Source organism: Micropterus salmoides, unplaced genomic scaffold, assembly GCF_014851395.1.
Source record: "Micropterus salmoides isolate LMB-PRFRI ecotype aquatic unplaced genomic scaffold, ASM1485139v1 Ms_hic_scaffold_9, whole genome shotgun sequence".
NCBI lineage: Eukaryota > Metazoa > Chordata > Actinopteri > Centrarchiformes > Centrarchidae > Micropterus > Micropterus salmoides.
Window position 1 is genome coordinate 7462384 of NW_024044681.1, and position 144179 is coordinate 7606562.

The 144179-nt window shown below is 40.8% G+C and overlaps 1 protein-coding gene across 1 annotated transcript; it reads right to left on the reverse strand.

The window, feature by feature from the left end:
* Window positions 1-6362: 6362 nt before the first annotated feature.
* On the reverse strand, window positions 6363-115775 carry LOC119894954 (glutamate receptor 1-like). Its single transcript, XM_038707675.1, has 18 exons — window positions 115477-115775; window positions 108361-108495; window positions 71231-71470; window positions 52613-52797; window positions 49294-49347; window positions 49044-49202; window positions 47426-47593; window positions 47217-47321; window positions 44111-44221; window positions 43763-43969; window positions 41532-41747; window positions 40137-40254; window positions 39865-40006; window positions 30754-30952; window positions 30229-30476; window positions 22552-22666; window positions 14449-14583; window positions 6363-6918 (listed from the first exon to the last, which is right to left on the reverse strand). The coding sequence occupies exons 1-18, from the start codon at window positions 115577-115579 to the stop codon at window positions 6691-6693; spliced, it is 2868 nt and encodes a 955-aa protein (XP_038563603.1). The 5' UTR covers window positions 115580-115775; the 3' UTR covers window positions 6363-6690.
* Between the last annotated feature and the right edge of the window lie 28404 nt (window positions 115776-144179).

Genomic DNA, 144179 nt, shown 5'->3' on the forward strand with positions numbered 1-144179 from the left:
CTGCTCTGTGATAGTCTCAGAGGTCCGTTTAAAGCGCAGAGAGCATCATGAAGAACAAGGAACACACCAGGCAGGTCCGAGATACTGTTGTGGAGAAGTTTAAAGCCGGATTTGGATACAAAAAGATTTCCCAAGCTTTAAACATCCCAAGGAGCACTGTGCAAGCGATAATATTGAAATGGAAGGAGCATCAGACCACTGCAAATCTACAAAGACCCGGCCGTCCCTCTAAACTTTCAGCTCATACAAGGAGAAGACTGATCAGAGATGCAGCCAAGAGGCCCATGATCACTCTGGATGAACTGCAGAGATCTACAGCTGAGGTGGGAGACTCAACAATCAGTCGTATACTGCACAAATCTGGCCTTTATGGAAGAGTGGCAAGAAGAAAGCCATTTCTTAAAGATATCCATAAAAAGTCTCGTTTAAAGTTTGCCACAAGCCACCTGGGAGACACACCAAACATGTGGAAGAAGGTGCTCTGGTCAGATGAAACCAAAATCGAACTTTTTGGCAACAATGCAAAACGTTATGTCTGGCGTAAAGGCAACACAGCTCATCACCCTGAACACACCATCCCCACTGTCAAACATGGTGGTGGCAGCATCATGGTTTGGGCCTGCTTTTCTTCAGCAGGGACAGGGAAGATGGTTAAAATTGATGGGAAGATGGATGGAGCCAAATACAGGACCATTCTGGAAGAAAGCCTGATGGAGTCTGCAAAAGACCTGAGACTGGGACGGAGATTTGTCTTCCAACAAGACAATGATCCAAAACATAAAGCAAAATCTACACTGGAATGGTTCACAAATAAACATCTCCAGGTGTTAGAACGGCCAAGTCAAAGTCCAGACCTGAATCCAATCGAGAATCTGTGGAAAGAACTGAAAACTGCTGTTCACAAACGCTCTCCATCCAACCTCACTGAGCTCGAGCTGTTTTGCAAGGAGGAATGGGCAAAAATTTCAGTCTCTCGATGTGCAAAACTGATAGAGACGTACCCCAAGCGACTTACAGCTGTAATCGCAGCAAAAGGTGGCGCTACAAAGTATTAACTTAAGGGGGCTGAATAATTTTGCACGTCCAATTTTTCAGTTTTTTATTTGTTAAAAAAGTTTGAAATATCCAATAAATTTCGTTCCACTTCATGATTGTGTCCCACTTGTTGTTGGTTCTTCACAAAAATTACATTACAATTACAAAATTACAGTTTTATATCTTTGTTTGAAGCCTGAAATGTGGCAAAAGGTCGAAAAGTTCAAGGGGGCCGAATACTTTCGCAAGGCACTGTACATTTAGGAAAAGCTCTATTTCCCCCGTACACACTGAAACACCAACCCAGTGTTTAACTAGACCTTTTCTAATTTTAATAAACATATTAATCTTATTCTCGTCGACAATAATGCTTTAACCCCGGCATACGACAGCAAAAAACATGACAAAATGACTTCCTTATGACCTTGAAGGACGTTGGTTTCCTGAGGGGGCATCTGTCTGTCATCAAATTTCAGTCAACAAAGTTTCACATTTCTCAAACTCAGGTGTATTGATCATCTTCACGTGTTGTGCTTTCTGCAGGGTGAATATCCTCACTGATGTCTGCTGAAGCGTCGGTAGATTGAGCTTTTCCAGTGTCTCTCGTCACATTATCATTTCAATACCTGAGTGAGATTTCTCTGATCTTCTCAGCTTCTCCAGCAGGCTTGAATTTTCAGTCAGTCGTCTCTATAGTGGATTTTTCAAGCATCGCTCATCAGAAAAGCTCCTGCTGTCTAATTTCATCAAGCAGTGTTTTTGTATTTACAGTCACTGCTTTTCTTTCTGACGTCTTTTATACTGAGAAATAAACTTTTACAGAGGCTCAGTCGCCGCGTCACATCTTTCTGCAGACTTCCATTTCTGCACTCAGAAAGTGTCATTTCTGCCAATTGGTCATACTAGATAACAGCAGATAATTAAAGTGGAGACAGACTCGATATCACACTCCTTCATCTGACAGAGACGTACTGGCCTTCAGAGGGGATTTTTACCATCAACATACTTGAAATAAAGAGTTCTAATGTGTCTCATGTGGAGCTGGAAATGTGTGATAAAATCTGATTTAACCTCCCATCTGGTGTTGCCCTGTGGCTTCGGAGTATCAACAGATTATTTCAGAAGGTTTCATAACACGTCAGAGGAGGAAATGTATGTCAGCGTCTCGCTACAGTTGTAAAAGCAATTTAAAGACAACAAAACACTGCTGTGTGAGTAGGGCTGGGTATAATTTTAGGTTTTATAAAACTCTTTGTGGGGGCGGCGGGGTGGTGCAGTGGTTAGCACTGTCGTGGGTTCAAACCCCCTTTGCCCCGGTCTTTCTGTGTGGAGTTTGCATGTTCTCTCCGGGTGCTCTGGCTTCCTCCCACCGTCCAAAGACATGCAGGCTAGTTTAATTGGTGTCTTCAAAATTGTCCTTAGGTGTGAGTGCGAGTGGTTGTCTGTCTATGTGTGTCCCTGCGATGGACTGGCGACCTGTCCAGAGCGGACCCCGCCTTTCACCCCGATGTAACCTGGGATCGGCCCCAGCCCCCCGGGACCCTGTATGCAGGATAAGCGGTTGACGATGGATGGATGAAAACTCTTTGTGATACCTTACTTTGACAAATATAAACATATTTTTCTACAACAAACTCTTTACAAGTTGTCTTGTATAAACACAAGCAGCCAGACAAGCTCAGAATTTGGAGTTTGAATCAAGATCTGTTCAAAGAATAAGTAAAGGCTGACAACAACAAAAATCAGAAACCAAAAGGTAGAAATTTATATTTGAAATTACCGTATTTCCCCCCCTAGTTTTAGGTATCCGTCGTCTTCTTATCTAACTTTTCAAACATGAGACCGTTTTGTCAACATTAGCATCCATGAACGTCTACAAAACAAAAACAAACTTACAAAAGTCGAGATGAGAAGAGTTTTTATTAAATAGAGTAACTGATCTGAACAAAATTAAAATTATTAAAAACTGAAATCAATTAAAAATAACAATTTAGGCAAACGAGTGTAGCGCAGCACATGTATCATTCATATCTTACAAATGTGAACATACTATTCCTGATATTTGTTCAGTTTCAGAGTATAAAAAGTTCTACTGCGGTGCTCATCGTCATGTGTTCAGTCCAGAAAACACTGAGCCAAACCTCAACCATAACACAACCAGGGCAGCTGTTTGACAAACCCTGAGGCAACATTTCTGAGGATATTTCAAACATTTTTGAGCTTTGCTTTGTCACTCATGGAAACCACTGGGCAGAGCAGATTTCCATTAACAAAAAAACAAACAAAATTAAGGGGTTTTAAAATAGAAGAAAAGAATGAAAAAACAAAAACGTTGGATAAACTGCTGGTGCCTGTTTTATAATGTGCATGCCAACTAAGCTTAATGTAGTTGTTTTTCTGGATTACCCATCAACTGTTATTGTCCGATTTTGTTATGACTTAATCTGAAACAGATACAGGAGTAAATAATCTTCAAACTTCATCAAATAAAGGCCTAGTGACCTCTGAGGTCGAGGTAATTAAAGGCCCCGACTACTATTTGAGAATTTACAGTATGCCATGTCTCGTTGCCAGCAGAACAGAATAACACTTTCTCACTGTAATTTAACGTTGTAAGTGAGCTGATTTCACCAAGTCGACTTCTCTGAAATGGCATTTAACAAAATGAAAATACAGTACACTACAAGTTCACTGCATCGACCACTGGGACACTTTATTTCTAGAGAGCCCTCTTCAATGCACCTATACAGAAAACACACCATCTAATCTTTGATAACAATAAGAAATGCAAGCAAGAACAACGTGGAGCTAGGAATTTGCCATGAGACGCTTAAAACGTCTGTATTTGCAGTTTCTTTATGCCTCAGTTTGCTTGTGTTTTATTTATTTGCAGCCTGTTTCTTTTTCTGAGAAGTGAAGTATGTGTTGTAAAATGGTGGAGATCTTTTCTATAGCTAATAGGCAATCAATTAGTCAATTGACAGAAACTTAATCAGCATCTGTTTTGAATATCTAAGACTCAGTTTTTCAAGCTAAAAGGCTTGCTTTTTATCTGCTCTACATCATTGCCAACTGAGTATTTTTTAGGATTTGGACCTTTCTGTTGATCCAAAACAAGACATTTGAAGACGTCACATTCTGCGTGACATTTTATAAACTTAACAATTTGCAAAAAAAAAAATCTTTTCTTCATCTGTTTTTTTCCATTTGCTTGTTTTGTTCTTCAGCTGCAGCACGTTGAGATCTCTCACTGTCTTTACTAGTCACGTGACGAAAATGTTTCCTTGTTTCTGAACAGACAAGAAACCTAATCTTAGATCACACGGGCATAAATAACATTTCATAGGCTTGACATGCCCATCACAGTTCACACAGCAACCTGATTGTTGTTTTGTCACACACTTTGATGCATTTTCCATGAACTGAAATCAGCAGTTAAGAATTCCACATTTTCTCACATGAACCAGAACCCTTGACAAAATGTGTGTTACAGATCAAACTTAAAACCATAGTTCAACAATATTTGTATTCACTTTCTTGCAGAGAGATACAGTAGGTGTTCAGACTGATACTACTCACATGTCTGTACTGTAATTATGAAGACACACCAAGCAGCTGGTTAGCTTAGCCTAAAGACTAGAAACAGGGAGAAACAGCTGTCGATGTCCAAAGGTAACACACTCTGCGTATCAGTACCTCTAAAGATGATTAACACTAATTAACACGTTATCTCTTGTGTGTTTGCACAAATAAAAACATGTTATGCTAGCTATGCTTGCTGGCTGCTAACTGTAGCTTCACACGGATATGAGAGTAGTATCGGGTTGGTACTCTTTCCCGTCAAAAAAAATACCTGATGTTGTGTCTAGTCCTCGAATATAATACAACCATCGCTTTTTGAAAATGAATTTCCAGAAAAAAACTGTTTTATATTCAGGCCAATATGGTTCATTATAAATACTGTGGAGCAAAAGAACAGCAATTAGAGGTCTTCACGGGTCCACGTGGTTCTGTTGAAGCAAGACCTCATCAAGGACTGGGGTCAGACCGGGTCCAAATTATGGTAGCGTCTAATCAGATTGCTGTGGGACGCGTTAGCTTGGCACAGCAGAGATTAGCCTCTACTATCTCCCAGTACCTGCAAAGTTGACTCTACATGTTGTGTCAACATAGCGGCCAGCCAGCCAACGTTAGCTTTGCCTACCTGCGCTTGGTATCCCTTCAGTCAGGAATGACATCGTTTTGGAGGAGTTGTTAACCCCTTGTGTCCACTGCAGTCACCGAGGCTAAGCTAAACGTAACATGACAGTGGCGAGTTAAACCCTAATGTCTCAATTTAATACAGAAGATTTGGTGTGTGTTTGTGTGTGGAGGCTTTGTAGTTTTTAAAGGCACCTTCGATGGAGGTGAGCTGAATAACTAAAGTAATGTAACTAATTTCTTTTGCGTTTGAGTAATTAGTAAAGTAATGTAGTCACATTTGTAATGAGTAATTGATCACACTCTTGTCCAAAACTGCTCACTGCTGGAGAAAATATATTAAGAAATCAGGTAAAATATTCATGCTGTTGAATGACAATTGGGCTATTTTTGATTCATAGATATTAAATTGTTATCTTCTATTGTCCGGTTGACTACAAAATGTTTTATGGTGCAGGGAGTTATTTTTGGAATCAGTTTCTATCATTGTTTATCCTATAGCAGCTTGTTAATAGATCATCATGTGGCTGCAGGTGTTGATGTTCTTCCTCTAAATGTCTTTAATTCTGTTTGAGTCAGGTCTCTTTTTTTTTATTTATTTATTTTTTAAATTGATTCACGACATCAGGTTTTCCACGGGTTCATTTCACATTGGGTCCAATATTTTAAACTCCTGACGACATCCCATCAGCACGTTCGCCACAACATATAATACAAACAAAAAGCATTTTGTGCAGAAAACTTAGCATGTGCCACATCGGCCTTCACGCTTCCACTGTTTTATTATGTATGCAGCTCACTCATCAGGTGTCCTCATCACCAACACAAGTGATTGTCCATGTTTAAAAAATGTTTAAAATGTTTACATGCTCTCTGATATGAAAAGTGGCGTTTAGCGTGAATGTGACGAAGCTTTCAGTGTTACTGCTGAACTGGAGGAAGAGGAGAGGAGTGGAGGGCGGGATGAAGAAAAGAAGAAGAAGAGCGGGTGCATTAATTAGGAAGTAAAAAACAAACAAACAAACAAAAAAACACAATTCCCTCCTGTTTCCCCCCCGGTTCTATTATTGCAGAAGAGGAGGAGTTTAGTTTAAGACAGCGCTCGTAGAAAAGTAGGAGTTCATAGTTTGTTAAGCCCGGTTGCTCATCTTGCAGGAGCTCGTTGACTGTTGTGTTCAGGTGCTCTCTGTTCATCAGAGTTCTGTTGAACACTCCTGAAAGAACTCCTCCTTCTGCCTGCCTGCCATAATATACTTCCTCTCCTCTCCCTTCTTTCCTTTCTTGCTTTCTGCCTCACCTTTCCTCTTTTCTTCTTCTATGCTTCCTCTCTCTCCTCTTCCTTCCCACCTCCCACTTACTTCTTCCTCTTATCTCTTCCCTTCTTACCTTCCTTACCAACAGACAGACAGACAGACAGACAGAAGCATTCCTTCCAATCAGGAGTCGTGGTTTTGATCACATGCCTGTGGAGGACAGTCCCAGGCCGCCAGCTTTGCTCATGCAGGGTAAACCTTGAGCTCCGGATTTCGGGAAATCGTGCGTCACCACGCGGCCGTTCTCGCCTCCAAGACCTGACGCTCCTCCTCCTCCTCCTCCATAACCACCCGCCGCCACGCCTCCCCCTCCTCCTACGCCCGCCACCCCGCCAAGGCTGGTGCTCATCATGGCGGCATCAATAAGCTCCTGCAAGACCGAGGAGAAGAGGAGCTTGTTTATGATTTAAAGACACATTGATTAACACATAGTGAAGTTTTGTCAATCCTGCAAGTTCTGAGGAGTCAGGTGTAGAGATCCATTAAGGTTTTAAGATTCAGTGGAATAAATCCAGGTTGTTTTCACCGTTGTTTGGCAGGTGAATCTGTTTCAACCTGTCTCAGGCAAAAATAAAACTCTTCTTCCTCCACTCCAAATTTAGCTTCTTTGCACTTTCTCTCTCAGCCTTCACTAGTCTGGCATCAATAAAATCATCGAATCAGGAATCTGCCTTTTCAGAACACCTTGCTTGATGGATTTCCTGTTAAAATTGGAGAAAGACTTTTTTTCAGACTGCAGGTAAATCTGAGCAGACTGTCTACACTGTAATTAACAAGTGATCATATCGGATTTGTGTGTCCAGACATCACCAACCTATCTGTGTGGGTTGTTGCGGTAACGACACAGGTGTTAGTAACTGCATACGCTGGTGAAGCGACTTTCCAACCCGGAAGTGTGGGAAATGGAGAGCCATCATCACGCCCTCCAAACAACCACATGAGAGAGCATGCTAAGATACTCAAAAAGATAATGCTAACATGCTGAAGTTTCGCAGACATCATGATCACCATCGTCAGTTTCACATGCTAAATTTAGCTAATTGCCACTAAACACAAAGTGCAGCTGATTGCCTCAGACACTTTAAAAGAGCACAAATCATTTTTAAGAATCCAAAAGTTGTTTCAAATGAGAGTAAGTCAATGTAATTTGAGAGACATCTGCATATCTTTAAAAAAGAGGTGAATTTGGGGAGCAGTTGTAGTGAGGAACTGAAAATAAGTGGCACCCTTTACAACAAATTTAATGAGGACAGGAGCCTGCACATTGGAGTATACAGAAAACTCCTACAAGGCAAGGCAAGTTTATTTGTATAGCACATTTCAACAACAAGGTAATTCAAAGTGCTTTACATAAAACATAAAAGTAACAGGGAAATATAAAAAAGTTTAAAAGGAACATTGAAAAAATACACATAAAAAAAAAAAAGTTACAGTGCAGTGTACAATCAGGGTTAAAAGAGTTAAATGGAAAATAAAAACAGGCTGAGGGGTTGAGCAAATAATTGAGTTACAATTATTTTGAAAAGAGAATAAACAGAGAAGTACACTTAATCTACTCTCTCTAGCTAGTCTGTCCACAGCAATCTTTGGGTCCACTGAAACTCCAAAAACCCTCGGACACTACAGAGAAACCAGGACATGTCTGTCCGCAGGCCGCTTTGATCCAGTTATACTCTGGACCCACCTGCGCGTTTACAGGTGGACAGAGGTTCCTGCAAATCACTCAGGCACGAGTTTTAAGACCACTTCCTTCACTCTGTTCAATCTCACTCTCATTATCTTTTCACTCAATTACCTACTCATTTCTCACCGTGTAAATATTTAATTAAAAGCAATGGTAAAAAGCTAAACACAAAGAAAAAGAAAACAGGACAGTAAAAGTTACAGTGCAGTGTAAGTTATCAATCTACTAGTGAAAGACAGTGGTAAAAAGAAACATCTTAAATATTTCATTAAAGGCAGTGGTAAAAAGAAAGTCTTCAGTCTTAATTTAAAAGAACTGACAGTTTCAGCAGACCTGCAGTTATCTGGGAGTTTGTTCCAGATATACGGAGCATAATAACTGAACGCTGCTTCTCCTTGTTTAGTTTTGACTCTGGGGACAGAAAGCAGACCTGATCCCAGACGACCTGAGAGGTCTGGATGGTTCATAACGAAGCAGAAGATCAGAAATGTATTTAGTGCTTTATAAACTAACAGCAGGATTTTGAAATCAATTCTTTGACATACAGGAAGCCAATGTAAAGACTTCAGAACTGGAGTGATGTGATCCACCTTTTTGGTCTTAGTGAGGACTCGAGCAGCAGCGTTCTGAATCAGCTGCAGCTGTCTGATGGATTTCTTAGGGAGCTCTGTAAGGACACTGTTACAGTAGTCGAGTCGACTGAAGATAAATGCATGGATAAGTTTTTCCAGGTCCTGCTGAGACATAAGTCCTTTAATTCTTGATATATTCTTCAGGTGATAGTAGGCTGACTTTGTAATTGTCTTAATGTGGCTCCTCAAATTCAGGTCTGAGTCCATGACTACACCAAGATTTCTGGCTTGATTTGTGGTTCTTAACATTACAGACTGAAGTCGAGCACTGACTTTCAATCGTTCCTCCCTGGCTCCAAAAACAATAACTTCAGTTTTATCTTTGAAGAAAATTGAAGAAAATTCTGGCACATCCAGCCGTTGACCTGCTCAAAACAGTTACTCAGCGCTTGTATGGGATCATAGTCCCCTGGTGAAATGGTTATGTAAATCTGTGTGTCATCTGCATAATTGTGGTAAAATATTTTTATGTTTTTCATAATCTGAGCCAGTGGAAGCATGTAAATGTTAAACAAAAGAGGTCCCAGAATGGAGCCTTGGGGAACTCCACGTCATTTTTCTCAGCTCTGATGTGTGATTACCTATAGACACAAAGTAGTCCCTGTCCTTTAAGTTGAAAACGCCAGCAAGTGCCCAAGCCTAAGAAGAGGAACAGAACCACCTGACGGGGACGCTTGTGGATACCCTAAATGGACCTTTGTGAAGATCCAGGAAGTATCAGAGAAACTCAGGAGGATCGTCAACAAACACCACATACCTGTGTAAGAACACGCTAAGACAGATACTGGTTGACTGGTACCCCAAAGACCGCACACCCAAACACAAGAAAAGCAATCTAGTGTATGCGGTCCAATGCAGTGAGTTATGCACAGAACTGTATATTGGGGAGACTAAACAACCACTTCACAAACGCGTGGCTCAACACAGAAGGGCCAACTCCTCAGGTCAAGACTCTGCAGTCTACTTACATCTGAAGGACAGAGGACACTCGTTTGAGGACCACCAGGTGCACATTTTAGACAGAGAAGATGGATGGTTTGAAAGAGGTGTCAAGGAAGCATCTACACCAGGGTGGAGAAGCCATCGCTTAACAGAGGAGGGGGTCTACGCCACCACTTTCCGTAAAACTTTGAATAATAGCCCGTGGTTTTATTTTCTAAAATCACTGAATTGACCCTGCCTATATTTGGGACAGGCCTTTAAATCTTTTTGTGAAAAACTGAAACCACTATGAAACTGCTACTAATATAGTGGCAAATATGCATATGTTCATTTTTTATTCATTCCTTCCTGTCAAAGATACCCGCTGAACTGTTTAATAAACCAATCAATGTCAAGTATAGGGAGACGAAGCCCACATAGGTGATGACGACAGGACGCAGGTCTGTCATGTAAAGTCCTTCAGTGCGGTCGCAGAATTGTAGTGAAACCAAACCAAAACTAACCGAATGTATCAGAACATGAACTTTGCTTCGGACCTCAGTGCAGACTTTCAGGTGTGAAAGCCCCTTTAATGAACAAGTGGACAAAAAAGTCTGATCAGAATGGCATGTTGACACAAAGTGTAAAATGTTTTGAGATATATATATGCAACCGCTGGTATATATATATATATACCAGCGGTTGCACAGAGCAACTAGGAAGGGTCTTGCTCAGGGACACATTGGTGTCTGACCGGGGTTTCAAACCCTGGTGTCTCACACCAAAGGCATGTGTCTTATCCACTGCACCGTCACCACCCACCAAGGTTTCTGTGAGTTAAGCTGTGAGCTACAACTTGAGTAGCCTATATTTGTTTACACTGGCAAATTGACAAATTAGCACCAATAAAAGTAGCTGAATTAGCTTTTTGCATTGGTGCACTGCATTATGTATGCAGTGCACCAATAGATGTACAGACAACTATCTCTGGATTACTTCAATACTGAAGAAATCTTACAAACCTGATTCTTCTCAGGCAAGTTGGAGGAATAAGAAGCATCTTTGTTCCATGATTTCTAAGTGGAGTTATGGACATTTATTCACAATGGACATCAGAGATAATGATCCTCCTCTGGGAGCGTAAGTCACACTGAATCTAAAAATATGTGTATCTTGTCTATTTGTTGAGAAATGATGGATCTGGAAAAAAATCGCATCAATCAGCAGCCAAACTAGTTAGTTAAAAACTAGCAGTTTTTATTCCACCGGCATGCACTTAGCACTTGTCCCTTTCACATAACAAAGTATCTTTGCCTCACAGTTTGTACACTATATTATATTGAACTGAATGTAAAGATGGTTCATCAGAAGGTTTTTGAACAAATAACCAAAGCTGTTTGGAAAGCACAGTCTTCAAGGAGTATACTACATGTGTGTCTTCAGTCCTCACCATTAGTGAGAACGGTAAAAGTTGTTTTTGAGTATCAGAGTAAAGCTTTCTCTCTCTGTGTGTCTCCCCTCAGTGAAACTAATGATGTGGATCCAGAATTAATATCCTGTATCAGGCCTCTGAGGCTCCCACATCCCCTCGCTGTTTGCTGCCTGGCATCAACAGTCGTCAAGCAGATTGGTACAAATAAATCCCAGGTTTATTCGTTTACTGGAGTGGCTCTAACATTCACAACACCTCGGAGGCTGCGCTCCCACATCTGAACAACAAAGTCAAACATTTATCTCCTTCCTGCTTTCAGCAATCAGTTAACAGCTTATAATCTACCTGGGTCAACCTCTAAACACTGTAAACACTATGAGGAACTGTATCTCTCTCTTTAGTCTCTCCCCCATCACTCTCACTTTGATAGAGGATTTTGTTATGATTGTAAGTCAAAACACAACAGTACAGCATCTGTCTCTGCACGAACTTTATCGATGTTGTTGCCTGCGGGCAGGACAGCCACCTGTTAAAACATCAGACAACAGATTTGTGATTTTGTGCCCTAAACAACAAAAAAAAACTTTCCTAGAATAAATAGCAGGGTGCAAGATGTGCCGCAATGAAAATACTCTCTCTGCAATACCTTTTCAATTTGACATGTCATGGTGCTAAGATAGTTTCATACTGCATGTTATGCAGGATGACAAATAAATCATAATAGAAGTGTTTTACAGGAACAAAAGTGATGAGGACAATTTACCCAGGGATGAAATGAAACCAATGAGACCAAGTCAAGAAGGAAAATAAGACTAAGAGTCTACAGCCATGCCAGTGACTGTGGGAAACTGCACTAAACACAGCTGAGACCGGTGGGAATGTAATTCCTTTTGCAGGTATTTGGCCATAAACCACAGTATTGAACAAATTGACCTTTTGTTATGTTGCAGCATAAACAGAACAGCCATAAAACTTGGGGGGGGGGGGGGGGGGGGGGGGGGGGGGGAGGTGGAAGTGGCAGACACCAGAACAGTGACAAAGTTATAAATAATGTATCAGGAGAGAATGTATCATGGTATATTAATCTACTGACTACTAGTCCCAGGTGCAGTTCTCGTCCATACATGAATACATCTGCAGCAGGTAACTGCAGTGTAACCCTGCTCTGCACACCCCTCCATCTGCTCTGACTGATGAAATCCTCCACACATTTTGTATCACAGCAGCCTTCGGCAAGGGTTTTAAGTCTTTGTGCTCAGACGCACATGTGAAGTGAATAACAAAAGTCCAGCAAAGCTGAGAGTAACAGACTGGTGCCTCTGCTGTGGAGAAAACGGCTCTAATGACTTGTTTGTTCCTTTTGAGCAGCCTATCAAACTCTCAGTATTAACCGGCATAGTCTGTAATGAGGCGACCGCAGTTTCATTGCATACAGACGCCGGCGTTAAAGTGTGTCAGATAAGCGTCCAGATAAGAGTCCAGTTGATGCACTTTTAGATGGCACCAATGTTGGTGTTCCTGCCCTGTGGCTGCTGGAAGTCTGCTCTATAAAGAAGATCAAGCAACAGAAACTCAGGTCTAGAGCCTCACTTGAAATAAAGAGGCTAAAGTGGAAGGAGACACCTGATTGACTACAGATAATTTCCTTTCAAATAAAAATAAACAGTTTGTAAAGACTTTCTCTATGTACACAAAAGGTCTATTTCTCACGAATATTGTTCACAAATCTGTCAAAATCTGTGTTAGTGAGCACTTCTCCTTTGCCGAGATAATCAGGATGCTGATCAGACAGCGTGAGTATTGCACAGGTGTGCCTAAAGCTGGCCACAATAAAAGGCCTTAAGCTGGCCACAATAAAAGGCCACTCCAAAATGTGCAGTTTCACTGTATTGGGCGGATCCGGAAACCAGTCAGTATCTGGTGTGACCACCATTTACATCACACAGTGCAACACATCTCCTTCACATAGAGTTGATCAGGTTGTTCATTGTGGCCGATTGTGGAGTGTTGGTCCACTCCTCCTCAACGGCAATGTGAAGTTGCAGTCAGGTCGAGACCACGATGAGGACGACGAGCATGCAGATGAGCTTCCCTGAGACGGTTCCTGACAGTTTGTGCAGAAATTCTTTGGTTATGCAAACCGATTGTTGCAGCAGCTGTCCGGGTGTCTGGTCTCAGATCACCTTGGAGGTGAAGATGCTGGATGTGAAGGTCCTGGGTTGGTGTGGTTACACGTGGTCTGCGGTTGTGAGGCCCGTTGGATGTACCACCAAATTCTCTGAAACGCCTTTGGAGACGGCTTATGGTAGAGAAATGAACATTCAATTCACGGGCAACAGCTCTGGTGGACGTTCCTGCAGTCAGCATGCCAACTGCACGCTCCCTCAGAACGTGCGTTGTGCTGTGTGATGGAACTGCACATTATGGAGGGCCTTTTATTGTGGCCAGCCTATGGCATTTTATTGTGGCCAGCCTAAGGCACACCTGTGCAGTCCTTGTGCTGTCTGATCAGCATCTTGATATGCCACACCTGTGAGGTGGATGGATTATCTGGATTGAGAAGTGCTCACTAACACAGATTTTGACAGAGTTGTGAACAATATTTAAGCAAAATAGGCCTTAATGGGGGGAAAAACAAAAGTGTTGCCTTAATAATTTTGTTCAGTGTAAATATAACAAAACCAAATATGTTTTTGATGTTTAAATACATTTGTGGATTTTTATTATTTTATTTATTTAAAACAAGAAATATTTGTGTGTGCATCACAAATACATTTGTGAACCTTTATTTTTTGTGGATTTGTTTACATTTATATACAACAATAAATATTTTTGTGTGCATTTAAAATGCACCTCCTCTCTGCCTGTAGTTCGTTGTCGAGCAGTGAGTGTCTTTAAAGTGATACGTACATTGATTTATCAATAATAACTAGAACACAGTAGCATAATATACATTATTCTGAAATGGGTCATTTTGCATAATAAGTACATTTACTTTTGGTGCTGTAACTATATTTTAATTCAAATACTTTTGTACTTTCACTTCAATAAAGTCTTGAATGCAGGACTAGCACATCAGTTTACCTCGATATTTCTGGACACAATAGTCGTTGCATTAAATGTATTTGTATTCAGTATAATCCTGTGAACAAAGAACTGTGAAAAATGTGCATTACTAGCTTTCAGTGGCTCAGCTCATCAAACAGTCGAATCTGACCAAACTGGACTCACCTTCATTCTTCGCGACTCAATCCGAGACTTGTAGCAGAACTCGACCAGAGCCACGAGCATGGCCAGCCCCAGCCCGCCAATCAGGATGTAAAACACTCCCGCCACGTTGCTCAGACTGAGCGCGCTTGTCTTGTCCTGTCAGCGCAGAGAGGTGGTGTCAGGGACAACCAATCATGGTGCAAATGCCCATGATATCAGTATAGTTAGAGAAACTAGAACTAGAACCACCCTTGTAGCTAAAAAAGAACAAATATCTTTCTAACTAACAAGACACTGTTAGAGACTGTGATGAAAGGGGCAACATGTGACGATGTCTGACTAAGAACTGAAATAAATATTTATTTACATGAATACTTAAAGGGGCACTCCACTGATTTTACATACGAAGATCAGTTTATCATCACCCTGCCCAGACAATGTTCACTGACTCACAATCGGAGCACTTCTTTGGCTTTGATCTGCATGAACTACTGCGTAAGAAAATATCTTGTTCTTCAGTTAAGTCAAGTCAAGTTAAGTCAAGGTTGAGTAGATAATAAACTTCAGGGAGAAGATTATTACGACTCCCAAGGTGTGTTTCAGCAAGAAACATCCTCTCACCTAGTGTTATTGTAATATGTAATTATTACGTGTTCTGCTAACTGCTTGCTAAAGGTTACGCTGTTGAGAAAACCAATAACACAAACTACATCCAAAAATGTATTTTCTTTTCTGAGTTGGATTCACAAAATCAATCACACGGTTTTGAAATTGGTATCCCTCTGATTCACACCTCTCACCGGCTTCTTCTCCTTAGCTGCAGTGGCCACTGGCTCATGGGTGTTGTAGTATTTAGAGCCATCTGCCATTAAATTTCTCAGAAAAGAAATTGAGAAATAAATTGGAACTGGCAGTCATAAGACATATGATTGTTACAGTATTCGGGAGAGTCCCGTGTTTCTATGTTAAGTAATCCAGTATCAAAAAGTTTAAACTGGATATTCAAATTTAAATTGGAACACAGAATGGGGACAAACAAATGCTATACAGGTGCATTCTGGGAAATGTATTATCCAGAATGTTGGGAACTTGACCCACACTACAGACTAAGAGTTGTATAAATTTTGATTTGCTAAGCTGTGTCTTGTGAGTCTCCCAACTTTATGGAAGCCATACCAAATTGGTGAAGTACCCCTTTAATTTTCATCTCTTACCAAGGGTAAAATGACCTTTTCCATTGCCTCAAATCACAGCCTTTGGCAATCCATATTTATATACATGCAACTTCATGCCAAAAAATGCAAACAGAATAAGGGAAAACTAAGAAAATCGATCTATATAGACTACGTTGTTAATTCATTGACTTTAAAGCCGCCGATATACTTGCTTTTTAACAATGCATAGGCGTAGATTGGCGGCGGCAACGCAAACAGCGTTGTACTTGCCTGCGTACTTTTAATGTGCCTGGAGGATTAAACCTGAATCCACTAGGGGGCAGATCAGGGCCGGATCATCCCTGGCCGACACCGGATTATCTTCCTTGACAACTTCCGAATTTGCACAACGTAAACAAACCAAAAATAGCGACACTCGCAGAGGTTATGATTTTAATGAGACATCAGAACGATCTTGGTACTTGTGGACCGGCTCCAGGAGTTTTATTGTAAACATCCCGCCGTAAATCTCCTTTTTTAAAGTCTGCAGCTGACCTTCTTCTTCTTCTGCGTTTAATGGCGGATGGCAAACCAACTGCGTACCGCCACCACCTGGGCTGGTGTGTGGAACAGGAGATTGCTGCTGACCTGCCGGTCAGATCAACATCCTGCCCCCACGTTCATGTGCTGAACTGCATCTCACGGACGCATAGCGTTAATTTCTGGAGACATGCACAACCTACACTCCAAAGGTACGCAGGATACGCGTGACAGCCATCTGGCATTTTTGAACGCATAGTTAAAAGCAAGTATATGCAGGGCTTTAAAAAATTACTTAATCTACCTAGTTCACATTTCAGCTTTGCTGTTTCACAACTAAACCACAGTAACTGTATATACAATATGAATAAAAAACAGTGATATCTCTGCTGTTCATCACAGTCCAGTATCATTTCTGTCTCCTCAACTCGTTTTCCTTTGAAAACATGACTTTAAAAAAAACAGAATTTGATTGGTTGTTCAGCACTTGTTTCTCATGACATAAGTTGTTGCGTGTTCTTCTGTCACATGCATCCCTTGGTTTTGGTGGGTGTGACTTATCTTTCACATCCAATAGCATGCAGTCTGTTAACAAAAAACAGAAGGAAAAAGCACTCATAATGGCGTTGCCTCTCTTCAACAGGAAGTGCTGTGAGTAGGGTGAGCGCCTATCAGGGGGCTTTCCTCTCCAAACAGTCATGTTAACCTCAGCCAATCAGCTTCTGTGAAATTATACTAAAATCCACTTTAAAGTCAGACTGAAATCATGTTACACTTCTTCTCTTTATTTTCAATATTAGTGTTAACTCAAAATCACATCAGTTGAGAAAACATAAAGGAACATGAGATAATTAATATTCATCAACATATTGTCCAGGCTATTTTACTTGTCCACACTGATGCTGACAACTTTGAAATTGTTATGTAGATTCTGTTCAGCTTATTATTTTATACAAATTAATCCAAAACAAAGAAAAGTTTCTTCTCTTTCTTTCTCCACATTTCTTTGGAAAATAACACAATTATGAATTAGTGACACCATATGGGGAAGGGTTCAGTTGGATGGACAGAAAGTTGCTCTCAGCACAGGATCTTTTTGTGGTCATGAAAATTGCACCAACATAAAATACTGATTTAAGTTCCCAGCTGCTAACTGATGCTTCAGGACGTGTTTTCAGTAGAAATGCTGTGATTAGTGAATTTGCTCCTGGAGACGAAGTAAATCCTGGTAAATTTTACACATTGATTTCAATTTGTGGAATTTGATGCACAAATTTGTACTATTGACCAAAAAAGCTGTCTTGCCAGTGCTGTCCTTTGAGTGAAAGGAGAGTAGATTGGCAGTGGAGTAGTATTAAGTACTCTGTGAACTAAATGTCAAGGGGAGTAAACAGCCAAGTACAGAGAAAGTAAAGATTAGCCATTTTGACTGATGGGGGCTAAAATGCTCCTGGCTTGTTAGTATTTCAACTATGGTTCAACTATTAGAGAAGTATATATAGTTTACAGTGGATTTTGAAATTGAAGGTGAGCATATATCTTTTTTCCCCCTAAAGAAAGTCGAATGACTTTCTGAGTTCAAGTTATTATTAAAGATTTTTCTATAGTTAAAAATGCATTTTGATGTGTGCACAACCTCAATTTTTCTCCAAAAATATACAACAGAATGACTTTAAATGGTTGCAGTCAAGGACATTACATTACATTAGACAGGATTACATGGGAAATGTCAACAAACCTGCTAAAATAAGTAAATCTGATTAGTGACATGTAGTACAGTGCACGTAAACGTGCTTTCCAATTTCTGGTGCAATTTGATCTTTTTTCCCTGTGATCCTGGTTTCTTCTGCAGAGGAGGTTTTGCTGGTGGCAAAGAGTGAGTGGAGATTTGGGAAAAATGTATTTGCATTAGTGTGGCCGTTCCCTAATATCTTTGTGGTTGTGTTTATTACCAACGTACTCACCACTGACCAGTGTTTTTCACATTATTGCAGTTTCAGTCTGACTTTTAAGTATTTTCTCCCCACTAACGACGGATGAACGTTTTCTCCCATTTGTTAGTCACGGCCTGTCACACAGCGAGTTCAGAGGAAACAGGAGGTACATGACAGATTGGAGACAAAAACATCCGTGATTGTGTGTGTGCGAGAGGGCAGAGAGAGGAGGGGTGGTAAAGCTGTGGTCAGTAGCTTCAATTTCATCAGCTGTTGGTTAGCAGCCATAAACAGAAAGAGAGGGAGGTAGAGAATCATAGGGTGACTGCGAGAGAGAGAGAGAGAGACAGGGAAATACAGGAAAATATATTTTGCAGTTCTGAAAATCTGACTTTTTACATCTGACATTTATGTAAAAAAAAATCTGTCTATATCATTGAGCTTCTCTTCCGGGCCAGATTTTGCATGCTGACGCAGAAGTGCTTCTTCCACCTTTAGGACAAAAAGTTTGCCTAAAAACTAAAAAGTCTTTTTTTTTAAACTCCAGGATATTGCACAACCACCAAGATGGTCTAAAAATACACATGTAAATGTGGCACCCAAAGGCAGTAAGGATTTGCGATTAAAAGTGATGTAAAAAGTCACATTATTCAGAGCCCCTCGTCTGTCTTTCTGTCTTTCTGTCTGCAGCTGCTTCCAGCGAACTGTGCTGACCACAGAATATTCTGGAGAACAGAAGGAAGGCTGAGCAGAGAAAAGCCTCTGAAGAAATCTACTGATCTGGAGACATGAAAACCCCTTATCTCCAAAAAGTCTACTTTGTCAGAATTGGCAAAAGCCTGGCTCATTTTCAAAAATCAATTTGCATAAATTTATCTGACTACAGAGTTTGGAACAACTTTCTTTGGGAACTAAGTTTATAAAATATACTCAGCATGTAAGCAAGTGTGGGCAGCTACTGAGTACAAACTGAAATCATGAGGTTTTCACGTACCAAATGTGTTCATGTTTGATTGACTTATCCTCCAGTTCTTCAGAATGGTCAGCTGAGCAGCAGTGTTACACTCTAAAAACAAAAAGCTCTTAAATAAACCAAAATATGTTCACTGATTGTGATCACAAAGGCAGATATTTGCGCTAGCACGTGCTGAATTTGTATTTCAAACTTTGACATTATGTTTTGAAGTTAAAGGAAAAGAGAAATACTGATATTTGCTTTCTTGCTGAGAGTCAGATTCAACGATCAATACCACTCATGTCTGCACTGTAAATACAGCCAGTTAGCTTAGCATAAAGACTGGAAACAGGGAAACAGCTGCCCTGGCTCTGTTCAAAAGTAACAAAATCCATCTGCCAGCATCTCTAAAGCTCACAAATTAACATATTAGATCTTGTTTGTTTAATCCAACAATGTCTTTCTGGGACCAGTAACTCACAAAAGTCTTGTCCAAATATGGTCACTTCAGGTTCCAGAAAGAAGATGGCAATGGCTAAAATGCAACACTCGAGGGTTCAAAAAGCTAGTCCACAAACCTATGGGTGGGGTTACAATGGCTATGTCCACTTCCATGGTCCACAGTAAAAACTGCAGCTTTTATTTATTTATTTTTATGTGTGTGTGTGTGTGTGTGGGGGGGGGGGGGGGGGGGGGGGGGCTGTTTTTTCAAAATAAAATAGAATATGGCTTGAGCTTATTTCTAAAAAATTGCACTGGATGTACATTGCACATCCTTGTTTAAACACTAGATGTCGGTGTCGTCTTGAACAACTACTTGACCAAGAAAACATTTACCTCAGTTGATTAAACATGGCAAAACTGAAACCACAACCCCTGACTTCTAATATTTTTCTGCATAAGGCCCACAATCAAAAAAACTTTGGCTACAGTGTTAAACAATTAAAACATTTTGAGCTTTAGAAATGCTGGTACACGGATACTAAGAAAATGACGAACAATGAAGAAAAACTTCCAATTAGCATTAATTGAAAAAGCATAAACATACATGATTCTACAACCCATTCTCACTCTCCGACTCGTCACATATGGACGCATGGTCAAGATGGGCATCAGTTTGTGACGCACAGGGGATCCCTATAGCAACATAGTTCAACGCACTGGGGGAAGCCCTGTAGCGTCAGCTTGTGACAGTAAAGGTAGCTATATGATATTTAACAGAAAAGACTGAGTAAGGAGGTGGTTGCGGTGGATGGAGGGCCAGAACCCCGACTTTGAACCAGGAGACTGGGGTTTGTATCCAGTGTGAAGCAGAAAGTCAACATTTAATATTTTTAGTTATGCTTTAGTTATGCCTAACTTTAGTTAAGTTATGTAAATTGTACGTAAGTTATGCAAGTCACGCTAGTTAACTTACGCATTAACTGATGTACGTAGTTATTCTAACCCAAACCATGATCTTTTCCTAACCTTAACCAAGAACTTTTTGTGCCTAAACTTAACCAAATTGCAAAGCTTCACAACTTTAATAACATGCTGTCTGAAAATGTTTCGAAACGCTAGCGTTTTATTTTGAAAGTCTAACCGGACGTTGCATAATTGTTGTTGCTAAGCATTGCTAACTTGACCGCGGATCCCTAAATGCCTAAAAATTATGCTAAAGGAGTACCCAGGGCGTTGCCCAAGGGCCTCGACCAAGCGTCACTATGTGACGAGTCAGGAGTGAGAATGAGTTGTCGTCTACCATACTTAGAAAAACATCATATCTGCAAGAAACTTTTTTTTCTTTTCAGAGTGTACCTGCTGAATTGGGGTTTTGGGGTGTGGGTCTGATGGGGGTAAGGAGGGGTGGGGTAAACCAACACATGACCTCGGGACCAACCGAGCGACCTCAAGAACTGACCTTTCTGCCGGAGTCCTTGTGTCCACACTCCCCCTTGTCATACCACCACTTGTTTTTCAACTTGTCTAAGATGGCTTGTTCATTGAGCTTCAGTACTGCTAGGTTTACTGGGATTCTTCACAGAACCATGTGAGGAAGGGAGGGGGAGGGGGGTTGGGAATAACATAAATAACATTATGCACCTCCATGTTATCTTATGTTATTGTTCAGCTGCAGCAGCAGCACCGATTTTAGCAAAACTGGCATTTGCAGTAAAGATGCTTTGGAACGCTACAGAGAACACCTCAACAACAACAGAAAGAAAAACAAACAAAAAACAGGTACAATCACACAAAGTATTTTGGTAAATGTCAGCGTCAAAGTGATATGCATTAATACTCCATCTAGCTTGGTTTTGCCTGACTCCCTACGTGCAAGATGTGTATTACTATATCACTTTGGGTAACCGGCAAGAGCTGAAAACACTCTGGGATCTTTGGGTTTACTGTGCAAACAGTCTACTGTTCAAAAAACAAGTAAACATATAAACTATATTTTGAGGTGGAGAGAAGTTGAAGGATTGCTGTAGTTTAACATTTTTTGGGGGGGCGGAGTCAAAAGTGTCCCTAAACAAGGAACTGACTTCAGAGGTAAAATGACCAGAGGGGGTATTTTACTAAGCTGGCTAACTGGGTAATCCTGGTTTCAGTTAGCTTGGCTTAGTTTCTCCTTTCCTGTACATGTGCCTGACATCATATTGACCATATACCTATAAAATATAAATATACCTAAACCAGTGTCCAACCTTCATTTCCCCAGAACATGGTTTATTTAAGTCAAACTCTGAAACTGACATACTTAAGAGCAGAAAAGGACTCTCGCATTTAATACAATTATGCTGTTTGTTTTGATTAGTGAAGAAAAACTTCCAAATCTTGTCAAATAAAGTGAGAGGAGATGATTTCATATTGCAAATTTACATGGCGCAAATTTGGTGGAACCTGTCCCCAGTTGTAGATCTCTGAATCACCGTCCACATCTTTAATTTATTCACCCCTGATTTGAGAAAGAATCAAAGATTGTTGACACCAGCTTGCTACCTAGCTCACCTGTTACTGATTGAATTTGGCAATCCAGAAAATTACCTTGTTCCCAAACCACCAATGTTTTTAGAGCATTTTCTGTATTACATTATGTCCAAAACATGTCCACGTGATAAACAATACATCATAGATCAGCCTTGATTATAACCGTAACAAGAACGCATACTAGATCATGCTTGATTGTATTTATTTTTCGATAAAGACTATTGTTTTTCTCTCTGTCAGGATCATTTTGATAATAAACCGCATCTGTTCTTTAAGTCCTGTCTTGCTTTCTAGGCTTTCTAAGTGTTTTTTGTAAAACACCCCCTGGATCAGAAGGTATCTGAGATGTCAGATATTTTCCTCTAAGTGTGAATCATTCTGATGGATCAAATAACCTCCTACAGAACCAGTGTTACTACGACTGTGAAAGACACCAAACACTAGGTTCCAGTATTTTTTTCAGTGGTGCCATCCAGAGTGTTTAATGCTTGTTATTTAAGTTGTGGGTTGTTGCCGGTTACCCCCGTGTACCATTGCCTGTCGTTACCCGTTGGGGTTACGGTGATCTGACCTTGGAGTCCCCTCCCCCGGTGCCGCACTCTCCCTTGTCATACCACCATCTGTTTTTCAATTTGTCCAACAGGCCCTGCTCGTTCAGTTTTAACACTGCCAAGTTAACAGGGTTTCTACGGGAATGATAGTAATGAGGGATAAAAGGGAACTAGGTGTTAATGAGCAGAGGATTGCCATAGTGAAGATAGCAACATCATTACATGTATCTACTTATGACAGGCATGTTTTTATTGGTGTTATCGTAAAATGAATGGTTCTTTAGAAGACAGGCTACCTTTCAACCCAGACCTTCTTAGAATGTTGTTTCATACCATTTAGAGTCGTGCACATCACATCAACATACCTTTAGTGTGAAAGCTGCAGCCATTCAACTCTCTTTTTAAAAATCGCAAATGTTACCGACGATACTTATATATGTTCTAGAGAAGCAGTCACAAGCCACGCTTCCATTCTTGCGTCCAGTCAGATTGTAGCAAAAAGAAAGGAAAGGAAATCTTAGTTTGCGAGCCTCTTACTTAATGGTCTGACTGGTGACAGTCCACTGTGAGCCGCCACATTTTCAAAAAGAAGACCAATCGTATTCATCATTGTAAGAAACAATTGCCCCATGACAATACCAATGTATGATTCATAGACAAAACTTTAGTTCACGGAGAGCACTAAGGTTGCACTCTGATTAGCATCAGCTGCTTCATTCAAGCTTCACCATCACTGGCTCATACTTCAGCTGCTTGACTTAGTAATATTAAATTATATTCATGCAGCCTGACAGCCCTTTAGTTGCTTTGTTAGGTGATTTGTCTTCAATTCATATTTCACTCACACACAAACCTTTCCTTCTTGTATCCTTAACACTTGCCAAAAAGGTCATCCTTTTTAAACTGGAAACACAAATATCAATTCACACTGGTTCAATCTTCTCACTGAACATTCGTCACTGGAAAAACTTACAGCAATTTGGTAATTTATAGTGTGCTGTTTTGTCCCTCCCACTCCCCCAAAAGCACTTAGCGGCCCCCCGTATGTCGGCTTTTCTGAACGTTTAGCATAGCCCAAACATTAATGGTAATGGTCACAAAATCAACGGGAGCGGGCGGATCTGGAGCTCTCCTTTCTGCCAAATCTAACTGTGCAAGCATTTGCTATACATAGTCAGTTCCTCAGGCATTCCTTTACTAAACTTATATCAATGATACCAGTGTCAGCTTCTGCAACAGGCTTGGGGTGGTTCTCAGAGGCGAGGAGCTGGGGATTGTGACTCCCATAGTCAGGGAACATCCTGAAAGAGCATCTTGGAACCATTACTTTGTGGTCTCACCAGCAGAAACATTACAGGCAAGGGTTAAGTGTAATGCCTGTTGGCAGAGGATTTGGTTCAAGGCAGATTCGGACAGTATGGACCTGGCAGTGATAACTGGCTCTTGTTTGAGCTAGTTTATTGTTACCTTTCTCGGGGGGAAAATACCTATTGAGTGAAGTTGAAAGGTAGATAATTGGCCCACAGTACTCCAATCCAAAGAACTTTGACTACCCAGACTCTTTTCAATATAGGGAATTGCTGACCTCAACTGGATATCATTCATCATTCTCTACACTTGGGAGTAAGAGCCGTGGCACTGGCTGCAAGTAATGCAGGCTTTGGACTCAACTGTGGTGGAGAAGATGGCACTGAGCAATATAAAGCTTTCAATTTAAAATGTAATATTGGCTGACGAAGTGAGAAAATTACATTGAGGATCCAAGAAGTGAGGTGTCAGAGTGGAGGACTTTGATGATTCGGGAGGACGTCTGAATTCAATCACTGCTACTTCACAGTCATAGAAGCCATTTCAGAAGAATCCTAGAAAGAATTTCTCTTAGAAGTTTTCCTTTGGACAGGTCCCAAGCACGACAGACTGATAGGACGTCCATGGGTAAAAACGTAGATATGCTCCCAACTTGCCTAGAATCTAATGGGAATCCTCCAGGAGGAGCTGGGTGGAGTTGTTTGGGACAAAAACATTGGGGCTACTTTGCTTGACTGTGACGTGTGAATGGATTCATGGATGGCAAAATTGCTCCACTGGCTTGTGTTGTGCCCAGTGACTTGCTGTAGGTTTAGGTTCTCATAACCGAAGCTGTCTATGCTGTATATTACTTAAGGATCGTACTACCATTTTAGTATGGTCTGGGTTGAAAAGCAGCAAACCTCAACTTGCATTAATTTCCATTCATTACCTGATAAATAAAGGAGGAACAACAGTCAGATGTTTGGACATTAATGCCACGTGGAATATAAAATGCATGTTGGGATAACAAGTTCAGGTGTAGTGAAGGGAAAGTCATTTGCCAAATTGTATTTTGCACATGTGTTAATTTCCCACTGTGTAGTATTTGCTTACAAAATACACGAATACCAACAAGTTGCCTGTTGTTCCCCTTTGCATACCATTGATGATCAACACTACAGAGTAGCATAAGGTAGCAGTGATGTCTGAAAATTAAAATGATCAGTGATGAGTCAACCAGAAGTACTTCGTTTGAAGGGACAATAGAATTAATGTAATGACAGCGACACCAAAAGAAGAGTTTTGTTCTAAAGTGCATTACATATATAAAAATATACAATAAATTAAAATGCATACATGTAAAATATATGTATAAGATTTATATAATTTGAATAACTGTATAGTGTAAAACAAAAAAATAGTCATTTTCCAATTAAAGTCAAACATTGTGTAAAGACAATCGAGAACAACACTGTCCTAATACTTGTGAAAATGAAGCATGTGTCATTTTAAAAATGAAAATACTATATTTTTTTCTTGACACAATTGAAGTTGCCATTAAACTTTGGTCAGAATGGTGGTTGGCCATACTAGTGCAGTATTCCTTACCTAGTTATTATCTCAGTCAGGTCTTTCGGTTCAGCATCAATGCTACAAAGCCATTTGCTGTCAATCAGTGACCAATTAACGGGCTTATATTTCACCTGCTTCTGGTTTATCTCATCTGGACTATAAATATTTAAATGTTATTAAACATTATAAAACCTATTCCAAAGTGTTCAGTGTTTAGGCAGTGCTACTCATTTGTTTTAATCAATCAACCAAACACTTTGAAAAGACGTAAAGAATGTCATTTTGGAACAATACTCTTCAAATGATCCACTTAGAACAATAGCATAGTCACTGTAAGTCTTCTGAAACGGCAGATACAGCAGCAACGTGAGCAGAAATCAGATGCGAGTTGGATGGAACTTGTAAACGATGAAATGGAGTAGTTGACTTGATGTTGTCAGCTGTTAGGAATGATAGCCGGTCAACCCAGAGCCAGAGTCTGTTCAAATAACCCCTGAGCTAATCATTATGATGTGTAAAGGTGATTTTCCAGACATGTTCAACATTCAACGTTTAACGCAAATACGTTGCTAGGCAACTGATAACGACACCTCCTTGTTCTTTTATCAAAATTGAAATTCACAAAATTGAATGATTTTGTGCTTCCGCATCTACAGTTAAAGGCACATGAATAACACTGGTGAATGACTTCTGTGGCTGCGCTTTTTCTTTTATAGGTCAGTAGAAATTACAATACATGAACTGTAAAGCTCTTAGACATGTTCACCTATTAATTTTCTTTACACAAACCTAAAACTGTTTTACTACGAAGGCAGAATGTCAAGCCAATTTGCGTAGCAATGATTGATATTGTTGGAGCCAACACACACACACACACTTTTTTAGTGATTAATTTCATAACATACACATTCTAACATTCAGCATGCACTAATCTCATCTTTGGAAAAATTTCCTTTCTCCGACTCTGGGTTGTCTGTAAAATGCTGATGTGGAGCAGAAAGAATGAGAACAAGTAATGTAACACGATGTTCTCTCACAGAACATCTGATAAAAATGTGGACAAAGTCCACTGATGTCTGAAACAAAGAAAGGGGAGATAAATGTGACATTCAAATGCTGCTGTCAGGTAAAAATAAAATATCCAGTTTTGATGATATTCATGTTCAACTGAGCTAAGACTGTTGTTTTTCTTTTTCTTTTGGTTATCAGCTCTTAGAGACAGTTATCTTATGGCCAGTAAAACAAAGCCAATACCTACAAGTGAAAACTTCATCTTCAATAAACCAACAATTCATTCTTCCACTATGTAATATATATTTTGATCACAATAAATTAGTCAAACAACATCTTCATCTCCCATTTTTTGCCTTGAATCAGACAAAGAGAAGGAGGGAAAAATATACATTCATTCTTCCTCACGGGTTATGGTTAGGATTTCTTAGATTTATGTCTTCTGGGGTGTTGCTGACTTAGATGGTTGTTGGTCTTACAGCTGGTTGTATTAGGCCCTGTGTCCACCAAAGTGTTTTTTTTCCTGAGGCCAGCGTCTTTTTTCAGTTCATTGCAATGAGAGCACCGAACATTAAAGTAAAAACACTAGCAGCACGACGAGGCACTGAGCGTCTATTGCACACTGGGCGCTTAGCGTTATTTTCAGTCAACTTTGGGTGAAACCAAGTCCCCGTAGGCAAGTCCTGCCACTCGGCAGCCGTCTTGGCAACGCCGCTGGGCAGCTTTTTCAGACTAACAAAACCAGGCTCCTGTCTGAATGAATGGGGCGAGAGCCAGAACTGCACTTTCACTGGTCACCGGGACATAAAAACTACATGAATAGAGTCTGCAGTTAAATCAGATCGCTGAAAAGGTTTGACGACTTCGCCCCACAATAAGGTTTAAAAAGGGACCGGTTAAAACATCTTTGCCGTTACAGGCTTTCCCTATAGAGTTGTACTGAGGATGTGATTGAGTGGCGCGTCTCCTCTATAAGACGCAGCGCTCGCCACTGTCACTTTTCACCCAGCAACTATCAACCAAACAAACATGTGGATGAGGCTCACCAACATTTTGTTTTTAATGCAAGGTTTTATCTGACAGCAGCAATACTCATAGACAGACAGACAGATAGACAGACAGACAGACAGATAGACAGACAGATAGACAGACAGATAGACGGACAGATAGATCAGTATGGTGGTGATTGTAGAGGCAGAGAGACAGGCAGGTAGGCATGTCAGACAGGCATAACACAAGACATAACAACAGACAGATAAGCAGGCCGACAGATCAGGAACAGGCAGACAGACTGAAACACTAAGACAGACAGACAAACACACATATTGACAAAGACAAACAAAAGAGAGAGAGAGACAAGACAGACAGAGAGACAGATTAAGAGACTGACAGTCAGACAGACAGACAGACTGACAGACAAACACACAGACAGTAAACAAATCTAAAACCCAAATCTGACAGACTGCTCTGTGAGGGTCAGGTTAGTTTTCATGTATACAAATTATTGAGGGTAAAAAGAAATTACATGAAGTTTGTTGTCCTCTCTAAAAACTGGATGTACACTGCACAGTGGTGCTCTGATGTCCTCATCAAACAACTCCGGTTTTCTGAGAAAATGATGCATTACTGCTGCAGAGGTGGGACCAAGTCATTGTTTTTTAAGTCTCTGGTAAAAGTCTTCTTGACCAAAAGCCCCAGATCAGGTCATAACAAGTCATAATGCATTTACATACATTGCTATTTTAATACGTGGTCTAAGCACAGTTATAGTTCTTATTTTAACAACGTAACTGTTTCCACATAATTATTGTCCCATGGTAATTCAATGGGTGTTACAGCCATTTACTCAAGTACTGTACTTAGGATAAAACAATTATCGGTTTAATGATAAACCATTCCCGACCGTTATTATTACACACTTTAATTACCATGATAACCGCGTTCGGTTCCTGCACTATTATATACTCACGGTAAATACTGTCCAGCATCAACCAAAGTTAGCGAGACAACGAGGACCACAATGGAAATAAGTTTGTAATTTTCTTGTGTTATCCTCGACAGTTCTGATAAATGTATAAATGTATAATGTCACTGTGATGGAATCTTGTTATGCATTTATTTTTGTTTCTTTCTAATGAATCAAATCAAATCAAAAAGTCTCCCAGAAGCAGGCGATGTATGTTGTACGCAATGTGGGTTTGTTTGGGTTGGCAGAGGACAGCGCTGCAGATATTTTTCAGTCACTCTGAAGTCTGGTCGTATTTTAGTTTTTATGAGAGCGCTGAGGGAAACTTAAAGAAGAAAATGACCTTACAGTGAACGCAGGATGAGTGAACCTTTAGCTTTGGTTGGTCTGTTTGACTTGCTAACAGCTTGTAAACTGGCGCTTTCAGCTCTTGCGTTGCGTGCGTTGTGTGTCTGCAGACTGTTTTTGTCCACTGCACACAAGCGGGAAGCTTCCGGTCTGAGACGTGAATCCAATGCGGAAGTCCCCTTATCCTGTATTCTATTGAACGGCCAGCAGGGGGCGACTCTTCTGGTTACAAACAGAAGTCTGGCTCCATTAGAAATAATGGTAAAATATTTCTGCTTCTCAGCTGATTTATTCCCTCAGTAAACACTTTCCTGATGAGTTTATGGTCTCAGTCACTAGTTTCAAGTCTTCTTCAACACAGCATGATGTTCATTTAGTAAATTATGGTCCCATTTATTTTAAATTAGACCACAAAGCAGAGTATGCTTAAGGCGGGATTATCTATGATTGACAAGTAGTTATCATGGTGAGTTATCATAGGAGTTGGCTGTTCACTTTTTCTGGTGAGTACACTTAGTTTTAAGACCTGTTAAAATGACAGTTAACGTGAATTACAGATGCACCTAGCTAAGCAAGCTAGCTAGCTCCACAAACGGCCATTAGCTCCACCGTCTCGTCCAAATATGGTCACATCTGGTGCTGGTTTGCTGGTTGCAAAAAATCAACATGGCGGCGCCCTATCAGCCAAACTTGAGGCTTCAAAACGGCGGTCCACCAATTAACGGGTGACGTCATGATGACTACGTCCACTTCTTATATAGAGTCTATGACTGCACATGACAACACGATACGCTGTTTAGTCAACCAAAAAGCATATCTTGTTCATTTTAAATCCAGCAGCTGTCAAATTAATTGTAAAAGTGTCAGAACAGGAGAAACGCTGCAGACTGCTCTGTAATTATGCTCATTGCAGTAACTATCAGTTTTCTAAAGACTTGTTTTCATATTTTTATATTTTAACAATACCGTGATAATACTGATAACCGTGATAATTTTGGTAACTATAATCGTGATATGAAATTTTCATACCTAACTCTACTTTTACTGTACTTCAGTTTTGGAGGGCCTGTCCTCCAGGTTGGGAACCAAACTGTAAAGTAGTTAAAACTTGCTCCACCTTGAGCAGCTACAACAGTAAAATGCTGCTTACACATTAATGCATCAGTATTACTGATAATAATCTCAGTCAGTCACAGGAGACATTTTTCTACATACTGAGTACTTAATTTTGTAATATATGTGATAATACTTAAGTATATTTTACATTTAAGCAAGATTTTGAATGTAGCACATTTACTTTTTTTTTTTTTATAGCGTTGTTCTGGTACTTTTGCTTACCATGAGCAATGTATTGATGACCTGGATCAACCGAATCGGTGGACACCTCTGGGTAGAATTCATTTCATATGCTCATGGCTGGTCTGACCGGCCAAATTTCACATAAAAACAGACAAAACAGGACACCAACATGAAGCCCACACTGACCCCTGTCCGGAGATTCAGAGTGTACCTGAGGGCCGATCCTTTGGGTGTGGCCACTCCGTAGCCTTTAGAGTCCAGGTTGCCTCCTACTTTCATGGTGTCGCAGGGTTTCCTCTGCTCAATGTACTCATTCATGGAGGATTCCAGCAGGTAGGCGTACTTTCCCTTAGACTTTCTGACTCTACTCACGCCCTCATTAGTATTCTTGACAAACACTGAAGGGTCTGCGCTCCGCATGTACGACCACATCTTCTCAAAAACTGCTATCTTTGATCGCTAAACAAGGAACAGACAGTAAACACAAAAAAGATTATCAGGGTAATATTAGTGAGCATGCTATTGGGTATGTAGGACAACCTTTTAACTTGCAGCTGCCTTTGACTGCAACTTCTAGAAATGTATGTGACAAGTTTATATAATTCAAAGATTTTCTGAAACAAAAGCAAAAGCACAGGCCTGAAGAAATTCAAAGAATACAGCGCTTTAATTGTTTTTTTTTGGAATAACAGCAGGTTCTGGCAGACCAAAATTAACAAGAACAATGTGTCCTCACCCTGAAGAACTCTTTGGTGGAGCCTCCGTCCAGGGTACCATAGGCGATCTCTGTCTGCTTGGCCAGGTCCTCTGCACTCTCTATGGGGGAGACCATTCTCTCCACAGTGAGGAAAGCTGCCAGGTTGGCTGTATAGGAGGAGATTATGATGAGGGTGAAAAACCACCAAACCCCTCCTACGATTCGACCTGAGAGAGACCTGGAGAGAACGAGGAGGGTGGGAAGGAGAAGACAGATGAAGCCTAAGCTCGATTTCTTTACTGTTATTTACCCATGATGGTCTCACTGAGAAACACTGTGTTCACATTCACATAGTTATGAAGCTGCCCAGTACAATCTGATTTGTCGGCCACTGAGAAGCTCCACAGGAGCACTTGGGGATTAAGGGCCTTGCTTCAGGGTACCACAGAGGTGGTAATGACGGAGGGCCGAGCGCCACTCAAACTTTCTGGGAATTGAACACCTTCTGGGCACAAGCCCCTCCATGACCTCTCTTACCTGGAGGCTTTTAGGCATATTAATAATGTTCATGGTCTTTTCAACATGTGCTATTGCTTCAAAAATAGCTTCTGTATATGCTTCAACTTGTCTCTAGTATGCATATGATACACAACTTTATATTTCACTGACTCCTGATAACATTAACTACTTATACTCATTGTTCAACTGCTTTAAGGATATTGGCCTCTGGATGTCACAAAACCTCGAGGTCTGTCCTAACCTCTTACCACCAACTCTCAAGGTTCAGCTTTATATTTATTATCAAGCGGGAAGCTTCTGGTCAGAGACGTGAATCCAATGCGGAAGTCCCTTAAACCTGCATTCTATCGAACGGCCAGCAGGGGGCGACTCTTCTGGTTGCAAACAGAAGTCCTGTTCCATTAGAAATGATGGTAAAATGTTTCTGCTTGTCAGCTGATTTATTCCCTCAGTAAACACTTTCCTGATGAGTTTATGGTCTCAGTCGCTAGTTTCAAGTCTTCTTCAACACAGCATGATGTTCATTTAGTAAATTATGGTCCCATTTAGAGGAACAGAGACCAGGAAGCAGAGGAGGCTTTAGGGCGGGGCTACCTTGTGATTGACAAGTCATTACCATGGCGACCTATCATTCAGCTAGAATGACTCGTACCCACGGCGCTGTGTAAATTTAACCTGCGGCGTTGAAAAAGCTTATTAGGAGTCGGCTGTTCACTTTCTCTGGTGAGTACATTTAGTTTTAAGACTGTTGTTCACTAGACAAACTTATCAGCCCTGTTAAAATGACAGTTAACGTGAATTACAGATGCACCTAGCTAAGCAAGCTAGCTAGCTCCGCACACGGCCATTAGCTCCACCGTCTCGTCCAAATATAGTCACGCCTGGTGCCGCTGGTTGCAAAAAATCAACAGGGGGCGCCCTATCGGCCAAACTCGAGGCTTCAAAACGGCGGTCCACAAACCAATGGGTGATGTCACGATGACTACGTCCACTTCTTATATACAGTCTGTGTTCGAAACGGAAGGCAGTTGCCTTGCTGCCTCGATACCGTAATAGACAGCTGCCTCAGAAGGCATCACTTTCAAGTGAAGGCAGCTCTGTTTACATTAGTTTTGAACAGCCTTCTAGGGCAGCACTTACGGCAACACGTGACGTCAGCTAACTAGCTACTGAAAAGCCAAATGGCTAACAGACGCCTCAGAAATCATACTGAACAAACTTGGTTGGTTACAGTCACGGGCTACTATGATAGTTCAGTGTTTAGTTTTCGCTAGCTTTACAAAAATCGAAGCGAGGAAACTACTAAAAACCTTTAAAAACGTTTATTTGCGTACAAACTCGGCTTGTTTGTCCGCCATCTTGACCAGTTTTCGAAAGCTACAGCGGCCACAGCCGCGCTGCTTTATGGGTAATAGTCAGCATCAAGTCGCCTTCAAAACTGGCCATTACTGGAGCAGCTTGAAGGCATCTCAGGAGACAGGAAGAGATCGTTCAAGCCATTTCGAACAGCACTCGATGCCTCGCCGTCCTGTTAGACACCTTCTGAGACAGCAGTTTAGCCCGTTTCGAACACAGCCACAGTCTATGATGATTATACAAATGGGATTACACAATAAAATTTTATACAAATGTATAAAGAAATACTGAAATACTTACTAAACTAATAATACTACTAAATTTTAACAGAATAAAACAATAATAGCGGTTTGACGCCACAGCTCCTCCACTCTGCATGTCAAAGAGTCCTTGGGCAAGATAGTGGAACCCAAATTGCTCCTGATGGCTGTGCCATCGGTGTGTAAATGTTAATTTCTGTTTCTGATGAGCAGTTGGCTATCAGTGTATAAATTTGTGTAAATGGGTGAATGGGAACTAGTGTAAAAACACTTTGGATTGTGGGAAGACTAGAAAGGCACTATAAGTACAGACCATCTACCATTTTCCTTAACTAAATAAATAAATAAAAAACGATAAACTACACACAGTTACAGGGCAAAAATATATAAACAATATCAATTTAATATATGCAAGTTATAATGCAAAAACCTGAGGTAGGTTTAGGGAATAAGGGAGTGCAAAGGCTTGTTGATAAACTCAAAATAAATCAGTCCATGACGATATATTCCCATTAAGCGTCCTCATATTTTTTCAGTAGCCTTTCAATCATAATATTTCGTTGTCCATGTTGTTCCCATACTTCATTTTAATTGCCATCTAACAATGGTGCTGCCATTTTTGGCATTGTTTTAAAAAATGTTTTATGTAAGACAAGTTCTATGCCATCAGAACTTAGGATTGTTAACTCCTAAATTCTTCAGTTAGGATCGTTCTGTAATAGCTTAATTTCTATCATAAAATATGTTTTTTTTTTTTAACTAAATGCAGTTTGGAAACATATTTCTTTCATCTTAAACTGAGATAAAATAGGATGTTTCTTTACAGTTTTTCTCAATTGTTTGCAGTTGCCTGAACTTATTTAGCTAACTGTGCAGTCTGTTGTCAATACCATTAAATCATTTCACATGGTAAAACACAATTTGCAGATCTCACTTAGACTTTTCAGCAGAGCTCTAAACACATTCTCATTCTCAAAACACATTCTGCACTCTAATGCACATGTCATCCATGGTAAACACAAGTGGCAACAATCACATACAAATAGAGAACACATGACATTGATTAAACACGAACACTCAAAATTGATTTCACTTGTTTCAAATCATGTGACACAACCAATATAAGTCAGTTCAGAGAGCAAACAGGTTGCTGAAGGTGGGACGGAGAAAGTCTAAGAATGGATGGAAGAAACAACGTGAGAGGACGAGTGGCCCTGAACATTGTGATTTCCCTTTGTTTACAGTACAGTACAGCTCAGTAGATTTTGACTGGTTGCAGGTTCATATCAACAAAGAACAAGAGTTACAGTATCACAGAAACAAAGCAGAGTATAATTTCTGATCAGTTTAGAGCTACTATGATAGAACATGTTTTCATTCATCAAAAGACAATGACGGAAAAATATATGAAATTTGTTTTGAGATTAAAAATGTACTTCTCCCTGAGAACTATATGTTTTGAACAACGTGTTTTCTATTTTTTGGTATATTGTTTTGATAGTGTATATCATTTTGATCGCTTTGCAAGGTGACGTTGGTTGGTCTGTCTGACTCTATGCGGATCAACAGCTGCTCGTGAGATTACTGTAACTATGGTCCAGATATTTATGGTCCCACGAGGATGATTCCTAAAGATTGTGGTGATGCTATGATCTTTTGTCTATCAATGGGTGACGATTTCTCCTTGACAGGTACAGATGTTCAGTTTAACCTGGAACCACATAATGATTATTAAAAAAAACAATGAATCCATTATCACTATTTTTGTTGATACATTTTCTGATTATTGACTAATTGATAGTTTCATAATGGATTTTCAGTAACTGTAGACTATTTCAGCCCAAATCTAAACAAACCAAAAGTATTCACAAGAACATTTTCAAAGAAAATGAAAGATTTATTTTCAGTTATTTGAGAAAAAAACCAAGTTGTCTTTTGAAATTAGCTGTTCACAGCCACTTTCCCCTGAATGCTGACCTCCAATATGGCCACCAGAAGACGCAACGCATCACCGGAGAGGATTCCGTTGCAACATCTGCTCCCTGCTGAATCACCGGGCGTATAATACATGTGTTATTCTTATTTTTATTTCCTACAGTAGGTGTGACAACTCGGGTTGAGCTGTTACTGAACTGTGAATAAAGAAGGAGAGATTGTTCTGCCTGCAGGGAGACAGCGCACACAAACACAAGCATCCACAATACACCACACAGGCATCAAACACATCGACACATTCACACAAATCCCAACAAACACACAAACGCACAGACAAATACTCACTCTGATACTGTTCTGCCCTGCAGTCCTAACCAGCTCGTCTAAAGGTGACCCTGTGTGACGCGTAGCACTGACACACTAACAGGGCTTGTGTCATGATGAACAGGGTTGAGACAGATAGACAGAGCATGTATTTGTGCGTGTGCATGTGTGTGTGTGTGTGTGTGTGTGTGCATGTGCAACAAAATGTCCTCACAATAATAGTAAGAACTCCAGCATGAGGACATTTTTTAACCTTCCCCACCAGGGCCAGATTCATAAGTGACAGATACACTTCAAAACAATGCAAACTAGAATCTAAATGATAAAAACCCTGTTTGTTTAGGTTGGTTAGCCAATTATCACTGATGGTCAGAGTTGTTTTACAGTGTGTAAAAGTAGCAGAAGGATTGATATGCAAACTAAAATCATGTCTACATCCATTTAAATGTAACTGTGGGAGTGGGAATCCAGCTCATGCAAGCTTTTTTGGATTGCCTTGCCTGTTCTTGTTTTATTGATATTAAATTGTTTGGTTTTAGCGCTGTTGTTTTTCTTGTGAACCCCAGGAACACTAGTGAGCACTTTGTGAAAGTTAATGTTGGATGCAAAAAAACCAACTTCTTCTTGTGTCTCGTACTTTATTTGCTTTATTGAGCTGTATTCCACTTTTGAAAATGAAATCTTGGCCTAAACTCACTTCTTAAAAGGTCTGTCTGAGGGTTTAGACCTGGGACGTTTCAGAAAGCGGGTTTTGTGAAAACTCAGAGTATGTTCAGCCTGAGATGAGGGGAACTCAGAGGGGTTTCAGAGACCGAGATCTGATAAACTCCAGATCAGTAACCCTGGCAACTTACGCTGTGAACCTAACCTCCTCAGGAGGAAGTTTCCTTCAACAAACGCTGAGTTTCTCTCTGACTCCTCCCCTCCTACGGAGCCTGAAGCAGCTGTATGACATTTCTTTATTCATGCTGTCCATATCAAAGCACATATATGAACTCATTTACGTTTTTAGAAACATTGAAATCCCGGTTAGATAGGCTATTAGTTTTTTACCCAGACACAGTGACTCTGTGGACATAAGGCAGCTGTCAGGTTGCACAGAAACACTTACCGTGGGCTACATTACTGCTGTTAATGCAACATGAGTCTGAAGTCAAAGACTGGGAGTGTTTTGATTGGATTAGATTAGATCTAAATATCACTCTCTGTTAAATGTTTATTGCTTTGATTGTTTGAAGACAAATTACATGTTCCTATAATGTTAAACATGATTTTCAACCAATACATCCTTTCACACGTTGACTACTACTGTGGGTCAGAGGAGCTGGACTTGGACAGCAGCGTGAGAGGCAAGAGAGACAGGAGAGAGAGAGAGAGTCAGAGATAACAAACACACAGGGGGAAGAGTTCAGGAAATTAGAGAAAGAGAAGGGGGAGATGAAGACGAGCGGAATATGAGGGATGAAAGTGAGAAAGATGAGACAGAGGAAGCACGAGAGAGAAACTGAAACAGATTAAAGAAGAGATGAAGACAAAGACACAGATGGCCAAAAGCCTTCCACAAATCCAGCTGGACCTCATTGTATGTTTCCTTTCTGCAGTGGTAGAGGAAATACTCAAATCCTTAACTTAAGTAAAAGTACTAACACTACTCGAATTACTCGGTTGCAAATATAGTCAGGAATATGTACTTTCAGTATTAAAAGTAAGTACTCACTGCCAGTATGGGAAACACTTCACTACCGCCCCCTTTCAGCCCTGAACAAAGCAGCCTCTCCAGACTTTATTAACGAATATCATCGTCATAACAGCGGCAAGGAGTGAGTTTTTTACAAAACAGATAACGTTTCTGTACGCTACCGGCTGAAAAAAAACAAAACATATAGCAAGTAAATTCCGACTTTTAAACAGCTGTTTTTTTGCACATGTTTATAAGAGCAGTATTCAGTATGTTTACAAAATGTTACGTCAAGCGTCAGTTGAATTGAGTTGAGTTTACTAGTGCTGATCCCCAATAGTCGAGCCTGATTCGACTGTCAGTCTCACAGTCAAAAAAGGATCACGCCATTTTGGCGATATGGGGGTGCTCAATGTCTGATTTTACATAGAACTACCAGTTTTCTCCCAATAAATGAATACGCAGCCTGTTACAATGTACATTTCAATGTTTAATAATGTAAATAAACATGTAAAAAGAATAAAACTGTTGACAACAAATGTTTTTAAAGTGCGTAAATAAATCCAATATTGTAACCCTACCCCCGGATCATCAGTGCACATGTGTAGGCGTAGCGTGGATGTGTGCGGTGTCGGAAAAGGAACGCTTGCTGAAGAGACGGAGCTCCAGCTTCACTGCTGTTGTGCCGAGTTGTCCGCACCTCGCGGGACTTTCTGATAATTTATCACCGGTTGATGAACCACGCAAAGAATATTTTATCGTTTTTAAACAGCCGACTACTTGAAATAGCCGCGTAAGGAACCTCGACGCAAAGCTCTGCACGAGACTGACAGGCGAGGGGGGGGGGGGGGTGGCGTATTCAATAAGCCTCAGTTTAGCTGGAAATTAACAGTGTAAGTTGAATGAATAGAGACTGCAGCTCTGCAGCTTCTCAAGATTAAAGCAGAGCTACCCTGTGGAACCCCCCCCCACAGTTTACAATACAGGACAATGTTCTTTGCATCTCATTACTGTGACACAATAATGGCATCAGCTACTTACAGCTGTGGAAAGAAAGCCTCTCTCCCTCGTTCTCCTTTCTTCCTTTAGTTTTTGGCTCTCAGCAGACATGAACAATAAAGACTGGTGCCGCTGAGCTGCTGCGGAGTCGCGTATTTACGTCAAGGATGGTGCGTTCAGTAACGCAGCGTTATAGAAAAGCAATTAGGCTAGTTACACTACTAGTTACTGGGAAAAGTAATAATATTAATGAGCAGCTCATTGCAGAAAAATGTCCCCTGAGTTGTTGAGGTTATTTTAAATACATCGTATTAGACTGCAACTCATTAATTTTCTCATTGTCGATTAATGTGCTGATTATTTTATCTATTAATAAATTGAATCATTTGGTTTGTTAACATTCTGAAAATATTGAGAAATGCCATCACAGTTACCCAAAGTGACACCTCGTTTTGTCTAACCGACAGTCAAAACGTAAAAACATTAAAAACAATAAATTAAAATAATTAAAATAAAAGCAGTCAATCACATTTCAGAAGCTGGAACCATAAAATATGTTTACAAGAAAAATGATTTAAATGACAAATCAAATTGATTTATTGGCTACTATCAACTGTATTATGTTGTATAGAAGTACAAATGTGTTTGTGAAAAACCAAAAATGCAGAGTTGAAGAGATGATTGAGATTGAGCGCCAACTATACCTTAACACACGACCTGAATGCTAAACATACCATATATAATGTATAAGGAGATTTTTGACTACTTACTGTAATGAGGTGAACAATACGTGAACACATAGTGACACACTCACATATATAAACACACACACAGAGTGCAGTAGATCCAGAATAGAAACAGCTGCAGGCCTTTACACAGCAGTAACATATAACTAACCCGGCAGCGCGTCACACAGGATTGTATGTGTTTCGTGATTACGTACATGTGTGTGATGATATGTCTACATTAATAAGCGCTGTACATCACTGAACGTATGGTTATGTATCCATTTATCTGTCTGTCTTTGAACTTCTATGTTTGTCAGGACCGTCAAAGTGAGGATTTCTGGTTGTAGAGTTAAGGTTAGTCAGTGATTGAAAGTAAATACATTTACTAAAGTACTGCACTTAAGTACATTTTTGAGGTGCTTGTACTTTACTTGAGTGTTTCCATTTTCTGCTACATTATACTTCTACTCCACTACATTTCAGAGAAAATATTTAACTTTTTACTCCACCATTATTTCATTAGCTAATAAGTAAATAAGACTTTATTGTTTTCATAATAATGTATATTATATTATTTGATTTCAATTAAGCCCCTTTTCTACTGCACAGTGCCAGCTCGACTCGACTCGCCTTTGTTTGGTTTTCCATTGTAGAAATGTTGCACCTGTAGCTGCTTCCAGGTACTTTTTTACCTGTCACCTCCGTCAAGGTTCCAAGCGAGCTGAGGCGATACTAAAATGTGACGTGAAAACACAGCAGACTGCTGATTGGTCAGAGGGAATCGTCACTATTCACTGCATCATCATTGCGCCAGACAGAAGCCAGCAACAGGAAGTTTTAAATTTTACAGTTTTCATACGTTATTTCATCACTAAATCCACTTCTGAGAAGTTTTAAGGGGGGGGAAATCAGCTGTGTAGATTTCCAATATTGACAGCTTTTTAGCGAGAAGTGATGGTGGAACAAAAATGTGCTTGAAAGTTTTCAGAGTTGAGGAGCTCTGTAAGCGGCGGCGGGGGGAAGCCTGCTGTGACCCGCGGGAGGAGCTGGCGAGCCTCACAGAGCCCTCTGGTTTATATACTGCCGGGTAGCTTAATCTATAACAATATATCTGCAGGTATTAATAATCTTCAGAGTAAAGTAACTAGTGACTGAAACTGTTAGCCAAATGAAGTGGAGTAAAAAGTACAATATTTACCTCTGAAATGCAGTGGAGTAGAAGTTTAAAGCAGCAGAAGATGGAAATACTCAGGTAAAGTACAAGTACATCAAAATGATGCTATTTAAGTACATTACTTAGTTACTCTCCATCACTTTTTGACACACAGGTGCGTTTGTCCAGGTGTCCTACCTGGGGGAGATGTCACAGCCCTGCTGCATGAAGGCCCCGAGTGAGAACCAAAGAGAATTAAAGATCCCAAAGTCATTGGTGTGTTCGAGAGTCTCTTTTTCTTTCTGCTGGTTCTGGTTCTGGACCTGAGCCTGGGAGTACCCTGAGAAACAGTCGTATCAAACAGAAAACTGACTGATTAAAATCCAGTTCCACGTGTTATAAGAATGACAATAAACTGGACAAAAAGGAAGTTTCAAGGCTTGACGAAGAGGACGGTGATGCTGAGGTACCTGGAGAGTGAGCGAGTTCAGAGGATGAAGTCGGCAGAGCGCGTCGAGATGAGGGCAGAGTATCATCTTCATCATCTGAGTCGTCGGCCTGCCATTCATAAGGACTGAAACGACTCACCTGAGACACACAGAGAGAGAGAGAGAGAGAGACATAAGCTTCATATAGCCAAAGTAAGTGGAATTAATTTGAACAACTTTATATACAGTTAGCTAGTTTAGTGCAGGGTCATGTTATAGGGCACCATTTGGACTTGGGATAAATAAATAGCTGATGTACCTATATTTTAAAGTTCTATTGTATAAAGGATTTTTCTAACTTAATGAAAAACATATTGGTCGAGCTCAGGCACCTTTATTGTATTAAATTTAGATATATTAACAACACGTGACAAGCGTTAAGGACTTAGATCTTAAGGTTTTAAAGTGTTTTCAGGGCATGATTGCTACTAAAATGACATTTTTATAGAAATCATATGTCCCTCACTCTTATCAGATATTTGTTTTACGCTGAAAAATAAATAAATAAATATTTTTAAACAGCATAGGCTAGGCCTTTATTGACAAAAACAAGTGCACATAATGAAAAGGTGACGCATTTTTCCACAGGATGGACATTTTGAGCTAAAGTTAGCCTGTGTGAGCATAATGGCTAGCATGACCTCCAATACTAGATGAGGAATCTATAATTTTTCACAAACAACTGTTGAAATTATTTCATTTGCTTGATCTCCTCAAAACGTAGGCCTAACAGGGTGGACACGATATGTTCAAACACATTAAACTGAAATGTCAGACAAATCAGGCAGCTAAATTTCACCTGGTCACGTAATGACAGTGATGCCATTAAAGAATATTTTTTTTTCCACTTAGAGGGGACAGTTAATGCAACTCAACAGGGTGGACAGTGGTCGCCGGGGACAAACATATAACCTTATTTATGTTGTAAAAAAGTTAACGATTTTGATAAAAACAACATTTGATTAAACAGATTTTGAACAGGAAAATTAAATGATAATGAAATATTCAGAAATACAAGTTATTTTTTTAGATCTTATTTGAATGATCAATACTGGGGACACGGCAAAATCCCACAGTACCTCTTAAACCAAAGCTTTTAAAAAATCAATAGTAATTGACCTTTCATAAAAAACAAAATGGAACTGGTATTTGTCCAAATTTAGACGAAATACAAAATGATTTGTACTGGTGACGCAAAAGGCACCACATGCAGTGTTTCTCAACCTAGGGGCCGGGCTCCACCAAAGGGTCAGCAGATAAGTCTGAGGGGTCGTGAGATGACTAATGGTAGAGAAAAGAACAAAAAACAAATCTGTATTCATTTTTTAAACTTTTCTCCAATTGTTCCTGTTTGTCTGCCGCTCCGCTCACTCTCACCAGGAAGAGCACCACGCTCACTCCGATGTAGGCAAAGACGATGCACATCCAGATCTCGTAGGCCAGCGGGTCGAGGAAGGAGAAGACGCCCGGTTTGGACTTGGTGGGTTTCTTGATCATGATAGAGATTCCCAGAGACATGAAGGGTTTGGTGAAGTCGATCACCTGCTCTCGTACCAGAGTGATAGTCAGAGGGGCGACCGCCACGTCGGCCTTCTGCAGAGAGAGAGAGAGAGAGAGAGAGAGGAGCTGCTCAGATTCAATACAACAAGCATCAGTTAAGTTTTTTTACAGCCTGTTTTTTAGCCACAAACTTCACTGACTGACAGTAAAAATGTCTGCTGTAAGAAAACACACCTGTCCTTCACAGTAGCCATGCAGTGGTATTGTATTATTAAGGGCATTTTGAAGTGTTGCATTAGAAACAGTTCATGGAAAGAGCAAAATTCAAAAAACAATCCTTGATTTCTTCCGCTCGCGTGATGTGGTTTTTGCCTAAATCAGAATCAGTATCAGATTCAGAAAGAAAGAAAGAAAGAAAGAACTTTATTGCCAAGTAGTGTTTTACACATACAAGGAATTTGCTGTGGTGATAAGGTGATACACGTAGACACACATACAGCTGACATAAATAAATGTAGAAATATATAAATATGGATTAGACAATGCAAGTTATATAAGAATAATAAGAGAATAGAGAAAAATAACAACTATTTGCAGAGGAAAGACGTGTTGCAGTGGAAGAGAGTATTGTGTACATAAATATACATTGACAATATAAAAATATACAACAACAAAGATTAACAATTAACAACAAATGTGTGCAATATGCCAGGTTTGTGCGTGATATCAAATGTGCAGAGACAGTTGTATTATTTTGAAAGGGGGGAGTGTCAGTGGGGTCCCGGACCTTGTTGATGAGGCTGCAGACGGGTAGAAGCTGTTTTTGTGGCGAGAGGTTTTGGTCCTGATGGACCGCAGCCTCCTGCCAGAGGGGAGAGTCTGAAACAGTTTGTGTCCGGGGTGGGAGGAGTCAGCTGCAATCTTTCCTGCTCGCCTCAGAGTCCTGGAGGCGTACAGGTCAATGCTCTGTATTTGTATAGCGCCTTTCTAGTCTTTTCGACCACTCACAGCGCTTTTTACACTACATCTGCATTCACCAGTCACACACATTTATACACTGAGCCTAAGTGCTCAAACAGAAACTAACATTCACACACTGGCGGAACAGCCGCCAGGGGCAATTCGGTATGTTGCCCAAGGACACTTCGACACGCAGAAGGGAAGGCTGAAGATTGCAGCCAATCGCCTTCTCTGCAGAGCGAATGATACGCTGCAGCCTGCTCTTGTCCCTGGCAGTGGCAGCAGCGTACCAGATGGTGATGGAGGAGGTGAGGATGGACTCAGTGATGGTGGTGTAGAAGTGCACCATCATTGTCTTTGGCAGGCTGGACTTCTTCAGCTGCTGCAGGAAGTACATCCTCTGCTGGGCCTTCTTGGTGAGGGAGGTGATGTTCAGCTCCCACTTGAGGTCCTGGGAGATGATGGTGCCCAGGAAGCGGAAGGAGTCCACAGTGGTGACGGGGCAGTCACACAGGATGATGGGGGAGGGCGGGGCTGTGCTCTTTCTGAAGTCCACGACCATCTCCACTGTCTTCAGAGCGTTGAGCTCCAGACTGTTCTGGTTGCACTCGGTCACCAGATGGTCGATCTCCCACCTGTAGGCGGACTCAGCCCCACCTGAGATGAGCCCAATGAGGGTGGTGTCGTCCGCAAACTTCAGTAGCTTGACAGACTGGTGACCTGAGGTGCAGCTGTTGGTGTACAGGGAGAAGAAAAGAGGGTAAAGAACGCAGCCTTGAGGGGATCCGGTGCTGATGGTCCTGGAATCAGAGACATGTTTTCCCATCTTCACGTGCTGCTTCCTGTCCGTCAGGATGGGATGTTTTGATGTAATGAACATTTAACTCACGTGATTGATTAGCTGTTTATGGGCTTGGAGCTTGGAGCCACAGACATAAAGTCTTTTATTGATGGGATTAGATGTGATTAAGAGAAACACAGAATAACGCCGGCTTTATCCTTTAAGCAGGCAGACTTTTAAAATTTTACAAATAGTAAGGTTGTAGCTCTCAGCTGTATTGTCACACCTAAGTAAGACAACAAAAACATGGATTTAATATAACTGTGATGAATCATCCCCTCTTTGTTTAAGTCCTGGTCACACTCACCCCATACACCAGTTCTCCCACCATGCCGTTCCACATCTTTGATTCAGTGTCTCTGGCGCCGTACTTGCCGTCACCCACCAGCTCCAGCCGGTAGACAAAGCCGACGTGTTTGGCAATCTCTGCGGCCAGTTCAGCACAGTAACCTTCGTACTTATCATTTCCTTCAAACTGCTCGTGGTTCTTCTTCAGCATCATGTAGGGAGCTTCCTGTACAGAGACAGATGGTGTTCACTTTTAGGCATCACGGTTTTGTAAGGACAGCACTGTAATTGCCAAAACAAACAAAACAAAAAAAACACCGGAAGGTGAAGGTAAGTTGTGCACGGCGTCATGTCTTCCCAGTCTTACCAGTATGGTGGTGACTATGTATGTTCTGTTCTGCAGACCGTGGAACTCCTCCAACACCGGCTTGTAAACGGCTGTGTTCACGTAGCCTCTCTTCTCGTTCCAGTAACCAATCTAAAGACACAGCAACAGCGTTACACTGTAAGTCTTAAGCCTCTGTTCACTGTAATCTGAAAGTTGTGTTCGTTGTCTGTCAGTTTGTTTTGTTTCCTCTCAAATCACCCTTCGCTAAGCCACACCGCCCTAAGTTACTGTTGCTAAATCCGACAAACTGTCGGAGCTGTCTGACTTATATCACGCCGCTGCCTATTACTGCACTCCCCGGAGAAATATTGTCAAATGTGTTGGAAAAAGCGATCTCAGAAAGAGGCACACAGTTTTGCAGTTGCATTATACATTTGAAGGTTGTATTCAGGCTGTCAGACTGACTCAAATGTACGTGAAAAAAACAAAAGATAGAAGCTAAAGTCTACCAATCACACAGTACAAGTGAACCACCGGATCCCCCGATGAATGGGACACTGTTACTGTAAAGTTGGGTAGGCCTCTATTCATTTTTTATTTTATATTTTACAATCATTGCAAAGCGGAACAGCAGGGCTTTAGTATGTTACATTCAGTAGGAAGTTAGCTAGCGTTAGCTAACTAACATCACATTAGGAACCACAGCCGACATTTTTCTGGATTTGTTTTAGGGTTTGGCAAGAGAATAAATCGTACTTCTCCTTTCAACCTCTCTGGGTAGCGACTCTTACTATTACAAGATGCCCCAGGAACAGCGTTTGAACAGATCTTAGAAAAATACAGCCAAAAAAAGCTAGAAAACGAGAGTCAATGGAGCGCAGCTATGAAAGTGTCGGACCCAAGAGGGAAGCTTCTAGTCAGCAATCTGAAATCGAACGCGGAAGTCCCTGAAAGCTGCATTGAACGGCCAGCAGGAGGCGACTCTTCTGGTTGCAAAAATAAGTCTGGTTCGATAAGAAATAATGGTAAAATGTTTCTACTTGTTAGCTGATTTATTCCCTCAGTAAACTCTTTCCTTTTATGGTCTCAGTCGCTAGTTTCAAGTCTTCTTCAACACAGTGTGATGTTCATTTAGTAAATTATGGTCCCATTTAGAGGAAAATAGACCATAAATGAGAGTATGCTTCAGGGCGGGATTATCTATGATTGACAAGTAGTTACCATGGCAACCTGTCAATCAGGCAAGTGTGACTCCCCACGTCACTGTGTAAAATTAACCAGCGCTGTTGAAAAAGCTTATTAGGAGTTGGCTGTTCACTTTCTCTGGTGAGTACATTTAGTTTTAAGACTGTTGTTCGATGGACAAAGTTATCAGCCCTGTTAAGTTCCTGTTTGCAAAAACTCAACATGGCGGCGACCTATTGGCCCAACTCGAGGCTTCAAAACGGCGGTCCACAAACCAACGGTTGACATCACGATGACTACGTCCACTTCTTTTATATAGTCTATGGTCAGATCTCAGTTAGAGCGAGTCCTATACTGCGCTGTGATTAGCCAGCTGTGTATTCGGGGCGTGGCTTAGCGAGGGGTCAATTGAAGAAAAACAACAAGAATAATTCAGCATCCTTAAGAAAGAGACGAGTGAGGACAAGAGGGGTGAAAATTCAATGTGAGGCCTTTATAACTGGAGTTTTTCCTCCTTCGTTAAAAAAAATAGGAAAACGCAAAAACACGATATCAAGGGCTGTCAAGAGCACGCCAAAACCACCAGGTGGCGAAATGACCCTAACCGTAAAGCCATGTTGGCCAATCAGAGCCTAATAACAAAGCAGGCAGTGGCGCACAGTCTGACATCAAACGCAGCAGATAACGGCGCGCACTCTGATGTCGCGAGGTAAAAACTCTACATGACAACACTGCAACCGCTGTGTCTTAAAATCTTCACCCTGGCAGGGGTTTTCAAAAATGTTCGGTTTCAGTGACCTGACTGCGTTTCTGTGTGGACGAACAGCCGCGTAGAAAGAGTCACGGTTTTGTAAATACCCGTGTTCGTGTAGACACTCCCTCAGTAGGGCTGGGCGATATGGCCTAAAAATAAAATCTCCGATTTTATTTACTTTAATTCAATTTACGATTTTTTCCGATTTCCCCCCCTACTTAAGGAAAGCAATAAGGTTTGTTGGTCAGTGCGGCTTTGTTCATCGCGGAGAGATTTTCATAATCGGCTGGCTCTCTCTGTTTCAGGTGTTGGAATAGGTTTGTGGTGCTGCTGCCTTTCACTGCGATAGGCTTTAGGCAAATGTTGCAGCGTGGTGTCTGTTGTTCCTCATCTGTCGCAGCAAACCCATACCAGTTCCAAACAACAGATGACTTTATTCCTTTCTTGGGAACAAACTTCCCGCTCTCACCGGTAGCCATTTTGTCGCTTGCTGTTGCTGTTTAGTGTATGATGTTGTCGCTATGGGAAACGAACACTACGGAAACCCCGGGGAGCCAAAAATGTGCTATTACACAAAAACTCGATTTACTTATTTTTTAAATCGCCCGCAACAAAAAATTCGAATTAATTCATTCAATCGATTTTTCGCCCAGGCCTAGCCCTCAGTTGTTAGTTCCTGAGTTTAGCTCCTGTGGCTGCATAGTACCTGGAACTATTTTGGTTGAACAGTGAGCTATACTGGTGGCTGCTTGTTTGTCCTACCTTAAATCCACCAAGACTCTGCTCCCTTTGCCCAAAAAAAAGGATTTACTGGTTCCACTAGTAACAAAGAATGCAGCAAACATTAAACCTGAATCCCAGGCTTAAAAAAGTCACATTTGAGGACTGTACCTCTGTGTGAAGTCTCATAAACTACAAAGCAAGCATAATTATGTATGTTATTACAATGATAACTCATAATGTAATGCTGCGGAGTCGTATGGAGTTTAAAAGAAAGCTGAGTCTGCTGTTTAATACCAAACAAGCGCTGCAGCAGCTGATTTCACTGATGATCACACCTCTAATCAGAGAAGAGGGAGCTAATTATTGAAATGAGCTGATGTAGTGAAAACCTGCCAAGTCTGGACTCTCTGCAGAGTGCGACTCCACACCAAACTTCTGTTAGAATCGTTTAGCACACACAAAAAAAAGCAGCAGATGCAGCACCTTCCTGGGTCCGATGTGGCTGAGCTCCATGACAGTGAGAGTGTAGTTGGTGCGATGTCCTCGCTCATCAAACTGAACTCGACCCGTCAGCCCCTCCAGACGCACCTGCAAACACACACATCGTCTCTAAATGCTTCCATGGCGACGTGAAACAGTGTTATCGTGTGTATTTACACGTGGATGATGCACGTTTGTGTGTTTTTATTTGCCTGTTGCAGTGCTCTTTGTATGTCGATGCCCTGCCCCCATGGTGCAGGAGGGTTTGCCAGACACTCCCCTGCGTTGCCCCGGCGAGAGATGTCGATCCGCTGCCGCCGCAGGTTCTGGAAGGCCGTCGCCATGACACTGACGCCATCGTAGGTCAGAGCTCCTGTGTACTGAGCAGTCAAAGACGACGATGATAATGAATGACACTGACGTGAGAGACTGACAGGAAATGATGCAGCATGTAATCTAATGTCACTGTTTGTAATTTGATCTGTTAGTGTTGATTGTCCACTCTGCACCGGCAGAATCTGAACTGGATTACGCTAATGCTAACACAACATCTCCTGACACCAAGCAGACACGGGGAGTTTTATTGTGACGTCACAACAGGAAAGTTTAATTGTCATCCTGCATCATCAGGACCCACATGGGGAAATCAAATTTCAGCGACTGACAGAAGTTTCTGCAGCACTTTAATGCTTCTGATATTATTATATTATATAGTAATATTTGTATTCATTGTTGTCACAAAGAGCTTACAAAGAAATAACAAAATATTTGAATAATGACGCAGAGACAGGACAAAGAGGAGGCTTGTAGGCTACAGGAGTGATTTGGAGCTTATTAAGCCCCTTTTCTACTGCACAGTGCCAGCTCGACTCGACTCGCCTTTGTTTGGTTTCCCATTGTGGAAAAGTTGTACCTGTAGCTGCTTCCAGGTACTTTTTTTTTCGTATCACCTCTGTCGATGATCCAGATGAGCTGAGGCGATACTAAAATGTGACGTGAAAATACGGCAGACTGCTGATTGGTCAGAGAGATTTGTCACTATTCACTGCATCATCATTGCGCCAGACAGAGGCCAGCAACAGAAAGTTTTATATTTTACAGTTTTCATACGTTATTTCATCACTAAATCCACTTCTGAGAAGTTTTGAGGTGAGAAATCAGCTGTGTAGATTTAGAATATTGACAGTTTTGCGAGAAGTGATGGCGGAACAAAAATGTGCTTTAAAATGTTTTCAGAGTTGAGGAGCTCCGCAGGTGGCGGCGGGTTGAAGCCTGCTGTGACCCGCGGGAGGAGCGTGTGAGGCCGGCCAGCCGCCCGCTCACAGAGCCCTCTGCTCCCGCCGTCACACAGACCGCCGCAGCAACAACGGCAGAGGAAAACACAGCTGGAAGCTTTTCATACCGCTTATCTGTCTTTACATTCTGAGGAATGTTCAAACGTTTTAACTTAAATCAAGACACAGCTGTATGTGTGTCGCATTGGACATTACGTCGCAGCAGTTGTGTGTGGCGTCGCTGTGACGACATTGATGGGTCCTATCTCTGGGAACTATCTGCAATGGAAAACCAGTCAAACAGAGTCGAGTAGAGTGGAGCTGGTACTGGTAATGGAGAAATGGCATTACTGTGGGGTCGCTGTCACACACTTTTAATAAACTTCATGAACAGACAAAGTCCACAGAGTACAAGCACAGCATTTTTTTTTTTTTTTTTACAGCTTTTGCTGGTATGGGTTCATTTTACCAGAACCAAACAGGATAGGTGTGAAAGCACCCATACAGAACAGATATATGCTGTATGCTGTAGCAGAAAATCCAGAAAAGCATGTACCTTTAGCATTCTGCGGGCCAGCTTCAGGTCTTTGCTGTCGAAGTCCAGCCATTCCTGATTGATCTTCTCCACAGCTGGATCAGACCAGTTCACCAGCTGGAAGCCCGTCACGTTCGGCCCCAGCTTCTGAAACTCCGTCATGTTGAGGTCCATGAAGCCCTGAACACACATCAAAGTGTGACTGAGCGAGTTCTGCACAAACTGTATTCATGTGTTTCTCTGGTTCCTTCCAGTAAAAGGACAGACTCACCAGATTGGCCAGGATGTACTGGTAGTTCTTTAAGTTTCTCTTCTGAGCAACAATCTGAGCAAGAGAAAAGTCAGAGTAAATGATATGCTAATTACATTTTTCTGATGTTTCTAATGATGATAAAAAGCATCCATTACACATTCATCACACCCATCTGCGAGTGTGTGTGAGTGAGTGTGCGTCCTCTCAAACAGCTGCTAATTGGAAGACTTGATTCGTCTTTGAGAAATTAATTGCCCGTCTTCACCATCAGAAAGAGATGGAAAGAAAGAGTGAGGAGGAAAAGGCAGAGAGAGGAGACAGAAGAAGAAGGAAGACAGAGAGGAAAGGAGGAGAAAATGGAGGAAGGAAGTAGAAGAGAGGTTATAAAGAGGAGGGAGAGAAGGAGGAGGAAGCAGGTGTTGGCCCCTGTTTTACTCTCAGGTCCAGCTCTTAATGAGCATCAGTCAATGAACGTTCACTAACACAGCTGGTCGGCAGCGCTGAACGCTACTCACTGTTTGAACAGTCCCCCCCTCAGTCCCTCCATCCTCTTCTTCTTCTACCACTTCCTTAGTTACCACTTCCTTAGTTACTTCTTGTTGGGGTTTAACGGCTAGCGCCCGATCAAAGGATCACCAGAGCTACTGCAATTCATCCAGAGGGGACCATGAAAGGCTGAACCAAATGTCATTGCAAAACATCCACTAATTAAACAACTTTGTTTTGTTTCACCAACTGTTGAGATGCCTCGCTCTGGAGTGACCTCCATTACCAGCAGATGTTGGCATCCATCGCTGAAAAACCAAAAACACACTTCTCAGTTTACTTAACTGTGGTCCTCGTTTTTACAGTCATATCGGATCAATAATCCCACGTGTTAGCCATGCTAGCAGCGTGGCTCTTTTGGGATGGCAATCAATTGACCCTTCGCTAAGCCACATCCCCGAATACACAGCTGTCCAATCACAGCGCAGTATAGGACTCGCTCCAACTGAGGTCCGACACTTTCATGGAACGGTCTGTTCACCACATGACACTGAAATATCTCAACAAGTATTGGATGGATTGTCATGACATTTGGTTCAGACATTTATGTTCCCCTGAGGATTAATTGTAATGGTGTTGTTGTTTAGTCATTTTACAACTTTTAATCTAGCGCCGTCATCAAGTCAAAATGTGCCCAATACGTTTGTTATACCTGCAAAACTAACTGCTGCGTTAAAGTGGTCATATTAATGCTAATTATCAGGTTTATAATTTTATTTAGGGGTTGTACCAGAATAGGTTTACATGGTTGCATGGATGTCGTGTTATGGTATTATGACGCGTGTTACATAGTGACACAGATATGTTACCGAAGGAAAAGCTGTTTTCAGCAGAGTTTTCTGTGGGAGTATAAGGGGAACTCCCTTTGGGGTGGCATTTTCACTCTGCAAACCTTTTACATCCACAAAAAAGATATACAACACATTGAAGACAAGATAACACATTTTTTTGTTTATTGTCCTCTACTATTTTATTATTCATTGTCATTAATTTTGTTCCACTTAGTGGATCCAAAGCTCCACCTGATAATTCACTCACATTCAACTAAACTAAATAAACTAAATTAAGTCAAACTACAGTCAAGCTGAACAACACCTGATTTTTTCAACCAGGCCACATGAAACATAAAATAAATTCAGCTGAAGCCAACAGCTTCACTTCACTGATCCAAAACACCACCTGATACTTCAGTCTCTGTTAGCCAGCTGGAGTTCAGCAGGAAGAGGAGTTTCTCACATGATGGCTGGTTTCTGGCCAGAGTTCACACTCTGCAGCTTTTGGCTTCCTAAAAAGGTACACGCTTTCTTTCTCTGCCCTCTCTCTCTCCCTTTGGTTCTTACAAACGGATCCCATAATATTTCAGAACATCCTTTTCCCTTCAAAAATATCTCTCTGAACCATTTCCTCTGTGCATGCACACTCCCTCTGTTCTCTCTCCTGCCAGTCAATTATCAATGAAGCTGACATCAAAGTGTTTAGTATTAAAAATCAAAACACTGTGAAAGCAGCTGCAACTGAAGAGCTAAAATATTCGCCAGCATATCCTGCTGCTCAGTGAGCAGAGAGTGTAACCGCAAAAAAAATGACAGATACACACACAAAGAACTCAAATTCAATCAAAGTTTGTCTGTTTAGGGGATGTTGGTCCATGGTGAGATGTGTGGGTGGAGGAGACTGTGTTGCTATGAGTGTGAAGACCTGCAGAAGTCAATAGTGTACTTACAGTTTTTCACAACTGCTAAAACACTAAACTCCATTCTCTGAACCAAATGCTCAATGACCTAAACCCATTTGTCCAATCAGTCACTCTTTTGGTTAAACAGGTTCAGGTAGTTAAGACACTGCTTGCAAATCTCATCCGCTCTTTTTTTACAAAACTCTAAACACATTCTCACTCACTAAAACACATTTTGCACTGTGATGCACTTGTGTTGCAAAACGGTAAATACATGCAGCAAACGTTAAACACAACTACAACCCAGCTGTCATCGTTTACACGCAGCAACTCATAACTCTGCACACGTGTTTCTAATGATGTGATCAAACCAAAATGTGGTCAAGTCCACATCGAACACTGAACATCTTCTTACTTTTCTGGGCAGTCGTCTGGAATTTTGTGTTTGAGCGTGAGCAGCAGGATTCGGCTGTACATCCTGTCTATGGGACAATGTCAGCTTTCACTGTGGTGTCCAGTGTAATGTGCTTTTCATTTATAGTTTTCTTTGTTCTTTGGGCTTACTGTATTTGAATATACAGATATTCAATACTGCATTACTCGCAGTATTTACAGTATACTATATATTTACTGTACTAAGTTGTGATTACAATACTTTTTAAATTGGAAAATGTGTTTCTTCTACGCAAAAACAATTTTTCTGTAACTACATGCCCTGGACGCTGTGTTCTCAATGATTTGATGTAGTGTCTAAAGAATGCTCTGTAGCGTTTTACCTAGTGACTCGCTGTGTTTTGAAAGCAGTGTTTGATTTTAAGCACAGATCACATGGTTTTGAGGTAAGTGTTTGATTTTGCCAGAAGAGTCAGAGGTTGTGAGAATGTAGTTTTGTGTTTAAAGTTTTGAGAATATGGGTGAAATGTGTCTTAGCAATTGTGAAAAACTGTAAAATGCTAAAAAATTAAAGCACATTGTACTTCTTGTACTACAAAGTTAATATAAGTTAGCGCTGTATGAAATTGAGTGGCCTGTGTCCACTGTGATAATCACGTCATTTATTTATATCAGACTAATGTGACAGTGATTTATCAACATTAGGATCAGCGAGTGTTTTACCAGGTTGAGGATCGAGTGGAGTCGTTCCAGCTCACAGTCGATGATGATCTGAAAGTCCTTCTTATAGTCCAGGTCGGTCAGCAGCTTGATGAAGGCAGTTTCTGTCAGAGTGTCCAAGTTAACGGAGGTGACCTGCCAAGTCCGCTCAGCCGCCGTGTCCAAGATCCTCTGCAGCACCGACAGACCTGAGAGAGAAATAATATGTGAATCGATGCACGTTTTCACTACCTTTTATTTGTATGCATTCACAATACGTGAAAAGAATATATAATTAATGGAGATACTATTTATTTTATTAATTAGTTTGTCTTATTATTTTATTCAGCTAGGCCTGTTATGTTGGAACTAAAAATGTCAGTGGAGCTGCGTTTACTTAACAAGAAAGTTTTGTGACCTAACAAGATCAACTCATATTCATATGCCAACACTCCAAAACTCAAACATACCTAAATTATAACGACATATACTAGTTTAAAAGAAAGCACGGACAGACAAGGCTTTCCATCTTATTATAACTACATTATTTTTATATTACCTTGGTACATAGAAAAAGATTTCTTTATTAATAAACAAACAATAAAAAGCAGAAAAATCAAATGTGAGATTTGAGAAATTATTGTTGATTAATGATGTGGATTATTTGAATAAATGGCAAATAATTTTCTGACAACCAGAGGAGAAATAAGAATTTAGATGTTTTACTTAATAAAAAATACCAATAAACTATGTAAAAATCCGCGATTAACTGCGTGATTTTCTGCGATTAATCGCATTGTTATGCACAAGATTTTATAATGAATTCTAAAGTAGTGTATTGGGCACTTTTAATTTAAATGTACTGCTATAAACACAAATGTGCAATAACATGTGGTTTGCAAACACTTTAAACAAATAAGGTGCTTTTTCCCAGCAGTGTTTCCTTTACACAGTTGCAATAAAATATTTCCTGTAAATCTCAACTTAAACATTAATGTAATCAAATCAAATATAAAACCGAAGCTGTTTGCCACTTCCAGGGCGTTACCTTTTATCTAGCTTGTTCAAACAAGTTAAGAGTCCAGAGCCACGATCAGAACATCATAACAGGCTCCTTCTGAGCAACAAGTTCACATTTATAAATCTGTTTTCAGGGATCAGCAGAAACATTTTTCTTTTATCAGTGATCAGCAGAAACAGTCTGTGTTCAGCAGCAAGTGTCCCTGTTACAGTGAGCTGAAGTGGTCGCCTCACGCACACGCCGCCCGCCGTCGAAGTTGAATTGTCTTGAACTGTTTTGTACGCAGCGTGCAGCAGAAATGATTGGAAGAGAGACTGATCCTCGCTGTTTGTGAGTTTCCAGAATCTCTTTCTGTTTTACTAAATAGGACATCAACAGGAGGGAATTCACACGGCAGAGCGTCCCCGCAAAACTAGATGAAGGCCTGTCAGGTAAAGTGATGTAGCCTATAGTTTAAACTTAAGTTAAATAGGCTACAGCTGTGTAGCGCACAGAAGCTGTAGCCGTTTACTCGCAGAGCGCTTGTCTCCTGGTCACCTGAGGTGCGCAGAGCGACCCCCGCGGGGCCAAGCGGCTACGTTGTGATTTTGAGAACGTTCCTAAGACTGACATCTTCCCCAACACTAACCAGCATGCAGTGTGCAGCTCTCCACTTCGCGTTTGATCGCTTGTACAAACAACCTCTGTGATTTTTTTATTGTTATATAGTATATTATTAAACTATGCATGCATGTGGAAGTAGAATTTAGTTGGTCAAGCTAAAGCCGATATGGTTGGAAAAGTTTAATCTTAATCAATATGGCGTATTTTTTTAACTCTTGGTAAAATCTCAATCAGCAAAGTAGCTACAGCTGTCAGACAAAAAGTGAGATATTTCCATAAAGTAACATAAAATGGAAGCACAAAAGACTGAAAGCGGGGGAAATTGTTAGCCTCGCTCCATTAAAAGAGAAGAAATAGACCTCAACACCAGCAACTCCAGCGTTGTCTGATTCACATGTTGTATATTGTTAAGCTATTCCCCAGTGCAACCTGTAGTCAGCAGGGTTTAGTTGTCAAAGTTAGGACATTGCTCAAACCTGAGGACAATGTTAAATCTCCAGTGCTAACTGCTGCCAAAACCAGACTGTCTCAATTTTAAACTTCTATTTGTGTTCAATAAACAACATGCAAATCAGACGTGTTTGGAGTTGTTGGTAGTTGTGTTTTCTGTTTCATCTTGCCACAGCCTGACTGATGACTTTTCAAAGCGACTTCCCTTCACACTGTCTGCCTTGTTGCTCATAGCATGCAAGCACAAACCCAACGCAGACATTTTTCATGAGAAATACTCAGGGGTGGATTTGAAGAGGCTGTGGCTTCCCAAACTGAATGTCAAGCAGTGGAATCAAACTCTTGTGATGTGTGCTGTCTGCCTCAGGCTGGACTTGGTCTGGGTTTAACTTCAAAAAGCTGGTTCACACTGAGACACCGCAGACGTGTGGTGATTTATTTTTTGCTTAAATAACCAGATTTGAATAAGATACAATATATATGGGTGATGATGATGAATTTTCTGAGATGAGATTTATCTGAGAAGCTTTTCAGGGCAAACTTGAGTCTTTCATCTTTCCATGCTGTTTCCTCTCCTGAGCTGCAATCCATTATTTAAGCAGAAAAAAACTTGACCTTGCACAGTCAGACCGTCAGCAGAAACGCGATACACCAACTTGGCCTCATAATCAAACCTGGAAGACCTGATCTAGGTAAAAACAAGATTTAGACTCCACAGCAGCTCTGTGAGGCTGTACTTCGGTACAGTAGTGCTTTGAGCTAAACGGTCACAGTACAACGAACTGTTGTCAAGATTTTTCAATCAAACCAAAATGTCTACCTCATGGTGGCACTAGAGGAGACCAAACTCAGTAGTATTCATCCTCTGGGCACCACGGGTGTTTGTAAAAAGTTCCATGGCAACCTATCAAATAATTGCTGAGATATTTCATTCTTGACCAAAAGAAAATGACTAACTTCCAGAAAACTTCCACTAGGCACACAGATCGCTAACTCGCCCACAGCCTTTATTACCGTCGTAACTGACTTTAACTGAGGAGACCCACGTGAAGAGCACAGGAGGAGCCACCACCGGTTTGCTTTTGCTCTTCAGACATTTAAATTTATTCATTTTATCCCAAGTGCCTTACAATTGCAATATATGTCAGAGGTCGCACGCCTCTGGAGCTACTAAGGGGTAAAGTGTCTTGCTCAGGGTCACATTGGTGGATGTGTTACAGTGAGGGATTGAATCCGGGTCTCTCACACCGAAGGCAGACGTCTTATCCACTGCACCATCACCGACACACGAGCTTCCTTTCTCTCTATCTATCCTTTCCAGTGTAGGCTACTAATTTTCTTTTTGACACGGCACTGTAAACTATATTTTCCCGTTGTTAAGGATTGTTTCCAATCACCGGTGAGCTGTTTAAAATCTTTTTCAGTGTTCATCAGCACTGTGTTTTTCTAAAACACTGAATTTTCTGTTTGTGTTTCATGAGACCAACCATGAAGATTAAACAATTAATCTTAACGTTTAAAAAAAAAAATTTATTTCATTGTAATGAATGCATCCAAATGAGACATGCAGAGTTAAAACAGGACACTGAAATTAACAAAGCATTTTTCTCCTAGTGTTTAGTAATCAGTTCAGTAAAAATCAGCTATTGAACCAAATACCAATTGCATTTTTGTTTCTCTAGCACTACACACACTCTGCCTATATAGTTCCTGGACTGTGAAAGAACCACCTTCAGAGTCAGGGCTTTTTGGGGGCCAAAAACTATAATAACTTTAAAACTGTAAACGGCTAAATAAGACCATGGTTATTCAGTAAACTGCAGCGGAAACAGACAGGTTGTGATTAGCTGGTGAAGAAAGCGGAAAGCTTTTATCAGTCAGATATTTCCCTGAGAAGTTTGTGGAGATGAAGGGAGTAAATACTGGACTTAGATTCGTCAGATGGACACAAACGCAGCTCCAAAGGAATGATCACGTTTTTCTGGTGGATGTGCAACTAAGAAACTGTTTGCAAAGACAGATAAGATGTCAAACGTATCAGTTTTCACAACACTCTGCAAAACACTCTGAAGATTCTGCAAAACCCCGAACTACATTGAGCGCCAAAGTTTTTATAATGGTGCTTAGGGTATGGATATGATTAGGCAAATAAGACCCTTGGAGAAGGTCATAAATCACAAACGAGGTGATGAGAAAGTATACTGGGCTGTTTTTTCTTCTGTAGGGGAGGAAGAAGGTAAATGGTTGTTACATGGGGAGCGTTGTAACAACATCAATTCCACCAATTAGAGATAAGATAGGACAGAGGTCACTAATAGGCGGACCGCCGTCCTCTCCGGACCGCCGACCTACAGCCCATTTATTATTGAGACTTACTACCTCGTGACGGAGCGTTTCTATTTTAACCCGCGCAGCTTTTCTAGCATTTACTGTACTGGTTTAGAGGACCAGGAAACTCACAGACCAATCGCATGTGCTCCAATCGTCTCATGTGACGCTGCTCAGCCAATCAAATCTGTGCATACCGATGCCTGCGAGTCGAGTCCGCGAGATTCACCAGAGACGTTTTGGAAACACACCCGAATTGAGGAGACGAAAGATAAGAGATTCCACATGACTTTTAATCAAGAATGTACAAATATTTACATGTACATTCCTCCCACGGGCAGTTCAAAACCAGAATATCTCATAGATCTAGATGCTAGCTGGAGCTCACGTTTCTCACTGAACAACAGAAAGTAGGAAAATGAAAGAGAAGAGGAGGCATTACAGCTGTTCATTTGTTATGATGTGTTGAGTGTTTATTATAAAATTGGTTAAGACTACACTTCATCACTTCAAGCTACACTTTTTATTACATTTTTAATAAAAATTAGGCACTTTAGTTTACTTAAATTTAGAATTTATTATTTGAATAGTTATTATTTATTATCCCTCCAGTTTGATGTGAAAACTGATTGAAATATTATTTGATTTGACAGTCCATTGTTGACTAAAAACATGTGTTGATACAACTATAGGTTATAGTACTGAATGATAACGCAAGTTCGTCGTTTTGATGTTCCGGACCTTTGCTTCAGGAAATTTTCTCTAACTAGACCTCTTTGAAATCTAATTGAATACCCCTGATGTAGGAGATCATTTCAGTATTTACCTTCTTCCTCCCTGATCAGGCATGGTGGTTATCAAGTGTGGAAACAGGTACATTCAGAATATATAGAGAAAAAAACGATTTTGAGGTAAGCAAGTAATATTTCTGACCAAATTGTTTGACTTATACTAGATTGAAATGTAGTTTCGTAGCCAACATGTGATGCATTTCTTTCCTTTCTAATTTCAAACCGCTATGCTAAAACAGCTGGCTAAACATTGGCTGACAGGGGTGAGGTGGGTTGTAACACTTCTTTAACTAGTGCTATACATCCAACTAGTGACTTTCTTTCTATTTCACAGATAATCTCATTTCTCATTTCTCATTTCTCATTTATTTATTTAAGGACAGTGCACATTAATCAACATTTCTGTAAATGTGCCAGTGTTAGCCAGCAGGCTAATTTTCAACTGTAGTCCTATCTGATTATGAATATACAAACATTAACACACACAGACACACACTTCCTTTTTGTTCGACCTAAAGATGCACAAAGATTTTCTTCAATTAAGTACACTGTGGTAGTATTTATTAAGTATAATATTATGTAAGTTTATTCCATAGATAAATTTACATACACATACTGTATATGTGCACGAGTCATCAGGCTAAGTCTGTTACAGTGAGGGAGAAACATTGTTCTTTTTTTTTCACTATACCCGTTTTTGAAGCCTATCATCTAGTGAAGCATCTATTTTTGCTTCTTTTGTCTTATTGTTACAACTTGTGTTACAACTCGGGCTGAACGATTAATTAGATTTGTGATATTATTGCGACGTGATAAAACGAGATTTTCTAATCGCAAAGGCTGCGATTACACTCTGGTCACATGACACCTGAGAGTAAAGCAGGAAGCATCACCTTCCGCTGTACGTTACGTTACGCTGTACCGTGACTTGTTGTTGTACAACGACGTTAAGCTTGACAGAAGCTGACACGACAGAAACTTTAGAGTCACACAGGGAATGAAAGAAGCGGTGGTGGGTGAAATCTTCGGCCCATCCGCTGCTTTGGCGGACAGGAAAAATGCACAACAGAAAGACGTGTGTAGTGAGGTAAGCGTATTGTGGCGATCAGTGCCTGCATCACACACACAGCCACCAGTCAGCCCAGGAAATATCTGTGAAACGGCGTTTCAAACCAAACGCACAAGTCCGAAGAATCCCGGTCTGTCCCGAGTTACAGCCTGAGTATTTTTTGTTTGCTTACTGGGATATAGAAAAATGGACTCCTGGGAGATTTGAACTGAGATAAGGACGCATTAATTGGTGGTTGAACTGGGGGTTTTGTATTCAGCGCTTACTGTATCACACTGTGGTGAACTTAGTTGTTTTTGTGGTCTGTAGGTAGGCCGGCCTGATGATATTAGATCATATTATTTAATGCCATGACTTGACTCAAATAATCTTTCTCCTTATTAAAATTTGATACATCTTCTCCACCATTGCTCTTAATAATAATTCATGCATCACCTAATTTCATCCTAACAGAGGCCTGATCCACAAGAAAGAACAGTGCATATTTAATCTAGCTAATATTGTGTTGGTCATACTAACTGCTTGTCCGTTTTGAATAATACAGAAGGTAAAGAGCTTAAAAATGAATCGCACACATGCATCACACAATGCATCTGACATCAACTCATGAGGTCTGTGATATTCTTGTAGAGGAGTGAATTGGTGCCATTTGTAGTGAACAAATGTGGGAATTTTGTGTAAAAGTTTGAGAACTCTAGCTACAAAATTCAGTAAGTTATAGTTGCTGTGGCAGAAAGTGTTATAACCATACCGGTCTCCCCTAGTTCTTCTCTAGCGGCCACAAAAATCCTCATCGATTAATGCACCCTTAAACGTCTTGTGATTCCTTTTCTAAAACATAACAGGCAGTGTTTTAAAATCCTATGACTCAACAAGCAGAGTAATCACATCAGCATTTTACATTAAAACACACACACACACACACACACCAAAATCAAAAGACAAGTCAGCAAAATTCAGATTGACTTCAAAGAGTAGAGAGATGAACAGAGAGACAACGTGAAAAAGGAACTTCAAAGATACTTTCTGACACTCACACATACAGACATACACACAGTGACACCTCCTCCAGGGTTATTACCTCCGTGTGTCTCAAAGTCAGAGCAGAAAAGTCTAAAAGACTGTGTGTGTGTGAGCGGCCTTCCTTTTCTCAGACTTGGAGAAGCCAATTATCCGACACACTGCAACTGTACTTTAAGTACAGTCGCAGTGTACATTTACTCTCAAACAAAACAACATAATGAACATTTTTATTGCACATAATATAAATAGTAGGGAAACTCAGAAAAGCTCCAGCAGATCAAACTCTTACCTGTTAATATTAAACTTTAATGTCATTAAACATTTTGTCTATATTATCTGCCAAAATATGGTCGCCATTAGTACGCAGTGCATGCTGTCTTTTGTCATGTTAAAACATTTTAACACAGAGGTGCGTGATCAAAATCTAGTAAAGCAGCCAAAATCAATATTTTTATAATAACACCATAATAAATGATCATGTGAAAAAACTGACACTGATCATGAGGAACCTACAGAGAATTGTAGCCTGAATCTGCAGCTCCCCTCGGCTTTACAGAGCTTTATAGTGAAGTTTGGGTCGTTTTTTATCTGTACAGACTACTTTCATGTTCTGGTTCACTTTTGCTGCACTCATAGCGGCGTTTTTGGCTGCAGCAGGCAGCTGATTTCAGCTCTTGTCCAGCACCAAACAGGAGACACAGTTAGAGACTAGCTGGCGCCAGGTATTTCCCTCAGGAGCTGGTTGGAGACCACAAACAGAGCTAAAATAGAGTTAATATTAAACTTAGATTCATCAAGTGATACAAACACGACTCCAAATGAGTAATCATGTTGCGCTGTAACTGCTAAAAATTTTGCCATATCAACCCGTCTGTTATAGCAGGTTTGTGATATAATTTTGATTTTCATCATCATTGAAAAAACTTATTTGTCTATTATTTAGGGTTGCAATTAACAATTATTTTATTTACAGATTAATTAGTTGATTCTTTTATCACTTAAAGAATACACAAAATTGCATATACACACAAAGTTTGATGTACAAAGGGTATTAGTGAACACTTACGTTATAGGCTATGGGTTTAAAAACAGCTGGTGAAACCACCTCCAGCTGCTCCACAGAGAAATAGTTTTCCCAGTTTGGTGTGGGACACCTTGACTGGCCTGCACAGAGCACTGACTAAAGGTCTGAACCTGATCCGAAACAGATCTATTGAAAACACACCCAGACCTGACGTTGCATAGACCAGAGCATTAATTAGACCTGATCCAAAATGCGGTCCACCTGAGCAGAGCCTAACAGAGAGAGAACACCTGCAGCATTATGATCTATCAATTAACAAGCAGTGGCGGCGTAAGAGCAGCAATATAATAATAATGTCCTCGGGATGAATGTAAAGTCATAGAAACTAATTCCAAAAATAATTTTAAAAACAATCTTTTACATTGGCTATTGACTAAAATATTTTCTGCTGCGGTGATTATGACATACCAAATGATTAGAGCTGATACTGAGTTGACTGAAACCAGAAGAGAGGAGGCTGTTCACATCACTGTGCACTCCTGGTGACAGCAGAGGTAGAGGAGCGAGTAAAATGGACACCGAGTACACTAAGTAATTGCAGCTATATGACAGCGACTCCGTGAACCTCTGATAGGTAACTGCTCATTAGCAACTACACAGTGGAAGTGTTTACAGCTGGCTCAGCTCTCCACAGTAACACACATACAAACACTGAGCAAAACAAGTTAAGTGTGTGTTAACAATAATGTATAACCTTCAATTAGAGATACAGCAGAACAAGACTCCCACACGGACACAGAGAGGTGTATGAGTGAGAGACATAGATGGAGAGGAAGAGAGAGAGAGAGAGAGAGAGAAGGGAGTTTTATAAATATAGACACTAATCTCCTCTCCGTTCTGCATCTAATTTACATAAACATCCTGCATGCATGTCATTTACTATTAATGCACTAGGAGAGGAGATGAGAGGAGAGGAAATTAGAGGAGAGGAGATATATATGAGAGGAGAGGAAACGAAGGGGAGACGAGAGAAGAGGAAACAAAGTGGAGACAACAGAAAACAGAAGAGGAAAGGAGACGAGACGAGACAAGTGGGGAGGAGATTATATCACAGCAGAGAGGAGAGGAAACGAGTGGAGACAAGAGGAAAGGAGAGAATATGAGATGAGTGGAGAGGAGATTATATGAGAGGAGACAAGAGAGGAGACGAGAGGGGATGAGTGAAGTGGAGCTGATATGAGAGGAGAGAGGAGACGAGACGAGTGGAGACAAGAGGAAACAAGATAGGAGGACAGAAGGAGGAAAAACTGAAAAAGGAAAAATGCACATGGGGTCAAATCAGGGCCAACCAAGTTTGCCTGGTTGCACATTATCAGTCCAGACTGAAATATCTTAACAAATCAGATGGATTGGATGCATTTTGTACAGATATTCATGGTCCTGAAGAATCTTTGAAGACTTGGGTGATTGCCGCCTGACTCCACGTGTCATCATGAGGTCCACATTTGTGTTTGTGTGTTTTTTTTATGCCTTTAATACTGATGAGATGAAATGAGGAAGAGAGAGAAGCAGCAGCCAGACCAGAACTGAACCAGGGATGCTAACACATATGAACATATGTATTTTCGGCTTCAAAGACGCTTTGTCGTTGAGTCAAGTGAAGGTATTTTAACTTTATTAGTGATTTCAACCTCTCATAAGAGCCACCGAAGCGTCGCACGAAACATAAAGTCATCAAAACAAACAAAAAGTGACAATAAAAAACTGTCTCTCCTACCGTCTTACTCTTAACAGAGCCTGGAATGAATGTGCTGCTGCATGAATGTGTGGATAACAGTGTGTGTGTGTGTGTGTGTGTGTGTGTGTGTGTGTGTGTGTGTGTTGTATGTCTAACGGTGTGTTAACGAAACATTAGACTAGTGATGCAGCAGCAGTTATGTCAACTACACACACACAAAATCAGTTTCATGTTCAATTACACATGGGCTCTGTTCATGCGAGTTGATGCTTCCCTCTCCCTGCTTTATTTTCTTAGCAGCAGCTGTCTGCGTGTCTGTCTGTCCTCCTGTCCAGTGTTCGTTTTGTTTTACAATCAATAGAAGGGTTGACTGAACACTATGTTGTCCAGTTCAGCCACGTCGACCGCTGGAGATTTAACTCTCTGCTCAACAAAAAGGGCAAAATGAAAGGTTGCTGCAGAGGAAAGAAAGGAACATGTAAAAGCTTTCTCAGCCCTCTGGACAGTTCAGAGAACAGAAGAGGCTGAGGAGGAGGAGGAGAACAAAGAGGAGCTAGGGGAGGAGGGAAGGTAGATTGTGTTTTATTGCCGCGGTGGTCAGAAATCTCTTGGATAAGGGCTTTAAATGTTGACTTACACAGTAATATGAAGGGGAAAAAATACTTAAAATAAAGATTATCTAACTGCCACCCGAGGCTGCAATGTTATGTCTTTTACTGAAGGGTGATTACAAACTATTGTCATTTCATTTGAAGACTACGAACTCAACCTCATCAGTCTAAAGTGAGGCTTTAAGTGTACTTGCTGAGCTGAGCGTCTAAGGACAGAGGGTGTTGTATGATGTACAGATACTAAAGCCCAACAGAGAAAAAACAAACAAACAATATCAATCATCTGAAACACGATTTCATGGTAATCCACCCAACAGATGCTGAGGTATGAGGAGTGCTAAGAACCACAAAGAAGAAGACAAATGAAGACAAAATGAGGATGACGAGAGGGAAGAGGAGAAGGTGAACAGTAAGGAAATTGAGGAAGAGGGGGAAGAAGACAAAGGAAGAATGGAAAAAGGTGAGAAAGAAGAAAATAGGAGGAGCAGGAAAGCAACAAGAAGTAGATGGTTTAGGAAAAAGGGACAAGGAATCCAAGGAGAAAGAGGAACAAGATAAAGGACTCAAAACACTCTACTGTACTTCACTGTAACTACTGTAACCAGCAGTCATTTTACTGCAGGGCAGTATCCATGGCAACAAGACAGAACGACAATTATGGGATGAGTCAGGGTCGATACTATCTGTACGTGTGTGTGTGTGTGTGTGCGTTGAATAAAGCTCAAAGACGGCTTGTAAGTCCATAATGTAATAGATGTTGATCTCGTACGCATCTGTTTGGAGTGTCCACACACAGAAACACACACAGAAACACACACAGAGACGCACACAGAGACGCACGTTAAAAAGCATCAGAGAGTCTGTTGCAGTGACTTGTATACCAGCAACCAAGCAGAAAATAGGTACTCGACAACACTCAGCTACGTTTACTGAAAGGAATATAGTAAGGACAGGAAACAAGAAAGGAAAAACGGTAAATGGTCTGTACCTGTATAGGGCCTTTCTAGTCTTCCCACCACTCACAGCGCTTTTAGACTATGTCACGTTCACCCATTTGTACACTGATGGCAGAGGCTAAGGTGCCAACTGCTCATCAGAAACAGAAATTAGCACAAGGACACACTGCAGGCTGCAGCAGCCGGGGGTTAGTGGGCAACCCGCTCTACCTCCTGAGCCACAGCCGCCCCAGGTAAATTAAGATGACGAGAGGTGAACAGAGAAAAACGAAATGAGGACAGAAGGCGAGAGAAGTTAAGTGGAAAGCACAAAAGAAAACTTTACTTCTTGCTAGTTTAGTACAGTAGTTCCCAACTCTCCATAGGCTCAAAAGATAAATTTGAAGGGTCGTGAAGTGATTCACGGGAGCGAAAAGAAGAAAAATCTTTGTTCAAATGATCCAGTATTTCTCAAAACGATCAGTTAGTGAATTGCGAGAAGTTTAGAGGAGGTGAAACGTCTCTTTGGCGAGAATGTTAACCACTTACAGACATCTGAAACATGACACGGTTACAGCTACACAGTGGTTTTGAATAAGAGGCCACAAGCCCAGATGAGAGGAAAACACTAGTTTAAAAATGTGCTGTTTTATAAAACGGATGTGTTTTTAATGTAAAATCTTAAACTGCAAAGCTAGTAATTATAGAGCTCTGGAAAAAAACACTCCATATTTGTCTTGAATCAGTATCTCTACACGTCTGGCAGCCATTTCATTCCAGTGGCTGTTAAATTCCAACACAGGCGAACCTCATTCTACTTAGTGAGGTGCTGATTAAGTGATCACCTGAGCCAAATCTTATTTAACGAGGAAAAGTATAAAAACTCATCACTATCTTCTAGCAATAGGACCAGCTGGACGGCAAAAACAGAGCCAGTAATACCTCAAAGGTAATCTGAACACAAAAGGAACAATTGAACATGCCAAAAGAGGTGAAAAGAAAAAGTTTTGAGTGAGGAAAAGAAGAAAAAAGAAGGGTTCAATTCTGGCTTTACTGGCAGAAAGATACAGTGAACGTCAGGTTGCTTCCATCCTTAAAATTTCAAAGACGGCAGGTCATAAGAACAAGTTCAAGCAGACATTGGGGACAACAAAGCTACAGACTGGCAGAGGGCGAACACGAATGTCCACTGACCGGGACGACCGCCACCTCATTCAAATGTCACTCAAAAACCGTAGGATGACATTAAGTGATTTACAAAAACAATGGCAAACAGCAGCTGGTGTAAAGTGGCTGTGCGAAACAGGCTCCTAGGGGCCGGGCTGAAGTTCCTCTACGGTCCATAAGAACTGGACCGTAGAGGACTGGAGTAAGGCCATCTTTTCTGATGAGGCCAATTTTCAGCTTTACCCAACACCTGGTCGTCTAATGGTTAGACGGAGACCTGGAGAGGCCTACAAGCCACAGCGTCTGGCACCCACTGTGAAATTTGGTGGAAATGGGCCGATTTGTCTTTGTGAAGGACAAATTAATCAAGCTACTTGGTTATCCTGGAAGAAAACCTGATTCCCTCTGCTGTGACAGTGTTCCTCAACTCTGAGGATTGTAACGCTCCTTACCACACAGTCAGGTCAATCAAGGTGTGGATGGAGGACCACCAGATCAAGACCCTGTCATGGCCAGCTCAATGCCCAGACCTGAACCCCATTGAAAACCTCTGGAATCTGATCAGGAGGGAGATGGATGGTCACAAGCCATCCAACAAATGCCAACATGCATGAAAGCTGTAATTAAAAATCAGGGTTATTCCACCAAATATTGATTTCTGAACTCTTCCTAAGTTAAAGTATTAGAATTGTGTTGTTGAAATGATTGTGAACTTGTTTTCTTTGTATTTTTTGAGGTCTGAAAACAATTCATCTTTCTATTTATTTATTTTGACCAATTGTCATTTTCTTAAAATAAATGATGAATAAAAGAAATGTTGTCAGAACGTTTGTAGAATAAAACAATTTTAAAAAAAAAATTAATTAAACGCATACCTATAAACAGTAAAATCAGAGACACTGATAATTTTGCAGTGGTCTCGCATAAAAGCCATCTCCTCGACCGATATCCTTCCGTAACTATTTCCACTCAATGTGTGGCATGTCTTCTTGTGTGTAGTTCCTACACACACAGCAGCATAAATCTTTCCCCTCAGATTAGATGATGTTTGTAAAAAGAGTGTTTGAGTGTTTATTGATCATTCTTTGACATCACCACAGGAGGCGCTGTGTGTTGATGTGCAGAGGACATAATCCAAAGCAGCGTTGGAGGCTCTTGGCCTCAGGAAAACCCCTCTGCCTCCAACAAATATCTAATGTCTCCTCGGCAGATGTTGAGAAGCAATAACATTAGACAGACTGCACCGCTGGGGCAGACAGTTACGCGCTATTACGCTAGATAGACTTCCACTGATGGTTCCTGGGCAAATGTAAAAGGCAATAAGTTTCGACAGAGTTTGCCACCATCTGTCAAATGGACTATAACGTCAGATCACAGGCCGTCGGGAGACACTAGACCCACCTGAGAGGTGGGGAAATAGATTGCGCTAACTGCCCTTTTCATTAATTCTCCAAGTTTGTTTGTTGTTTGACTCAAAGAGCTGAGTCTCTAAATGTGACGTTTACAGCAGGTAGGAAAGCTTCTGGCTGACAAGCAGCAGAGGATGAAGACTGGGTGTGAGACTTTCCTGTCAAACACCATCAGGGTTTTTCCTGCAGAGAGAAATTTTTGGCACCCCCCCCCCCGAAAGACATTTTAGCGAGCGCCAAAGGAAAATCTCCGGCGCCAAAATGCTAAGAAAAAAAAGAGGCATTTCAAATCCTGAATTTATCAGTCAACTGTGGAGCAAGCAGAATATAAACTAAAATACGACGTCTTTGAATTTCAGCAGTCACCTCTTATCTTGTCCACAGCCTATTTTACACAGCAGCTGGCGCTGGATTTATCAACCAGCTGTTCCGTTGGTTTGGCTGCGCCTGAACGCTCCGCGACGAAGGGAGCGCTAATGGGAGACATGAGTCTGCACCCCTCACACTAGGCCGAGTATTTCCACTAGGTGAGACAAGCTCCTGTTGTGTGCTACATGTATGAAATGACAACTGGTATCTGTCTGGCAGAGCCTTCAAACTGTGGACCGGTAGGTTACGCAGTACTGCATTTTACTCTTTGACGTACCGGGACTTCTCACAAGCTGCCGCTACTCCTCGCTGCCCTCTACATATCAGGTTCTCCGGGCACAATGTGACGCTCACCTGTTGCCGTTCTTACCTGCCTGCTAATCTCTGTCTACAGAGCCAGACGAGGGAGAAGCTCGGTGCCTTTCATGCGGCCGTGTGCATAAAGTAGGTTGTCAATGTCACTTTTTGTGAACTGCCCTATATAGTAGTCTATACCATGATCTGAAATTATAATATACACACAAACATTAACCCTTATCAAAGCTTAACCACAGGAAACTGTTTTTTCGTGAAACTGTTGAATTTAACTAAAAAGCTCTTTAAATGTTACAAATACTGTATAAACTATAGATTAGACAGACTATCCAAATAAAGTGTAACCTGTTAATATAATCAAATGGCCAGAAATAATAGGAAAAAACATAGATTTTTGTCATAAGGTAACTCATTGCCTTTACTTTACCTGTGCTGACCATTAGGGATGGGTTTCGCTACTCAAAAAATTCCTATTCGTATGGTTTAGCTTGCAGCCAAACACGTAAGCAACACACCCAAAGAAAGAAAAGAGCACTCCTTTTATTCCTCATGTGCCTGCACCATGAACTGTATTTCTTTTTTTAAAAAAGCCTGCACGCAAGTCCATGCATGATTTTTACAGCCGCTCACCTTCGGCTGCGTCTCAGGCACGTTCGTCACTGTTGCAAGTTTATCGCCACATGGCTTTCCGTTGGTGTCATCTTCTGGATCAAATCTACTGATTGTAGATGAAAGTAGATGAAATCTATCATCTACTTTCAACACACGTATCAAAATAATTACCTTAAATTTGTTTCCCACAACTTATTTGGCCACTAAACTATTTCACAAAAAACTTTGACCATCATTATGTTCAGTGACCGTTCTGCACTTTCTATACATTTCTATAATCAGTTTTTTACTGCCTATTGGTCGACGGGTTGTAATTAACCTCATGCCTGCTTTCTCAGTCCCTTGGAACAGTCACTATTTTGCTTCTTACGTGAAGGAATCGGGTCGGGTTTTCTGCATGCGGAAAAAAACTGCAGCTACAGAGTTGGCTTTCATCCTATTGGACAGGTAAACTAACATTACTGCAAAGCATGTTTAATATATTGTGATGTTGTGCTTTAGTTGGCTAAGTTGCTAACATTATCTGTTCCAAAATACGCCGCAAAATGTAACGTTACGGCTATCCTGTGTACCACGGTATTATGTCAAAGTGTTGACTTTAGACTGCAAGAAAGGATGTACAAAGCAAATGTGGAGCGACAATTTGTTATTTTTGCTGAGCCTCCGGTTACAGATACACAGATAGCTGTTGAAAAGCAGTGGTCTGTACTACGAAGCGGGGTAACTGGCTTATCCAGGTAACTTCAGGAGTAACTTCGTGATGTCGGGTGTAACTTCCCGGTTAACTCGTACTACGAAAGGTGGATAGGTGTTACCCGAGGTCTGTTGCCATGGCAATTTATACCGCATCTCTAAACTGCTCCGAGCAGGTCATGTTCGTGGTTAACTCGAGGTTACCCTGCACGTGGACTACACACCACATCTGTACTCAGTGTTAATGATGAGAAGTTGATATTATTACACACCACTTCATAAAATGTGTTTAGATTTCATCCTGATTTGTTCCACTGCGGTTGCAATGAAGTTCTGAACACAACAGCATTAGCTACATTCAGACAGCGAGCCCTGCAGCCTCGGTGATTTTAAAGAGTAATCTTAATTAATGGGATAGTTTCTTAGATGTAGCGCATCTCTAGGCTATAACTGAATTCTCCGAAGTGTTTTCACATATTTAGATTGACTATTTTACATGTCCAAAAAGTGGGAGCCAGGGTGAGGGTTAATAACCGAGAAAAAAAGAATCCTAGACAGAAATTTTCGCCATGCGATGCCAACAAGTCTCCCTGGCTTTGTCGTCCGCCGCGAAATTAGATTTAGCCATTAACTTGTCTTTACATTCATAATTTCCTGACTCTACCAATGTGCATTCCTCTGGAGAAATACGGAGCATGCGCCGTTGCGAAAAAAAACTCTGCCTGCACGGCCGAATACACCCAATTTACGCATATGTGCACCACCTCCAATTAAGTTAACATTTACATTTATCTGATGCTTTTATCTAAAGCAACTTACAATTGCTATTCATGTCAGCGGTTGCACGCCTCTGGAGCAACGAGGGGTTAAGTGTTTTGCTCCGGGACACAATGGTGGATTGAGCCCGGATCTCTCACACCAAAGGCAGGTGTCTTATCCATTGCGCCATCTCCAACCCCAGACTCAACACGTACTCAACTAACCAACATCTTATCCACCTTCGTAGTACCGTTTAACTCCAGTGTAGGCAGTCAGAGTTTGTCAACCCTAAGTTTGCCTGATAACCCCGAGTTAACTCTGAGTAGGTTGAACTCCCTTCGTAGTACAGGCCACAGGCAGGCAAGCTAACGCCGACGTATCATGTTGTCTAAATGCAGTCAGCATAACATTAACATGGATTAGTTAAACGTCAAGCTGATAAAAATATAACTGCGATTTTGAAGTTTCCAGCATGTTGTGTGACTCTGCTGTCTGAGATCTAGCATGCACACGAGAACACGCGTCTGAATGGAATTGGTTTCAATTTGAAACCGCAACGCAAGAGGCCAAGGACAACTACATATAGCCCTCTTAAAGGAGACCTATTATGGTTTTCCACATTTAATGACTTATCTACAATGTTACAAATGTCCAAAAGCTTCAAAAAATTAGGTTACGCATTTAAAAGAAGTCCCTGTGAGCAAAAACCTCAGGTTTCCTCCTGTTCTGAACGCTCTTATTTGAACTGCTTTTTCTACCAACAGATCCGTTCTATGTATTACCGAGCCAGAGGGACCCGCTGTTCCATATATGGTCATGTGCTCCCATAGAAACGGCCCAGCAACGGCTCAGTCTGCCTGTTCTGCCCAGCAACAACAACATCCTGGTAACATGCTTCAGGTCTTGGCCAATCAGAAAACTGTGGGCTTTGAGAGGGGGGGGCTTAAAGAGACAGGAGCATCTACAGCTTGTTTCAGACAGAGGCTGAAATGAAGGCCTACAAGAAGCCACTCTCTGTTAGACACTAGTAGAATTTTTAGTCAGTAATAATTCTAGTCAGTTCTACATTGCCCATCGTTTGACAGCCCCAGGTTCAGGCCCTCTCTTGTTCTTTGTATCTTCCTGTGTTTCTTTAATCCAGGTAATTGGTGGGTGGAGATGATACCTGGTGTAAGATGCAACACACCTGAGCAGGCGGGGCTCAGGTGGCTATAAAGGATCCTGCTTTGATTTCTTCTCCTGGCCTGCTGACTGTTTCTGTTCTGTTCGTTTCTTTGAGTTTTACACCCGTACATTCCACTCACACAGACACTGCATACATACTGATCTGACACCTACACCTACATTGTATATCAACCATGTTGCCTAGCCCTCAATATTTGTTTTTACCCAGCTTTTATTAGCCAAAAGCATTTATTTGTTCCAGGTATCATTGGAGGAATTTCTGGTATGGAACTACAACTACTTTGGACAAGCAAGAGAAAGATGGTTAAATAATACTGATATAACTGATTATGAGACAGGATGTGAATCTGCCAACTACACAGACAAACATTAAGTCACCAACCTGAGATCAGCACCACCTCCTTTTGCACTGCAATGAATGAACGTCACACTACTTCCTGCATTGCCAATGAATGCTGTTGTTGAACATAAACTTCTGAGATGCATATAAATGTAATTTGTACGGTAACATGCGCTAACATGTGTATCGTGTGTCCTTACCTGAGTCAGCGCTGTACATGTAGACGAACCTGGTCCAGTCGAAGTGCTCCAGCAGGGCCATGAGGGGCTCCTGCAGCTGGGGCCGCAGCTGCAGGACAAACTGGTTGTTGGTCTGAACGGGGAAGGACGGCGTGACAAAGCAGACGTGCAGAGAGCCACAGAAAGACATCAGCATGTTGACTGTCCGTCGGTCGTACAGGCCCATGATGGCATACACGCCCTTTGAGAACTGGGAGCAGACTGGGACAGGAAAAAGAGAGGATTATTGAAACACAGGTCATTGTTTTATCACTTCTCAGCATGTCAAACGAGGCTGAAGAAGCAGAACTGATATAGGATGAATGTCGTCCCAGTTTCAAGGAAAGTCACTTGGAGCGCCGTTTCCAAATCACACACTCAGAATTCAGTTGTTTGGGGTGTTTAGGTATGTTAAAGCTGAATAAAGAGTGCAGCTTCTAAAGACTAGTGAGAAGAAGAAGAGCGTTGGTTAGTCTTTAAAGGCAACAACCAGCTCCATGCAAATGAGGTTGATCCACATCTCGCGATTCAGTACAACGCCGTAACGTTATTTTATGAATATGTTAAGTTCTGAATTTTTCAGCAACTACTGCTTGTTTAACTTTAGCACATGCATACTGACGCAGCTAAATGAGTGTCGTAGCCCAGGCAATAACGTGCTTTATTAGTTTTTTATACCCTAAAACTTTGATTAACAGCCCGGGCTTTTATGGGACAGGCCTTTAGTTCCTCTCGCACAAAACTGAAATAAGCTACTTTGAAACAGTTTATTTATTTCAAACAGAATATTACTTGCATAAAAATGATAAAATAATATCAAATACATGTCATCCATTTGATCTAGCTACGACAGACGGCTTATGCGCTTTTATTTTGAAGTAACATCACCAGGGTGCAGGATGACGAAGTGTGGCAGAAGTTAGCAGACAGAGAGCGACGGACTTCACAGGACAGGATTCACAACTTGGATTCATTTTTATGAAAAGCTGTTTTGATTCTTTTGATTGGTGGATCCTTACAGAGTAAAGGAAGATAAATAATCAAGGAACAGACACATTCAGACTTAACGAGCACCTCACAGGTAACGGGAGTCTGCAGTTTTTTCTTTTCTTTTCATCTTTTGTATCATGTCGGTTACACCGGTAAATCTATAAGAATTAGACTTTGGGACTCGTTGTTTCCGTTACATGAAGTGAACGATTAAATTGTGGAGAATCTAACTGATCTAACGATGTGCAGCATGTCCACACTGACACATTGATCACACGTTTAAACATTAATATTTAATTAACAATCTAAGCAGCTTAGAAGCAGCTAAAACGGGCGACCCCGTGGGATTTAAGAGGTTTTATCCAAAGAACTTGTTTAAGGGAGACCTGCGTTTATTTGTCAAAATGTGCTCCCACACCAGGCCAGTAAACGGGGTCGCCGGCTGTTTGAAGTTTTACGGTATTTCAGCTTTTATTTTTATTGATTGTTTTTTTCCTGTTTTAATTATTTAATTTGGTTTTTTTTGCTTTTATGTTTGATGTTTTTTATATATTTTATATGCTTTTATTTTTCTCATCAGTACACATCCTAACTCAAACCTCTACTTTGGATAAGTGATGTCATGCGCCTATGTTTTTTTTGTTGTTGTTTTGAAGCACATTGAGTCTACACTTGTTTGAAATGTGCTATTTTTAAATAAATTGACATGACAGGAAAAACTGATATTTTCAGAAGTTAATTACACAGTAATATGGTGCAAATGCAACTTAATTCATATGTTTGTATCATGTCACTGAACTGTTAAATGTCTCTCTTTGTAAGGGGCCTTAATAACAACATTGCAATTTCATGAAAGGCACTTCGGGGGCAGGAGGCGCATGTTATAAAATGGGCCAAAAGCACTTAATACAGCAGGACAATATCAGGAGAGCAAAGTTAAGTTAGAACCTAAAAGGAAAAACAAGAATAAAACACAGTCCAATTCCATGTGAGATGAGCTGCAGTGCATGTCCAAAGCCTTCAGAATGAATTACACATCCACGATCAGCGCGATGGGGTGAGTAATAATCCGTAATCCAAGTTGGCGAACACAGAAACCTGTATCTGCCTGCCTCGCCATGACACCTTGGTGAAAGCTCACTCATAGTCTCTAATACTGATCCTGGAGTTTCCATGACAACATTTAATGGTGTGCTTGAATTCAGGAGGGGTGTTTAGGTTCAAAGTGGCGGCCGCAAACGCAGACATGCAAATCTTGCAACCGCCGCGGTACCTGCTGGTTCATGCACTGCCATCCTGGTCTTTGATAACGTGTATTCCCACACTGTGGTGGTACTGGCCAGAAGGTGACATTTGAGTGTTTACGCCAAACACATCTCTTTCATTTTGTCAAATTTCTAGGTCTTTTGTATTTCAATAAACTCAGCTTCATCATTTACGCTTCCCTGCAAACCCTATGACTTCTGAAAGTGCTAAACCCTGTCATTTGTCACGCACATTTACTATTGTATCTGCTTTTAGCTGTTTTTTTTATTCTGCACGCAACATGTAACAGCAAAATCTCAGTTTTGAAACAAGCTAAGAGATTATAAAGTGCTGTTATCTTCATGGTAGACAGACATAATTGCAGCTGCTTTCTTATCTGCTGCTGTGTAGATGATAAAGTTTTCTGTTTCACACAAAAGGCCTCCACATGGTAAATCCCTGTACACACAACGGCCTTAATCAAATTACTCTTCATGCAGGGCTTCTGCACAGTAAGGGATTAAGTCTTAAGACAAAATAATACTCACTGCTGAGACACCACAAGTCATTCAGTGAATCACTGTCTTATTTTATGGTCTTCTGGGCACAATCCGCTTTAGACTGTATAAAAACATGACCATATTATCTGTATCATCACCGAAAAATGCTCATTTAGACAAAATACAGCTAAGGTAATCATATCAATAAACACCAAATAATAAATAACAAGAGTATGAACATCACAACTGCAGTGCACTCTTGTGCCGTTCATATAATCTGATATGATGTAAAAAAGAAAGTAAAGTCAGTCCTGGGGGTGGTGCTACAAGTAAGGTCAACATGTCTTTAAATATTAAGAAATTAAATATTGGATGCCCCACAAGTTCCTGCAGTTGAATGGCTCCAAATCAGAAATAATTATAATTACCCCGTCTGGCCTTTCAGCACTAGTAGAATTAACGATCCTTTGTCTAGTCTAGGTGCCTTAACAGATAATGTTAAAAAAGAGACTTTTTGACCCAGAGCTGACTTTTGGTGGTCGTGTGACTAAAGTGTTGGAGTCCTGCTGTCGCTGCTGCAAAGTCAAACACAGAATTTTGGGATAACAATGTAATATGAACAGCAACTTCTAGCAAGTAAAGTAACTTCAATTTAGGCTCAATCCCATTTCGCCCCTTGCCCCTACCCTTTGTTTTCAAAATGGAACAACCCTTCAGGAACCTGATACGTAATCAGTAGTCGACGATGGCTCTGAAGTTAAAACCTGTTGGGGACAGGCACCTTTTTCCAGGAAAAACACCTAAAATAACAAACCCAAAATGAATCAGTAATATCTCCTCAACCATTTGGCCTAGATGCATAATTCTGGTCTCCTTTGAAAGGTCAGAAGCTAAGGAATATGAATCCATTGTACATTAATGTATTTATTTTACCACGGCTACATGAAGATGCGATAAAGAAAAAACATGATATTTTCATCCTCGCCTGGTAAAAAAGCTATGATTTAATGCAATAAACCATCATAAGGAGGCTTATAATGCAACTGAATATCTTCTAATACACCTAGAATGCAATTTTAACTGTAAATGTGATGAAAATAAACTAAAATACAACAGTTATAATACAATATTTTCAAAAAATACCAGGTGAATGTCCATATTTTGGCAATATATACTGTTTAAATGTTGACTTTTATTTGGAGATATCTTTAAAACACTTTTTCTGTCCATACAACAAGTTCCAACATAACATTGAAATATTGATAAAAACAGTGAATATTCATCAACATTCCTGTCCCCAAAAGCACACCCATGCTTTACAGGCCTGTAGATTGAGAACAGAACATCCCACAGTGATGGGGGGGGGCGCGCATCAATCGGCTTGAGCAGACCTTTCATTTAGTACCCTGCATGCATATGTATCTCCAACGGGTTGGCCACAAAATGGCGAAAAAGACCGTGTGTTCCAAAGCGGCACGTTTCCTCTCTGCAGAAAAGATGAGAGAAGGCGGGCAGCTCCCAAGTAGTGTGCAACAATCAAGATGGCGCCTGCTGAGGCTTAAAATAGGTGGATTTTTGGACTTAAAATGGCGAATATAAAAAAATTCAGTCTGCGGTTTCGACCACAACCCGGCTGCCTCCGGTACCTCCGGCAACAAGTTTTTACAGGATTTCTTCATGATGATTGAAAACAACTCCAATATGCCGTCCTCCCCTGTGGTAATTTCTCTCGTATGGTAAACATTATATCACACACCAAGCGATCTAACAAGTCACCAATTAAAAATAAAAAGCACAACTTCATTACCAGGTTACTTACATTACTAGCGAAGCTAGCTAACAAGAAAACATGCTAGCGGCTGAACTATAACTAACGCTGTGAGATAACTGTTGTTGTGATCTTCGCCCTACGTGAATGCGCAAAACGGGGGGTAGGGCCAAGGGGTGAAATGGTATTGAACCTTAATGCTGATTGGTTGCTGATCTGTGGACCAGTTTACGTGAAGGCATTTAGTGGATGCTCTCAACTGACACTGATAATGTTATGAGACAACAGCCATGTTTCCATTCAAACATTCACAAAATTTTCAGAAAATCTGCAAAACGTACGTTTTCGTCCACTACCGAATGTCCACCTGCTTCTTTTATTGGGAGTTGGCTCATCGAGATAAACAGTACGTGGTGAGAAATGTGTTAAACGGGATGGAAATATGTAAAGGAAAAATAACTGTCACTTACAGATCTGATGTTTTCAACACTTCAGCGGACGTTTAAGTCACATGCTTCATTGACTTCATGATGAATTCACTAAATCGGTTTCAGTTGCATTTTGCTTTTATCTATTGAAAAAGTGCACAAGAACAGATAGATGGAAACAAACCTATTGGCCGTTATATTTCATTTGTATTTGAAGTTTCTGTTGAGGGTTTCAAATGTCTGCCTAACCTCAAACAAAATCCTCTGTTTGAATGTGATCTTAGTGATTCATCAGATTAAATTAGTCTTTTATTGTTAAGTAAAGGCAGAATGAGTAGGATTTGGGTGGTGGGTCAAGCGAGCTAGGAGTGAATAATAAGAGGAAGCGGCATTAGCGAGAACAAAGCAGGGTGACTCAGAGAAATAGAACGGAAACAATCTTAACGAATTGGAAATTGTATAATCCTAATAATATTAGTGCAGCCAAATGTTTATCTGCAACTGTGCAGAAATACCAGGGTTTAAACAGCTCTATGTTGAATTTAGCTAGAGCATAATGTTTCTTAATGTCCAAACACAACACAGTTATGGCAAAACATCCAGTTAGATATATCTTAATATCAAAAAATCTACTTTCCCTGACATCTTATATCTGACATTGTAAAAATACATTTCAAATATATTATCAATAACCTTGAGAAAAAAAAATCGCAGGCAAAAATAATATTTAGTTGTATGTATAGAGTACCTAATGCTTCTACATACCTCTATTTTATTGGTTTAAAGTCAAAAGTCACATAAATACAAACACAATCGTTGAACCATTCAAACCCAGTCTGTCTTTGTCTCTGTCCATCTAACAATAATTAAATCAAAAGCACAGCAAATATCTATAAATCAGTATTAGATCAGCCACACATGTGCTGACAGATGTCCTTATCTATTCTGTGTGTGTGTCCTTGGTGCAGCCTCAGACCCCTGTGGCCTGCACTAACATGCTACCACCAAGCCTGGTCCCTCTGAGCAGGCTAGCACTGGAATTAACTGTAGCCTCGGGGGCCATGCTATCATGCTAACAATAGACATTCGCCCTCAGGCGAATGCTATCATGCTAACGAGGTATCTGTCTCTTAACATTAGCGCTGCTGTCCCACTGGAACGACAGACCTTCATCAAAGAGGGTCAGGCAGCAGCGAGTCGACAGATGCTGTAAGCCTTGGAAATCGTGGTAGTTATTTGTGTTTTTCAACAGCATCGCCATTATGGGGGTTGAGATGTACAACCTCTGGGAGCAATTTACATAATAAATATATAAACTGCTGCCCTTATGTGTTCATTACATTTATTCGTTTAGCTGACACTTTTATCCAAAGTGACTTACAATTGCTGTGCATGTCAGAGGTCGCACGCTTCTGGAGCAACGAGGGGTTAAGTGTCTGGCTCAGGGACACAATGGTGGATGTCTCACAGTGGGAATCGAACCCATTCAATGAGCTCAGTGTGTTCTGGTCTCATTAATGTTTTGCTGCAGAAAACTTAGATACGGCACTTTTAATTTCCTGTCGGTGTCTGTTTCTGGTCTTTGTGATTGTTTTTCTTGATTATGTTTTCACGGTATTTATTCTTGTTATCTGGTGTTTTTACTCATCCTCTTTTTGTTTCATAGGCCTACTGCCTTTGGTAAATCACTTTACCATCCGGGTTCAATTGACCACTATAAGTGGATGATTTATTTTTTTTAAATTAATTCAGATTACCATCTAATTAAAAAATTTGTATATTTATTACATGAATATTAAAGAATGAAACCAACAGCTTCGCTATTTACTGAATTTTATTGACTGTTTCTACATTCAAATACTTTTCAAATTACTGTAGTTCAAATTATAATTAGGCTATAGCCTAAAACAGTATTGTGCTGTTTACAAATACAGTAATGTTAGTAGTGTGAAAAAGCTACTAAGCTACAGCTTGGCGGTGGTTTCAGTGCATTTCTAAATTTTTAGCGGGCCTGAAAATAAACTGTAGGCATAAATGCCAAACCGGTAGCAGAGTTTGAAAACAAACATAAACGTATTCAGATTTTTTTTAATATGTAGTCATTTATGAAAAGACCCAGAAAGGATGATTTGATTGCTATAAGTAAATTATATAAACAGCATTTGTACAGAAATGATTTTATCCCAAGTTTTTTGATCACTATAAGTAGTAGTTTCCAATGTATTGTCATATTTAAAGTCAAAATAGTGTCAAAAGCAGAATACGAATAAGTTGTTTTTTGTCAGAATTGGCACAGAAGAAGAATCCAAACCAAAGTATAAAAACGACAAGTTGCCACTTTTATACTTCTGTTTTTGCACACGTTAAAGAAACAATACATTATGGGCCCGATTTACTAACATCCCGAATAAAGTGTAGCTACTAAATTGTGTGTGCATTGTAGAATATTGCACGTGCAATTTTAGTACCTGTTATGGGTGATTTACTAAGAATTACTGCGTAGACAACAACAGGTGCAAACACAGTGCCGGATGGAAGTATTTAAATGAGGGTTTTGCGTGTTTTAATGGTTTCCGCCATGGAGAGTCGGGACGGGAAAGCAGCTACTGCATAAAAACCTTGGTTTGTTTCATTCAGTGCGTCCCGAGAATGTGGAAATGGTCTGAACCTGCCCATCCTGGCTGAGACTGCACTTAGTACCTGGGACAGCACACCTGAAAAACTGCTTTGGGAAACCCCAGCAGAAACAGCTACAGTACGCTGGAAAGACCCAGACGAGAGGAAATGCCAGCAGATCGTGCTTCATCCAGCCAGAGGGAACGACCACCGACCGTCCACACCGTGCCCGGTTGCTCCGCAGTCTCCTGGCCCGGTACGCCCCAACGCCCCCATTCCTTCTAAGATACCTACAATGGTTGTTTTTGTTGTATTGTGTCGCTATATTACGACCGGTGCGCAGTGAACAGTTGGTGATCGTTCCCTCTGGCTGGATGAATTTTACGCATGATCCATTCACTACTGCAGCTGGGGGCTCTCCACAGCGCCACACAGCTTTCTAAATTCTTCCATCTCACGGAGAAAAGAAGTCAGGTCGAAGTGAAATTTGTTTTATTGCTATGAATGTCAATACAACAGTATTGCCAAAGCTAAAGGGAAATACAAAAAAACCCGTCATATAGATCATTGAATAAATAAAATTAATAATTGTATTTCTATATTGGATATAGAATAATATTATCTAATATTGTTAATTTCTCCACGTTTTCTTTAATGACGGCTGTGTCTCCTGGCAACAATAACAGCAGCCATCTCTGCGCAATACTTGGCAGTTTGAACCTTACTAACGTATTAAATACAGATGTTGTTGCACTCACATAAAATTGCATTTAGGCTTGGTAGATCACATTGCGTGTAGTAAATAAATGTATTTACATGTTACGCCCCAAATTGCATATTCATTAAGGCAAAAGTAGGCTGTAGGATGTTCTGTTCTCAACTTGTGCACCTGTAAAGCACGGGAGTGCTTTCGGTCACAGGGATACTGATCAATATTCAGTTTTTATCAATATTTTAATGTTTTGGTAGCTTTATGTTATTTGGAACATGGTTGTATGGAGAGAAATAGTGTTTTGAAGAAAACTCCCACTAAAAGTGAACAAATAAACAGTAAATTTGGCCAAAACATGGACATTCGCCTGGTATATTTTTGAAAAATTGTGTAATAACTGTTGTATATTATTTTCTTTTCAACAAATTTACAGTTAACGGTATATTCTAGGTGTATTAGAAGATATTAATTTGCATTATAATGAGATGGATGATGGTTTTGATGGTGAAATTGCTATTAAAATATAGCTTTTTTACCAGGTGAGGATGAAAATATATTTTCCTTTATTGCATCTCTGTTCACTGTTTAATAGAAAAATATTAAACAAAATAAATATCTGAATATTTGATTCATATTCCTGAGCTTCTGACCAATCAAAGGAGACCAGAATTATGCATCTAGGCCAAATAGTTGAGGAGTTATTCTTGATTTATTTTGGGTATATTATTTTAGGCGTTTTTCCTGGAAATAGGTGGCAGCTATCGGGTCCCTTAATGTTTTTAATGTCAATAAAAGAAATCAGCGGATCTGTAAACAACCTGTGTAGCTGCTTGTTGCTATTTTTCTGTTGCTATTATCCTTTCTCTGGCACAGAAAGATTATGTCCCCTTTCTTAATCCTCCCTACAGACTACTGATTGTTGAATCACTGAACAAATCAGAGATTAAGGCAATTTAAAGTTTTGGAACCAGGCTAGACTGCTGAAAAGTGTTGTTTTATTCACTACAGGTGGGCAAACACAATCAGCCACAAGACAGACTAAAGATATCCTGAACAAACACAACAAAAACTGATATTTTTTTATTTGACTCTGGGTAAGACAGTTAACAAGAGGATTTCCCAAAATGTTGACCCTGAGTGGTGCAGATGAGATTGAGCTCACCACATGGTTCACTTAGTAGCTGCTCTGGAGCTTTTGATCAAATCTTCCTCAGCAGATTGAGTTTGTTTTTCAAATTTCCATTTTTATGAAAACTTGTCATCCATGACCTTAAAATTAACAAGTTACAAAATAGAAATTTGAACATTCACAGTTCATCCATACTCAGAGGTCAGGAATGAGCTTTTAGCCGCAGCCTCGTACCTCTAATAATATGGGTTTGATACTAAACAATAAAATATACAAAACAAATTAAGTGGTTTTTTTTGTTTCATTCTACAAAAGGAGAACCTGCTGCATCTAATTAACGCCCAAAATCAATCCAACGTTTTGTCACGAGGTCAACGATTAATAAAGAATCACAACTTCTGTCAGCATAACTGTTTAAATCTGATGACTGACAGCAACAACACATCACCCCCTTTAACAATTAATATCAGTGAGGACAAATGTTCAACAAGGACACATGGTGGTAACATCGCAGAGACCGAGCTGACCTCGCCTTGTACCCACTGAGGGTCCTCGAGTTAGACATCTCGCTCCCGCCACCTGAGGCTTTCAGACAGAGCTTTATTTAAACACAGCCCAGAGACGACAACAAGTGCCAAGGGGCCCACAGCTGAGACCGTGTCTACCCACAGAGCTGTTCATCCGCCTGACGCATCCGTCCATATTTCCACACTGCAGATATGTCTGCCTGTAATAAACAATAATCACTCAGATGTTTGGAAAGAGAAAGAAAATAAATCAGCTGAAGGGTATTGGCGGGTAATTGTGAGGACGTCCATTAACTAGAGGCTTTCACCGTGATCATCCTCCACTGCCTCCATTCACGACAGCCCGTGGCTCCGCTGTTTCGCTTCTCTGCTGAAAAGACGAGACAGGACGGCCCGGAGACACACATCCAACGATCAGGTCACTGTTTCACTCCGTCGTTCTGTATTCCCGTCACTTAGCCGACACTTTTCGCTGTCGCTTTCCCAGAATGACATCCAGTGAGGTCTGAAACAGAATGAGCTGGAACTCCAACACCAAACACTTGATGGTGACATTTATATTTGCTATTTGTTTAATGTGAAGGGGCTTAACATTGCAGTGCTGTGGTAGATTTAGCTTGAAGTCTGTGATCGCTGGCATTACAAGCAGCCAAAAGTCAAAGGTCACAGACTGCAGACGATACAGTTGTGAAGTGGACTGAGCCTCTGCTTCCTGTTGATTCTCATTTTAAGAGTTTCATTCTCAGACGTTGTGCTGGCCTAAGAGTTTAAGACCTTGATTATGTCATCCACCCTCTCTACCATCCTGTCAGCTCTCCACGCTTAAAACCAATCTGGGTTGTAGGCGGAAGTGAACAAGCTGCCAACACTGCAGTGACATGTTTGTAAAGGATGAAGGACTTTTAAAATCATTTTTCAAGAGAAATCTGTCAAAAACATCCTTTAGTACCTGTTATAAGCTGAACATATAGTCATCAAATGCCATTAAACTAATGTTTATAATCTATAAAGCTTAAATTTTGACAAAGTTCAGTCCAGTGTAACAGACGGCTGGACATCTTTTCTTTATACTGTGAACATTTGCACATTCTTCAATATTTCAGTCTATACTTTGGACTTATATTATCTATTCTACTTTACTTTTATGATTGCTTGGCCTGTTTTTCTCTTACTTTATATATTTTGACTATTATGCACCACAACACCAGGGTGAATTCCTCGTATGTAATAAAAACCTACTTGGCAATAAAAAACAGAAAGTCAAATCACAAGCCTCTGCTCTACAAAATTAATTTAGCTTATCCTTCATCTATTAAATCCTCGTGTTTTGATCACATTCTGAGTGGTACATTGACAACAGACCACCCAGGAACCACTAAAAACCAAGCAGTCTGCCTCCAGAAGATGAGCCACCACATCTCTGGCAACAAATTGGAAATACTGTCTCCTAGAAATGACATTTTTCCTAATTTTGATTACTATGTGATGGAAAATGACGTAATTGTAGTTTAGGTTATGTTCACAGAGAACATTTTTCCTGTGACGGATGTTCTGTATTTTTGTCCTATCCAAGCTGGATGGTTCGCATACAAAGTGCAGGGCACACTGGAGACCAGGGTGCAGGTCCTGCATGTTATTAGGTTTAGGCAGCAAAGCCACTTTGGTTAATGTTGGGAAAGACGGTGATTTTTGATGATGATTTTTGACAATGATAATAAAGTAAACTTCTCCTGCCTCTTGCTTTAAGGCAAGTTTATTTGTATAGCACATTTCAACAACAAGGCAATTCAAAGTGCTTTACATAAAACAAAAAAGCAACATGGGGAAAAAAAAAAAAACCACATTAAACTATATATTTTTAAAGAAATAAATTTTAAAGAGTTAAATAGGAAATAAAAACAGGGTTAAACACGACAGTAAAAGTCACAGTACGATATTTATCTACAGCTTTACATTTGATTTAATTAAAAGCAGTGGTAAAAAGAAAAGTCTTCAGTCTTAATTTAAAAGTACTGAGAGTTTCAGCAGACCTGCAGTTTTCTGGGAGTTTGTTCCAGATATACGGAGCATAATAACTGAACACTGCTTCTCCTTGTTTAGTTTTGACTCTGGGGACAGAAAGCAGACCTGATCCCAGACGACCTGAGAGGTCTGGATGATTCGTAACAAAGCAGAAGGTCGGAAATGTATTTTGGCCCTAAACCATTCAGTGCTTTATAAACTAACAGCAGGGTTTTAAAATCAGTTCTCTGACAGACAGGAAGCCAATGTAAAGACCTCAGAACTGGAGTGATGTGATCCACTTTTTTGGTCTTAGTGAGGACTCGAGCAGCAGCGTTCTGAATCAGCTGCAGCTGTCTGATGGATTTCTTAGGGAGCCTGTAAGGACACTGTTACAGCAGTCGAGTCGACTGAAGATAAATGCATGGGGAGGGTTTTCCAGGTCCTGCGGAGACATAAGTCCTTTAATCCTTGATATATTCTCCAGGTGATGGTAGGCTGACTTTGTAATTGTCTTAACATAACTGCTTAAATTCAGGTCCATGATACACCAAGATTTCTGGCTTGGTTTGTGGTTTTAAACATTGCCGACTGAAGCTGAGCACTGGCTTTTAATCATTCTTCCTTGGCTCCAAAAACAATAACTTCAGTTGTATCTTAGTTTAATTGAAGAAAATTCTAGCGCATCCAATTGTTAATGTCTTCAATGCAGTTACTCAGCGCTTGTATGGGATGATAGTCCCCTGGTGATATGGTTATGTAAATCTGAGTGTCATCTGCATAATTATGGTAACACATTTTGTTGTTTTTCATGTCACTGTTGACTTTTTAAATATTTAACCATTATCTTTGCAGATCCTTAACTAAGTGCTTTGGGAGCCCAAAAATGGCCATAAAACAGGTTTAGTAATAATGCAGTTGCTATGATATGATATTGTAGGTAACCATGTCCAGGATATGTACTAGTGGAGTATAGTCAGTGCACGCTGGTGGAAACGCTGTTCCTGAATAACCTCTAACATATCTGATGTTGAGAGATAAGGTCTGGCTCACAGGTGTTCCAGTTTATACCAGAGGTGTTGGATGGAGTTGAGATCAGAGCTCTTCATTGTTCTTCCAGACCAAACTAGGAAAACCATTTCTTTATGGAGTTGGCTTTGTGCATTTTGTGTTGAAACAGGCGAGGAACAAACACAAACCGCTGACACAAAGTTGGAAGAACACTGTTGTTTAAAACATAATTAGTGGAACAAAGAGGTCCAAACCAGGACAAAAAATACCAAGTATGCAAACAAGGCTGCCCACATACTTTAAAACAGATAACTTATCTAGTGTGCTAATCAGGTAGATCAACAAAGCAATATGTGTCCACATAATCAGCTGTGCTAGAACAGCCGGACTGAAAATTAATCAGGATGGATCAGTTTATCAGCACACAGCAACTGTTTGGGTTTTCAGATTTTACACCTTTTATGTTTAGGAAGTCTAGATTCACAGAGAGATTCTGTATATTCAGGTTCACAAGTCAGAAGGGTGACAGTTGGACTGTCAGGTCAAATAAACAGAGGAGATGTGAGGTTTTTATCTACAGTCCCAGTGAGCTGAATGGCCACCCAATCCACCCATCTCAACCTCAGGCTCTAATTAATGTGTTTAGTAGCAATGCTGAATAATAGATTAAATGGCTGCCTTCCTCAGGGTGATACACCATTTACGCACACACACACATAAAACCTAATACAGTGCACACATCCACATGCTGATTCACACAGTACAGTACACTGGAACACACACATCAAGTCTAAAGTCATTTAGGCGACTGCTGCCTTCCAGGCATCGATGCAATAATCTCATGCTGAAAATGCAGCTCTGACACACACACAGACAGAAACACATAAAGGGAGAAATGGAGGCTCCCTACAAGCATTTTCCTCACTCAACAGTCGCAGGTTCAAATCCCATCTGTCTGCTTAGAGTCTGAACCAGGTCTCTGTTGCCTCCATGTCTACATTTACATTTCAGTTGAGAGACTTGCTCACAATTCACTCCAGAGGCAACAAATCAGCAGTGTGTAAGAGCTGAACCACACCAACCACGCCTTCTGTAACGAGTTCAAGCAAAGCCAGCTGCTGTTATGTGACAGTAGAGGAAGATGGTTTAGTAGCTTTCTGAAATGAAACAGCAGCTGAGCGGAGCTGAAAGGACAAAATGTCTTCACAGTAAATGCCACCAAAACTATGGGTCCATTGAATGGACTTTTGTTGGGGGCCGACACATTAGCTACATGTCAGAAGTAAAAAGGTTCAAGCTCTTGTTTATATTAAATTTTTCCTCCATTAAATATTAATATGCCAATATAGTGAAATTCCAGACCAATCGGTGAATAATTTCGTTTTGTAAAATGAGAAGATAAAAAAGATATAAAAGATAGACTAAGAGTATAAAACTGTCTATTTCCATTGACTTTGTTGCCAATCACACTTTATCCCTGAATAAACACAGCCCCCTTATTGTTGACTGACTGGCAGGGAAACTCAGCTATTAAATAATTAAATAGCTGAGTTTCCCTGCCAGTCAGTCAGAACTGAAGAAGTCCTTTGGATGAGGGACGAAACGTCTTCCAGTATCTTCAACCAAGTCCAGTTGCCCTTGACTTTAACCTTCGTTGGATAACTATAACCTGGATGACTGAGAATCTTCATAGACATCTTGCTAATCATTTTGGGATGAACACCCTCAGATTGGTGGAGTATGAAAGGACAGCCAGGAAAATTGCAGACTACAGGAACCATCTACGATTTAACCTGAGATGCCGACAACACAAACTTATTCCCAACAGCCTACACTTAGGCTCCACGGTAAAAGGACACAGAGCCGGAATAATCCTGGAGAAAGCGCAACACCAGCTACTGAATGAGAAAGTGAGACAGATACGTTTCATAATTGAAGCCCTGAACAAAGAAATGGACAGCATACACCACAAACTAGAAACATCACTGGGAAAGGTATTGGACTTCATCAAGAAAGCACAGCTATCTCAGCACAACAAGAGCAAAGAAAGACAGACCCGGAAATTCTAAAACCTACAGTCCAGAGCAAGCCACACTAACAGAACAGGAGAATTAAACGGATTAAACTTCGCCATTACACTACAGCAACTACCTATAGTAGACCTCATCACAGCCACAGAATCGGCCATTAGGAAAAACAAATTAACAGAAACAGAAGCGGAACAGCTCAGACTAAAGGTATCTGCAGCCCTTTCTAATGCGAAGGCCCCCCCTTCCAACCTCACCATCCAAGAAAGGAAGGCTGTGACATCACTGAGCAAGGATCAAAACATCACTATCCTACCTGCTGACAAAGGAAGATGTAGTCCTTAACACAGCTGACCACCAGAACAAAGTCAACACACTACTAATGGACACAAACACGTATGAGACACTGAGACGAGACCCAACCAGAGGATAGAAAGAGGAAAGAAAAAGGCCATAGAATGTCTACAACAGCTACAGAAGGACAACACCATCACCTGTGAACAATATTATCGTTTGTATCCTGGAGAAGCCATTCCTTGCATTTATGGACTCCCCAAGATACACAAAGAAGGAGCCCCACTCAGGCCGATTATCAGCAGCATTAACTCGGTCACCTACAACATTGCCAAACACATTTCTACCATCTTAGCTCCTTTGGTGGGAAACACGCCTCACCACGTCCAAAACTCCTTTGACTTTGTAAACAAAGTTCGAGGACTAAAACTGGATCCAGATGAAACCATGGTATCCTATGACGTGACTTCTTTGTTCACCTGCATCCCCACCATAGAGGCAGTAGAACACAAGACAACACCCTGGACAACAGAACTAGCCTCAGCCCTGACCAAATCTGCAAATTACTCGACCTCTGTCTAAACACCACCTACTTCCAGTACAACGGAGGATTCTACAGACAGAAGCATGGCTGTGCCACGGGCTCACCGGTATCCCCGATTGTGGCAAACATCTACATGGAAGAAGTGGAGAATAAAGCCCTCAACTCCTTCAGAGGAACAGCACCGAGCCACTGGTACAGATATGTGGACGACACCTGGGTCAAAATTAAAAGCCTTCACAGAACACATCAACTCTGTGGACAGTAACATCAAGTTCACACGAGAAGATGTTCACAACAACAGTTTGGCCTTCCTGGACTGCGCTGTACACATTGAAGAGGACAGGAGCCTGCAGATTGGTGTTTACAGAAAACCCACACACACAGACCAATATCTACTGTTCGATTCCCACCACCCACTGGAGCACAAGCTAGGGGTCATGAGAACACTGCACCACAGGAGCCAGAGAGAAGGAACAGAACCACCTGAAGGGGGCACTTACAGCCTGTGGATACCCTAAATGGACCTTTGTGAAAACAGCCACAAGATCCAAGAAGAACAAAACTACAGGGGAGGAAAAGAAGGTCAAACGCAACAACACTGTGATTCCATACGTGTCTGGAGTATCAGAGAAACTCTGAGGATTTTCAACAAACACAACATCCCTGTGTTTTTTAAACCCAAGAACACACTAAGACAGATGCTGGTCCACCCCAAAGACCGCACACCCAAACACAAGAAAAGCAGTCTAGTGTATGCGGTCCAATGCGGTCCAATGCAGTGAGGAATGCACAGACCTGTATATTGGGGAGACTAAACAACCACGACACAAACGCATGGCTCAACACAGAAGGGCCAACTCCTCAGGTCAAGACTCTGCAGTCTACTTACATCTGAAGGACAGAGGACACTCGTTTGAGGACCATCAGGTGCACATTTTAGACAGAGAAGATGGATGGTTTGAAAGAGGCGTCAAGGAAGCATCTACACCAGGGTTGAGAAGCCGTCATTGAACAGAGGAGGGGGTCTACGCCACCACTTATCCCCCACTTACAATGCTGTCCTTTCATCACTTCCCAGGAAACTCAACAAACGTCCTAACGACTGTAACGACTGTTGTCACAGCAACAAGGAACACTAACGAACCAGCGGTATCGATGACCCGGGCCAACGACCCCACTGAGGTTAAATAGCTGAGTTTCCCTGCCAGTCGGTCAGAACTAAAGAAGTCCTTTGGATGAGGGACGAAACGTCTTCCAGTATCTTCAACCAAGTCCAGTTGCCCTTGATTTTAACCTTCGTTGGATAGCCCTCATTTCAATGGAGCCAGTGCATCAACACAGCGGGGGTGCCAACTCAGGGGGCGCCATTAAAAAACGCAGGGCTGTCCAGCAAAAAAGTGATACTCAACACTTGCAGCAACATAACATCATCCAGAAAACACTGCAGTGAGCAAACAAACACATTCTTTGTAACGTGAACGCTGTATTTCTACTTTATACCTCACAATTATCATGAAGAAAGATTTACAGAAACACTTAGACATTGTATGTTGCTGGTCAATGTTTTATTAGAGCTGTTGCTGTCACACTTTTGTAATTCATTTTATATATATCATTTGGCATCTATCACCTCCTGTAGCGTTTGTTCTACAAACTCCATTTCAACTTAAAATTGTACATCTTCTTCAAGAGATGTGCGCTATTATTTTTATTGCTGATAACTGCAGTGATTGATTTTATATTAATATTTTCATGCATTTTACAATGAATGGGTTCCTATGGGAGTAGAAACTCAATTTTCAGTTTTCTCCAACCTACTCAACTTTATTAAGACCTTACTCCTAGAGCATATGTCCAGCTGTACCTGGTGTTTGCTAAAAATGTTTTGTTTAGGAGATATTTGCTTCCAAAGTGAAAGGTTTCACAGCTTTTTGAAGATTTCATCAGTGTGTCACATGACCAAGTAGAGTGCGGAGCCGAGCTTTTCACAGCCCAGAAAAAAATAATTAAACTGCTCTTAGTCACACATTTTTATCTGCATAAACATCTAAGCATACATAAGTTTTAACTGAGGTAGTCTGTGGCCTCAGCATAGTTTTTTACCACTAGGTAATATATTCCTTTTTTCCCCAACTTGTATGCACATGATAGTTCTATGTTTACATTTACCAATATTGGTGTTTGTGTATTTCTATTCTCCTGTAAATTGTTCTTGGAACATAAATGACACATAAAGTCAAACTCCCTGCATGTGTACACATACTTGGCCAATAAAGCTGATTCTGAAGGATTGATTAGGTTGTAAAGCCCTGTGTCATCCATCCATCGTCAACCGCTTATCCTGCGTACAGTGTCGCGGGGACCCTGGGTCATAGTAGTATTAACTACTTTACAATGTTTTAGCATCTGAGAAATGTTTAAACTAATGGATCTTTTAATGAAACATCACTTCATGGATCATGTCTCACTTAAACACCACGCCCCGCCAACGCAGCCCCTGCACTGTTTGAATGCTGTTTTCAGTTTGAATGTCTGCTAAGGCTAGTCAATGTGATGAATATAATGATTGACCAACATTTCTTTTCCTGACCTACATTCACCACGTATGATGTATAAAGAGAACTGGATACAGCGTCGGAGGAGGCTCCTTTACTTCCTATGAAAGTTGCTCAGTGGCACATAGAGCCAAAAAAGTCACTTACAGCTGTAAAGAAATTACCCGGATGAATGCATGTGCACCAGAGACTTCCGCCTCTGATAACTTGAATGGGGATAAAATTACTTAATTGTGCGGTTCTTCTAGTCTTTCCAAAGGAAGTAGGTAACTTAAGCTTAAGGTCTGTATCTGACCTGCTGAAGTTTATTTGAGCAAGACCCTGAAATCTTACCAGCTCCAGGGCTGACCTCTGACCTTACAGCTAGACAAACTCACAGGACTCAAGATTCAACTTCACAGCTGCTGAAATCCAACATCTGCCATTTGTTTCATGCGTTTTAAACACATATTTTCCCAAATTGTTTCTCAGTTGACTTGGAAAAAACAAAAACGTTGACTCGAAAAATAAAATCTATTTTCTTTGTTACCTTAAATGTTCTCTCTGAGTAAACGCCATCTCTCCTGACTGTAACTCTGGCATCTGATGTTGCTTCTGTTTTGTCTGACATGAAATTTAGCTTTAAGACGATTAATTAAAGATAATCCCCTTCTCTCTGCTTCGAGCCCTTGTATCTGAACACCGGCTCTTTCATTTTGTCATTATTTGCCAAATTGTGTTGTTGAAGATCTTTCCAGGCGTTACATGCAGCGCTGCAACACTATCCTCATTTCACATTTCAGGCATTCAGCTGAGCGTGTAACTGCAAGTGAGTCCTCAAGGGCAAAATGTCACCAGCAAACCGAATCAGCTTTCTCTCTCCTTTTCTCTCTCTCTTCTCTTTCCATCGGGTTTCCTGCCTAAATGTCTCCAACACAATGCATTCTTTATTTTTTATTTTGTACACCAATAAACAATAAATAACAAAAACTACGGGGAGCGGGGCAATCATGTCCTATCCTACTGTCTTCCCAATCTGTAGGCTCCTGATAAGGGAAGTCCTGGCAGCAAAACAGAGGAGAAACACCACTTAATTTCCCCTCCATCTCCCTCCCTCTTCCTCCTCCTCCTCCTCCTCCCGTCTTCATCTGAACCTGTGGGAGGGCGGTGAGTTAAAATGTTAGTTAGCTGGCTCTCATGGAACTGCTGCTCGGCAGATAGAGAACAAACTTAAAAGGACTGACGATACAGAGGAGGGTTTCTTAATGTTGTACTCTCGTTGGTCTAAGCACAAGACGCAAGACTATTTAGGAATGCCACCATTTGGCATGTGAGCGTTGATTTACATATTTAAGGACAGTTTTACACAATGTCAAGTTATTTGTATTTTTTGTGTGTCCACTGCAAAGTTGCTCTTTGTATCAGTTTATAGGTGCGTTTGACTTCATGCGGCGCTGCGCAGCACTGACTTAACATGCTGGACTTGTCCGACTTTGACGGCGCTGCTAAACGTCACGTTGTCTCTTGATAGTACAACCTGGAGGGAGCAAGGCGGCTGGAGTTGCTTATCCCTGACTGCACCAAGTTGGAACCACCTTTTGCCTAATCTCGCGGCAGTGTTTTTAAAGCACTGTGAGGCTGTACTCACCAGGATGCCAACATGCTCACAATAACAATGGTGCGCTGCTGATGTTGAGAAGAAATTATGTTTTCTATGTTCACGCCAGGGCTTGAAGTGGAAAAGTAGGCGTCAGTACTCTCCGTTCACATGTGGATGATTGCTGTCAACAAGGGTGTCACACTGTGTTATAAAGTGCTGGCGACTTCAGGGCTTAGATTAGGTGTGTGACCATACACTTGGGTCATGAGACCAAGGCGAGATGATTTTCTCTTGTTTTAAGAAATATTTGATGGTGAAATGTGTCAGTTGGGGGTTAAACTCTTAAATTACTGCATTCTTAGACATTTTCTGCACCAATTTATGGTGGAAATGTCTTTATTTATATGAAGGGAAAATATAATGGAATACAATGCAGCAATCAGCAGGTTGTTTTTCTTTAGCTTAAGTTCCTTTTTTTTGGACTGCATGTTTTCTTAATGTGCAAATAAACCTTTGTCATTTTCATTTATTTAACATTTCTAATATTTATTTCATAATATTATTAACAAATGCTTTCAAAAAGTAATGAAGACATTCTGATTCTGACACGACACCTATGGCGGTCAAACTTTTTTTTAATGCCCAGCCCCATCCAGGGGGCAGTAGTTTTGACAGATAAGGAAAAAGAACTATATCTGATTTACAGCAACGGAGAAACTTCACATTTTGAGTTTGCAGCTGTAAACTCCAGCAAGGACTTTTGCTTCTAGACAACCTTTTTTAATTCTACAATCCTGCAGGTGAACCTGTGAGTGATTTAACAGCCCAAAAAATTACCTGAACAAAAAAAAGGGACTTTCATTTTCTGTGCTCTGAGGACTTTTCCTTCATTTTATTCGTCTCTGCTGACGGATGGATTTTCTGCTGCTGAGCCCAAACCCATTTCTTCAGACTGAAGAAAAAGCTATATTTTTTCATGAAATGGTCCCATCCTGGCTTTTTAATGTGCAGTAGGGTGTGAGTTCATGAAGCCATCAGCGGAGCCTGTGTCTGTGTTAACATGGGGTCACACTCAGGTTAGAGCTCCATTCAAAACCCTGTTACATGCTCTATTAGACTGAGATGCTCGCTCGACCGCCTTGTCTCTCTTTCTGCCTCTCCCGATTCAATTCATTTCTCTTCTATTCAGTCCACCTCCATTCAATTCAGTCTGATTTGCTGGCGTGAATGCCACATGGTGTCATATTGCCCAAGTGTCTGACTCCATTTGGTTTCCTTGATAACAGGATGTGCTTATTGTTACAGCAACACATTCATTAGCATCCAGACTTCTCTCTCTGCTTCCCCCTCTCCTCTGATGGTCTACATTACTCTAAAGGTCGTGACCTCTGTCCTTGTATCTCTGAGGCTGTGTTCGAGATCTCGTCAGGTAAAAAGCAAATGACATTTTTCACACGCTGTAAAGCCACAAATTCATTTTCTCCCGCAGTGAAATACAAATTTATAACTCATAAGACTCACGGAGCGAATCAACTCCGCCCAGCCGGCGTAACCTGCTCGCGCTGTGAGTCCAGCCAGCTTTGACGAGTGGTAACATAGCTGGTAGAGTTTTGCATCATAAACATCTAAAAACTGAGCTACTGAAGTTAACATGTGTGGATTTGCAGTGAGATTTCTGTCTGATCAAAAGTGCTTCATTTGCTTTCATATTAGTTCACATTAGTTTCATATGCAGCATGCAGTCCCAAACTGCGTCAGGGTAAAGGGCAGGTGGACTTCTCATCAAATGATGATGTTGGTCTTTTGATATTCTGCCTTTTTTTTGGACATGTCAGAGAACACAAATCTGTGGGAGAGATTTTAAATGCGCAGAAAGTTTTGAGCAGAAAACCTGCTGAAACACAGGAGCTTTTAAAGTCCAGGAGTTTCTAACTAAATTAAAATTTAATAATTTATCATTGAGGTGACTAAATCAGGACTCAGCAGGGATGATATTACATGATCGTTTCCAGGCTGTATTACTTACTTCTTCAGTTCTAGCACCACTTTTGTTTTATTTTCACAATTTTCAAATGCTATTTTATCAGTAAAATCTTTGAGGCGAGAAATCAACTTTGTAGATTTCAAATATTTGCATTTTCAACTTCGGTAACCTACCTAAGCACTGCGGTAGCTAAAGTATACAAGTTAATGTACATAGCCAGTGACAAACACTAAGATAGCACAACACCGCTTCATCCTCCTCCTCATCCTGACACGGCTCAACAGCCTCCTTTTCTGCTTCTCGGTGAAGAATACCTGTGCATCTTTCACCTTTATTTTACCTTAATTCTGTATATCAAACACAAACCTAGGCTAAATAAATATCGCCTTTACGCTTAGAACAACATGGGATGCAAACAGTGTCCTGTGTCAAAAGTGCATGCTTTGTATGCATACCCAACCACCCTAAGTTGTCTTTAATTTTACCACCCGAGAGGATAGTAATCATCTGTAGAACCACATGATGGTGCTTGTCAGGTAAACAAACATAGGCTGTTTAAAGCAATTTAAACAAATCACTAATGCTGTTTTTTATCTGGTGAAGACAGACTCTTAATAAGTGATGTGTCTCAGCTCCCAAAACACTATGGTCTCATAGAGGCAGAGAAAAATACAAACTGAAAACGTAAGATAATAAACAACAGCAGTGGCGCTTAATAAGCATAAATAAAGAAGAGAAAAATAAACAGCATGAATGCAGGGTCTGCAAAATATTAGCGGGAGAAAACACTGAGTTAAAGAAAAGGCAATATCAAAAGCATGAAATATATGCAAATGAGAATAATCTTGTGAACAAATGTGAAGACCTAAGCAAAGTGGAACAGTTCGTAAATATGAGGAAATGAAGAGATGAGAAATTAAAAAAAGAGAGACAGAAGAAGGTTCAGTCCTCCAATAAGAACAGAAACAGTCTGACAGGTGTGAGACTCATCTCAGGTTAGTCAGCGACTGTCTGATGGTGATGGCTGAGACAGGCAGCTGGCTCTGCATTATGTGCGTGTGTCATTCTATACAACAAAGATGACTGCACGGCACAAATCGCCAGAACAAGAGCAGAAAGTCTCTCGAGCGCTGACGTTGACTGTGCACTCTTTTGTATCTGAGAACCGAACGCACCTTTTTACATTTTATTCCAACAGAAAATGATGCGAGTTGGTCCCTGACAGAAGCTGACAACAGAAACAAAAGATGTTTTTGTTTTGCTTTGTCAAATCGGTCGACCATACACTACTGTTATGTGAACATTAGTCCATTGTAACTACTTTTGTTGGAAGATATGTTGCCCCATAATAATTACGATGAACGATTTTATTGTTTTTTTAAGATCATTTGCATTAAGCATTAGGGTTGTGTCGGTTGATGCAAGGGGGAGATAAGGTAGACAGAGAAACTCACTGCAGACTGTATATTTGAAGGAAAAAAGGGATGGAGAGGATCAAATGAATTATTTACATATTTAAAAGATTGAAAAAATATATTTAGATGTTTCCTATACATTCAATAATTTGTGGTGGCCCACCACAATAAGAAGATAAGATATAACTTTATTAATCCTCCGTCGAGGGAAATTTCCGTCGACATAGCAGCACAAAGGAATATAAAAGAACAGATGCAGTATTATAGAAGTATCAACAAACTATATACGGTATTCAATCAATAATAATTATTTACAACGAGATAGATAGAAATTAAGTGAAATCAGGAATGGTCTCTCAGTTTGGTGCTGTGGTGTCGTGGAGCCTGATGGCTGACGGCACAAATGAGCCTCCAAAGTGCTTTGAGGCTCAGGGCTGGATGAGTCTGTGGCTGAAGGAGCGCCTGATCACCAGCATTGGCCGGCGCGTATTGATTTCTGTACATTTTTCACCATTTAAATCCCCTTCCACTGTAGAGCTGCGCCTTGCAGCCCACAGCAATGGTGGTATAGTGGGGAATAAGGACAGGGACCGTTAATTTTTATTGATATTGATACCCTTATTGAGAATGTTTAATGATCCAATTCTTTATCGATACTATTATTTGGTGAAGGTTATTTGGTAAGACCATGCAGTAGGCCTGCACGGTGTGAGGAAAATATTCAGTGTGCAATAATGTTTTTATATATTGAGATGACATATGACTTGTGATAAATAAACATGTACTGAAGGGTGCATTTAGCTGCCTGGTTGTTTTTAAATTAATTACAGGATTAGAATTTAATATTTTAAATACAGCTAAATGTTGTTTCTAGAGCAGCAACAATAATTTTTACCTCTTCTTCCTCCTCCTCTCTGCTGGTATTCACTGCTTGCAGGTAACGTTACCTGGTTGCAGGAGCGGCTGGTTAGTCTGAGCCAGCAGCTGAGTTTTAAGACTACAAACCAGGCTGTGCTGCAGATAATCAGCTTTCTCTTTAGCTTGAATAAAACAAACAGGATGACAGACTGAGGGCAGAGATGATTTACTTTACACACAGCTGTGTTGATAAAGTATTGTCTTTTCACTTAACAAGGTTTTATTGCATGTACTTACAGTAACGAGCGTAGCTGTCGACAACTCAAGTAGTTTGGAGTGAACTTAACTTCACCGTCTCCACCGCGACGGCGCGGCGTCTCGCTCTGCTGCCCCTGTGTACGCGTGTGTGCAGGAGCTGACAGAGAGCAGCAGAGGCTGCGGCCTGATGATAAACAGTCCCGGGCCCGTTTGATACTATTAGTTAAAGTTAAATCAGATTTGACGCTCAAGACATAACGTTACATCATAGGACCCGCTAGTCTCGATAGCATTAACCATAAGCTCCGACCTTATTGACTTTCAGGTTTTGAGAAATTTTGGAACTGGGTCCTTTTAGAACAGGGTCTCGATCCCCATTCCTAGTGGTGAACATAGCTGCCTTCCAAGCATTTGACCCGGGTTTGATTCTCTGCCATCGCAGGTCGTTAGTTTCCTGAGCTCTAAATCACAGTGCTTGGTGTTTTATGCTGCTTTGCCTACCATAGCATGTATCGACAACCCTAACCCATGTCCATGTGCATGTGCACCCCTAGTAGCACATTTCAGTAGGTAGCACATACCAAGAGAATCCAGGAGCAATGATTTCATAGTCCCACTCGCTGACCTGGAGGCATAGCTGTAGCTAATGAAGCAAAAGATGTAAGAGAGCTGCCAACACAAAGGCTGTGGAAGAGCCAGCTAGGGCATAGGCAACAGGTGAGATTGACAGCAAACACAGATGGATAGAAGCAGGTCAGGTCAGGACAGAAGTCATTTCTATTCCTCACTGTTTATTAGTTTGACATATGAAGCATTGAGCCTTTTCAGGCTCAATGCCGAATCTGTGATAGACTGAAATTGATCTTTTAATCCATCGTCAACCGCTTATCCTGCATACAGGGTCACAGGGGGGCTGGAGCCAATCCCAGCTGACACTGGGTGAAAGGCGGGGCACACTCTGGACAGGCCGCCAGTCCATCGCAGGGCCACACATAGACAAACAACCAGGACAATTTAGGGTCACCAATCAACCTAGTCCGCATGTCTTTGGACGTCGGAGGAAGCCGGAGCACAGACACGGAGAGAACATGCAAACTCCACACAGAAAGGCCGGGACAACCGGGGTTTGAACCCGCGACCTTCTTGCTGTGAGGCGACTGTTCCGCCCTGATATTTTAATATTAATACCAATTTCCAATAACTCTAATTTGTCTAAATTTTAGCAGTCAAAATGTTGTACTGTACACCATCAAGAGCAAACAATACACTGAATAAGGATGAAAACTGTGCTTCCTTTTTTTTGGTGGTTAAACTGGTGACTGCATCTCCAGTTCTGTGGAGATTATTGTGAAATGAAATGTAAATACACCTCTTACATCACTGACTGTTCTCATTGGATTGTAAATACCACTGAATCATTGCATTGTATTGGCTGAGGTTTAAATGCCTACTGAACAGTTTTCTCTGTACAGTAAGAGCAGATGTTGCCATGTTGTTGCACAGACTCACAGCGTTGAAGCAGCAGAGATGCAGCTGCAGGTTTTTCTATGAAGCTCACAGCTCATTTCATTCATATGATCTGTGTGTGCAGAACTCCCTCGTGGTGCTCGGCTGCTCTCCCACCATCCCCCTGCACAGATGCACCCTACTGTCTATACTGTTTTCTGTGTACTACTGTGTGCATGTACTGAAAAATTACATCAAATCCACGACCCAGAAGAAATGTTTAATTTATACTTTTCACACACAGACATCTATTTCATTCAATAAATTATTAATATAAAAGTTTCTTAAAGTTATATAACGTGTCTTATTTCTAATTCCATTTTATTGTCTGCATTATTTCTGCAGTGAACATTACAAATTTTGTAGTCATCCCGCTATGTTCTCACAGGGTGCTCTTTATTGTGAAGCAGGTGAAGGAAAAGCAATGTATTCGTCACAGAGGTTGTACCACAGATATCTCGCAGGAACTACGACTGTTAAGTTTCTAACTGTTTCTAAAAGACAAAGATAGTTTAGCATTTCTGTACTTCTGTACAGGGTGCGAATTATACAGTGACAACCGGGGGGGGGACTTTTTTTCCAGGTCAAAAACGGAAACCCAGTACAGCGCAGGCGCGTGATTTAAAATCTTACAAAGCTTTCAATATCCTTGCTTATTTAACTAATGTCTGCAGTGATAAATCAAATTCATTACACCAGTTGATGGGTGCCCCATACCACACGGCAACTTTTGTAGTCAGAGATCACCAAGTATTCTAGCAACACTGCAAGCAAGTCAGACCCACAACAGCAGACAATCATGACCGCTCAAACCAGACCCACACAATGCTGAACCAGAACCAAAGACACTATCATAAAATACAGGCTGTGTTATCATCTCTAATTCCTAATTCTTATCATTCTCATCAAGTTTAAAGCTTCTTTTTAGCAAATATCTCTTTTCCTCTTGCTCATGTTGACTGTGAATGATGTAATCTGCGTCCAATAAAGCAGCAGTCAGACACTGTTGTTGGGGAATTGGGAATTTGTGGGAAGTCCAGAGTTAAAACAAACGCCATGTTTAAAGTGAAAGGACTCACACAAGACTTCAAATGAAATAATAAACTCTATATTGATGTAAAAAACTCTACAATAACTAAAAATCTCTACAATAGCTAATCCCCAATTTTGCACGCCTCTGGAGCAATTAGGGGTTAAGTGTCTCGCTCAGGGTCTTGCATGTGTCTTATCCACTGTTCCATCACTACCCCTAATCTCAAGGCTTATAGGTTACTAAGAAGATGTCCTACCATTCAGTGAGTTTGTTCAACATTGTTCCCATAGCCCATTTTATTTATGGTGCGAGTCGATCTGTGACTGAAATGTTGGAGTTCCACGAGACATCCACAAAAATAAAACTAAATAAAGCTAAAACACACTAGCCCAGCGGTCGGCAACCTATTCTGTGACATCCAGTGTGCCAGCAGTGTTTAACGCACGTCATTTATTTTAAATTTATGCACAAATAGTCAGTCAGATTTTAATTAAAGTTTGACCTTGTTATTAATAATAATAGACGTATAATAAATAGGGCTGTCAAGCAATTAAAAAAATGTATCTGAATAATTAACTTGTTTGTAGTTTTGTAATTAATTTATAGAATTAATTGAAATGAAACACACATATTTATATTTGCCATGATAAACATTTAAAATATTCTAATCCAAATAGATTTTGGTAGATGAGTGCATCAATGATAATAAACAAACTTACTTAGCTAAACATCTTTATTTCCGACATCCATAACCTTTTTTCACTGTTCATATGCATTAACAATGCCAACATTTTTAATAAAAAATACTAACAGCGTTTTTGTGCTATTGAAGACCTTTAAGAAGCTTTAGGGCGACACCTGCCTCCTCAGTTTGAATAAGTAAGAGCAGGTCAAGCGTGGTTAAAACTTAAGTCACAGTGTAAACTCCCAACATGTCGTGTGTACAGTCAGTCAGAAGGCTAAAATAGTTACAGATGCATGAATCAGATTTCAGCAAAAACGAGGATCAGTCCAAGTAGGGAGGGGCCGCCCGTAGTCAGCCAGCCCGGTCGCGTATCATACTACGATTAATCCTGTGTTCAAATATAAGACGCTGTTTTTTCTATATTTCTATTATTTTGACAACCCTAATAATGATATCGAAATTAATTCATCACGGTGGTTGATCGTCTGTTTTTTCACTAACTTTATGTAATAATAAACAACAGAGCGGCATATGTTTGAGTTTTCTTTCTCACGTGCCACTTAAAATGTCTCTGCGTGCCCACCTAGCGGGAAACTTCCAGTCAGCGATCTGATGCAAACGCGGAAGTCCCTGAAACCTGCATTCTATTGAACGGCCAGCAGGGGGCGACTCTTCTGGTTGCAAAAAGAAGTCCGGCTCCATTAGAAATAATGGTAAAATGACCCTACTTCTCAGCTGATTTATTACCTCAGTAAACACTTTCCTAATAAATTTACGCTCTCAGTCGCTAGTTTCAAGTCTTCTTTAACACTCATTCATACATTTAGTAAATTATGGTCCCATTTATTTTAAAATAGAGCATAAAGCAGTTCCGGGCAGTTCCTGGTTGCAAAAACTCAACATGGCCACACCCTATTGGCCAAACTCAAGGCTTCAAAACGGCAGTCCACAAACCAACGCCCACGCTGGCACGCGTGCCACAGGTTGCCGACCCCCGCACTAGCCATTACCACTAGTCTTACTAATAAACTGGGGAGCGCAGTGGACTGGCTGCAGAAGAATTCAAGGATTCAATGCCTGCATGACTCAAAGGAAAAAAACGTAAACTGAATGGCAACCACCAAATTCAAAAATGTGACTTCCTGGTCCTTTAACACCTAAATCTGAATACAACAATGAACCGGCCAATGTGATCAATTCACAAACACAGAAAATGGATCTCTAAATTGGATCATGACTGACTGGCACTTCCCATCAGCTCAGGTTGAGCACTGATATAAACCCTGCATCTCCCAGTAACTGACAAACATCATTTTCTTTCTTCTTCATACCCTTGGATAATTTGTCTTAGATTGATCTTTGCTGATGCTCTTCATTTCTCCTGAGGGGTGGTTCAGGAGAATCCGATACGATTCAGTAATGTGAAGGAATATGATTTATTTCACATGAGATAAAAGAAAAGACAATTGTGAGCAGCGGACGTTTCCTGTGGGCGACAAAATGTCTGATAAGATCACTGTGACACACTGAGTTGTCCTGGCTTTGGCTCCAAATGTTGGAGCTTGAGGAGAATCTGAGTTTCATAAAGATATTGAACAAAACAAATGTCAGCATGCCACAACATACCATTTAACATGCATTGCTGTACACGTCTACTATAATTTAGCTAGAATCTGAGCAACCTCAACAGTGTCAATGGTCTCTGATCTAAAACAGCCAAGGATTGAACCAATAGTTCAGCGGTCGGCAAATAAGTCTGGCATCGGGCCAAAGTTTTTTCAAGCCGTTATATAGCGGGCTAGAACAGTCAAATTATTTCAAATCTTTGTATAGGCTATTTGTGAGCATGTTCAGCTTAGTTAGTACTGTGAGAGACTCCCGGTTAGGACAGTGCAGCACATGCTCACAATAAAGCATGTGCTGCAGTGTGTGTGCGTCCCGGCGTTTGGTCCACATCCATAAACCTACATCCATCCATCGTCAACCGCTTAGCCTGCGTACAGGGTCGCGGGTATCCATAAACCTACGGACGCTTATTTTCATTTCCCTGAGGAAATTCAGGGGAATCCAATCACACGTTTACTGCTGGGTGTGCCAAGCAGGCCAGAGTCTCTTTTGAATGTCGTTCAGAACTCTTCAAAGTAAAAAGCTTTCAATAAACTACTACTCGCGCTTTTATTTTGGAGGCACAATTTCTTAAGAGGAAGTGATTATGTGAGTAACTAAATGGCATGACTGAGATCTATTTCAGCACAAGCCACTATCAATTTATATATATTTTGTTTTACTGCTATTAAAGCAATCTGGCCGCAGTCCAGATGTTATTGCTGGCGGGCCAGTTCTGGCCCCCGTCTATTGCCAACCACTGCAATAGTTCGACATTTTGGGAAATGGGTCATTCCACAAAACCAGTACGAGTCCCTCCATTTTCAAAATCTACTTTTAAATTTCAATTTCCCCTTTAATAAAGTGTAAAAACATTACATACATTTCATCTTTATCTTGAATATTCTCTTGTTTTTATATCCCTCATGACCTTCTATGAAAGTGTACTTTGGATATGACTAATGCTCTTTTGCTGTTGATGTTTTTTTCTAAATAAATTGTTGAACTTTCCCAGTTTACCAGGAGAACACAGTCCACAGTTCTTTTGCGCTACATGAAGTGGTGAAAATGTCATTGAGGTTGTATTGTTACATCAGACCATCTGTCAGTCCTGAATCTCGTCATCATTGAGACTAATTCCCGACAAAAGTAACTCTGAGCTCAGTCTGAAGTGTCAGATGCAGCAGCTCTGAGGAGTGAGGCTCTGCTCTCAGAGAAATATTTGTTTTTCTACCTCAGATGCAGCCATGCTGCTCCGACTGCAGAGTCTGTCTCACAGGAGGCAGAGCTCAGTCTGCTTTACATTTCACACAACAACAGACCGGGGAGAAAACAACAGACACAGAGCGGGAGAGGTGGAGTATCATAGTAAGAGAAAGAAAAGGAGAGAGAGGTGGATCGAGAGAAAATAAACACATAATTTAAAACCGTTAGGTGGGTGCGTGGGGCGGAAATTTGGGTAAAATAATCACAATATTGCCACAAAATGCATGTTAGTGAATAGATGAAGTTTCCAGAGCGATGAGGAGACTGTAACCTTCTTTACATTAATACATGAAGCTAAAAGAGATATCGTATTTCCATCGTTTGAGCTTTGACACGGGCTCTTCTAATGACGTCATCCTGTTGTTTAATGGCACCGATTGGAGAATTAGCTCTACTAACTCCACCCAGGCCCGCTGTCAGGGGGGGGTCAAAGGGTACAGATGACCCCAGCCCAAGGCCCAGGAGGGGCCCATGAAAAGTTCTATGGTTGACCCTTAAACGGGATCAAGTACAACACTTTACTTACTGTCTTAGGGCCCGTGTCCACCAAAGCGTTTTTTTTCTGACGCCAGCATCTATTTTCAATTCATTGCAATGGGAGCGCAACGTTTTTCTGAGCTGGTAAAAATGGCAGCAGCCTTTCTGCGCTGGGCGCTGAGCGTTTTTGCGTTGAAAAATGTTCAACTTTGGGAAAAACGCTGCGCTCGACACTGTCACTTTTTACCCAGCCGTCCAATCACAGTGCAGGAGGGGCGGGACAAACACCACACCGAGCACATCTGATCGTGAACGAAACGATGTGCCTCCTCGCAGAGGCGTTTCCTCGCCGCAAAAACTCATGAAACCCGCGTACTCTCATGTTTCAGTCTTCTCTTCATGCAGAGCAAGGGCCAGAACAAGCAGGCCTACATACTTTCATCGCCTCCACGGAAATTATGTATCATAGCAACCACAGCATCTGGAAGAAAACACACAGAACAGCAGGCGGCGTTTTCAGCTGGCAAAAAACGCTTTGGTGGACACGGGCCCTTACATCGCTACCTAAACAATTTAGATGTATTTACATGATAAATAAATTTATTGTGTATATGTGCTGTTTGTGAAAATTGTACCGCCTAAAGATTTGGCCGTTCAGATGTGCCGGACCCGCTAATGTAAAGCCAGTCGCTTTGAGCGAACACTGCAGCTTGTCAGGGGCCCAGAAAAGAGAAGCCAAAACACACAGAGGGAAATAAAATCATAGGGAGGCAATGGCCAAATTTCTGTTTCTGAGTGTTAAGAAGCTCCATGTATGTCTGACAGTTGTATGTGTATGTTTCCCTTTATATTAATAAAGATTATTAACAGCCACAGGTTGTACAACCTCAAGACAATTGACCTACAGTAAACATCAGTCAGCAGCACATCACAAGTCATAGGATACAGCTGCAAAGATGGTTACGATGCAATAAGCTGAACATAACAAAGCTGACAGCCATATGCTCTATTTCAGTTCTGCACAAAATCTAACCAATACGTTGATTAATTTAGCCCTCAGGATTGAAGCTGATAACCGTCACAGTCTAATTTGAATTTTTTATTTTTTTTTAAATAAAACTGACTTGACCTTTTGTGCTTTATAATCATATTGAGTACATAGACTGTATAAAGGAAGATTGAGGAATTGAATGCATATGCGATATGCGAGCATGGCCTGGATGAGTCTGCAACACTGAATTTGGAAATGGTTCTTAGTGTCACGATCCCGTCCCGAGTGCTGGGTTTTTGTGTTTTGATTCTGAGGGTTTGGTTTTGTACCTGCATGTCAGTCCTGTCATCTGTTCCGTTTAGTTCTGAGTTTATTCATTTATCAGTTAGGTATCTGTTATATAGTACATGGTCTTGTATCCAGCCTTCGTGGTCTGTGTTGTTCTGTTGTTTAGCCACCCCGTCTTATTAGTTAGAATCCCTTTTGCTTTGCTGTTAGTTTAGACTTAGTTTTAGTTTGCTTGTTCCCTTTAGTGTGCGTCCTCTACCTGATGTTATTGTTTGTCTGGTTATTATCTGTCAGCTGGTGTTTAGCTTTAGTGTTCACTCCTGGTCTGTGTACTTCTGTGTTTTGCCCATGTCTATCTGAGTTCTGTTTTACCATAGCTTCTGTCTGTGTTCCTTGTTGGTGTTAGTTTATTCGTGATTTGTCCGCTCCTATTAGTTTATTTATATTACTCTGATGTTTAGTGTGGAGTAACTTGTGTTTTGTCTTTTCCCCCCCTCAGTATCTGCCTGCCTGCTAGTCTCTGTTTTCCCTGCTGTGTCTCCGCCTGCCTCGTTAGCCTCATGTCTGCCACCCGTGTTGCTCCCGCCCTGCTCGTTAGTCCATGTGTACATATACCTGGTGTTTCCGTCTAGTCTTTGTCGGGTCATTGCACTGTTTTTTTGGTGTGAAGAAGCGCTGTCTGTTTTGGCTATTTGTCTGTATTTTGTGTTTTCCCTTGCCCTTGTGGATTCTTCTTGGGACTCAGCCACTGCTTGTAAGCGCGCTCGCCTTTTGTTTGTTTAATTAAACTTTTGAATTATACCTGCTCTGCACGACTTGTTTGGCATTTGGGTCCACCTACCTGCCTCACCACGAAAAACTGTGACACTTAGGGACTCCATCTGTGTCACTATAAGGCTAATGATGATGTTGATGAGGGGCCTGACTTGAAAAGTTTTGCCCCACTGTCCATAATTTCTAATGGCTGGCTCTCCATCAATTACTATTTTAATAATATTCATGTAACAGTAGCGGGTGGAAACACACGTTCACATTTTATTCTCTGGGGTAAAAAGATGTGCTACACTTGATGGAAACCTGACTGTGATATCATCATCATTAACAACTATTTCTACGGCTATAAAGGCAAACTGCGTCAGCTTTAGTCCGTAGCCAAACAACAAATGCTGTCTGCAACTGGACGTGGTTGAAGATGTTTTGATTCTCGTCCAAGAAGCTTCCTCAAGAACCGAAGGAAAAAACTGTGTTGTCTGTTTAACATGCTCTCTGCATGCCTGTTTACATTATGATGTTTGAAATGACCCTATGACACTGGACTATGGTACGTGTCTTAACCACAAGGTCACCAAGACGCCCCGACAATGGGCTATTTTCTGCAGTTCAGAATCGCGACAAAGTGGGGAGTCTTCAGATAAACAATAATACTGACAAGTTGTTTTTAGACAGGCAGATATCGAGTCAGTGACGGACAGGCAGTTCTTCCTTTCAGCCTGGAAGCTGTGTAGTTACTAATTTATGCCGTTAGTCAGCTATTAAATGTTAATTTTAAGTGATACTGACTATACCACCTATGTAATATAGTACGAACCATTTCCTAATAAACTTTTATTAAAATTTAAAATAAATCACAAGTTTCTTTGACCTTTCTCTGAGTTGTTGGAAAAAGTTTTAACGATTATGTGTGAGATATCCTCTTTGACAGCTTGCTGCCTAGAGTACCAATACAAGCCTGGAGTTCACTTGGATTAGACGTAGATGATAATAAAAAATAAATCCCAACCTTGATTGTTTATATGTAAATGAAAAGGACAGAGAGAAATGAAGACAAGTGGCGTCACAGGAGAAGACAGGAAGAGACGGAACAAAAAGGGCAAACAAGAGAGACAGATAGAAATATAGAAAGAGACAGAGAGAGAAGTCTTTGTCAGTAGTATCCAGAGGGCAGGTGGGATCAGCTCAGGTGCAGCAGCTCCCTCATTCAGACTCTGTTCACGTCTGGTTTAGAAAAATAACCTGCAGCACCGAGCAGAATCAGGACACGCCTTGTGTTTCATTCTGGGTTACTACAACTGGGGTCCTGATGAGTGGTGGAAAGTGACTGAGCACATTCACTCAAGCACCTGTTCTTTACCTGAGTATTTGCATTTTCTGCAACAACTACATTTCAGAAATAAGAATATTGCACTTTGTTTTCCCACGGCATTCATTTCATAACTTCAGTCAGTGGTTACTTTGCAGATTGAGATTAATAATATAAACTATAATCATCATATAAATTATGATGTATTATTCTGGATTAAGATGAGATAAGACTTTAATGATCATCCCTAGGGGGGAAGTCACAAGCTACACAACAGTGACAAAGTCATTCAATTGAGCTTCATCTTTACCAGCTGCAACTAATCCAGTAATATAATACAGATTTTTTGGAACTGAGTCATTCTGCATAATGTGCACTTTAACCTTTGGTACTTAAGTAAATTTCTGAGTCTTACATGCAAGTAAATTAAATATCTTTGGATTTGGGGCTGCTGGTGAGCAGAGCAAAGCCATTGCTGGCACACTAAACATTTTTTTATGTAATATTAGTGTGCATTGTCCCTGTTAAATGAACATAAAATAAATGAATTAGGGTATGTGAACAATTGTGATGAACTTGTTTTACTATTTCCAGACAATTTATAGAATAAGTGATTAAACTGATTAATCTATAAAACGAGCCACAGATTCAGTGATGATGAAAATAATCGTTGGAGCTCAACTTCTTTCTAAAGTTGCTTTCACACCTAAACACCTTAACGTTGGGTCAGTTAAAACAAACCCTGCTTTCTGTTTCAGCCTGTTTGGTTCACTTTATTTAGTTTGGTGTGAAAGCTTCTAATCAAAACAACCAAACCAACTGAAGCAAACCAACCACAGGATTTGTGATGATAGCACAAATGTGATTCTAGCATAACTCAAAAGCTAATGTACTATGCACTAACTTGTGCTGATCGTAAACTGTCAAGGCAGCAATCTCTGTAAGCCATGTGTATATTTCTGCAAGATCATTTGGTAACCATATGCATCAGTATGTAAGTCCAGGGATGTTTTTCCTAATCCATCAGAGAGTGAGGAGGAGTTATACCACGATGTGCTGAGCTTGTTTCTTACTCCGTGAAACAAGTGAATCTGAGTGACTGTAGTGCAGCACTTGGTACAAACGTTTATGTTCCCCTCAGGATTTTATCTAGAATTTACAAGCAATATGTAAACAATTAGAAAATGTTTATTACAAACTATAACATAGCTGTAAGCAGATTTAAATTCAGGTGTAATAAGGCTGGCTGGTAAATTCAGCTTTTTTGACAGAACAAAAACAAGGTCAGCACATTGTTCTCTAAACCTACTGTGCTGAACGTTCCCTGGAGCCAGAGTCCATTTAGCGCTGAGCTCCCTCTGGTCCCTCTGGTCTATGTCCACTTACTGCTGGCGTCTGCTCTTTTAAAGCCCACTTCCATTTAGTTTCATTCTCCTTAAATCCCAAGTCTGCTGAATGAAGTCTGGATGATGGAAGAATGATGGACTGACCTATGATGGTGATAAAGCCTTTACAAACCTGCAGAACAGACAGGCAGGCAGCAGGGAGTCTAAACACATCTAGTGTAAATGTGACGGAATTGTGTTTTTCTACAGGACTCCCTTGTAAAAGAGACTCAATGGGACTATTCCTGTTTACACATTACCACTAAATCCAAATAATGCATTCACTAGCCACTGGGGCAACAAAAATAATAATATTTTCTTAACTTGACACGGAAACATCCACATTTTTCTGAATTCCCCAAAGCCCAACGTCTTACAAAATCGCTTGTTTCATCTGAGCAACAGTCCAAAACCCAAATATTTAGCTCACTATCTCATACAATAGAGAAAAGCAGCAAATCCCCATAATTATCGAGCTAGCTTGTTTGTGGCAAATAAACACGGATTGCAACAACAATCCAGTGGTCAGATTTGTGCAGACGCACCTTAAAAAAAAATTAAAAACAGTCCCTGCACAAACACTTTGCTTGTTTCTGTTTAATATTCGTGAAATTCCATTACGCACAATTTCCTTTCTCTCTTACAAGAAATTGTTTTATGCTGAAAATAATCTAATAAATCTCAGTTGCCAGATCAAAGCTGCACTGAGTAATTTTGAAGCGTTGGCAGAAAACATAGAGCATAGTCACTCATAGAAACACACCACTGATGTATCATTGGTGTATAAGTTAAAGCTGGGGTAGGAAATTTATTTCAGAAGCAGTTTAATTGTATTTATTTATGTCATTACATCCCAACATCAATTAATAAATAAATCAGATACTCTGACACAAAAATTGTGTTGATAAGACCGTGGGTATATATATATGTTATTTAGACCCGTTTTTTGAAACTTTGTGCGATGTTAGAACGTGTTGAAATATATTAACAAAACATTTTTTCTCCTCGTTGGTTGTTTCACAATCGTTACAACTTGTCATTAACAGGCAGCTGACCCTGTGCTTCATGTAAAAAACATATTATTATGGTTTTGTATTTCTCTGTAATGTAATGTTAAATCTTTTGTCAGCCCTGAAACTTAAACAATTTCCTGACGCCCACAAAATAGAAATTTACATGAAAAAAATAACATCTCAAACGTGCAACGACTGGTCGACTAATTGCTTGAACTTGACTAAGAACATTTTTACAGTTATTTTTAGGGGCAGCCATAGTAATCAGAGGCATCCTAGAGCCTCCAGATTTAAAAACATTTTTTAAAACCCCACTTCTGATGATCAAACTTCTGAACTTACAGGCGTAGGTCATGGCGAAGCTGCTCCCTGTGTCCACCATGTCCACTTGTGGCACCAGTTTGGGGACCTCCTGGTGTTGCGCCAGGGCAAAACGAAAAACCTCGTATTCATGGGAGCCGGTGGGGAAAAGGCCTCCTGTTTAACAAACACACACAGTTGGCATTATTTTCTCCAAGCACAGAGGAAGAAAGGACATTGAAAGTTAAATGAAACGAAATTAAATGCAACAGCAGATGTATGTTCTGTATTAAATTCAAAATCCTGCACACAGAACCGCTCATCAGTTTTAGGACTACAAACTGCATCACTGCATTGATCAACTTAATTCTTCAGCATTGAAATGGCTGTTTGATAAAGTGTTGCCTGATTATCTGATTAGTCACACAGCACTGTGAGTCTACAATCTTCAGCTGCTGTATATTTTAGAAAGCTGATGGAATCCAGCTCGAGTTTGCAAGCAGGATTTTTACTAAGAACGACTACTTTTCGCTTGTCTCTACCAGTTAGTTTACAAAGCAGACAAAAACAGCAGATGGGCCAACATGTTGTTACAGACATTTGTGAACAAAAAAAACTCAATTTCCACATTATGCTCTACGAGCGCTGGTGACCCCAAGATTTAGGTCACGGTTTCATTTTCTACAGTGAATGAAATAATCTTGGTCGTCACATGTGGCTGATTTTCATAAATCAAATTAGATGGAACATCAATGTTTCACAAATAAGTACCGGGTGTTCATGAGTTCAGGCTTAAAAGGCAAAGGGAGGCATATGAAGCAGTTATTGGTTTGTTTTCTGGGTTTCACCATCATGATAACTTAAAGGTCCCCTGTGGAGTTTCCTTGAAAGGACAGTTTCTGTTTACATTCAGTGTTTCTCACCAAAAAACCCATTGTGTGGATCCTTGAGGTCTAATAAACGTGATGATTGAAATTTCTTCCTTATAAAACATTTTCAGCATTTTAAAGGAAAACATCTTGGGGGAACAGTGGGAAACAGCTAACCTGGCATTGTCCAAAGTAGGGCTAGGCAATAAAACAATAATGTTAATAATTTTCCTCAATAACAATATAACAAATGTTCAACAACTGTTTGATTTAATTCATTTGAATCACGAACAAATTAGCAAAACATTTTTTTCTATTAAGATATTAATTTTGTTGAGGAAAAGGGGCTAAAAAAAGATTTTACTGAATTGTACCAGCGGGGTAGCACGGGCGTCTTATAAAGGCATGTGTTTCACATGTATTACGTCACAAGTTGCGGAGACGGTGGATACAAGCACAGAGCAGGTAAAGCAGCAGCGAAAAATACAGAGTGCAGATGTTGGTTTCGGTTGTTTGATAAGCTGGCGTGCGGTTACACCTGCTGCTGTGATAACGGGTCTCAGGTGGAAAAATACGGAAAAAAGACGACTTCTATGTCTTTTGGGCGAGTTTATATTGCTGATGGAGAAAGTAAGGGAAGCAGAGAGAGTAAGAGAGGCGGGGCGAGCGTGAGTGTGGGGAGAAGAAAAGTCAGAGGGAGGTGCAAAGCAGGTAAATTGTTGTTAGCACGTTGCTATGTTTCAGTTGATTATGGAAAATGATCAGCAGAAGTGTTCAACATCTCTCCATGGTGCTACTGGTGGTATAAAACACTACAGGGTACCTTTAAAAAATAAAAATGGTTGCTCCAGGTTGCTTCTCCGAGCACAATACATTGTAGCTCACATCACAGGGTGAGTTTACCACTGTCACTAAAAATAAAGACACTCTGATTTGCAGTAATTGCTGTTAAAAGCCTCTCAGCATAATGGTTTTTAGGGTCACAGGGAAATCATCTGAACACTTAAACTCGTTGAACCTCTTCTCTGTGGTGAAGAGTTTTTTTTTTTTATATATTACTGTACAGCTCTGGTGTTTTCAGCTGCTAAATTCAAATGATAAAATTACCTTTTACTGTCTTTTTGTGCAGAAGCTGTCATGACCCTTTGTCCTCTAATCTCCTGCGGTTGAGGAAAAACAGCCCAAAAACACTGAACTCTTCGCTTCTACCCTGATTCCCTCTTACCACCAATCTAAATGCTAAACCTTCTGCAGCTGCAACAATTTGAAAGAAAACCAATCAGCACATTTTCTGATAAAAGAATAATAGTTTTTTAAAGCAATTTCTCTGGTTATAGCTTACTAGTTTTCATTGACCACTATAGTAAATTTAACATCTTTGGTTGGGCAAAACAATACATTTAATTTACATTTACTATACATACATTACATACATACATTAATATACATTTAATGACATCAACTTGGGTTATAGGAAAATGTGGAGGCCATTTTTCTAATGTTTCATAGATCAAACGATTAGGCGATCTAATAATCGTTAGTGAGTAGACTTAAGTCACAGTAATTGGTTGTCCTCACTATCTGAAGACTTAATCTACACACATCTGGATCCCGAGTCATTCCCAGGCCAGAGTGGAGATACAGTCTTTCCACCTAGTCCTGGGTCTTCCCTCATTACATATCTTGTGCATTATTTCATTCACATTAAACTTAATAATATTTCAGTAATATTAGACCACAAACTCCAAGAATTTCCATTATAACCAAAGACAGATAATGAAATAGTATTTATACTCCAATCATGACATACAACTGTTCAACTTAAATGACATGCTCTGATTGATAGCTACAGGTCTACATATTTTACTCACCATGAAATAGACTACAACCACAAATAAATGAAACAGAATGCAGCTTTAATCAACTTAATTTGTAAACTGTAATGTTATAACAGTAAGTTACATTACTGTGGCAAATTACACTGAATAATATTTTAAATGCAACACTTTTGTTTTTGCCCCCACAAAAGGACTATTTCTCTCAAATATTGTTCTGTGTTAGTGAGCACTTCTCTTTTGCCGCAATAATCCATTTTGGAGTGGCCTTTTATTGTGGCCAGCCTAAGGCCTTTTATTGTGGCCAGCCTAAGGCACACCTGTGCAATCCCCATGCTGTCTGATCAGCATCTTGATATGCCACACCTGTGAGGTGGATGGATTAACTTGGCAAAGGAGAAGTGCTCACTAACACAGATTTTGACAGATTTGTGAACAATATATGAGAGAAATAGGCCTTTTGTGTACATAGAGAAAATCTTAGATCTTTGAGTTCAGCCCATGATGAATGGGGGCAAAAACAAGTGTTGCCTTTATAATTTTGTTCAGTATAAGTTAACTGCTCCTTTAACTCACTTTTAAACTTGATAAAACTTGGTAAAACTGTGAAAAGACATTATAATTTCCCTCTATATTAAACACAATAACAAACAAAATACTGACAAATCTTGTGCTTTTGTCAATGAGATACTAAATCAACGCAAAATACAACGTTTTACGTGGTTTAGAAGATATACTCAGTATTAACACTAATGTTACACCTTCAAAATAAGAGTTCTGACATTCATACCATAACTAAAGGAACAAATAATGTCACAGACTCAAGTCGCCATGAAATGAATAGATAGCAAAACAACAAATTCCTTGAGTATAATAGACTATGTTGAATTTAATTAAACAACAATTTCTTTGCAATGATGTGAGAAGTATTCAGATCCTTTACATACAATACCAATAGGCTACCATGCATTGAAAATACTCCCACTAGTAAGTATTGAAAATATTACTTAAGTAAACTATCAAAAGTGCAGATGCGTGTTTAGACATCTGGGCTGTCGGACGCCTCATTTTACTGTTAAATACTTTTGTGGGGTGGATTATTTCATAACAATGAACATTTCATAGTTTATATTCAATGAACTCATGACGTGTAAAATCTTAATCCTTAAACTAGTTACTAAAGTAGTCAAATACATACATAATTATATAATTATGTAGTGGAGTAAAAACACCTGTATCCATGAAATGTAGTTGAGTTAGCATGAAATTGAAATACTCAAGTAAAGTACAAGAACCTCAGAATTAAGTTTCCACCACTGCTTGTTAAAACACTGCATTAAAGTGACCGCTAAAACAATACAAATATCACACAAACACATATTAATAAACAAAGCAGTGGTAACATGAGACATGTTTAATCCTGAGGCTTGTTTAAAAAGTACAACGTACTACCCATATTCACCCACTCAAAACTACTCCCACTATAATAGGGGGATATTATAAGAATATTATTAGAAGAGTAGCCTGTATTAGTTATTCATCAGTTATACACGCTGGAAGCAGTCCATCTGCTCTGACAGAAGGGCTCACTGAGTCAATAAACATAGAGAAAACCAATGTGATTTTTAATGCAGAGGCTGAGGTTTGCAGCCTCGCAGGTTCAGATGCACACAGACTGCAGGAGTGAGTTTAGTCCGGTTAAAATGCAGGTCAGTTCAACCTGATGCTACATCAGCACCCAACCTGAGAGGAAACTGCAGCGGGAGTCTGGACCAGTGGTCCGATGAATCACATAACTTCATTTCGGGAGAGTCACACACTCTGCAGCCCAAAGCTTTCTGATCCACACTGAATGTGACCAAACCAGCCAGGGTTCAAATGGGAATAATAGAGCTGACGGAGGATTCATCCAGTGTACAAATGTCACAGGAAAGTTTTTGGACAGAGACACATTGAGATTATTGTGCAATTACTGATATTGAATACAGAAAACTAGAATTGTTGAATGCTTTAAGTGCCGTATACCAAATTATTCCCTAACCCGTATCTTACAAGACACTTCTAGAGTAACAACGCAATTAATTACATTAATTATTATTAATCCATATCAGAGAAGGGTTTTTATCATGAACAGTACAGTGTTCTCTGCCAAAGTCAAGTGCTGTACTTACTTGACAGTTTTTAGGTACTTTACTTGTTTATTTCCATTTCAAGTACAAGTCATGCATTCAAAATTTTACTTGAGTAAAAGTACTTAGTACTAGCATCAAAATATACTTAAAGTGCCAAAAGTAAAAGTAGTCAATATGCAGAATGGCCCATTTCAGATAAATGTTTATTATGTTATTAGATTAGGATTACGGATGCATTCCTTGTGAATTTCTCCTCCAGGGATCAATAATATATTCTCTTTTCTTAATATATAATTTTACATCATAATTTATTTGTTGAATATATTTTGTATTAACTATCTCAATCTGCAAAGTAACTAAAGTTATCAAATAATAGTGAAGTAGCAAAATAAAAGGTTTTTTAGTAGTTGTAAGTTGCTTTAAATAAAAGTGCCTGCTACATAAATGTAACTTAATGTAAAGAAAATGGAAAAAAAATTCAAGTCAAGTACCTCAAAATTTTACAGAACGTTACTTTCCACCACTGAGCCTATCTTGCCACTGGCAACTGAGGTAGACAAGAGCAGCACTGATGTCTGTGGGTTTTTTTTATCTTGGTGTTGTTTAAAAATGAATTTCATTTCGTGTTTCATTGCCCAAAATACAGTGACCTGAGGTGACTGCTATTTGAAAAATAAAAGATAAAATCAACAGTACAGCAAGATTCTGAATAACTGTCACAGTGATCAGTCACCCATGCTGCAGGAAAAAGCTCGAGTCAACACACAAATATCATAGAAATACTATAAAAATTAATGCAGGCTACATTCTCCCAGTTCTAACAGCCTGGAAGTCTCACAGGAAATATTATAGGAGCCATTAAACACACTTAGCCACGATTATTGTAAGAATTTACAACCACAAGCGCTACAGAGCACCTTTCCTTCTAGGACAAAAAAGCACACTACCTTATTAAAAGAATAGCGAATGAAATTGCAAATGTATAAACTTGCAGCTGCTGCGGTTAGTTGTCTGTGTTGTTGTTAAATGTTTTATAAAAATCTGCACCTATAAATACATTATGAGTTGATAACTATATGCTACAAAACACCATGAAACACTCAAAGTGGAATATTGTAGGATTTTAAATAGGAGTCAGAGCCTCTGTCCATGGTGCTGAATCCTATAGTATTGCTATGTGACTCTGTCCATGGTGCTGAATCCTGTAGTATTGCTATGTGCCTCTGTCCATGGTGCTGAATCCTATAGTATTGCTATGTGACTCTGTCCATGGTGCTGAATCCTATAGTATTGCTATGTGACTCTGTCCATGGTGCTGAATCCTGTAGTATTGCTATGTGACTCTGTCCATGGTGCTGAATCCTGTAGTATTGCTATGTGCCTCTGTCCATGGTGCTGAATCCTATAGTATTGCTATGTGACTCTGTCCATGGTGCTGATCCATATATAAATATTTCTATATGACTCTATATGGTTCAATTTCATATAATCAGTTGAAAAGAAAAAACGTATTACTGTAGTTTTAAGATGCCGAACACATCTACGTCATTACTGGAATATATCAGCCTGCAAGGGACACAAAATAGTCACAACATGAATATATGAATACTAGCGTACTGTAAATATCAGAGGGAATCCCAGCTACAGGCACTCTTACAGGAGTGCTGAGTGGCGCTAAACATGATATAACTCATAACAGGAGTTCTCTATTACAGGATTATTATAGGACCGGTCATGGAAATGTTACAGAGAATCACTTTTTTTTAAGTCATATTACATGAAAAGGCATATAAATAAGCCTATATTAGTGATATGTCACCCACCCCAGCCACAGCCTGTTCAACTTGCTGCCGTCTGGTAAGAGATATTTAGTTTAAGTATCCGCTGCCGTACCACCAGACTTCAGATCATCTTCTTCTCTAAGGCTGTGAGACTCCTAAATTCATCCTCAGCACTCCACCACGAAATAGTTTTATTTCTATGACTTACTATTTATCCACCCATCTACTGTAAATCGTTTTTGGATATAGCCTAACGTTTGTGTTGTGAATAGCATCCAGGGAACTACAAGTTAATCTCGTTGCACTGTGTTGTTAAAATGATAAATGTTAGTTGGGAGAACCTATCACAGTGCGTCATTACGCGAATGCTCAGGCTAGTGAATATAGGCCTATATGGCTGGATTAGAAATACAGGGATATGGGTTTACAGACACTATGAGCTCTAATCTTGGATGCAGAAAAACGTCAATCAAGCAGAGTCTTCCAGCTGGTCCCGGAGCGCCGCTAGGTGCAGAAACCCCGCCGCCAGCCGCTCACTCACCTATGTTGATGTTACTTGGAAAACTTGTGCCGCTGCAGAGCCCGAGCAGCAGCAGCAGCAGCGGGAGGAGGACGGTGGGGACCGGGAAGCTCTGCAGCCGCATGTTTCCTCCAGCAGCAGCACCGACAGGAGACGCGGAACGACCGGCGTAATCCCATTCACACCGGGGCTGGCACAGATCCACTGCAGCCCGGGCACAGACTCACACATCCACCGGCAGTCTGCTTCAGTCCCCTCTCTTTACCTCTGTTTGTCTCTGACTGTGTCCCTCTTATCAAACATCCATAGCTGAAGCGCAGAGCTCTGCTGCCGCGTCGACTCTGAGTGTCAGAGTGTTTGTTCACTGTTTCTGTACTCACCCTACCCCCCCCCCCCCTCCCCCCCCTCTCTCTGGTCAATTGAAAGTACGATGAATATGGAGTAACAACAATGACATATAAATTAGTTTGTTTGTCTGAATTGTTCCTTTGGTCCATAAAACAATTTGAAAGTGAAAATAAAATACAAAATCAACACCCCTTACACCTATACTCACTGACAGTGGTGGAAAGTGATGTAGTAGGGTACTCCCCTAAGCTCAATGTTTATTTGCTGACACATAAAATAATGTTTTATAGGTTTTTTTTTATCTTGGAGATGGCCATGCTTAGGGTAACATAATATAAAGTAAAAATAAATAATTACAGTTGACAAATTAATTTGTATTTAATCAAATGTATTTTTTTAGGGAAAATGCATTTTCCACATGGGGTAAGATGGCTAGCTAGAAATGTGAGCTTCTAACCTCAGAATGTTATTTCAGACTTTCTGATAGTGAAGTTGCTGGTTGGCTAAAGGGGCTATCCAGTGTCTAAATAACATCTAACTTACAAACGATCAACCATGAAGGGGCACAGCGACCGGGGCTCTAATCTAGCATTTTACTACTTTAAGCAAAAACTATAAAAAATCTTTCTCTCTAAACAATTACGTAACTTATCTTAAGGCTCCCCTTAATGTAAATATCCATACATACATATATATATATATAAATTACAGCTTATTTTAACTGACAAAAAATTAGATCAACTTAAATAATGACTTAAATAATTGTGATGAAACAGAGGAAATGATTAGTTCAGTGAGAGGAGTGGGGCGGCCAGAAGAAATGTTGAGAAAAGAATAAAGTGACATATTGGGATTTTGAGGTGCTTGCTTTAGTATTTCCATTTTACCCTGCTTCATACTTCTACTCTATATTTCTGATGGAAATGTTAAACTTTTTGCACCACTTCATTAATTTGACAGACAAAGTTACTGGTTAGTTCACAGATTAAAATTTCACATAAAAAAATCTAAAAATTCTTGACAAAAATCAGTGTGTAGCTGTGGATTCCTGTCACATTTCAGAAAAATAATGAAAACAGCTGTGTGTCAAATCAAATTACTTTTGTCTTCTTTCCTCTCTCACCCTTCAGATTGATCTTGTGACCTTTGGAGGGGCCTGCCCCCTAGGTTGGGAACCACTTGACTATACTAGATAAGTGAAAAACTAGCACTGCCTCCAGCAACTACAGCATTAAAATACTATTTACACAATGATGCATCACTAACTAATAAATTCACTACTTTTGATACTTTAAGTACATTTAGCTGGTAATACTTCTGTAATACTGTGATTGTCCTAATCTGTTTTAAACATCAAGCTGAAAAAACTGTCATATTAACGTCAATCCACAATGAGTCCCAATGCCTCTGCAGTACAGCTAGTTAATAAAATATTATCATTACTGATATGAAATCAAATATGTAAGTGTGATATAGAAACCTTCCTTTAGCACATTGGGCCTCTGCTGGTCAATAATTAAGGTTTCTGATTTAACTGAAATGTCATCCCAGAGACATCACAGTTTATTTAATTTATATGGTCTTACCTTCTATAAACTGACATGATGAAGATGTTTAAGATCTGACAATAAACACTAAAGAAGTGCAGCTCAGTCTCCACCTCTTCTATAAAGCAGAGTGACTCTCGTTATGTTTCTTTGACATTTCTTCAGCCGACTTTGATTTTATCAGCAGACACTGGAGACGATGCTGTGTAGGTCTGGTCGATCAGCTAACAGCGCTCTTCTGTTGGATGTCAGGCTGCCGTGTGGCTTGTCAGGGAGTGAAAGGTCAAAGATGAGCTGCAGCTAAACTGCTCCAGCTGGAACACTAGCAACAGAGATACTTAATTAGAGGAGTAAAATGGTCACATCTCTAACTTATTTCTATTGCAGGGGACATAATATGTATATGTGGATAATTTTAAAGGTTAGAAAATGATCAAATAAAACTAAGAGTCTACAGCCATGCTCAGCGGTGACTTAACCCGATGCATGCTGGACTTCACATAAGGCATGCTGGTTAGAAATTTTGTTGCAGGTGCTGCAAAACGTCATCATGTCACATGACATTAAAACCTCACGGGAGCAAGGCAGCTGCAGTTGGTTGGTCTCGGTTTGTGAAGTGTCAGCAATTTGTGAAAATGAACCATTCATGCAGAACGAGTTCAACACATTGAAAGTTTGCTGTCGCACCACGTCAACCTTTTTTTATGTTTGGTTTTAATTAGTTACCTTAAGCTATAAAAAGGGGAGTTCACCTCATGATTGACAGCTGAGCACTGCTCAATGTCCAAGTCTTTGGGCGGAACCACGATACAGCAGCATCAACCCAGATCACCACTGCATCTTAGTTTGCTAAAGCACTAAACAGAGTACAGGTCGGGGTGATGGGAATGTACTTATTTTTGCAGGTAATTATTGGCAAAAACCAAATACTGGACAAAATATTTTATCTGATGATGACACTAAATCAGAAATCACAGGATCGAAGATATTACAATTCATCCATAGTTATGTTGCTATAGGACTGGACTGCAGTGAGACTTCCCACGGTTCTCCTCTCCTCTCCCTCTCCAGCTGTATCCCATTAATGCATGATACCAACCCAACTTCCATCTTCTGTAGCTTTGTGCTTTCGCGTCCTTCTCCTCTTCTATCACTTTCTGCAGGTGTTTCTGGCTCTGGAGCTGTGGGGTCTGGATCTGTGGTTGCGGGCCGCCTGCTGCTATCATGTTCCTGCTCGACACCCGCTGCTGCAATATTCATTATTAGTTCTATCATTCATTTTCACGGACATCTGTACCAATATCACATTTAGTGTTGTTTTGCTTTTCTGTGTGGACATGTGGGCTGCTTCTCTCTCTCTCTCTCTCTCTCTCTCTCTCTGTTCAATTTTGCTTTATTGGCATGAATGTCAAAAAAAAAGAACAATTCATTTCATGCAGTTCATTAAATAAATAAATAAAAATAAATAAAACAGTAAAAATGTGTGTGGGTGTGCGTTTAAATAAAATAAATAATAAAATAATAAAAAATCAGTAAATGTGGGTGTGTTTAAATAAAATAGGTCAGCAGTATGTAGAAGTAATTTTATGTTTAGGATCAATAAAGAAACAACAATATTTAAATAAACTGTATCAAATCTGAAATCTCTCTCTCTCTATTGATTTGAATTGTGAACCAAATTTCATGGTAATCAATTCAATAGTTGTTCAGATAGTTCAATGAAAGTCATTAAAGTTAACCTCATGGTGGCGCTAGAGGAAAAGTCAGATTATCTGGACCAAAGTGGTGGTTAAAAACTTTTTTTCCAATGTATGATTTGGTAAATTCATTTCCAACATTGTTATTTTATGAATTTCACTCCTAATCAAAACACACCAATTCCACAGTCATTTCTTTATCAGGACCAAAGGAAAACAGGCACAGTGAACTTGTTGGGTTCTACAGTTTCTCATCACAAAATGGCTGCAATCCTACACAGTCTGCCCACACAAGGAATAACAGCGACACTGATAATCCCCTTCTATTCACGTTCTAGCCAACCAATTAACTGAAACAAAACAAAGAGAGAGAGGAAAACGATCACTCTCTTTCATCCACACCACTGCCTAATTAATTTATCTGCACTTGACAAACAGGCTAACGACAGCGTAGGTGGATTCACTGAAAACAAGACAAATGATCAACTTCTTCTGGTGAAGACGCCTTGTTCTCATTGCTCACAGCTCTAATTTATCTGTTTCGAACCAGCAGCTGGGTGTTTGAAGTATTTTGTTGCAAATGTTAACATCTAAACCAGACCATTCTCAGCTTTCCATGAGAGACTGGAGAGTTAGTACACACAAATCAAAATCATGGTCTAACTATGCAGATGTTTCAGTTTAAATGGCAGAAGATATCAACGCCCACACATATTTTTTTTTTCCTTTGGTAGGAAATATAAGGACTGAAACTTTAGTAGTTGGAAAAGCAAAAACTGGTGTGTAGGTTCGTGAGGGGAGTTTGAATAGCTGATGGAGAAGCACTGGTGCAGAGTTCAACAAGGTGACAGCTGAGACAAAGCTGTTCATGAGCCTGCTGGTCCTGGAACACAGAGTCCTGTAGTGCCTTCCAGAGGGGAGAGGGAGAAACAGTCTGTGGCTTGGGTGAGAGTCTTCCTTAACTCCACAATGAGCTTGTCGGTAGCAGTAATGCTAACAAGCAGTAGCATTCTAAACTGTTATGCGTCAAATGCACATATATTATACACCACACAGTAACAGTAGCCGTAGTAGCAGCCACAGTAACAGTAACGTTAGCTGTAGTAGCAGTAAAAATTATATTAGCAGCAGCAGTAACAATAATCTTAGTAGTAGTAGCAAGAGCAGTAACAATTAGCCTAGTAGCAGCAACAGTAATGTTAGCAGCCACAGTAGCAGTAACGTTAGCTGTAGTATCAGGAACAATGATATTAGCCTAGTAGCAGTAACAGTAATATTAGCCTAGTAGCAGTAAAACTAATGTTAGTACCACTAGTAAGAGTACCAGTTGCGTTAGCTGTATTAGCAGTAACAATTAGCAGTAGCAGTAATCTTAGTCATAGTAGCAGTAATTTTAGCAGCCACAGTAACAGTAATGTTAGCTGTAGAAGCAGTAACAATTAGCCTAGTAGGAGTAACAGTAATGTTAGCAGAAGCCGTAGCAATAACAGTAATATTTGCTTTGTAGCATTAACACTAATGTTAGCAGCCACAGTAAATGTTAGCAGCAGCAGTAAAAGTACCAGTTACTTTAGCTGTAGTAGCTGTAAAAGTGATATTAGCGACAGTAACAGTAATAATCATAGTGGTCATAGTAGCAGTAGCTGTAATTTTAGCAGCCACAGTAACTTAACATTAGCTATAGTAGCAGTAACACTAATGTTAGCAGCAGCCTTAGCAATAACATTATCATTAGCCTAGTAGCAGCAACAGTAGCAGCCAAAGTAAAAGTAATGTTAGCTGTAGTAACAGTAACAATAATGTTAGCAGCAGCTGTCGCAGAAACGTCTCGGGTTACGTATGTAACCCTTGTTCCCCGAGAAGGGGAACGAGACACTGCGTCAGTGACGACACTATGGGAACGCCTCTGGGCATGGCAGGGCTGAAATCATGAATGAAACTACTCCAATCCTATTGGCGTTGCTAGAACGGTAGCGTGTGACGGCGTAACTGGAGGCGTATATAAGCACGCCAGCACACCGGACACATTAGCTCTTTGCTATCAAACAAGGCACTCCAGGCGGGGCGAGGTGTGGCCGACCGACGCAGTGTCTTGTTCCCCTTCTTGAGGAACAAGGGTTACATACGTAACCCGAGACGTTCCCCTTCGAGGGAACTCGAACTGCGTCGGTGACGACACTATGGGAATGAGAATACCCACTATTCCACGCCGAAGCCTCCGCCTGCCCCCCCAGCGTGCAGAAACCTGTAGGCACGACTAGGAGGAGAGCGCACGGGTGCCGGGTGCAGAAGGAAGGTCCAGACTGTAAAACCAGATGAAAGTGTGAGGAGTGGCCCAGCCAGCTGCCTCACACAAATCCTGGAGCGAAGCCCCTACGAGGAGGGCCCTAGGGGCCGCCATGCCTCGAGTAGAGAGCGCCCTCACGGCCATAGGTGAAGGTAACCCGCGCACCTGCCAGGGAAATAGTGTGAACAATCCAGTTGCTGATCGTGTGTTTAGAAGCGGGGAGCCGAGCCTTGGGGGACCCGAAACACACCAGCAACTGGTCTGCTTTCCTCCACCGGGAGGACCTCAGAGTGTAAATACTCAGTGCTCTGACCGGGCAGAGCAGATGAAGTCTCCCGTCCTCCTCCGTCACATGAGGTGGGGGATGAAACGCTTGCAGCACCGTAGACCCTGCCAACCTGGACGGAACCTTAGGGACATAGCCCGGACAGGGGTGCAGGATGGCTCTGACCCTCCCCGGGGCAAACTCCAGGCATTGAGGAGAAACCAAAAGTGCCTGGAGATCCCCCACCCTCCTCAGAGAGGTGATAGCGAGGAGAAAGGCCATCTTAAGGGTCAGGTGCTTGGCCTCAGCCGACTCCAGGGGTTCGAAGGGGGCCTCAACCAGTGCTTCGAGAACCACCGCCAGGTCCCAAGTGGGAACCCTGGAATGAGTCACGGGTCTCATCCTCCGGGCTCCACAGAGGAAGCGCACGACCAGCAGAAGCCTCCCCAGAGGCCCATCCCTCAGAGGGGTGTGGAACGCCACCATGGCAGCCACATACACCTTGAGTGTGGATGGGGAAAGGCCAGCAGAGAAACGGTCCTGGAGGAACTCCAGTACCATAGTCACCGGACAGGTAACTGGGTCCACCGCCCGTTCTCTACACCAGGTGGCAAACACATTCCACTTCAGGCCGTACGTCCTTCTCATGGACGAGGCTCTGGAGCTGAACAGCGTCTCGACTGTCCCCACTGTTAGGCCCGCCTCCAGGAACTGGGCCCCCTCAGGGGCCAGACCCACAGTCTCCACAGGGCGGGGCAAGGGTGAAAGACCTGGCCCTCTGGGGACCTGGCATGGAGGGCCTTCGAGGAGCGATATAATGTCCGAGAACCACACTCGGGCCGGCCAAAACGGGGCTACCAGCAGTAGACTGACACCGTCTTGACGGACCCGCTCCAGAACCCCTGGGAGCAGAGCGCAGCCTCGGCCACGTCTGTACCATGGCATCCAGCCCTAGCGGGGCTGGGGGTGAGAGGGAGAACCACAGGGGACAGTGCGTAGTCTCTCGAGACGCAAACAAGTCCATGTCTATGGGGCCGAACCTTTCCCATAACAACTCCACCACCTGGGGGTGGAGTCTCCATTCCCCGGGCCTCAGCCCCTGTCTCGACAGCAGGTCTGCTCCCTGATTCTGGGTCCCAGGGATGTATGTCGCTCTGAGGGACAGCAGTCTCTGCTGGGACCACAGGAGGATCTGATATGCCAGTTTGCATAACGGGCGCAAGCACAGACCCCCCTGGTGATTCAAATAGGCCACCACCGCCGTGTTGTCAGTCCTGACAAGGACGTGGCGACCACAGAGAGCGGGCAGAAAACTCCTCAGAGCTCTGAAAACCGCCAACATTTCCAGGCAATTTATGTGCCAAGAGAAATGATGCTCCTCCCAGGAGCCTCCCAACCATGACCGCGCCCCATCCCGTGAGTGAGGCGTCTGTTGAAATAATTGTTTGGCGACAGATCGCTCCCAACACGGGACCCTGGGACAGGAACCAAGATTTCCTCCATACAGACAGGGAACGAAGGCATCTGCTCGTAACCCATATCAGACGGAGCGGATTTCCCCTCGGGGAGAATCCCTTGGATTTTAGCCACCACTGCAGGGCTCTCATGTGCAGCAGGCCAGACGGGATTACGCTGGACACTGCTGCCAGGAGACCCAACACCCTCTGAAAGTGTTTTACAGTGATGGTGCGGCCTAGCTTCACTCTGATCACTGAGGACAACGACCCAACACATGCATGCGACAGGTGGGCCCGCATCGTCGTCGAGTCCCACACCACCCCTAGGAACGTAGTCCGTTGGGCGGGCGTCAGCACACTCTTCGCGTTGAGCCGCAGCCCCTAACGCTGAAGGTGGGCGAGGACGACATCTCGATGCCGAACCGCTAGCTCCCGAGACTGAGCCAAGATGAGCCAGTCGTCGATGTAGTTTAATATGCGGATGCCCTGGAGCCTCAGCGGGGCCAGAGCTGCATCCATGCATTTGGTGAACGTGCGAGGAGAGAGTCCCAGGCCGAACGGAAGAACCCGATATTGGTACGCCTCGCCCCCGAAGGCAAACCTCAGGAACTTCCTGTGAGAGGGACGGATGGAGATGTGGAAATATGCGTCTCGTAGATTTATCGTGACAAACCAATCCTCGGATTGGATGTGACTGATGATGGCGGGATGGTGAGCATCCTGAACCTGAATCTCCTCAGAGACTGGTTCAGGGACCGCAGATCTAAAATCGGACGCAGTCCTCCGTCCTTCTTGGGAACTATGAAGTACCGGCTGTAGAACTCGGACTCCCTGACTGGCGGGGAAATGAGTTCTATGGCCCCTTTCTCCAGCAGAGAGCGAACTTCTTGTTCCAACACCTGGCTCTGCTCTGAGTGCACTGCAGTCCAGACCACCCCGTTGAATCTGGGGGGGCGGATCCGGAACTGCAGCCTGTAGCCCTCCATGACGGTGCGCAGGACCCATGGGGAAATGTTGGCAAGGCCCCGCCAAGCTCCTGCGAAATCCGCCAAGGGAACCAGCCCCTCGGGGCTCGCCTCAGCGACTGCCGGGCCCAAGCCACGGGGAGAGCGCATCCGGCCGTCTCTGGAGAAACCCGGGACCTCAGCACCCTCAGGGGCAGGGCCTCGCAATGGCCGCAAGCAGCCCCCTCGAGGGCTGCCTGGGCATGCGGCATCCCCAGACAGGACACACAGGGCATGAGTGTCCCCAGCCGTGATGTAGCGTGGGCATGGAAAGACACTGCTCACCAGCCATCTCTTCTGCTTCTCCTTCCAGATAATTCCGTACTGTGGTAGCTTTCTTCTGAGTAGTCTCAAACATGCCAGAGTGCCTGCTGAATAGAAAAAAGCGAATGTGTCCGGTGTGCCGGCGTGCTTATATACGCCTCCAGTTACGCCGTCACACGCTACCGCCAATAGGATTGGAGTAGTTTCATTCATGATTTCAGCCCTGCCACGCCCAGAGGTGTTCCCATAGTGTCGTCACCGACGCAGTGTCTCGTTCCCTCGAAGGGGAACAGTAATATTAACCTATTAGCAGTAACACTGATGTTAGCAGCAGCCCTAGCAATAACACTATCGTTAGCCTAGCAGCAGTAACAGCAATGTTAGCTGTAGTAACCGTAAAAATAAAATTAGCCTAGTAGCAGTAAAACTTAATGTTAGCAGCAGTCTTAGCAATAACATTATCATTAGCCTAGTAGCACCAACAGTAATGTTAGCAGCCAAAGTAAAAGTAATGTTAGCTGTAGTAACAGTAACAATAATGTTAGCAGCAGCCGTCGCAGAAACAGTAATATTAACCTATTAGCAGTAACACTGATGTTAGCAGCAGCCTTAGCAATAACAGTATCGTTAGCCTAGCAGCAGTAACAGCAACGTTAGCTGTAGTAACCGTAAAAATAAAATTAGCCTAGTAGCAGTAAAACTTAATGTTAGCTATAGTAGCAGTAACAATACTATTAGCCTAATAGCAATAACAGTTATAGCAGCACATGTTAGCAGTCGCCGTAGCAGTAGTAAAGTTAGCCGTTGTAAAAGCTTTCTTGTTGCGTGTATTGATGTGGCGTCCACTCTCTTTGCCTCCTCTGCTCATTTAGACACTAATTAGCACTGTGTGTAATTAGCTGAAGTGTCTCAAGGCAGCACGTGCAGTGAGACGTCTGGTTTATCTGTGGCAGCACATCAGCTACATCAAACAGGCTAATCGTCTACGGCTGCTGACGGGCGGAGGTTATTAGTTGATGGGCTGTTTAGTGAAAGATCTGGGATTTGGCAGTGATAAGAATTTGACCTCTCTGGAAGAACAAGGAGAGATTTGTCAGGGTTTGAAGATGAAAAAGAATTGTGGTTTGTGAACATTTTGTTGCTGATGTTGTAATTTACTGCTGGAAACCAAAATCAATACATACAATACCAGATGACAGCTGGAGGTCAGAAAATGTATTTAGAGCAGATACATCATAGTTTTCCTGGTGTTATTCATTTATTCTACACAAGCATCATTTTAGTTTTTTTAGAATTTTGACCTGATGTTGGCACTAGATGGAAAGTCAGGATTCATCTTCTGGTAGACATCAATATCTGTATAAAGTTTAATGGCCATCCATCCAATTGTTGTTGAGCTATTTCAGTCTGTATCTAAGTGATGGCACTGACATTACCATCCCCAAAGTACTTCGTTTCTACCCAGTTTTTTCCATTATTGTTGTTGTTGATTGTGGTTTCCACAGGTAGTTTACATACACAACTATGATATCCCGCTCTTGTACTGCATTATTAGGATGACACATTGGGTAAAGAAATTAATTTCATGTTTCTTTCATCACATTTTGTGCGACTGTGCTACTAGCTGTTTAGTTAAAGCTGTTTCACACACGTCAAACCACGACTGCTTTTGTTGCCTTCAGGTCTGACATACAATATTTCTATACATTAAGTTATCTAAAACAGCTAGTAGGGTCATAAAAGAATGATGTCTTTAATCTGCAGTTTTCCATGAAGGATGATGGGAGAATGAATAAATGATGACTGCATTGTGCCCGCACAGCACTATTTTGTCCATGCTGAGTATATGTAATGTGTGTAAAAGCTGGTTTACAATGCTCAGTGCTCATATTTACCTCCTGTGCATCTAAATCATAGATTAGGGAAGTGTACGTTCACAGCTGATGTTGTAGCTTTGTTGTTCTGTGTCACCGACTCCCCCATTCTCTACCCGGTCTCACCTGTCACTTACATTTACATAACAGCTGATGTGACCCACATCTGAGAGTTAAAACATTCGGATGTTTTAACAGACCATCATGCAATAATGCAGCTACAGTGCTGCTCAAGCTCATTTAAAATTATACTTTGTTTTACATTAACTGGAAGTTTTAAGGGGTCCAGTGCTGAGCTTTAGACCAGGTCCTGAAAAAAACAACCAATTGTGATTTCTTTGGGTTTTGTGTTCACTAATAGAGCTCTACGTGGTCAGGCAGCTGCCTACATTAGAGATCTACTGCAGCCCTGTATTACCTGTGGTGGAATGTAAATGAGTACTCAAGTAGGCTACGTTACAGATTAATTCGGTTTTCATTTAACTGTATTTATATTTCCTTAACATAATGTGATAATATTAATATGAGGATTAATATCAACCTTGTGTTATAAATTTAACCAAACCATTACTTTATTGTATAGCCAGCAGTGGAAGATGTATTTACATATTTTATTCAAGTAAAAGTACCAAAACTCTAAATAAAAAATACTCCATTACAAGTAGAAGTCCTTACATAGGTAAAAATGTACTTAAAGTATGAGTACAAAAAGTACTCACCCCTTCATCCTGCTACTCTCATGCATACACACTGGACACACAGTCTGCACTGTGGTTCCCAAACCAAGAGTTGGGCCCCTCTAAAGGCCCTCCGATCTTGACCTGAAAAGTAACTAAAGCTGTAAAGTACATCATTTGCCTCTGGAATTTAGTGAAGTACAAGTATAAAGTATCATAAAATGAAAAGACTCAAGTAAAGTACAGTTCTTCAGTAAAAGTACCACTGTGCACAGCTGCACAAACACTTTTTGTAACAAACTCTTATCCCAGGAGCATTAATTTACCCTCAACATAAAATATTGCTTGTTGTATTTTGCAGTTTAGCACAAAAGGTTCACATCTATTATATCTGCCACGGTGTACCTTTATAACAGTATAACGGCTCTGTAAAGCCATTGTTGTTATTGATTGCGCCTCCCTGCCAGCTGAGCTGTGAACTGAACTGCAAGACTTGAACTTCATTTGAGGTCTCTTTGTCTTTCCTTAAGAGAGTGCAAAATTTGCATGTTACTTGCTCGGTGTCTAGAATATGTACAGTGATAAAAATAACTTAATGGTAACTTATAACATGCACTTAAATGTGCAAACTCACCATAAAACTTCACCACGTAGACATTTAAAAGACATCGAAACACCAGAGAGAAGACATGTCGTGCTGCAGTGTTTCTTTCTGCAGAGATGTAACTGCAGCGGCAGCTCTTCCTCTGAAAACTGCTTAAATCTGACCCAGAATCAGATCAGACACCAAGTGAATGAATTAGTCTTAATGACAAGACTGCAGAGACTCACTGAGCAGTGAACAAAGGGACACACAGTTACAACATCAATGTAAAACAAATGCTTACAAATAAAAACTGTACACGTATGTTTAGCATTTTTAAAATCCAAATAATATTTATAAATGTAACTAAATTGCAGTGAAAAGTACTTTACATCTACATAGTTCCAGGAGCTCCTGGAGTCATAGTTCCAGGAGCTAACACAGGTGCAGCAACCCTGCCTATAGGTGGCTACGGTTGACTTAAAATAACAATTCATTGTACTTCTTGCTTGATAAATGAGGCATAAACAAGTTCTCTGCTTACTGTGAGCAATACAACACATTTATGGAGCTGCATCTTAGAGCAACTCCAAAGTGATCACATGATCAGTCTCATCAGCAGGAACAGCCAATCAATTTATCAACTTTGTTAATTTAACCCTTTGTTTCGTTTATTCAAATGAATTCTTATATTTTACTTAGTGATATGCCATACTGCTAAAAACGAATATCTGTTTTTTATTTTGTTATTGCATATGCTTTGCACTGTATGTCACCAACACACTAGCATCTGGCCCAACAATGATAAAAAAAACACTGTTATGTAGTTTAACATCTCCAGGAAAACAATATTAAAATGTTGATGACTCATCCTGCACTCAGGGGGGGGAATATATTGAGTGTCCAATGAAAAGCTTTCTCATTTTTATGACGCCGTCTGAGTGCCGGAGTGTAGCGTTTCTGGGGCCGACGGGACCTCACTGATGACAAAAACAAAAACACATCTTTATTAACTGATTTTTGTGAAACTGGATCATATTTGATGGAGAACAATATGTCCTGGTTCTCCCTCTGATGTCCCCCGGCTGCCCTGCCTCAACTATCTGTGATTTACGGAGTTTGCTGATGAACAGATAGCTTTACTTGTTGCTAAAGTAACAGCTAACTGCTACTAGCTGCTGTTAGTTAGCTCAGTTAGCTGTCATGGGAGCTCGGCCCCCTGGGGGAGTGTTATGGCGCTTTTCCATTACCAGTGCCAGCTCAACTCCACTCAACTCAACTTGGCCGTGCTGTGTTTTCCATCGCAGATAGTACCCAGAGATAGTACCCTTCAATTGTAGCTGCTCGTCAAAGCGACGCCACACACAACTGCCGTCGTGAGGTTTAATGCGACACACACACCGCCGACCCACACACAGCTTTCTCTTTATTTAAGTTAAAACGTGGGGGACCAGAGGGCTCTGCGAGCAGGGGCTGACCGGCCTCGCCAGTTCCTCCCGTGGGTTCCCACTGCCACTTGCGGAGCTCCTCAACTCCGAAAACTTTCAAGCACATTTTTGTTCTGCCATCACTTCTCGTAAAACTGTCAATATTTATATCTACACAGCTGATTTCTCACCTCAAAACTTCTCAGAAGTGGATTTAGTGATAAAATCACTTACGTAAACTGTAAAATATAAAACTTTCTCTGTCTGTCTGCACACAGTGATGATGCAGTGAATAGTGATGATTCTCTCTGACCAATCAGCAGTCTGTCGTGTTTTCACGTCACATTTTAGTATCGCCTCAGCTCGCTAGGAACCTTGACGGAGGTGATACGAAAAAAAGTCTGAAGAGGAACAAACACAGCCTCAAAGACCAACAGGGAATTCATTACCGAGGTGATTTACCAACCTTCAGGATGGACAGGGATTGGGCTTTAGTTTTTGCTAAACCCTTAAATGCTGCTAACTGTATATGTCTGCATCTGTAGCTAGTTAGCTCGGTCAGACGTTTGAGCTAAGTTAAAAACAGGTTACAATTTATTGATTTGAGAGTCTGGGGGATTTGTTGACTTACAGTAGTTTAAAAGCTGTCATTAACTGCATTGCACAGGTTGTGCTCTGTAAGTTAAAAACAGGTTACAGCTTTATTGTTGACTATGTAACTTTACAGTTTTATTTAGTTATAACTTCCACAGGGTGTGAGCGTTAACAGGGTTTGTTGACTTACAGTAGTTTATAAGCTGTCAATAATTGTAGACACATTGTACATTAGGCTACATGGTTGTGCTCTGTAAGTTAAAAACAGGTTACAAGTTTATTGTTGATTATGCAACGTCACAGTTTTATTTAGTTAACGTTACACTGGGTTTAAGAGTCTGGGGTGTGCGTTGACTTACAGTATTTAATAAGCTGTCAATAATTGCATTGTACATTACATGGTTGTGTTCTGTAAATGAAAAACAGGTTACAGTTACAGAATTCCTTATAGCCATGCAGCTTTATTAGCAACCTGGATTGAACGCAGCAGGTGATACAACATTCGTAATAACCACGAGAGACTTGAGACTTGACTTGGACTCTAGCTCAGAGACTTGAGACTTGACTGGGACTCTTGCTCAGAGACTTGAGACTTGACTTGGACTCTAGCTCAGAGACTTGAGACTTGACTGGGACTCTTGCTCAGAGACTTGAGACTTGACTTGGACTCTAGCTCAGAGACTTGATTTGGACTCTAGCTCAGAGACTTGAGACTTGACTTGGACTCTAGCTCAAAGACTTGAGACTTGATTTGGACTCTAGCTCAGAGACTTGAGACTTGACTTGGACTCTAGCTCAAAGACTTGAGACTTGACTTGGACTCTAGCTCAGAGACTTGATTTAGACTCTAGCTCAGAGACTTGAGACTTGATTTAGACTCTAGCTCAGAGACTTGAGACTTGATTTGGACTCCATCTCAAAGACTTGAGACTTGACTTGGACTCTAGCTCAAAGACTTGAGACTTGACTTGGACTCTAGCTCAGAGACTTGAGACTTGATTTAGACTCTAGCTCAGAGACTTGAGACTTGACTTGGACTCTAGCTCAAAGACTTGAGACTTGACTTGGACTCTAGCTCAAAGACTTGAGACTTGACTTGGACTCTAGCTCAGAGACTTGAGACTTGACTTGGACTCTAGCTCAGAGACTTGAGACTTGACTTGGACTCTAGCTCAAAGACTTGAGACTTGACTTGGACTCTAGCTCAGAGACTTGAGACTTGATTTGGACTCTAGCTCAGAGACTTGAGACTTGAATTGGACTCAAAGACTTGTGAGCATCTCTGCCCCGTGTCAATGAAAGTTCAGATGACCTCAGCGCGTGAATCCATAATAGATCACCTATTAATAAAACCCAGACATGGATCACAAACAAAGCAGGAAAAACACTGTAATCACTAAAATTAAAACGCCAAAGAGAGTGAGTGAAAGTGACTGAACATCCTCTCTAGTGGAGCTACAGACCAGGAACCACAAACAAAGAATATAAAAAGAGACTTTCAAGATATCTGAAGTCTGATGATGGAGCTCTGTGGACTCCAGGACAGTGAACTTAAGAGGCCATTTTTGGAGGTTTCAGGGAATTAGTAAGTACAACACATTCTGGCTGTCATGCAGCGTCATGAGGACATTTTAGAAAAAGAGGATATCTTTAGAAAGTAAAGACACTTAGGAAAAGAGAGGTCATGTCGAAATATGAGCACATTTTGGGGGAAAATTAGCACTATGCATTTTTAAAAATTAAATATGTTTTTGAAATGCAGGGTAATTTTGAAAAGTGAAGATTATTTCATGGCAAGATTAAGATTTTGGGGGGGAAATTAGGTCATATTTGGAAATTGGGTAATTTTCCAATCTTTTTTTTTAGCAAGTGAGGACACTTTTGGAAGGTTTGGACATTTCTGCAGAATGAGGGCACTTTTGAGAGAGTCATTACTTTGTTTGGAGGATAAGGTTATAATTAGGAACATGTAAATCAATGAGTGTTTAGAAGTACAAACATGAGGCTCACTTCCTCCAATCAATCTCATCTAATACTACAGGAAGTGGAGCGGGTAAACAGGTATAGAGTCAGACAGGTGGAGTATTACAGTAAAACAAGAAGTGAGGCTGATTATTAAACACCTCCAATCCATCAGTATATGCAAGAGGCTGATTTTGCATTTCTTTCGTCACTGTTTAATCAAACGGCTCTCTCCCCTCCTCTTGTATATAACTCTAATTGTCATAAGTCACTGCAGTGTCTCAGCATGGCCTAATTAACACAGTCGTCAACCCAAGTGTCATATTAACTTCCTCAATCATTATTCCTACGCAGGGACGTGCACAGGAATTTTGAAGGGCAGTTGCTCTGACCTGAAAAAAGGCACTAAACACAGTATCCAAAATGTATTAACAATATAAATGTCACCAAAATACATATGAGAAAAAGAGTTCCTTATATTATTGTTTATTGTTTTTTTTAATCATTATTATTTTTTATTTTTTTCCTTTTTTTTTATTTGAAAATAAATAATCTAGATTGAATTGACAGATGGGGAAAACTCGCTTCTAATAAAATATTAAATAAAAAAACGCTTAGATTTCGGAAAAAAATACAATCCTTTTTTAACCTTTTGGCTTCCCGTACATTCAGTTGCGCTTCTAGCTCGTATTCACTTCTGTTGGTACGTATCACGTATGGTAACTGGGCAAAACTACGCATGATTTGTTGTAGTATGATTGCATAAAGGAAGGAAACAGGAATTCCGGTAGGGAACAGAATCGACTGACGTGCAGGCAGCGCTGCAGCAGTGCAGCCACTTAAACAGAGTTTGCCCTTCCCCTACTGACTTTCACTTTCGGTGCCCGAATGGAAGTGAATGAGGCTTTGCGATAGCGATTATTTTTTTATTTTATTTTTTTTTCTCGGAAGGGCGAGTCGGAAGGGCAACTTGAGTCAGGAAAGGCAAACGGGCAGTTGCCCGGGCAACCAGAGCAACCCCCCTGTGCACGTCCCTGTTCCTACGGTTTAACACAACAGCCTTGATTCTCTGGAGCTGCTAACCTCCATCTGATCAGCTTTTCACAAGTTTACCATCTCATATTGCGTGGACAGGTAAATTGAAATTTGGAAGTGAAAGAATGTGAGTGCATTTTTGGAAAAAAAAAGGTGCATATAATGAATGTCCTGCAACACATAAACGTAAACAATAGCTGATAACATGCAATCTTTAGCATACCACTAGTGGGAGACAAAACGTAGCAACACATACTCTGCTAACAAGTCATAGTTTTAAGTCACGTGACATGCACAGTGACCTGGAGGGCATAACAATGGTCCAACATAGCGGCTCACACTGTGACCCCCCCGAGACGATGCAAAAGCAGTCAAATTTTATTTGGATTACGTTTTAACTTAAGAAACAGAAAGATATGAACACAAGCTGCAAGTGTTGGGCATATCCAATCTGTATAACGTTACAGCATCCGCTGCCACATTTCTACCGTTACAAACCACCAGGTCACTGCAGTAATGTTAACTTTTACCTTCTGGGGAATCCCTCACCTAACACAGCTCAGGCTTGTCTCCTTGATTAAATCCGAAAGCACAACAACCATCCAGCATTTTGGCAACGCAAAACGTAACAAACTCAAAGTAACAGTGTATCACTTGCATATTGGTTGGCAGGCAACGGAAATTAACGTGTTTTTGCCCTCCAAGGGAGCGTTTTCATTGGAGTGACGAGTCACGTGTAAACTATGAATACAGAACAGGACTTATATACTAATAATACGGAAAAACATGAGGTAAGAGTTGGAACAGTGGAGCCGACCAAAGCCTGCATGGAAGGTTCCACGTAGGAACAAAAATGACGTTAACACCTTACATCCCTTCGCACAGGAGAGATGTAACCGTATTGCTTAGATTATAAACCCTGCAGGTACAACGTGCCTGACTTGACGGCAGAAGTACTCAGATCTTGAACTTAAGAAAAAGTACCAATACTACAGAATATATTACTCATTAGAAACGCTGTTACAATTAAAAGTCCTGCATTCAAAATTTGACTCAAGTAAAAGTACAGTATTAACATCAAAATTAACTTAAAGCACCAGATGTAGAAGTACTTATCATGCAGAATGGCCCATTTCAGAATAATCTTACCTATTAAAATACCTCATATTTTATTTGTTGATTATATTTTGTGTTATTAAGTTGTGTAAAGTTGCAGAAAATGGAAATAGTAAATAAGTAAGTACACGTTCCTTAAAAATACACAGTGAAGTAACAATAAGCAAAACACATTTTTATTGCAGAATGCAAACATCCAATTTATCTTCAAAAACTGACAGGAAGTTTAGGTGTAAATAAGCTGTAAGCAGTCACATGATGTATAAGGTAGATAAAGACAGACTGTTAATGTTTGGGCGACCGTGCAGCCAACACCTGAGTAAACCAGGGAGTTTTCAGCAGCATGGAGTTCAGCCTGGAGTGTTTTATTTATGGTCTCTGGGTATTACAGCTGTCAGAAGGCATCAGTGGGCCACCGTGCTGCCGTTTCCCGGATCACAGGTTCAAATCCAGCTCAGCACTGCTCGTTTCTGCTCGCCGTCAGCCTGAATTGTTTACTAAAGCAGTTTTAACAAAAGCACTTAAGACAAAAAGCACTTTGTGGAGAGTCCAGAAATAACATGTCACATATCCTCAAAACATAATACGAGAAAACAAGTTCATATGATTTCACTTCAGGAGAGAAAATGACTCGAGATAAAGGAGGAGGTTAGTTGAGGAGATTGCTGGATCTTCCCTTTCATTTCAACTCTCATTTGTCCCTCCTCTCTTTCTTCTGTCTACATCCTCCTCCTTCCTCTTTTGTCTTCATCCTTCCTCTCTGATGTAGCTCCACTTTCTCTCCATCCTTTTTTTAAAGTGCTCGCCATCATTTTGTTCCTCAGTTTCTCCTTTTCTCATGCCTTTGTTGACAAAATCGTTGGAAATTAGACCGAAAGCGGCCAGAAAACAGCTGGAACAACTGCAAAAACATGCATACAGCAGCCTGACATTTATAAATAGGTAAGCTAATGTTAACTAACTAAAGTCAGCTATCTTTTGTGTAACAACAGCTAAAAACTGAGGAGAGTTCGAAAGATGTAGATGTTCACCAGACAGGGAGGCTTTAAAGAAAGGTGCATTATGGGGAATGAAGGATTCCTGGGCTGTTTCTCAATACCAAGTTTGCGAAGTTCAGACTTCTGTACTTTAAAGCTCGGACTTGGCAAGTTCAGCTCGGGAGTACAAACTCCCAGGAACAGGAGTGCGCAGTCAGTCAATAAGCAATTGGAACAGCAGCGGACTTGGTGACGGCCGGACCCGTTAGCAGGCGGGACCACATATTTGTAGTTTAAACAACTATATTCCCACACAAAAACTCTTAAAACTACTATATGTGACACGAGAACAGCAGTATTATAAGTTACAGTTGTGAGTTTCCGCTTTTTGGTGGCGAAATACATTCTGGGATACCTGGCTATCTGAAGTCCACACAAGTCACCACCGATGCAGGCTCGGTAAAACGGGCGGAGCGAGAACACATCCGGGTTTTTGCCTGTACTTGGCTAGATGCGGACTTTTGAATTGGAGCAGTACTTTGGCTGCGACTGATGACGTTTCACAAGAACAGACAAGAACGCAGACTGAGAAACAGCTCTGGACTATAGCCAGGATAGCTCCTAGGGCTGGGCGAAAAAACGAAAATGTTATCACGATAAAAACATTTCATACCATTCGATATCGATAATTAGCAGGATAAATGTCAAATCATTATTTCTTCTCTGGCTGATTTTTGCTCCTGAGTGAAAATTGAAGAAACCAGAAGGTTAATTATGTGCTTAAACTTTTCTTTATGGTCAGAATGTGACAAACACTTGATGCCAAACTGTCGATCACTTCACAAATCTGAGGTAGAACATTCAAAACTATTGTGAAAAAGATTAGTAAATCTTTTTTCAGCCCTTTTCCCTCAACAAAATAAATATCAAAATTAAGTGTTAATTTATTTTTAATTCAGATGAATTGGTTTAAAGTATTTATTGACGATATATTGAACATTTATTATATTATTGAGAAAAATTACATCGCAATAATTACCAGTATTGTTTTATAGCACAGCCCTAATAGCTCCACCTCTGCTGCTCAGATTTTGGCCATTCTGGTTATAATATCTGTCTCTGAAGCTCCAACTACTTAAAGGAAGTGAAACACTAAATTAGTATTGACTTGTTTAATAATCACACATATAGAAGGTTTGGATACTTAAAGTATCTGAATATGTCTTCCACCACTGATACATAATTTTATTAAAAGAGTGAGATAAATGAGTTTTTTTATTCATCATACTTTAAAACAAAATCAAGTGTCAGAATTAAGATGATTCAGGTCTTCCTCCCTCTTCACTCCCAGTCTCTTCTTCGTCTCCTCCGCTTGCAGGAGTGTGTTGTTGTGACACCGGCTCGGCTGTCAACAGTGGTTAGAGCTCCAGCAGACGAGAGGAGGCAAGAGGTGGAGGTGGAAGAGAGGAGGAGAGATGGGAGGATGAGGAAGAGAGGAAGAGGAGGATTAGAGAGAGGGACAGGAGTTGAGTGTTTTCATCTTCTTTCTGGGTATTTCTTTATTTTTTATTTTTTTGCAAGATGTAACCTCTACTGTGAGACCTGTCAAAATAAGAGAGAGGGAGCGATGGAGAGATATAAAAAGAGAGAGAATGTGGGGGTTTGACTTTGGAAAACTTCTCTGCCCTCCCAGCGACAGTTCGGCTTCCAGCAGAAGTCGCATAAATCATCAAGAAAGAAATAAAAGCAAGAGGTTTTCAGCTGCCACAACGTTACCGCAACAATCAGGGATGTTTAAATCACTCTGCACTCACTACATTTTGAATCTTTTACTCCTCTTATCTCTTATTTATTAAATGTCAAGGGGCTTTGATATCTTCTTCTTTGTAAAGCTGAGAAAAGACCCCAAGTCTGTGAGCCAACAGGAAGAAATAGGGTCTCCAGGGGTGAGGTGTACCACTTCCTTTGCTGCCACAAAAGTATGAAAACAAACAGATTTAATTCCTCCGTCATCTTAACGTTGCTCAGGGTGGTGCAATCACTAAAGCAGTTCCCCTTTAACCTGCAATAACAAGTTAATGAATGTATAGTGGAGTAAAAGTACTGTACATCCCTCCAAAATGTAGTGGAAAGTACAAGTGCCTCAAAACTTAACTACAGTACTTGATTAATGTACTTTGTTGTACTGTTTTTTAGTTTTTCATGCTAAATGGTATGGTTTGTGATACTATTCCAGGCTTTTACCGCAGCTTCTTTCAGTTCTTGTTTGTTTCGGGGTGTTTCTCCCTTCAGTCTCCTCTTAAGGAGGTGAAATGCAGCTCTATTGGCTTCAGGTCAGCTGATTGATTTGGTCAGTCTAAAACCTTCCACTTTTTTCCCCTGATGCAGTCCTTTGTTTTGTTGGCAGTGTGCTTTGGCTCATTGTCCTGCTGCAGGATAAACTTCCTCCCCATTAGTTTCAATGCATTTCTCAGTCATTCTCATCAGTTACATCATCAATAAATATTAATGAGCCTGATCCAGAAGCAGCCATGCAGCCCAGGCCATGATATGACCTCCACCGTGCTTCACAGGTGAGCTTCGGATCATAAACAGTTCCTTTCTTTCTCCACACTTTGGCCTTTCCATCACTTTGCTAGAGATTAATCTTGGTCTCATCAGTCCATCAGATTGTGTTGCAGAACTTTTGCAGCTCATCTCTGTACTTCTTTGCAAATTTCACTCAGTCCTTCCGATTCTTGCTGCTGATGAGTGGTTTGCATCTTGTGGTGCGGCCTCTATATTTCTGCTCTCTGAGTCTTCTTCCAACAGTGGATTGTGATACCTTCACCCTGCACTGTGGAGGTCGTTGCTGATGTCACTTCCTGATGTTTTAGGGGTTTTCTTCACAGCTCTCACCATATTTCTGTCATCAACTACTGTTGTTTTCCTTGGCCGACCTGTTGGACGTCTGTTGCTCAGTACACCAGTAGTTCCTGTCTTTTTCAGGACATTCCAAATTGTTGTGCTTGCTCTGCCCAATGTTTGTTCAATGGCTCTGGTCGATTTTCCTTCTTTTCTCAGCTTGACAGTGGCTTGCTTTTCTCCCACAGACAGCTCTCTGGTCTTCATGTTGGTTTATCCTCTTTAACAGGAAATGCAGTCTTTATAGGTTTGAACCAAGGATGAAAACTTAGACTAGTCATGCAGAGCTGTTTAATGTTTGGACAATCAAAAGGCAAATAAAAGGCAACATCTGGACAACAAGAAACATCTGGCAGTCACATGTTCCAATAGTTTTGCTCACTTGAAAAATGGGTGGGTTCAAACAAAGGGTGGTTTGTCCTGAGTTGTTTAACTCATCTAGATGTGAATACCAGGAAATAAAAGCTGAAATTCTGAACTCTTGTCTCAGACTCATCTTTTGATCTTAAACCCAAATGTCTTCAGTGAACAACAAAAACAAAGGAATTTGCCTCACCGTTCCAGTACTTTTGGTGGGGACTGTAAATAAGAGTGTGGCTGTAAACAGAGGCTGCAACTAAAGCTTCTGTACATATGAAAGTGAGCTATAGTGCTGCAGCAGCAGCTGTCAGTCAAGATCAGACACTCGCTTCCTCAAAACAGCCTGGTGTTTCCTCCTGAGCGCAGACAGCTGCCTGTTAATTTGCCTGCAGATGATGGAGGGGTGATTATACTGCAGATGATTACCACCAGGCAAAGCTGCCTGGCTCAAAGGCACATTTTTGAGAGACAGTCCTCGTCAGTCACGTCAGAGCAGAGAAGAGTTTGTCACAATCTGTGCGATTCCTCTAAACCTCAGGAAACTGTTTCTGTTGTTGTTCCAAGAGGCTCTGGAAGCTCCAGTAGAGGAGATGGTAAAAGTACCTCTTCAGAGCGTTCTAGGAAAAGTTATTTCTTTGATTTCTGCTTTATTAGATAGATATATAGGTCATCATCACATACACATTTATTTATCTTTCTCAGTCTGTGTGTAAAACTTTAATTAATAGCCTGGGCTTTTATTTGCTAAAATCTCTGAATTGACCCTGCCTATATTTTGGACAGGCCTTTAATTTCTCTCACACATAACTGAAATAGGCTACTATGAAACAGTTTATTTATTTCAAACAGTAGGAATATTCTCTAAAAATTATCAGGTCATTTCAAAAACACGTCATTAATTTGATCTAGCTCCGAAAGACGGCTTATGCGCTTTTATTTTGAAGGCAGCAGCGTCAGGAAAACAAGAACAGGGTGCAGGATGACAGAAGTGTGGCAGAAGTTAGCAGACAGAGAGTGACAGACTTCACATGACAGGATTCACAACTTGGATTCATTTTTATGAAAAGCTTTGATTCTTTGGTGGACCTTTACAGACTAAAGGAATATAAATAACCAATGGAAAGGACATATTCGGACTTAACGAGCGCTTCAAAGGTAACAGGAGTCGGCACTTTTTCTTCAGGTTACATTGGTAAATCTATATATTTACATCTTATATATATTTTTTTCTTATATATCTATAAGAATTAGACTTTGGGGCTAACATTAATATTTGTATTAATGATCTAAGCAGCTTAGAAGCAGTTTTAGAAGAAGTTTTACGGTATACATCTACTTTATTAGGCAGTATATAAAGAAATTATTTAAGCCTCTTTCAGACTTCGTTATGTGAATCACACTCATTCATGTCTGAAGAAATGCATGAATAGGATTTACGTAAATGTTACTTAACTGCAGTATTACCTATGAACTTTCTGTAACACCTCCAACGCGGTTCAAGTCTGGAGTAAAGGTCGTCACATTAATGGAAAGGCTGCAGAAAACACGCGGAGAGACATTAAATGTGTCTTTAACCACCTTCTAAGATCACTGTGAAGGGTGTGTCACTATTATCATCTCTTGTGCACAAAGAGAATAAAATCAGTTTAACAAACCTCAAAATTTCCATGTTAATAAAAACATAATGGTTCGTTATGTAAGGTCTTTATGCACCACTGAAAACATAGTTATGGATATTTTATTGCATTATTGTCAATAAATCCTCAGAAATGTGACACACTGGCATTTTTTGTTATATTTGTTAAATTTGACATTTAAAATTGACAGTTGTCATGGCAACCAAGCTACTCTTTGAAGCCATTTGATGGTTTTTATGCTCCCCATGTGTGTGTGTGTGTGTGTGTGTTTCAGGGTGGAAATACGGCGCTGATGATTTGCAGATTTACTGGGCCACAAATAAATCCAGAGCGGGGTGCAGCGACTTAGCCAGCAAAACACACACACACATTGGTGTTCACGCTGGGATGGTGGTTGTACAGAGCTGGCAGGGAGGCAGAGAGGCAGGCAGCTGCAGGGAGAAGTGTTTTAATCCTCAGATCTGCAGGAAAACTTATCTGTTCACACAGAGCTGGGGGCCTGCAGGGAGCGGAGAGAAACCAGCAACCAAAAGGTCACAGGTTCAATCCCCATCATCACTATCAGAGAATGTAGTCAAAGCGCTCGTGAGTATACACCCATGGCTGCCCACTGGCCATTAAATTATAGTCCTGTGTAAAAAGCCAAGAGCATTTCCACACAACTAAATCTGAAAACACTGGTCATATGAACAGATTTGTTCTTAAATTGCACAGATGACCGATTTAAGAAGATCTGTTGTTCATTAACATTCTTGCATTTATAATTTTCTCTTAGGGGGCTTTCACAGCTACCTCATTTGGTCCGCACCAAACAGACAATATTTGGTCCAACGAAAAGAGGTAGTCTCGGTCCGGATCAAACTGAACAATGGTTCGGTTCGTTTCTGGTGTGAAAGATTTTTTGGATGGTTCAGACTTTCAGACTATTTACAAGAAGTTTGCCGGTTGCCATGTAAACTGGAAACAAACAAATGCACGGAGAAATGCATTGAAATAAGGTAAAACTCTCCCGTGACAGATCATCTTTTCAAACAGACGGCCACTATAGAGGCACACTGCCATATACATCTTGGGTTTCTCCTGAAACGGAGGTGCAGAAGGATCGCTTGTCTTCCTGTCGGTGACGTTGTAATGTTCACACAACGAGGACGTTTAATTGCGAATTTGAACCAGCCTCCAGTATAGTTGGTGCTGCAGGTATCAATGTCATAATAATAACAATATAGTGGCAAATATGCATATGTACATTTTTTGTATTCATTCATTCTTGTCAAAGATACCCGCCGAGATGTTTAATAAACCAATCAACTCAAAAAATCAAGTACAGGGAGACGCAGCCCACATAGATGATGACGACAGGTCTGGCATGTAAAGTCCTTTAGAGCAGTCTCAGAATTGCAGTGTGAAACTAAACCAAAACTAACGAATGAATCAAAATGTATACAAACACAAACTAGTTCGGACCTTGGTGCGGACTTTCAGGTGTGAAAGCCCCCTTAGATACCTTCAAAATCCATGAGTGGACCAGACCTCATTTAACCTGAATTATAATAGCTATACACTTTATTACATTTGTCTGATAATATATCTGTACTTTTACTTAGTTAACATTTTGAAATACTTGTGATAGAGTATTTTTAGACTATAGTATTACTATTTTTACTTGAGCAAAGGATCTCTGTACCTCTGTTGCTGAACTGAGACAAACTGCAGACTGATGCTGTAGTTTGTCTTGGGAGGACAGTCTCACATGAAAAATGAAGGTTAAGATGGTAAACAAAAAAAAATAACTTTAGAGGTACATATTGCCCAACCACAGAGACACAACAATACCTTGAATATCAGGATAATGGCACACATTTACAGTCGTCTCCTGGAGGACATTCATATTGTTCCACTCAGCTGTTTACAAAGTGCTGTTTACAAAGTGACGAAAATAGCAGAGTTGAGAATCGTAATAGACTCACCCTAGACCAGCCACTTCTCATTCCCAGGGCGTCAGATAGCTATGCTTTGTCACGTCCTTGGCGTCTGGTACCAATGCACATGGCACCCTTTAGCGTCATAGTTCAACACAGTAGGGACGGTCTTTTAGTAAGGCTGTTATAAATAACCGAAAAGTAGATTAGAAACCAGACTTTCTCCCAGGAGACCTGCATTGATTTATCATGCGAAATAAAAAGTCAATGATTGTTTTTACTTAAGTTATATAATTAACGTTACTTCGCTTACATAAGTTAAGTCATTGAAGTGACTCAGTTATTTTAACACAAACCACGATCTGTTCCTAAACCTAAGTAGTTTTGTTGCCTAAACCTAACCAAACTGCGACGTTTCAAAACATTAACCACAGTTTTAGTTTGAAAGTCTAACCAGGTGTTGCATATTTATTGTTGCTAACTTGACTGCAGAGGCTTACATGTGCAATAATAACACTAAAGGGTACCCACAGCGCTAAAAAGCAATGGCAAGGGGTCTTTACATTTGCTGAAGCAGAACATAAAAAAAGAAAGTTTTGCAAAAAATGGAGATTTGGGGATTACAGAGTTGAGAGAGCAGTGATATAAGCTGAATGATTAATAAGGATCCTGTAAGTTTACAAAACAATTTACTGCTAAGTATGAAGTACATTTAAAAAATTTATAATAATAAACAAACTTTATAAATTCATGTGCTTGTTTAGCTCAGTCGGTGCTGTGCGGGACTCCCGACGAGCAGGATGTGAGATCAATTCCATCTTATTGCAGATATTTTTTTCCTCCCTTGTTTAACAAATTGAATAAAAGGACACTTTTGTACATGCTCACATAAAGCATGTGCTGCAGGGTGTGCGCGTCCCGCCATTTGATTTTCATTTCCCTGAGAATCCAATCACATGTTTACTGACGGCTTTTTCAGAGGTGTGTCAAGCAGGCCAGAGACTCTTTTGAATTTCCTTCAGAACTCTTCAAAGTAAAAGCTCTTCATGAAGCACTGCTGCAAAATACATTCTTGCACTTTTATTTTAGAGGCACAATCACTTAAGAGGACGTGGTTATGTGAGTAAATGTTGCTGTCATGACTGAGGTCTATTTCAGCACCAGCTGTTATCAATTTATTTATTTTTGCAGAACTTATTATCTGATTCTACCGATGTGTTTGATGACAAACACTCATTAGTAGAAAGGCTGTAGGTGATAACGCTAAAGAAGAGTACAGGTTTCTGCCGGGGTCAGTGAGGGAGGAGCCACCACCGGTTTTCCTCTGCTCTTTGGACACAACAGTTGCCTTTCTGTTCGTATCACTTGAAGATGGACTTGAAGCTGGTCTCTATTTGTAATTTCCCCCCTGTTAAGCGTTATGGGAATTTGGATTTCTCAACAGAGGTTACCAACACCTCTAAGTCATCTGACTTGAAGTCCAATGATAGTTGTTGTTTCTGCTCCATTTTTCAGTTTGTTTCATTTACAAAAAAATACCAAAAAACAGCGACTGAAAAACCGTTTAGCTCACGAGATGAGAAAAGTGGCATTGGTTGCTAGGTAACGAAGCCAACGAAGGTTAAAGTCAAGGGCAACTGGACTTGGTTGAAGATACCGGAAGACGTTTCGTCCCTCATCCAAAGGAGGTCTTCAGTTCTGACTGACTGGCAGGGAAACTCAGCTATTTAACCTCAGTGGGGTCGTTTGCTTGAGGTGAAAGGCCCAATCAGTAATATCAGGAGTAACTGACTTTAACAACAAGGCACTGTAAGCACAGCCATTATATAGTACTGTGTGTGTCTTCATCACACACACTTTGTATCTATGTTGACAGCTGTGGCTCTTCTGCTCACACAGAAAACAAAAAGATCAGAACAGATCTTGTTGTTGTTTATTAGACACCATTTAACTGAAGGATGATCCGCTCTGACACCGTCTTCTGAAGGCACTCATCGTACCAAACATACCAAACCGCATGAGACAAACATCAACATGATCCTCTCTCTGCTTCAGTCTTTGTTTCTTCTACATCTTTTAACTACATTAGCAGCTGTTCTCCATCTCCACAATGAAAGACTCCTGTTTTCAGATTGTGTGGATTCAAAATAATAGGAACAAGAGCTTAAAGCCCTGTTTTCTTCCTTTATACCTTTGACATGGACACATTATTCCTCCTACTGAAAACTCTTTTACTTTAACATACTGTACTTTCAGTTGCTGCTGAAAAGAGATCAGGAAACACACCAGTTCATTCAACTAAACAAAATAATCTGCAGACAGAAACCAAAATAGAAGAGCCTTGGAGTTGCAGTTTTTCTATCAGGCTCACTGATAAACAAAAGCAGCTGGCCCTGTTTTAATTTGTAACAAAAGTCAGAGTGGGCGTGCAGAAGATTGGACGTATGACTGTAACCCAGTTAAAAAACAGTGTTCAGTTCTAATGTATTAACTCGTGGTGTCCTGGTAGCTGGGTCATTAGGACCAGTGTTGGGCAATAATGCGTTAACAGATTACTATTTCCAAAACAGTAATGCTATTGTATTGTAACTGTAGTACAGTTACTAATCCAAGTAACGCTGCGTTACTGAACACAACATGCTCGGCAGGTCAGCGGCACCGGACCTTTTGTTGTTCAAGTCTGCTAATGGCCAAAAAACTAAAGGAAGAAAGGAGAGCGAGGGAGAGAGGCGTTCTTTCCACAGCTGTAATTAGCTACTGTCATTATTGTGTCACAGTCTAAGATGCAAA

Coding starts and splice junctions, on each gene's coding strand:
- LOC119894954 (XM_038707675.1), bottom strand. CDS start 115,579: ATGCGGCTGCAGAGCTTCCCGGTCCCCACCGTCCTCCTCCCGCTGCTG. Junction 22,667..30,228: donor CCCAAAGGATCGGCCCTCAG/GTACACTCTGAA, acceptor TCATTCCCGTAG/AAACCCTGTTAACTTGGCAG. Junction 6,919..14,448: donor TTGAGTCGCGAAGAATGAAG/GTGAGTCCAGTT, acceptor TCGGTCTTGCAG/GAGCTTATTGATGCCGCCAT.